General features: G+C 33.1%; 3 protein-coding genes and 1 non-coding gene across 5 annotated transcripts; 3 read left to right on the top strand and 1 right to left on the bottom strand.

Annotated features, from left to right (window-relative positions):
• Positions 1-87,349: 87,349 nt before the first annotated feature.
• Positions 87,350-112,387, top strand: LOC100247244 (pyruvate kinase 1, cytosolic). The gene is made up of 16 exons (XM_002263283.4): positions 87,350-87,545; positions 87,749-87,845; positions 88,146-88,243; positions 88,470-88,625; positions 90,533-90,610; positions 90,943-91,074; positions 91,560-91,640; positions 91,896-91,967; positions 92,125-92,214; positions 92,802-92,946; positions 93,203-93,291; positions 108,908-109,003; positions 109,145-109,212; positions 109,459-109,558; positions 110,731-110,790; positions 111,986-112,387. The coding sequence occupies exons 1-16, from the start codon at positions 87,477-87,479 to the stop codon at positions 112,136-112,138; spliced, it is 1,584 nt and encodes a 527-aa protein (XP_002263319.1). The 5' UTR covers positions 87,350-87,476; the 3' UTR covers positions 112,139-112,387.
• Positions 112,388-112,915: 528 nt separating this feature from the next.
• TRNAR-UCU (transfer RNA arginine (anticodon UCU)) lies at positions 112,916-112,988 on the top strand. The gene has a single exon. It is a non-coding gene; the product is annotated as a tRNA-Arg (tRNA).
• Positions 112,989-113,413: 425 nt separating this feature from the next.
• LOC100252253 (mRNA cap guanine-N7 methyltransferase 2) lies at positions 113,414-133,066 on the bottom strand. Of its 2 annotated transcripts, XR_002031624.2 has the most exons (11): positions 132,857-133,066; positions 132,695-132,773; positions 132,386-132,480; positions 131,061-131,132; positions 130,823-130,932; positions 129,699-129,821; positions 129,500-129,592; positions 128,665-128,733; positions 127,873-127,993; positions 125,816-125,904; positions 125,695-125,715 (listed from the first exon to the last, which is right to left on the bottom strand). XR_002031624.2 is itself a non-coding variant. In XM_059741456.1 (10 exons), exons 1-10 carry the CDS (start codon positions 132,959-132,961, stop codon positions 125,573-125,575), a joined length of 978 nt encoding a protein of 325 aa, XP_059597439.1. In that variant the 5' UTR covers positions 132,962-133,066; the 3' UTR covers positions 113,414-125,572. The 2 variants fall into 2 exon arrangements, 1 of the variants encoding a protein (XP_059597439.1); XM_059741456.1 differs by lacking the exon at positions 127,873-127,993 and having other exon boundaries at positions 113,414-125,715.
• Positions 133,067-138,145: 5,079 nt separating this feature from the next.
• On the top strand, positions 138,146-140,562 carry LOC104881183 (protein MADS AFFECTING FLOWERING 5). The gene is made up of 3 exons (XM_010660441.1): positions 138,146-138,491; positions 138,704-138,741; positions 140,527-140,562. Exons 1-3 carry the CDS (start codon positions 138,146-138,148, stop codon positions 140,560-140,562), a joined length of 420 nt encoding a protein of 139 aa, XP_010658743.1.
• Positions 140,563-144,179: the final 3,617 nt, after the last annotated feature.

Genomic DNA, 144,179 nt, shown 5'->3' with positions numbered 1-144,179 from the left:
GGCCCATTTAGACACACTTGGCCAATTAGGCACCACCCTAAGCCCACTTAGGTACCCTAGGCCCATTAGGAACTATCCTAGGCCCACTTAGGCACTTTAGGTCCATTTAGACACACCTGGCCCATTAGGCACCACCCTAGGCCCACTTAGTCACCCTAGACTACTTAAGCACCCTAGGCCCATTTAAACACACCTGACCCATTATGCACCACCCTAGGCCCACTTAGGCACCCTAGGCCTATTTAGACACACTTGGCTCATTAGGCACAACTCTAGGTTCATTTAAGTACACCTTAGGCTCATTAGGCACACTTGGCCCATTAGGCACCACCCTAGGTCCACTTAGGCACACTTAGCCCATTAGGTACCACCCTAGGCCCACTTAGGTACCCTAGGCCAATTTAGGCACACTTGGCCTGTTAAGCACCACCTTAGATCCACTTAGGCACCGGCCCATATAGTCACACTTGGCCCATTAGGCATCACTTTAGGCCCACTTAGGCACCCTAGGCTCATTTAGATCGTTTTTTGCATGGATACATGGTTTGCATGGCTTGCATAGTTGCATAGCTCATATGGCTTGCATGTGCTTGATTTTGTTTTTGTTTTTTTATCTTTCTCTATTTATTAGTTTTATCCATTTATTTATTTATTTTTAGGAAATTACATGAGCTTAATAATCATATTCATTTTGTTTTATTTATCTATTTATTAATTTATTTTGATAGAAAGTTGCTTGAGTTGATAATTCATTTTAGTTTTGTATGTGATATATATTTTTAATTTCATTTAAAATGGCATATTTTGAATTTTTAATTCTTAGTTACATATTTTTTTATTATTATTCTAACCCTTAGTTTTCTTTTATTGGTATTTTTATTTTTATTTTCTTTTTTTTTATTTGTTTTACATGGATCCCACGTGCTCCATAAAAGAAAAAGAAAAATGCCATTAAGAGGAAAAATGGAGGCAACCGGTGGATTGGAGAAAAAGGAAGAAAGAAAATGAAAGGCAAAGGAAAAACAAAATTGGAGGGGATGAAGGGTGATTGGAAAAGAAGAAGGAAACATTTTTCTGTCGTTTTTTTCCATCACCATGGTTGCAGAGAACCTGACTAAGTAATGGAGAAAAGATTAAGAAAGAAAAAAAAAAAAGACGCATGATTGAAGGAGGTTAAAAGGATTATTTTGGAGAAATTAGGTTGTCATTTTTCAAGGGAGGAATCAGTCCGTGTTTTGAAAGAGCATTTTGAGGCTACTGTTTTGAGGAAGCAGTCCGTGTTTTGAAGGGGTATTTGAGGCTGTTGTTTGGAGAAATCAATCCATGTTTCAGAGAGGATTTTGAGGCTGTTGTTTTAAGGAATCAATTTGTGTTTTGAAGGGGCATTTGAGGTTGTTGTTTGGAGGAAATTAGTCCATGTTTCAGAGGGGATTTTGAGACTGCTGTTTTGAGGAATCAGTCCATGTTTTGAAGGGGCATTTGAGGCTGTTGTTTAGAGGAAATCAGTCCATGTTTCAGAGGGGATTTTGAGGCTGCTATTTTGAGGAATCAATCTGTGTTTTGAATGGGCATTTTGAGACTGTTGTTTAGAGGAAATCAGTCCATGTTTCAGAGGGGATTGGGGCTGTTGTTTTAGGAGGAATTAGTCCGTGTTTTGAAGGGGCATTTGAGGCTCTTATTTTGAGGAAATCAGTCCATGTTTCAAAAGAGATTAGGGCTGTTATTTTGAGGAATTAGTCTGTGTTTCAGAAGGGCCATTTGGGGCTGCTATTTTGAGAAAAATCAGTCCATGTTTCAGAGAGGATTGAGGCTGCTGTTTTGAGGAATCAGTTCGTGTTTCTTTGAGGGTCAATACGAGATATTGAAAGCAGGTTTCTAGCCTGTGGAGAGGAGATATTGCAGCACACTTTTCTGAAATGTGGTTCTGTCCATGATAGCATGTGTCTTGAAGTTATATTGGCTAGTTATATTAATTCTAGTTTGTTATTAAGTTAGGTATAATTATAGTTTTAGTTTAATTTATGCTTATTTTTATTTGACATCTTGCTAGTTTGATTAATTCTTAATATTTGTTAAGTTAGTCCTAATTTTAATCATAGCTTAATTCATGTTTACTTTTCTTTTTTTATTGATGATTCGTGAGTTTGGTTTACCATTGCAATTATTGAGTTTTTTTAGAATTTCAATTAATGAATTTTGTTAATCTTATATTATTGTTTATATGTTTCCAAAGTTTGTTAATTTAGGTTTTGATTTGTCATACTGATTTTGCTATTGTTTAGAATTTTAATTTATTAATTTAGTTAATCTTGTGTTTCTATTCACATGTTTCGAAGTTCGTTAATTTAGGTTTTGATTTATTAATATTTTGTAGTTGGTTAGAGTTTAAGTTAATTAATTTAGTTAATCCTATGATTTTATTTGTATATTTTTTATTTTAGTTATTTATTTACTTATTTTTTAAGTTTGCCTTTAGTTTACAAATACTTATTCTGTGTGTTTGTTGGAATTTTAGTTAATTGATTTAATATTTATTGTTCCCATGTTTTCAAGTTTGTTAATTTTAGTTTGTGATCCAATCATGTCTTATTTTATGTGCTTTCGATATTCTAGTGGATAGTTCTTGATCAATGTTTCATTGTTTAGTTTGGTTCAAAATTCTTAGTTTATTGTTTTGGGTGTTTATTTGTTAAAATTCAATCTTTAGGGAGCATCGGAAAATAGTGGAGATCAGCCTCCATTCTCACCATTTTAATTTTCTCGGTTGTCAAAATAAAATAAAATAAATAAAATAAAATGAAAAAAAAAAAAGATAATTCTACTTTATGATTTTGTTTTCTTTTGTTTTGCTTGGTATCCTGTCTCATACATTTTGTTGTTTTTCAAATTAATTTCTTTTATTTTAAAATAAAATACTTTTCTCAAAATCCTCATCTTAAAAATTTATTTTAAAAATTCATTTAGAGTCCTCAAAATCAAAATCTCATTTTCTTAAAATAATATGCGATCATTTCTTAATCGGTTTGCATCTTTCTCAGTTTTCAATGAAAATTTTGGTTTTGAGTAAAACACGAATCAAAGCTTGTGGTCCCAAATAAATGGGATAATCCTAGGCTTGATCCATGTATATCAATTGGGGAATTGGTGAAACCCCTAAGAAAATCTTTTTAAAACCTATTTTTGCTACCACTTTTGCTACTTATTGAAATCATGTTTATCTATATATTTTTAAGAATTATATACAAGATGTGTGTGATAATTGATGATTTCGTATGCTTTGATAATTTTTGCTATACTAATTAGATAACAAGCATGCTAGGATTTCCTTATTTTATTATTTATTATTTATTATCTAACCCATCATGTCTTGCGGAAGCACGTTACAAGTCACTTATGCTATCTAGGTACGTCCCCTAACACCCACCTTCTAAATTCTGTGAATGCGATTATCACTGTGAATCGTGCCTATGTTTGATAATGCTTGGGTGTCTTGACATCTTGTTTCATTATTCGATTATCTCTGATAAAAGCGCATGCTAGATGATATATTATTTAAACTAATTTTGATGTCTTGTGATAGCGCTTAAGAAGCAGTCTAGGTACGCACCCTAAATATTCTTCATGATTTGTGATTGGTTTTCTTGTTTAGCTTGTTATTTTTTGGAAATCACCTTAGTTTACCTAGATACTCTCAAACAACCAATTAATTGTCACATTCCCCTCAACTTAGTCAGTAGAAATCTCTTTAGGGCTTAGAGGGATGATATCTTTTTAAAAGGTACCTTCTTAATAGGTAACCTGATCCCCGGACCTAGATTCGGGTTTTTCAAAGACACGTTTTTCCAAAAATTATGAAGTCACTTTTTTTTAGGGTTTTATTTCTTGTTTTATTTTCCTTTTAAAATAAAATAAAATAAGTGGCAACTCCAACTTTTGTCCAAAATTAATTTGTCACAAATAAATAAAAACGAGTATCGTCGATCGAGTGGAAGTGCACGTGATAAATGTGGGTCCACATCATGACTACTTGATAGCCTTAAATTATGACTCATCATAGGTCCTATCCAATGTGTAACCATACACACTAGTGCACACACCATGGAAAACCATTCCAATAGTCAAGACCAATCATCCATCCAATTAGGAAGTGGTGCACTACAACCTCTAATGGGTTGCCTAAACCCATGAATCGACTGTGAACAAGTCATCTATTTGCAAGGAACCCATGACTTGGATCTTCCATGCAACTCCTAATGCACCCAAGTCACGTACAATGTAAAAGATGCAGGTCAGAATGCTTACAAGATATAATGCATGGAAAAAGGATAGATAAAAGTGAGTTGAAACTTTATTAAATAAATAATAAAAATCAAGAGTTTATTACATCATGCCATTCTTTTAAGGGCTTTATCCTAACACATATGTCAATGTCAAATTCCACTAAAGGAATTACTATGACATCACAAATTTTATGATCACAAGTCCTTAGGATCACCTAATGGAACACAATATCTCAATTTCATGTGATATCATCATGTCTACCTTGAGAATACATGTTGTCACCTACCTTAATGAACAACAATTTAATCCATTAGGAATATATAACTACCTCAAGGTCTAACATGTAGAACAAAGAATTGAAGATTTCAATAGTTGTTCAATATTCTCTCAAGGTTGAGAGCTCATACAGCATAATAACTTGATGAAATCATGACTAATTAATAGTTAATATCATGATTCACCATAGGTCATGTCCAACATGTAACCATACACACCAATGCACTCACCATGAATCCATTTTGATGACCAAGATAATGTTAGGGTAAAGCCCTTAAAAGCATGATATGATGCAATAAACTTTGGAATTTATTATTTATTAATAAAGTTCTATTTGACTTTTATCTATCCTCATTCTATGCATTATACTTTATAAGCATTCTACTCTACATGTCTTGCATTGTATGCTGCTTGGATGGAAGAGCCAAGTCATGTGTTTTTTTTGCAAGTAGGACTTGCTCACAACTAGTTCATGAGCCTAGACAACCCATTAGAGGTTGTAGTGCACAACCTCTTAATTAATGGGATGACTTATCTTGGTCATTAGGATAGGTTTCCCATGGTGAGTGTATTAGTATGTATGGTTACACATAGGACAAGACCTACAGTGAGTCATGACATAAGGCTATCAAGTAGTCATGACCTCACCAAATTGCCATAATGTGATTGTCTCTCAACCTTGAGAGAATACTGAGCTTATGCTAAAGTTAGCAATGACTTTGACTTATAGATAAGATCTTAAAGTGATCATATATGATGGGAACCCTGGATCACTCTGTTCTTATACCTTAGATCGTATAGGTACATGCAATCTACCATAAATCTCTAAATCCTATGCAACAAAAGCGAAAAACAACATTTTTAACATTTAAGGATTTAGATTAAAGGCTTTAGAAAACTTTATCTTCAATTTGGACGTTCCCAAACTAATTTCACTTGGTGAAGAAAAAGCCTAAAAATTCTAAAAGTCTAATACACCTAAAATCTTTCATCCGATGTCTCTAACCACAATTTTAGTACTCCAAAGGATGGACAATGGAAGGAAGGAAATTTTGGCTTTCTCTCTCTCTAAAAGTGAAAGACAACTATCTAAAAAGTGATTCTTATAAAACCCTAACCTTTTATGGAGTATTTATAGGATTCCCCTACTATGCTTAAGTGACTTAAGCTCATATGAGCTTAGGTCACTTAATTAAATCCACATGGGCTTAGGTCACTTAATCCATCCCAAATTGAGTCTTAATTGATTAATTAACCACAAATGATCATCTAAAGACTTCCACAGCAAAAAATAATAGAATGCCACAATATCCAGTTTATCCCATAAAAGAACGATCAATAAACTCCAGATATTCCTAACAAATTCACAATGATTATCAATTGGTTCACCGTGTCCTTATGTCAAGATAGCATTCATATGGACAAAAATTTACCTATCAAAGAAAAAAAGATAGCATCCATATGGATATTCAACTTCTTGGTGATATTTAGGTGGTGGCATGGAGCTAAAAGTGACTGCTTCCAACAAACAAGGATCCCCACTTAAGCTCAAAGATATCACCTCTATAATCCATATGCTAGTCAACCAAAAAGAGATGTAGCCTAGTCAAATCCACCTAGGTCAATTCTCCTTCTAAAATCACCTTTTTCAAGTTAAAATTTTTTTTTTTTTTTCTCCAAAGTATTAACATCTTTCAAACTTGTATTCATGAGTTCCATCTTAAGAAAACATTTCCATGCATTTAGTTGCACCAAATGAGGTATTCAAGGAATTTACATCCTCTCCCCCTGATCAAAAGTATTTCATGGTTGTTCATTTTAGATCATGCCTTTCTAGATTGATATGGCACTACTCAAGTCAGCTTTATTTGAATAATTATTATTATTTTTTTTTTATAACCGTGGATGTCCGAGTCAGCTTAAGCGCACCTCGACTAATCCCACGGGGCCCTAAAGTTAACGACTTGGTAAACCTTCAGTGGCCATGAGGGGACTCGAATTGCTGACCATTGGGGAGCAAACCCATGACCGAACCAACTGAGCTACCCCTCAGGGTTAACTTTATTTGAATAATTTCAAATAACTTACACAATTTTCCTTCACTTAATCCAGATTCCAACCAAAATGTTTACATAGCTATCCACCCCACAATCCAAATTCCATTCAAAACCTCCATCAATATACCACATGTACCTACCTTCCATTTCATAATGAAATACTTACAATTCTCAACCAATTCTTTCAACAATGATCATTTTATAAGTTTTTATAACCTCTTAAAAAATTCTATGTGATGAAGGAAAGAAGCAGATTTTATAAAACGCTCCCATTTGAAGTGGTCTTCCCATCCTATGAAAATAATCCTCCTCTAACATTGGCCTCACTTCATTTATCAAAACCTTCACATATTTTGCACCAGTACAAGACACCACTACCAGTAGAAACTCCAAGTATTATATAGGAAGGAAACACAGACATTAGTCTGCTATATGAAAATTGCAAGTATTGGTTCTATGGTGTCATATGACACGTGCATTTCAACCAACTGAAGGTACATTTTATTTAGCAATAATAAAGCCAATTGATGAATCAAAATGTTTGCCATCACAAAAGAGAATATTGATAAGATAACAAATATAAGTCCATTAGTGGAAGAGAGATGAATTTCCAGAAAAGATAGCATTCAAATTTTATAAGCCATGACAACCAAGAAATTGAGATCGTATGGTCAAGTCCAAACAAGACCAAAGTCAATACTGAAGAGAAAAATGCAAGTTGATACAAAAAATAAAAGGTAAGTTCTACAGAGGACAGAATCACAACTGGGTGAGAACTTCAAGTTTCATGCTTTAATAGAAAGAGTGAAGAGGTGCATAGAAGAAAGGGTCACAAAAATGATAGTATCAAGGTGCTTGAAATAAGACCAAAGGACCAATGAAGTTGTTGGGCATTGCATTAAAAAGATGGAATTAAATATCATGTTTAACCAAAGATACAACTTTTGGAACACTGAAATAGAGAAAGAGGACTCTATGGGATAAGCCAATATTGACTTTCAACTGGCTGATAAGCTTTCAAAGAAACAACAATATCAAAGGGAAATTCGTATTGCTGATGATAAATTGAAGTGACTGAGCAGGGGAACCCGTGAACCAGAAAAAGAAAATAAAAAATCATGCTCATTATCAAATGGGAACTTCAATAATATCCTTAATTTCATTGTAACTATCAATACAATAATAATAATTAAAAAAAATTAAAATACCAAATGGGAAGATATCATGTAGGAAACAATACAAAGAACATTGAAGACTTGAACACAAAATCACAATTTAGAACAACAGTTATCCAAAGCAGCACATAAAAAAAATAGATCATTCTTCCTATCACCCAGATAGAAGATATGGGAAAAAAAATGAAACAAAAATGCAGAAATCTTAGATTTTTCATTAGAGTGGAGCTTTTCAATTTTCATAAACCAAACTAATCACAAGGCTCTAAAGTTCACCGAGTATTCCCAAAAAATGTCAAATTCCGAATTCAGATTCCACCTAATGAAATTGAGGTTTCAAAATCTCCCAAAATTCTGAAAATTAAAAAACAAAATGAAAATAGTATTGTCAAGTCTTTTCCACGGTTTTCTGAGCAACCAAACAAATAAAACATTCAACAATCAACACGACAAAATAAAGCATAAAATTTCAAGACCAATCTAGGGTTTCAATGAGCGCAAAGCATAGAACAGACCTGCCAGAGCACCGTGGGGCTGGAGCTGTTATCGGACTCTTCGGCCTCAAGCTTCAACGGGGGAGGAATAATGGGACGTTTCTCCGAGAATCTCACCACATCAACCTTCTTCGATATTACTTCTCCTTCTCCTTCTCCTTGCCCTTCTTGTCCTCTATCCGCAACTCTGTGCTTGGCCTCAAACTTGGGTAGCGGGAGGTTCTTCACCAGATTCTGGAAGAGCGAGAAGAAGGGGTTCGGGGCTTTAGGATGTTCGCTGATCGCCATGTTACCTCCCTTATCTGCCATGGATGGGGAACGAAGCCCAGTTGTGAATTTGAAGCGGCGGAGATCTCAGAGGTATCCGCCAAATAAAAGGGGTTGATTACTAGACTGGTTTTCTGGATTCTAGTAGTGGTACTGGTGGGTCAAGCTCCCAACAAACTCTAGCGCCTTTTCCAAGTTTCTGGTTTTGAGTCCTACGGATCTTGCCATCTTGGGTTGAACCGTTGAAGGGTCCAGTGTCCATAAGAGTAGGGTATTCCTAAACTACCCTGCCAAAAAAAATCATTCGTCTTTGTCTTGTCTTTTGAAGACACGATTTATTTCCATTTAAAAAAAAATGGATAAACAAAAATCATCTTAATACAATTTCTTTAAAACAAAGTTTATAGGCTTCATATCTTGAAGAGGGATTTTAAAAAAATAATAATAATTAAGGGAAAAAATCTTCTCAAGAGAAAAAAAAAAAATGTAAGGGAAAAAATCTTCTCAAGAAAAAAAAAATCGGGGGAATCATCTCTTCAAGCGAAATTTTCAAAAATTAATTTTTTACATTTTCCCCATTTTTAATAATAAAAATTATAATAAATATATTAATTGTAAAATTAATTGATTTTATGTTTATTATTATTGTTTATAATTACAATATTTAGTAAAAATTATATTTATCATCTCATATTAATTAGAAAATTATTTTTGTGTTTATCTCGATTTTTAAGTGATGAAGCATTGTATTATTAATTAAAAATAAAAAAACACATATCATTTATATAATTATATAATTATTATAAATATATATTATAAAATTAATTAAGTTTATTTACTAAATTTAATATATATAAAAATAATTATAATTATTGAAATATTTATCTACAATAATATTTATAAAAGTATAAATTATGTTTAACATCTAATATTAAAAAATATTATTCTATATTAAGTTAGATATTTATTTAAAAAATATTTTAGTCTTTATTTCTAATTTTATTTTTAAATTAATTTAATTGATTATAACTATAAATAATGAAAAAATTTTAATCCACTTCCACGTGCAGGAGAATGAATGAAGTCTTGCAGAATATTTATTCTTCTTGTCTCTTTCCTTTTTTTTCTTTTCTTTTCCATCACGTTGCATTTGAGTCATTTGGATACTTTTGAGTCATGGTGAAAGACAAAAAAACACTATTCACTTTTTTTTTTTACATACTTTTCACACTTTCAGACTTTACATACTTTTTTTTTTACTAGATAAATACAAATGTACAAAAGATTCTTGATATATCTTAACTGGGCATTTTTAATAGATATTTTTCAAAAGTTTGTCGAGCTTCTTCTTCAAGAACATATTCATTTTTGTACTTATCAACAAGATAAGTAAATTGAGTGTAGAAAAGAAGAGGGACTTCTGGAAGATTAGTTGAAGTAATGATTTTTTGAATGTTGTCTTCAACAATGAGATTATAGTTAGAAGAACTATAAATCTCATAATCAAGATTTCTTGAAATCATTCTTGACCTCTAATGTTTGATTTGTTTTTTGAGACTGAATTTAGTACAGGGCCAAGGGCTCTCTGTACCAAACAATTGATGTTTTCTTTGATTGGCTTTAAAAAGGATGAGGTGTTGAGCAAGGTAAACTCCTCCATCATTCGACCATTCAGGAGGTTTGCTTTCTATAATGAGTTCAACTGATTTGAAATCTCTGATGAAGGCATTTAAAACACAGACTACTAATTTTCTTCCAAATCCATCAGTTTGATCAGGATGGGAGAAAATTAGTTGATAAAGAACTCCATAATCCATGAGAAGAGAAGGAGTTAATTCTATTAACTCATTATTGAACTTAATGATTATTGGTTTATAGCTGTAAGTAAATACTGAAAGTAAGAGCACACTTACAATCATGCCTTTCTAATGGAATTTCCTTACACAAGGGATCGATCTTTGGACAATCATTGTAAGTGTTGTCATAATGAGAAATCCAAGTGAAGCTCATCCCTTGAATAGTAATTCCAAAAGTGCTACAGTCAACAAGAAATTGCATGATATGCTCTTGCTTTGCTTCTTCTGTAGCTTGAGCCTTTTCACTGATCATCTGTCTAAGGTTTTGAGGAAGATCCAAAATCTTTTGCTTGAAAAATGAAAATCTAGAAATTTGAAATTCTTGGCTTTCATCAGAAAGTTTTAGAACTTCATTTTGATTTGAAAATTCCTTTTGAAATTCATTTTGAAAAGAGTTTGAAAATGCAGCTATAGATTCTTTTGTTTTTTTTTTTTCCTGCAAATGAAATTTTCAAGATCTATATCCATTGGGATGCAATGTATATCAGAACTTGAAATGTTAAACAAACTTTCTAATTTATCATTTAACTGTTTAAAATAAAAAGATAAGGCATTTAAAGCTTCCAACTTTTGAATATCACTTTTTGGATTCCAGAGGTTGTCTAAAATGCATTTTTATGATTTGTCTATTCCTTCTATATCTTTATGAATCCTGAACGATAGATTACTTTTAGGAATTACTAGAAGAGTAAATTTCCCAAATGTAATCCTTTCTTACTCCATCTATAGAGGAAATTCAAATTTTAGTATCTCTTTTGAAGAATAAAACAAATATCTAATGTTTTTGTCTTTATCATACCAAAATTGAAAATATATTGAGTTTATGAGAGACACATAATTTCGAATAATAAGATTAAAAGGAGGTTTTGAATATTTTGAAATCACATTTATTGATTTATATGAGCATGCACAAATACCATCACAATCTTTTTGATTATCTGATTCTTCTTCTAGACTTGACTCTTCACTTGATATTTCTTGTGTTATTAGTATTTGATTATCTTCTTCTAAGTCATAATTTTCACTTGATTCTTCATTTTTTTTTTATCAATCATTAATCCTATCATTAAATTTTTAAGTTTATCACTTATTTCTAATGAACATTTGCACCCAGGACATACAACAACATACAACAATTCATGCACGCAATAATTAATTCTATCTAATGATCTCCAAGCATAAAAACAAAAATATTTAATGTCTAATTCTGTCTAATTTATTGCAAAGATTTAAACATAAAAACACAGATATTTGAATATGAAAATATTGTTTATTGAAAATATACCTTGATTACAGTGAGTTGATGAATACAAGCTGGTTGACAGTAGAGGGATGCCTCAAAGTGATTAATACAACAGACTGAAGGAGGAAAATTACAAGAGAGAAAAATTTTAAATTCTCAATTTCTCACAGGTATCACTTTGTTTGAGAACCGAGTGGTGTTACGAGAGTTCTAAAACAATAATTATTTGTTCCTGAAGTAGAATTGATCAAAGCAAATTATTTTTCTCCTGAAAATACTGCAAAAAGAAATTATTTTCAACAACTTCCTTCTCAAGTTAGAAATGCTTTAAGAAAACAATATGAAAAATATATGCAACAAGTTAGGATGACTATTCCTTTTTTCCTTTGGTTTTTCAAATATAGGAAACCTCTTAAAAGAGTTGCAACATCAACTTCAAGAAAAACAATAGAAAATTCTCCACATAATAAAAAATTATTAGAGCAACAAAACTTCATTCTCCTGCACGTGGAAGTGGATTCAAAAATTTTCAAAATTGAAGACTCAAAACTTGAACTCTCAATTTCTCACTATCTCAAGCTCTCTCTAAACTTTCTTCCCAACTCTGCCTGTTGATGAATTTTGCAGCTCTATTTATAGGCGAGGATCCGGACTTGAAAAGAAGTTTTGAGTCTTTTGATTCCTCCACCTCTCCCGGGGCAAAAGAAAACAAAATTTGATTAAATTTTGTTTTACTTGACTCTTCTTTTGATTCTTTACTTGACTCTTTTGGATTTGAGTTAGCTAGTTAACAGTAGAGGAATGCCTCAGAGTGATGAATACAATAGATGGTCTTTGTTTCTAATTTTATTTTTAAATTAATTTAATTGATTATAACTATAAATAAAATTATTTTTTTAATTTATTAAATAATTATTTACAAATAAGTTGGATGTATACTTTTTTTTTAAAAATGATTATACTTTTTGATATAGTGTATTTGAATTTCAAGACTTTTATAAGTTGGATATATACTTTTTGAAAAAATGATTTTTATTTTATTTTATTTATTCCTTTTTATTTGAACGATTTTCTTGAAATCTATGAGATTAAAAATTGAAAACATATAAAAATTTGGAAAAAGTGAGATTTGATTCACTAATATGAAAATATATGGAAAAAAAAAGCCTTAAAAATTTTAAATTACTATTATCATTATATATTTAAAAATAACTTTAAATACATGCATTTTTTAATAAGTCATCAAATTATTCCCAAAAATGTCCGTTTACTTGTCATGACATCCAAATCAATTGACAATTGGAATCTTCCATGTAAATGTTTCCATTCATTTTATATATTTTATTATTATTATTATTATTATTATTTTTGGGAATTCTTTTTCTTTAGAAACAAACACATTGTAAGATTCTTATTTTAGTTTCCTAAAAGTTTAGGAAATATTGTGCAAAAAAAAAAAATCCTATTTAAATAGGATTAATATTTTTTTATTTTCTAAAATTTTAAGAGGAAACATTTTCCTATTTAATTATAATTACCAATTCAAAAAGTAATAAGGTTATTTATTAAATAATAAATTTAATAATATATAATTATTTTAATTATGATTAATTTATTTAATATAAAATAATTACTTATTTATTTATTGTTATACTATATATTAAAGTACAACCATATTGTAAAATATTTTATATCCAAAAAACTCCTACAACAAATTTTATTCTCTATTATATTAAACAATTATTAATATTATATAATAAATACAAATTTATTATTGATTTATTTATTATCAAGAATATGATATTTTTTTAAATTTATTAATATTAGAATAAACTCTATTTTTTTAAAATTCTTACTTTATAATTTTTCTAGGGAAACTTTTTTCAAATAATAATAATAATAATAATAATAATCTATACTACTTATAAAAGTACAAGGTGTTTTACATCTTTTGTTTCCCAAAACTACCCTTATCAATTTTTATTTTCAAAAATACCCCTCAACCCATCATTTATGCTAGGTGTTTGTAACCTACCCTATACTTAAAGCAAGCCCAAGCCTTAAATAAAAAAAAAGATAATAATAAATCAACCTTAAATAAAAAAATAAATCAACTTACCAGTTTATCCAAAGCATCACCATCATCATACCTAACCGATTACCTCTTTTTCAGCCACAAGCCCTGTTTTACGCTGGTTGTGAATAATTAAAATATATTACATATAATCGAGATTGTATGGCGTTGGACCCATATTACATATAATTTGAGATTGTACGACATTGGACCCATTTGCAAGTTCCTCACCCAGAACCTAGACGATGGGTCAATTGGTCTTTTGTTTCTATTGCACCACGACAAGGTCTTCATGGAAAGTCGGTACTATATAGTTAGCTTTGTTCTTTTTCCCTATTTTGAAGTTTATTTTCCATAGACAAATGGGGTTTTCTTTTCTCTTTTTATTATTTTGTTTTTATTTTTTGGGAATAGTAGTGGGATTTTTAAGAGGAAAATGGGGTTTTGATTGTCTCGGGAAACAAACACAAGGGGGATCGAAAGATTCAGGACTAAGATGATGAATTCACTGTATGGTTGTATTTATACCTTGATCAATTGGGTTGTTCTAAGGTACCACTTGAATGATGCTATACTGGAAGAAGGAATTACCTTCAATCGGGCATACGGAATGACATCATTTGAATACCTAAGAACAAATCAAAGATTCAAGAGGGTGTTCAATGAAGCAATGTCAAATCATACTACGTTGATAATGAAAAGGATACTCCAGATTTACAAAGGGTTTGAAGGCCTTAAAGTGTTGGTTGATGTGGGAGGTGGTATTGGGGTCACTGTTAGAATCATCACTTCTAAGTTTCCTCATATTAAGGGCATCAATTATGATATGTCTCATGTTTTAATGGACGTCTCTCTTATCCTATTATTGAATGTTAGGTGCCTTACTCGGGCGACATAGTTGAGCATGCTGAAAATTAGGTAATAGCCCTCACACTTATGTTGGAAGCTTTGGCTAATGCAACCTTACTCGATTTGGAGATTGAGGAAAGTGAAAAGTGAACGTAGGTGGGTTGCCATAACCATTTGTAGACATAAAAAAATTAGTGGATTAAATTACCACTAATTTGGTCTTCAAAATGAATAAATTAAATATATATATATATATATATATATATATAGATAGATAAGTTTCCCTTATCTCCAACTATAAAAAGGACAATAATAATAATAATAATAAGAATATTATTATTATTATTATTTTGTTGGTAAAACTTCTCGAAGAAGAAAGTTTGCTAAAATCAAGGAATTAAATCCCTTGAATTAAGTAACTAAAATTTGAGAATTTGAAATTCAAATTCTCTATCTTCACCTATAAATAGAGGTGTCTTCCATCAAGAAGGGGGGAGAAATTAGAAAAATCGAGAAAAGAAAATCCTAAGGAGAAAATCTAAAGATAACTTCGTACGAGAAAAAGGGTTTCACAACAAAAGAAAGAGTTTCATCAAATCTCCCTGCAACTTCGGTAAATGGCAAAAGAATTGTTACGCACGTTCTTTGTCATTCAACAAGGTTATTCAGGAATAAGCCACTTGTGGGCCTCGATTGATCTTTGAAATCAAGAAAACATTATCATCGTCTTTCAAAGTATGATCAAGGCAAAAGAATCAGAGGGAAAACATTCTTTTGGAAAGAATATTATTTTTGAGATTGTACCCACAATATTTTTAATTTTAATAAATATTTTGTTTGCATTATTTTCCTATTTGTTTTGCTAATTTTACAGGACCAAAATTTACGAAATTTGTGCGTACAAATTTTTGGTACGCCTTATGAGACGTCTCTGCCTCTCATATCTTTTGTTAGAAGATTGATCTCTACTACATCAATGGCACCCAAAAGAACTCAAGTTATGCATATCAATAAGGGCGATGACTAGATCGTCATTGCACAATCAACACACGATGCCACTACAGGCCCCATGACTGGTTGCAAAGCAAAATCAACATCTTCATTTTCAACAAAACAAACAAGTCTGTTTGTTTGCTAAAACCGATAAGAACACATGATGAGCACCAACCACTCATCACCTTGGCCTCTCTGGGAGCAAAGATGCATAGTCTTTATAGTAGGAGAAAACTCCCTTCAGCACTAAGGGACTTTAGGGATAAATCTTCTTGCTTTGTTACCGATGCCAACTCTAGCACCGACTCACACTCCGAATCGCCAACTGGAATGTCAAATGAGGAAAACTACTCCAATCGTTCCAACTCTTTTACTTCTCTTTTCTCGATGACTATGCCGGTAATGGCAACTGACACTACATTCTTAGAAGAACAATTAGCAGAAATGGCTCATGGCATCGCCAAACTCACCAAGACGGTTAAGAATAAGGATATGAAAATAGCTTCCCTCATAAACAAGGTTGAGACATAAGTACAAAATACGGGTGAGTCAAGGACTCAACCACTTTCCGAATGTTGCATCTCCTCTCGATGATGTACCACATATGTATAGGACAATGCAAGTTGAGAAACAAACGGCAGAATCTACCTCAGTGGCATCATTATCTGTCCAACAACTTCAGGACATGATAACTAACACCATTAGAGCGCAGTACGGTGGACACTCACAAAGTACGCTCATGTACTCTAAACCTTACACTAAGAGTATTGATAACCTATGTATGCCTGTGGGTTATCAACCTCCAAAATTTCAATCATTTGATGAGAAAGGAAATCCAAAACAACATGTTGCCCATTCCGTTGAAACTTGTAATAATGCAGGTACAGATGGTGACTTATTAGTTAAACAATTCGTCTGTTCTCTTCGAGTGAATGCTTTTGATTGGTACATAGACCTTGCACCTGAGTATATCGATAGTTGGAACCAAATTGAACGTGAATTCCTCAACCGTTTCTATAACACCCGATGAACTGTAAGTATGGTGGAACTTACTAACACTAATCAATAGAAAGACGAGTCAATTGTAGATTATATCAACCGTTGGCATTCCTTAAGCATTGACTGCAAAGATAGATTATATGATGTATCAACCTAGAGATGGGCATACAAGGAATGCATTGGGGTCTCTGATACATTCTCCAAGGGATACGACCCCGTACCTTTAAAGAATTAGCTACTCGACCACATGACATGGAGCTCAACATAGCCAACCATGGTGCTAAAAAGGACCTTATCATGGACCAGCAAAGAAAAAGACACAATGGGAAATCAAGTGATAAGAATTCAATAAAACCCATCCAGGAGTCAATGATAGTAAATGCGACTCCTATCAAAATCTCAGTGCAAGATAAAAAAAAGGAAGTAAAAGAGGCTAGACCAATCCAGGAAAATGAGAGATGTCAGTTCACCATGAAGGAATTAGATGAGAAAAAGTATCATTTTCCTGACTCTGATGTGCCTAGCATGTTGGAAGACCTGCTCCAGAAAAAGGTTTAGAAGAAATGGGTCATGTTAATGATCTGAACTATTGTCATTACCATCAAATCGTTAGTCACCGGTGGAAAAATGTTTCATCTTAAAAGACCTCATAATGAAACTTGCAAAACAAGGAAGAATCCATCTAGATCTAGATCAAGTAGTAGAGTCAAATCATGCTATAGTCACATTTGGGTCCCTCGATCCTGTTTCGTTACATGTCCTACCTAAGACACTGGGGACATGCATTGGTATTATCCAATGCAAGTCACCGAAACCAAAGCAAACACAAGTGTCATGTCAAGACACCCTTCTTCACTTCTATTTTGATAATGAATCAATGTTGTATAACGAAGGAGGCTAGACATTAGTGACACGAAGAAGACCTTGTAAGAAGCAAGAATCTTATCCATACCCAAATCTTCCTAAGAAGAAACAACGTAAGCAAAATATTCATCGACATGCGAAGAAAAAAAAAGAAACCTAAAAGAAAACAAGTGATTGTATAGGTTGATGACCTATTGGTACAAAAACTCATCACCCCTATCACCTTAGAAGAATACTTCCCTCTAGAGTTCTTCAATAGAGAGATGGTGACATCAACTCATATAGTCTCTTGTCATGAGATTTGGGAAGAAAATGAGTCAAGTAAGGATGAAGAAAACACTTTTGGTACAAAGCCAAGCAAAACCAAGGAAGATGATGAGGTAGTAGCAAACCTACAGTGCTTACCATCGCTCTTCAATATCCATGAAATGTTACAACTTCTTGAGGAAACACGAATTGCATTTATCCAAATACATAGGAATCCATCACTCTATGCTACAAAAATAAAGGGGGCAAAATAGTTTGAGAACAAATGCCACAATTGTGCAACATGTTGTGCAACCATCACTTTCACTAGTGATGATGAAGAGAGCATGACATCAAATTTTACCACAATTGTTTTCAAACCTCAGCATTCCAGTAATGCTACCTAAAGCATGAGCCTAAACTGCATATTGCTTCTATCCTATAAGAACTTAAATTGTAGTAAATAAAAAATAAAAAAAAATCGTTCTTGGCAAACTTCTTAAACTAAGGAACAAACTCTTTGTATTAAAGAAGTCAAATTCGGAGATTCCAAACTAAAATCTCCAACTTCTCTACATACAAGTGTTATTTTCTTTCAGCATGACGCGTTCTCAAAAAGGCGATGCAACCCAAAAGCTAAATCCAAAAATGAAGCTTCAAAAGTTAAAATCAAACTCCAAACACTCTTCAACAAGCTCATGGAAGAATATCAAACACAAACAAAAGTGTTAGTCATCCACCTTCAAAGCTAAAAAATATAAGGTTGGGTTTTTCAAAACACTTGAGAAAATTGTTTATAAGTTTACTTGAGATCAAGTCATCATTGACCCTCAATTAAATTTTGCTCCAATAACATGTGTTTACCACCATTGGATTAAAATCAAGTCCAAGCTTGACACATTCTTCAACAAGCTCGTGGAAGAATATCGAACACAATATAAAAGAGTCATTCATCTACTTTTAAGGCTAAAGAAAATCAAGACGAATTCAAAGGACTTCTTTTGTTCTCCAAAATGCTTAAGAAAGGTTTTCACAAGTTTGGTTGAGAATAAGTCATCTTTGACCCTCAATTAAACTTTGTTCCAAGGACATGAATTTATCATCCTTCAATCAAACTCAAGACGAGTGTCTCTCCTGGCCCGCATGAGCATAAACTGTGTACGACACACTAAAAATAAAATAAAAAAAAGTCTGCTAAGTTGAAAACTTGAAAAGGTGACTTAGGAAAAAGTTAGGACATATGCTTGCAAGATTAAATCTTTCTTTTAGTCTTAACAAAAGTTAAAGCGTAAAAAAAATGGAAATACGTTTGACTCGATCTCCTCTCTTTGAAGACAACTCGGGGAAACCACTTGAATTCAATCACTACAAAAAAAAAAAAAAATCTCATTTTTATTAATAAATAAATCTAGCTAAACAAATGCTAGACTTTATTACATCTTAATAAAAAATAATAATGAATGAAGGAAAAGAATGAGAGCTAAAACTAAGTAAAAAGGAACAACGATCACATCCACACCAAGCATGCAAGCTCGTCACGTTGAGTCCTTAAGGCTTCTTGAAGTGCCTCTAAAGTCTTGACATCAACATTAGTAAGCATAGGGGTTTGGGCGATAATGACGTGTTCTTTCCTCAAGCGAGAAACATCATTCTGTTTATTGGTTATAATCTCATCGATCTCCAAGATTGAGTTGTGAAGGCGCTCTTTTTGTATACCTAGTTGCTCCAATTCCTTCTTAAGTGCTTCATGTTTAGCATCGAGAGTAGCTAAGTCAACCTTTAATGATTGACGACGGTTTTCCTGTACACCCTTAGAGTTTAGAGTATCCACAATCTGAAACGCAACAATAGCTAAACATTCGCTTTGTACTTTCGAAGATATCTTCATAGAATGGGTGTGTTGCACTGCATCGAGGTGATCTACACTTTCCATGTACTTCTCAGTCTGAGACTTCAATGGTGAAGGGTCCACTCCAATCTTCGTGATAGCAATGAAAAACTCATCAATTTTTCCTCTCAATAATGGGAGACACTCATTGGAAATTTTGATAATCATCTCTTTAATGTCTTCTTCTATCATAAGTGTTGCTTAGCGTTGGGCATTAAGGATGATTTGTTCGACGTCGAATATGTAGATGGAAGTAGAAGGAGCAACCACAGTAGGGCATGGAGATTGTTGTTCAACAATTAAACTTGCAACTACTAAAAGTGTCAATTCATCCTATGTTGTATCTCCAATTGTGGTCTTTTGACCTTGAGATTCAATCAGAACATCACTTAAGATGTTAGTAATACCTTCATCATCCAAACGAGAACGAGGCAAAGGTAATGGGGTGATTGAGTGATTATCTCGTTGCATAGTCGAGGTAAAGGGCATTGACTCCCTAGTAGCAACAACATTTTTAAACCAATCCTTAGGAGATGACTCATCTCCTTCATCAACAAATTGGTTGTCACCGGCCACCACCTAAGGCAAATAATTATTTTTGTTAGTATCAATGAAAAAAAAATTACTTCTTCACCATCAAGTTTCATTGGTTGAGTAGAAGTTGGGATGTCAGCAAAGAAGACATTTGCATCAAGAGGATGAGAGTTAGTCTCATCATAGTACACAGGGTTGGGTCTAATCTTTCAATGTTTGAAGTGACATTCACTTGTATTTTTAGAGTTGTCATCTGATACATAAAGACCTTGTGCATTGTTATGTTACTTCAAAGTCTTGTGATAGTGAGTACTACCACCATTGAAAATAGTTTCCTCATGTTTTAAGTGTGTAGAGGTATTAGTTTGATGTCCACCCATTGAGTGCTTAGAAGAAGCTCTTGAATCATCAGGTAAATCATCAAAATCATTATCAACATTGTCTTTAACATTCTCCTTATTAGAAACACTTGAGTCATCCTTGCGCATTCTACTCTCTAAAGACTTTGAGGGTATTTGTCGAGAAGAATCAGGAGGAGGCTCTATACAAGCAGTAGTAAGAATTTCCTTATCAAGATTACGCACTTCGATCCACCAACCGCATAAGCCTTGGTGACTGAAAACTCTTTAAGACTATGATAATCTAGTATAGTAACTTTGGAGTAGGTACCAAGCCTAATGCATGACTCCTAATGTTGGTACACCGTCTCTAAAGTTCCAATACAAAAAATCTCTGGAAAACCCCCCGAAAGGCCTTGAGGACACCTAAATTGCCTGGAAAACCAATGAGGATAATACGGTTAGATCACCTGATGGTTACCTTGTCGCAAATATAAATAGCTAGAGCGAAGACTTATGGGGTAAGAAACTTTGGTAACACTAATAGATTCATTATCAGTCCAGTGCACACAGTCCTTGTAGCACAATGCCAGGTGGTCTAACTTTACGCATTTGTAAGACATTATCAAAGCTTGAGCTTGCAAATCATCAAAACACTTAGTAGAAAACTCGTCGGCGTAATAAGTCATCCATGAGGGATGGTTCCAAGAAGGAGAAATGAAATGGGTATCAAAACATTCACTTAACCATCTGTATAAATAATGAATAGGGAAAATAGATGCATTAGTTCTAGGCTTCGAAGACAAGCTATTTCATTTAAGCCATTATAAATGTTTGCTCACACCAGAACAACAAGGCTAAATGTCTCACCTTGAGCCATTCTACTAGCTACCTTGAAAACTCCAGGACGAATCAAGTTGACACCTCCCCAAGAAAGAACAAACTTGCATAACCAACATGCCAAGAAAGCAGCCAAGTAAGTCTCTTTAACATCTGCCTCGGGTATGCCATGGTTGTCAAAAACTTTCATCTCTAACTGAATACAAGATTTAACATGATCAATTTCCCTGGAGGGGTTATGAGTCTTCTTAGGCCTCTACACCTTATTCCTTGTACTTTTCTTTGGAGGTTTTGCATACTTCATGGAGCCTTTGTACCAAAATGACACCCAAGAGGCTAACTTGACTGAAGACTTCCCTTTCATCTCAGAGCAAATTCGATGATGTGCAATGAATAAATTTCGACAACTTGGTGGGAGTGGGGAATTTGTTGCATTATTAGATAACTCTTCCGCGCTCGGTACCATCTCATCATAAAAAGATCCAATGATGGGTAGTCCAGTAATATGATACAAGTCCCAAATGGAGATGGAAACCTCTCCAATGGAAGTATGCAAGGTGTTAGTGGTAGGATACCAACGTTCATAAAAGGCCCTAATCATAGAGGCATGATGATTATATTTGAATAAAGATGCAAAAATAGCTTTATAAAGCTTACATCCTTTAAGAAATGGTCCATGCCGACCCAATACCTCCTCAACCCATTCCCAATATTCTTCGGTAAAGAAAGATTCCCCAAGTACTTTGAATGAGCTTCCCCATTTGGCTTCTCCATCACGAACACAAGAACCCAACAATCCAAATTCATCATGAACCTTAGTAGTAGTTGGGTGAGAGGAATTCAACAACAAAACATCAGAAACAGGTTTTACCTTATTAGGTATTGAATTTCCGATATTTGTAAGCTTGCAAGAGACAACTCGAGACTAAGAAGAAATGTGTAATGGGTCCTTTGTCACTATCATTGACAAAGATTGAAGGTCAATAAGTGACTTATGCACTGATAAGGTAGTCCATTTATCAAAATCTTCACTATCATCCTCAAGAATGGTTACGGTTTTCTTCTTGAAACATTTGAAGAACACCATCCTACACAAAAAAAAAAGGTAGAAAGAGAGATGAATAAAATATGGGTCTAAGTTTTTAGATGTCACTATGCATTTAAGTCAAGCCAATTTGCATGGGTAAAAACCTTAGCACTCAAGTCGTATTAAGTGCTGAAATTACAATACCGTATAACATCAAGGCCATAACTTGTTTGCATAGATACCAATTATTATTTTAGTTTTAATTAAATGTTAAAACTTGAATATCATTATGCATTTAAGTCAAGCCAATTTGCATAAGTGAAGACTTTAGCACATAAGTGCCGAAAATACAACACCGCATAACATCAGGGCTATTAACTTGTTTGCATAAATACCAATTATTATTCTGGTGTTAATTAAATGTTAAAATTTGAATATCACTATGCATTCAAGTCAAGCCAATTTGCATGAGTGAAGACTTTAGCACATAAGTGCCGAAAATACAACACCACGTAGCATCGGGCTATAACTTGTTTGCATAGATACCAAGTATTATTCTGGTTTTAATTAAATGTTAAAACTTGAACACCACTATGCATTCAAGTCAAGTCAATTTTCATGGGTGAAGACTTTAGCACATAAGTGCCGAAAATACAACACTACTTCGCGTCAAGGCTACGACTTGATTACACGAGGATCAAATTTTAAATATTCATATATTTTTTTTATGGATATTTAATTTTATTAAAAATTCTCCTTCAAATATTAAGGTAATTTAAATTAATTAATTAATTTAATTACCTAAATCAAATTCGTCTTTGCGAATAATGGACGCTAATAGGCGTTCGAAAAAAGTAAGTCTTTTTCTTTTTTGAAAAAAAAATTAAGAAAAAAGTACACGTTTCAACATATATATATATAAAATCATTATAGAGGGTTTGACTTTTTCCATGCACAAAAAAAAAAAAAAAAAAAAAAAAATTCACTTTTGAGGAGATCACATGAATGGCTTTATATATATTGGAGATTGGTGGTTGCATGCCCAAGTCAATAGGGATGGAACCACAAGTCAATATATATATATAGATAAAAAAAACTTACTAGTTTGAAGAGGTGAAGATTTCTCGCGGTGAATTCAAGTCGGGTTGAAGAACACTCAAAGACCAAAAGAGTTCTCTGAAAAAGTTCAAGTCAAGTTTCTCAACTATTGTCCCATATATATATATATATATATATATATATATATATATATATATAAATGTATATAGGGATGACAAAATGGAAGAGGACTGAAAGTGTAAAGCAAATAGGAAAACAAAATGGAGTTCGAAAAATAAAGTGGGAAAGAAATATTATTTTTTTTGGAAAAAAGAAGAAACTTCCTATTAAAATATTTCTTTGAAAAAAAATTATTACTTCAAAACTCACCCCATCCACATGACAATGCATGTACGTGATGCGTCTTGAAGTGGGGGCATTTATAGACATAAAAAAATTAGTGGATTAAATTACCACTAATTTGGTCTTCGAACTATAAAAATGATAATAATAATAATAAGAAAATTATTATTATTATTATTATTATCTTATTGGTAAAACTTCCCGGAGAAGAAAATTTGCTAAAATCAAGGAACTAAATCACTTGAATGAAGCAACTAAAATTTGGGAATTTGAAATTCAAATTCTCTATCTTTACATTTAAATAGAGGTGTTTTCCATCAAGAAAGGAGGAGAAATTAGAAAATTCTAGAAATCAGAAAAATCGAGAAAGGAAAATCCTAAGGAGAAAATCCAAAAGTAATTTCGTACAAGTTTAGTAAACGACAAAAGAGCTGCTACACGCGTTCTTCGTCATTTAACAAGGTCATTCGAGAATAAGCCACTTGTGACCCTTAATTGATTTTCAAAATTAAGAAAACGTTATCGTCGTCTTTCAAAGTGTGATCAAGGTAAAATAATCAAAGGGAAAATATTTTTTTGGAAAGAATATTATTTTTGAGATTGTACCCACAATATTTTTAATTTCAATAAATATTTTGTTCCCATTATTTTCCTATTTGTTTTGCTAATTTTGCAGGACCAAAATTTATGAAATTTGTGCGTACACCATTATAAAAATAATAATAATAATAAAAATTACATTTCTCTTTATACTATTTAGTTATTTGCATTATTATTTATAAGCTTTGTTGTTTTAATTATTAATTTTCAAAAAAAAATTATCACTCGATTCATCTCTCATCTTGGGTGATTTTCTTAATTAAATTACCCTTGTTTCACAAATTTGAATCTTAATTTTTTTTGGAAAATATTTTCAAAAATTTCATATAATATATATTTCTTACCTCATTTTTTCTCCTATTTTTTTCCTTTGTTATAACATTTTGCAAGATTCAAATATACTCTCAATAGTTTTATTAAACGAATAAAATATTATAATGATGGAAATTAAACATTTCACTATTTTTATTATTATTATTTACTATTTATGAAATATACATAGTCGAGCATTCAGAAAATTAGGTAATGGCCCCACACTTATGTTGGAAGATTTGGCTAATGCAACCTTTCTCGATTTGAAGATTGAGGAAAGTGAATGATAGGTGGGTTGCCAAAACCACTATAAAAAAAATTACATTTCTCTTTATACTATTTAGTTATTTGCATTATTATTTATAAGCTTTGTTGTTTTAATTATTTATTTTTGAAATTTTTTTATCACCATTCTCCTCTCATCTTGGGTGATTTTCTTAATTAAATCACGATTGTTTCACAAATTTGAATCTTAATTTTTTTGGAAAATATTTTTAAAAATTTGATATAATATATATTTCCTACTTCATTTCTCCTTTTTTTTTTCCTTTATTATAACATTTTCCAAGAGTCCAATATACTCTCAACAATTTTATTAAACAAATAAAATATTATGATGATGAAAATTAAACATTTCACTATTTTTATTATTATTATTTACTATTTATGAAATATTTTTATGGAACAATCAAATTATATCTAATAAAAAATTTACATTTAATTTGATTAAATTAAGATAAAAACATAGTAATAGTAATAAAGTGGTAGATTTATGATAAATATACTAATTTTTTTATATTATTAAAACTGAACTTTTATAAAATAAAGTCTTTATTATATAAAATTAAAACATAATTACAAGTAAAAATGTTAGTTAATTAGTTTTATTATCGTAATTAAAATTTTGAAATTAAGAAACATTATTAAATGAAGGTTTGATATCAAATTTTTTTCATTTTTATTTACTTTTTATATAGATTATGGTTAAAAAATAGTCCCTATATTTCTATAGAATAAAAATATTTGTCTAAAAAAATAATTTTTTTTCATTTTCATTTTCATGAGATATTGCTTGAGGTATTACTTATAATGTTTAAATTTTTTAAAATATCGTAGGATTAAATTTTGGGAAACATGGGAGATATTTCGCTAAAATTAAGATAGGATATTTTAATGGGAATATCTAATTTGGTGATTTTAGTAAACTTTTCCCGATATTTCAAGATTTTGATTGATTATTAAAACATAAATATCATTATCATAGTTTTTCAAAGAGTCCTTCTTTACTTCTATTATGTTATATATTAATGGGACAATTGTGTTTTGGACCTAGTTGGGCTCAAAAATTAAGGTTTGATCCATATAAGTTCATTATTTAAGTCTAAGACCTAGAGGAAGTGTGAAAATTGAAAAGAATGATATGAATTTTTTATCTTTCAAAAAATGACCTTTATTGACTATGAAAAAAAAAGAGTAAAAAAACATTAATTTAAATTTCATTCATTTTGTAAACCTCAATAAAATTTAATTTAATTTAGGGATTTGGAAAAAAAAATACAACATTTTCCAAAAAAATAAAAATAAATTATTATTATTATTATTATTTAAAAATCAAACATCTTGGAAAATATATATATTTAAAATTATGTATGTAAAAAATAACTAAAAATATGTCAAAATTATTTTTTTTAAATGATATTTTTTAGAATGTATTTTTTTAAAAAAAAATAGTTTTCTAAAAATAATAAATTTTCAGAATAATTATTAAAAAAAATTAAGATAAAAAAGTTTGTCAAATATTGTTGTAGAAAATACTCAAAATAATTTTGAATGGTATATTGGTCTCTTCATATTTTATATCATTCTCATCAACCGGATCCAAAACACAATTGTCACATTACTAATTAAATATAAAATAAATATAAATTTGAAAATAAAATTATAAATAGTTTTAAAAAATCATAGATGTAATAGTGTTTTTTTCCCAATATTTTTATAAGTTTTTTTATTAATTTTTGTGTCACTAATATTTTTTATCAAATTTTTCACACAAATTTCCTAATATATCTCGATATATCAATGAAATTCAAACTATGATATATCCATATAAACAGATATTTTGATCTAGTAAGTATAAGGTTAAACTATTAAATTACATTAAAGATTTAAGTTCAAGATAATATCAAACACTTTTCTTTCTATTAATTCAATACTTATAATTCAAGTTGTAGTTGTTTCGGTACTTAATTTTCAATTTTTTCAAATACCACTTTAATCTTTTACATCAAAATCATTTCATTTTTACTATTTTTATTTTTTTTCCCAATTTAATTAATATATTCTCAAAATTATTATTTTTTTATTTTTTGCTTTGATTTGAGTTTTTTCGTTAGTGCCTTTTAATTTTGATTGTTTTTAATAGTTTTTTCAAGGTTAAATAAAAGATAATTTTTTAAGAAACTTCAAAAGAAAAAAAACTAAATTATTATAAAATATGAGATTTTGTATCAATATGATAACTTGTGGATGATCATCCATAAATATCTTTTGTAACTCCTTATAAAAGGGAGAGACCCCTAATGAAATTCAATAGAGTTTTCTCATGCATTTTATTCTCTCTTTCTTGCTTTCTTCTTCTCTCACTTTGTTTTACAACACGTTATCAACACGAATAGTCTCTACAAAAGAAATAGAAAGATTTTTCTCTATTCAAAGAAATAGAAAGACATTCTTCCCTTTAGAGAAATAGAAAGATATTCTCTCTTCTTTCTCACAAAAGGTATGTGATAAACTTATATCATGATTTTCTACTTTATTACCCTTTGACTCTCTATTTTCACTTATTTTATTTGAATACATAAATATGCATAATCCCTATAACCAGAAGTTATGGGATAAATTATAAATTATAAGGTAAATTCATAGCCAAAAGTTATGAAAAATATGTACAACCCCTATAACCAAAAGTTATAGGATAAATTATAAATTATGGGATAAATTCATAATCAGAAGTTATGAAAAATATGTGCAATCCCTATAACTAGAAGTTATGGGGAAAATTACAAAATTACAAATACATGACCAGAAGTTATGTATATGATCCCTAATTATTTGTTTTTAATTTTACGGTATAACTGGATGTTATATCAAACAATATTATATAGCTAAAAAGTATAAAATAAATAAATAAATGGTCATAACCTGAAGCTATGTATAAATCTATATAAAAAATAGTTCATAACCTGAAGCTATGTACAAATTTAAATATTTTCTTATTATGACAAAATAATCATAACTTGAAGCTATGAAAAATATTAACTTTTAGTTTCTTTAATTTATTTTAATTATATTGTGTAACTAGAAGTTATACATAAATAGTTCATAGCCTGAAGCTATGTACAATTTTGCATATTTTCTTATTTTAACAAAATAATCATAACTCAAAGTTAAGAAAAATATTGGCTTTTAATTTTTATTTTGTATTCACTTATCTTTCACAATAGGAATTATGGAAAACAATTTTTATTAACAATAGTTTCATAGCTAGAAGCTATGCATACAATTTTTAATTCTTTTGTATAACCAAAAGTTATACAAAACAAAATTGTCAATAAATCTTGGAAATACCATTAAAGAAGGAAATGAAGCATCCCTATAAGATCGTACCAAAGCTTTGATATTCCTTCGTCATCACATTGATGAAGGATTAAAAGGTGAATACCTTACGGTCAAAGATCATTTCATCCTTTGGAATAATCTAAGGGAATGATATGACCACCAAAATACCATAATCCTTCCAAAGGCATGCTATGATTGGATGCACTTAACATTACAAGATTTCAAGTCTGTTAGTGACTACAACTCGACCTTATTCAAAATTAGCTCACAATTCAAATTGTGTGGAGAAAAAGTTGCTGAAGAAGATATGCTTGAAAAAACATTTACGACTTTTCATGCCTCAAATGGTGCTCTTGCAGTAGCAATATCAAGAGCATAATTTCACTAAATATTCGGAATTAATCTCATGTTTTCTTGTGGCTGAACAAAATAATGAGCTTTTATTGAAAAACCATCAATCTCGTCCTACTGGGTTTATGTCATTGCCTGAAGCCAATGCCACATATGTTCAAACCCTTGGACATGAACAAAGACGAGGATATGGACGAGGCCTAGGGTAAAGGACGTGGTCATGATCGAGGTCGTGGTAAACATAATTCTTCTCATCGTAGTGGTTCTCAAAGTAAAAAGAAAAACTTAAACCACCAGAAGTGGAATAATTCAACTACGCAACTTGAAAAGGTCATAGAACCACAAAGTAAACATGCTGATGAGAATGAGTGTCATAGATGTGGCATGAAAGGACACTGGTCATGTACTTGTCGTACTTCAAAACATTTTGTTGACCTTTATCAAGCCTCAATAAAAACAAAATGAAAGAAAGTTGAAATGAACTTCATTGATAGTGATGACCCAATGGATCTAACACATTTAGATGTTTCAGATTTCTTTGAGAATCTTAATGGCAAAATTGATCATCTAATTGGTGATGGAAATGTTTGTTATGATTAAACATTATGTTTTTATTTATTTTGTTATCATCTTTGAACACATTGTTTATTATTCATTTTTTATCATTTATTTCACATTTTATTTATACTTGAAGATGCATGGATCTCTCTCATACCTTGATCCATCACTACAATTAGTTTGATTATTGAAATACTTCCTAGTTAGTTCATGTGTAAATTGCTCCACACTTACAAAATCAAATATGTGAGATATTTAAGAAATATATAACTTTAAATTATCTTTTCATATTTGTTTTATTGTGTTATATATGCTCTCATTGCTTTTACACAACACGTTATTAGCATAAATAGTCTCTACAAAAGAAATAGAAAGATTTTTCTCTATTAAATATAATGCACGGGAAAACTCTATTAAATTTCATTAGGGGTATCTTCCTTTTATAGGGAGTTACAAAAGATATTTATGGATGATCATCCACAAGTTACCATAGTGCTGTTGTAGGAGTACATTCGAGGCATGGAAAGTCGTAAATGTTTTTTCAAGCATATTTTATTTAGTGACTTTTTCTCCACACAATTTTAATTGTGAGCTAATTTTGAATAAGGTCGAGTTGTAGTCACTAATAGAATTGAAATCTTGAAATCTCAAGTGCATCCAATCATAGCGTGCCTTTGGAAGGATTATGGTCTTTTAGTGGTCATATCGTTCCCTTAGATTATTCCAAAGGATGAAAGGATCTTTGACCGTAAGATATTCACCTTTAAATCATTCATCAATGTGATGGCGAAGGAAGATCAAAGCTCTGGCGCGATCTTGCAGGGATGCGTCATTTCCTTCTTTAATGGTATTTCCAAGATTCATTGACAATTTTGTTTTGTATAACTTTTAGTTATACAAGAGAATTAAAAATTGTATGCATAGCTTCTGGCTATGAAACTATTGTTAATAAAATTTGTTTTCCAAAATTCATGTTGTGAAAGATAAGTGAATACGAAATAAAAATTAAAAGCCAATATGTTTCATAACTTTGAGTTATGATTATTTTGTTAAAACAAGAAAATATGCAAATTTGTACATAGCTTCGAGCTATGAACTATTTATGTATAACTTCTAGTTATACAATATAATTAAAAGAAATTAAAGAAATTAAAAGTTAATATCTTTCATAGCTTCAGGCTATGATTATTTTATCAGAACAAGAAAATATTTAAATTTGTGCATGACTTCAGGCTATAAAGTGTTTTTGATATAGATTTATACATAACTTCATGCTATGAACATTTATTTATTTATTTTATACTTTCTAGCTGTATAATATTGTTTGATATAACATCCAATTATACCGTATAATTAAAAACAAATAATTAAGGATCATATACATAACTTCTGGTCATGTATTTGTAATTTTGTAATTTTCCCCATAACTTCTAGTCATAGGAATTGCACATATTTTTCATAACTTCTAATTATGAATTTATCCCATAACTTTTGATTATAGGGGTTGTACATATTTTTTATAACTTTTGGTTATGAATTTACCTTATAATTTATAATTTATCCCATAACTTTTGGTTATAGGGATTGTACATATTTATTTATTCAAATAAAATAAGTGAAAATAAAGAGTTAAAGGGTGATAAAGTAGAAAATCATGATATCAGTTTATCACATACCTTTTTGTGAGAAAGAAGAGAAAAATATTTTTATTTCTCTAAAGGGAAGAACATCTTTCTATTTCTTTTGAAAAGACTATTCGTGCTGATAACGTGTTATAAAACAAAGTGAGAGAAGAAGAAAATAAGAAAGAGAGAATAGAATGCATGAGAAAACTCTATTGAATTTCATTAGGGGTCTCACCCTGTTATAGGAAGTTACAAAAGATATTTATGGATGATCATCCATAAGTTATCATATTGGTACAAAATGTCATATTTTATAACAATTTAGTTTTTTTTTTTGAAGTTTCTTAAAAAAATTATCTTTTATTTAACCCTTGAAAAAACTATTTTAAAAAATCAAAATTAAAAGGCACTAACAAAAAACTCAAATCAAAGCAAAAAAATTTTTTTTAAAAAAATTAAAATAATTTTAAGAATATATTAATTAAATTGGGAAAAAAATAAAAATAGTAAAAATGAAATGATTTTGATGTAAAAGATTAAAGTGGTATTTGACAAAATTGAAAATTAAGTACCAAAACAACTACAATTTGAATTATAAATATTGAAATTATTATTATTATTATTATTTTGCTTTGATTTGAGTTTTTTGTTAGTGCCTTTTAATTTTGATTTTTTTTAATAGTATTTTCAAGGGTTAAATAAAAGATATTTTTTTAAGAAACTTCCAAAAAAAAAAAAAACTAAATAACCATTGTAAAATTAATATGCTTCTAAAAATAATTAAATAAAGTTTCAAATTACAACATTATTTTAAAAATATTAAGATTTTGAAATAAAATTTACAAAAATGATGAAAATTTTTCTATTGAGATTTTAATTCTTTCAATTTTTTTTAAATATTCTTAAAACAAAACTTATTTTTCTTTTACATCTTTTTCGATTGATTGAATAATATATATATATATATATATTCTTTATATTTTGTCCGGTTGATTGAATAATTTGATATGTTATATATTTTTCTTTGATCTGAAATTATTTAATTTAATCTGGATTATATATATATATATATATATTCTTTATATTTTGTCCGGTTGATTGAATAATTTGATATGTTATATATTTTTCTTTGATCTGAAATTATTTAATTTAATCTGGATTATATTTTCTCTCTTTAGAAACAAAAAATAATTATAGGTTTTACAAAATATATAATGGTTTTTAAAAACGAATTTAAAAAATAATTTTTAACAACATAATATAAGTCAATAACTTTTCCATAAGAATTTTTAAATTTAATATAAATTTTTTATTTTACTTTTTTGAAAAGAAAGTGCATGAAAACCAATTATTAATTTTTTATTTACTCTTCACTTTTTTTTTTATTCCAAAAATGTCTTAAAGTTATAAAGTTCATTCTCTTTAAAACCACATTATTAATATAATTAATGTTATCAATTTATCATTAAAAGTTTGAAAATTTTTCAAATTTCTCATTCATTATAAATTTTATTTTCTTTAAAGTTTTTGAGATTTTTCTTTTTTTTTTAATCCACAAATTTCTTGATCAATTTAATTCATTTTTGTTCTTATTTTTATTAAAAAGATCTTATATAAAAGAAAAAAATATTTAAACTATATATAAAATAATTAAGACAATTTTTTTTAATAAATTTAGTGTAAAAGAAATAAACAATGTGTTTAAATTAAAATTGGTAAATGTTATGACCAAGGACCAAGGTGGTATTTATTTTTTTAATCTAAGAAAATTGGTTAAAAAATAATTTTATTATCATAAAATTTTGTGCCAAAAAGTGTAATCTTATTTATATCTAATCTTAATTTTTTTAAATTTGGTTTCACTTTTAATTCAATTATTTGATTTTAAATCTCTACTTGATTTTTATATAAGTTTTGAAAGAATAAATTCATATACTAAATTTTTTGTTAAACTTTTTTCATATCCTCTTATGTGTTTTGGCACGTGTACTTTTACTAGTAATATTAAAATGAAGAAAAACATTTATATAAAGGAGTCTAGTTGTCAATTAATTTACAAGTAAAGAGATATTTTTGGAAATAATTTGATTACTTATTAAAAAGTGCATGTATTTCAAATTATTTTGAATAGATAAAGATAATACTAATTTAAAATTTTTGATGTTTTTTTTTCTATATATTTTCATATTAGTGAATCAAATCCTACTTTCCCCTAAAAATTTTGATATAACAAAAAAAATTAGTTTCCGAAATTTTTTCTTAATAAAAAAGAACTTTTTTTCTTAATAAAAAATGGTTAATTATTTCTAATTTTAAGTGTATTAAATTATTTTTAAAGAAATATTTTATCATTTTTTTTCAAATTAATTTAGTTCTTTATCATTTATAATTAATAAATAAAATATTTTAATATACAAATAATTATTATTTCATTTTAAATTGATTAATACTAAAAAAATTATATCTCTTAATGCTGAAATATTTATTCAAAATAAATTTATTAAATAATAAATTAATTTATTTTGAAAATAATTATTTAATAAATTAAAAAATGATAATAAATTTGTTTGTTTATAACCTCAATTTTTACATAAAATTGATAATATATGTATATATATATATATATATATATATATATATCAATTAATTTTACAATGAATATATTTATAACAATTTTATTATTAAAATATATTATTAGTTAAAATATTATTAAAAAAAAGAGAGAAATTAAAAAAAAATTAATTTTTGGAAATCATCCTTTCAGACTGAAGAGACGAGTTTTGCCTATAATTTTTTTTTGAAAAGAAAATAAATCATGTCTAAAAGACAATTTTTACTTTCTCTTTCCTAATTCACAAAAATTACGGTAGACTTAGAAATATTTTTTCTATTATAGTAACTTATGAATTACTTTTTAAAACTACTGTACTCTTATAAAAAAAATCCAAAGGTACCTGCATTAAAAAAAAAACCAAATCTAATACAGTAAAAAGGAATTAAATAAGAAATTATCTTTTTTTTAAAATAACCTCAACACTTAAGATTATAAAAATGGTAAAAAAAAATGATTTTTTTTCATATTTAGTTTTATTTAAAAAAAATACAAATAAAAGACAAATATAATTACAATTATTAAGAAATTTAAATATTTTCAAATTATTTAATATTTATATACAAGAGTTAAATAAATGAAAAAGTTTAAAATAATATATACAAATAATTTATTAATTTTAAATTTATTTTTTATTTTTCTTCATGTTTTTTTTCTTTATACTTTTTCTTGCATCTCCATTCAAAATTTTCCAAATCAAATATAGCCTAAAAGTTTTTAACTCTTATGTTTGAAAATACGTTTGTTAAAAGTACTGTATTTTTTCAAAATTCTGAAGGGTCCTACCTCCAAGCTTGAAGTGAGGTAAATGCTCATGTCATAAGGCTTGCCAACTAAAATTGTTAAATCATACAAAATGCTGGTTGTTATAAAATGAAGTAAAAGTAAAGCAAGTAGGGAGGGGAAAATGAAAAGAAAACACTCCAATTGAATATACATCATGCTTTGGAGAACATGTCTCATTAAAACATTTAAAAAAAATCTATCAAAGAAAAAATAGTACAATATTCTTATAATTTTCTAATATGATTTTAGTTCATTAGAACTATCTTTGATTGAGTATAATCGACATGATTCTTGAATTTGTTGGACCACAAATTTTAGTTAGATGTATTCACGACTCACTTCATAGATTGCAAATATATTTGAATGATTTGAAGAAATAACAACTATTGCTTGTTTTACATATCTCCATGATATATCAATCTTGCTAAAAGAAAATACATATCTTGTTTGAGATTGAGTCTTATGAGGATTTGAAAGATGATCTGCATCTATATATTTAAGCAATTGTGATTTTGAATTTCTTGAATAAAATAGACTCATATTAGTTGTTTTCACAAAGATTGTGCAATACATACTTGACACCATTTGAATATCTTGTAGTTGAAGTAGAATTGTAGCGTGTTGGTAAATTAACAAAAAATGCAAAATTTGGTCATGTACAATTGTAAGGTAAGTAAGTGTACCAATTGTATTAAAATATGGTACTCAAAAACAAGTAAATATTCGTCATCTTCATGAGAATAAAATGAGTTTCTCTTCACTTCAAGTGAATGGATAACCATTTGTGAGATTAATCAATGTGTTTTATCTATATAAAAGTATTTTAGAACTTTTCCTATATATGTTGATTGATGGGCAAATATTTCACTTGAAACATATTCATGTTGGAATTTCTAGATAAATCCAATCTAAGCCTTAGATATTCATCATCTTCATGAGAATGAAATGAGTTTCTCTTCACCTATAATTAGTGCATGCATCTTAGATCTTAGGCGCAACAAAAAACTAGATAAGCCTTTAAAAACTTTTCTAATGTAAAGATAATAAGAAGAAATTATGCCTTAGATTTGGATGCTCTCAATTCTTTTTTCAATCAATAAAAAACAATCTCGACTATAGATTTTTCGCTTGATTGCCTTTCCTTAGATCTTGGTAATAGAAAATGGTGGACATCTCTTTTTAAAGAGATGAAGGTCAGGGTTCTCTTTATCTCTCTTTGGAAAACAATAAAGAGTATGATCACAAGAGTGTATCCAACTCTAAACCCTAAGAGGTTTACACAGACTTCCTTGCGAGTTTAAGTGACTTTAGCCCATCTTAGGCTTGTTATTTATTTTTAGCTCATCGTATCCCAATTAATTAATTAGTCCTATTCGGTTCCAATTAGTTAATTAGTTGAATTCGAATAGATAATTCATAAGCTCTTAAGCAACCTAGTTTTTTTACCAAAGCACTCTTATGCATACATATGAATAAAAACTCAAATATCCCTCAAAATAATATGTCATTAAGGAGTATGAGCATGAGTGGGAACCATTAAGACTTATATAGGAAAATATTAGTTCTTTCATAATTTAATTCTGAAGTTAATTCAACATTCCACAATAGAAAATCAATCGTACTTGAATATCCCATGAAATTAAATCAAGAAATAGATTGATTAAATCTAATTTAATCAATTACTTGGGTTCGTGAATTACTAACCACTACATGTTAGATCCCTATAAATCGATGTTTATAATCTAAAAAGGTAAAAACTATCAACCTCTTAAAATTACCTATACCATTCTGGAGTCTTAGATCCTCCTATTATTTAACCAATTAACATACTTCAACTTACTAAGAACATATTGATGGGAAAAATCCGAATCTTTTCATTTCCTAAGCCTGGATCAAGTTAGGAACATACATAATTATCCTAGGTTTTTTCTAAATCCTATTAACAACAGAAAAATAACATTTTTAAAAAATTAAAAGGATTCAGAAAGTGCAAATGGAAACCATACCTCATATTCAGATGTTCCTGAATCAAATCCACATGGTGAAGATAAAGATCAAAATTGCAGAAGTCTTGTAAACCCGAAGTCTTCCGCCCAATGACTCAAACCTTGATCTTGGCACACTTTCGGTGGGGATGAAAAGATGGTGGAGGTTATGGCTCTCTATCTCTTTAGATGATGGAAGACAAAAGTTATGGAAATCCTAACCCCTAGGGGGTATTTATAAGATTCCTAAGTGGGCTTAAGTGACTTGAGCCCACATGGGCTTAAGTCACTTAATCTAACCCAAAATGTGTTCTAATTGATTAATTAACACAATATGACCTACTAATTAATCAATTAGCCTAATCCAGAGATCTTGTTCACTTACCCTTATGCAATTTCACGTAATTACCAAAACGCCCTTATGCACAAAAGTGAACCTAAAGTCAATCCAACCCTCATAATTCGTGCCAACAAGGTATATGAGCTCAGAGCAAGAACCATTGGGACCCATAGGAATACTGACTCCCTTATAATCCAATTATAAAGTTGATTCAATATCATGCTATGAATAATCAACTAAACTCTAGTATCCTATGTAAATAACAGTAAGACACCAAGTGCTCGGGTTCGTGACCTTGTTATCCATTGTGTTCAATCTCCCCATGAACTGGAGTCTATAGTCTAACAAGGTGAAAGCTATCAACTTTTCAAGACTATCACTACCAATCTTGAGTTACAAATCCTCCTATTATGTGTTCAATTGACATATCTTAACTCTCAAAGAGCCTATGTCAAGTTCCACTTAATGAACTATTATGACCATAGTTTCTATGAACACACCTCTTTAGGATCACCCAATGGGACACACTGTCTCAATCCTAAGAGATATCATGGTGCCTTTATTGAGAATACCTATTACTACTAGTTTCCATCAACAATGACCCAATCCATAGAGAATATATGATCAACTTACAATCTTACCTATAGGTTAAAGTCATTGCTAACTTTACCACAAGCTCAATATTCTCTCAAGGTTGAGAGACAACACAACGAAGCAGCTTGGTGAGGTCATGTGTAGACTCTCCATTTTGTCCTACAAACACATGCCCTATTATGTGTTCATTTAGTACTTTACAACAATTCCCTGGTGGCCCATTACTACTCATGTAGCCTATCTTTTCTAAGCCACCTTAGGGACTTTGGTTGAGGAATTTATCTAACCCCATTGTGACTCTTGGCAGCCTTAATTTAGACCTAGGCCCATTTAGGTACCCTAGGCCCATTTAAACACACCTGGCTCATTAGGCACCACCCTAGACCCATTTAGATGCACCTAGCCCCATTAGGCACCACCATAGGCCCACTTAGGCACCATAGGCCCATTTAGACACACCTGACCCATTAGACACCATCCTAGGCCCATTTAGACACACTTGGCCAATTAGGCACCACCCTAAGCCCACTTAGGTACCCTAGGCCCATTAGGAACTATCCTAGGCCCACTTAGGCACTTTAGGTCCATTTAGACACACCTGGCCCATTAGACACCACCCTAGGCCCACTTAGTCACCCTAGACTACTTAAGCACCCTAGGCCCATTTAAACACACCTGACCCATTATGCACCACCCTAGGCCCACTTAGGCACCCTAGGCCTATTTAGACACACTTGGCTCATTAGGCACAACTCTAGGTTCATTTAAGTACACCTTAGGCTCATTAGGCACACTTGGCCCATTAGGCACCACCCTAGGTCCACTTAGGCACACTTAGCCCATTAGGTACCACCCTAGGCCCACTTAGGTACCCTAGGCCAATTTAGGCACACTTGGCCTGTTAAGCACCACCTTAGATCCACTTAGGCACCGGCCCATATAGTCACACTTGGCCCATTAGGCATCACTTTAGGCCCACTTAGGCACCCTAGGCTCATTTAGATCGTTTTTTGCATGGATACATGGTTTGCATGGCTTGCATAGTTGCATAGCTCATATGGCTTGCATGTGCTTGATTTTGTTTTTGTTTTTTTATCTTTCTCTATTTATTAGTTTTATCCATTTATTTATTTATTTTTAGGAAATTACATGAGCTTAATAATCATATTCATTTTGTTTTATTTATCTATTTATTAATTTATTTTGATAGAAAGTTGCTTGAGTTGATAATTCATTTTAGTTTTGTATGTGATATATATTTTTAATTTCGTTTAAAATGGCATATTTTGAATTTTTAATTCTTAGTTACATATTTTTTTATTATTATTCTAACCCTTAGTTTTCTTTTATTGGTATTTTTATTTTTATTTTCTTTTTTTTATTTGTTTTACATGGATCCCACGTGCTCCATAAAAGAAAAAGAAAAATGCCATTAAGAGGAAAAATGGAGGCAACCGGTGGATTGGAGAAAAAGGAAGAAAGAAAATGAAAGGCAAAGGAAAAACAAAATTGGAGGGGATGAAGGGTGATTGGAAAAGAAGAAGGAAACATTTTTCTGTCGTTTTTTTCCATCACCATGGTTGCAGAGAACCTGACTAAGTAATGGAGAAAAGATTAAGAAAGAAAAAAAAAAAAAGACGCATGATTGAAGGAGGTTAAAAGGATTATTTTGGAGAAATTAGGTTGTCATTTTTCAAGGGAGGAATCAGTCCGTGTTTTGAAAGAGCATTTTGAGGCTACTGTTTTGAGGAAGCAGTCCGTGTTTTGAAGGGGTATTTGAGGCTGTTGTTTGGAGAAATCAATCCATGTTTCAGAGAGGATTTTGAGGCTGTTGTTTTAAGGAATCAATTTGTGTTTTGAAGGGGCATTTGAGGTTGTTGTTTGGAGGAAATTAGTCCATGTTTCAGAGGGGATTTTGAGACTGCTGTTTTGAGGAATCAGTCCATGTTTTGAAGGGGCATTTGAGGCTGTTGTTTAGAGGAAATCAGTCCATGTTTCAGAGGGGATTTTGAGGCTGCTATTTTGAGGAATCAATCTGTGTTTTGAATGGGCATTTTGAGACTGTTGTTTAGAGGAAATCAGTCCATGTTTCAGAGGGGATTGGGGCTGTTGTTTTAGGAGGAATTAGTCCGTGTTTTGAAGGGGCATTTGAGGCTCTTATTTTGAGGAAATCAGTCCATGTTTCAAAAGAGATTAGGGCTGTTATTTTGAGGAATTAGTCTGTGTTTCAGAAGGGCCATTTGGGGCTGCTATTTTGAGAAAAATTAGTCCATGTTTCAGAGAGGATTGAGGCTGCTGTTTTGAGGAATCAGTTCGTGTTTCTTTGAGGGTCAATACGAGATATTGAAAGCAGGTTTCTAGCCTGTGGAGAGGAGATATTGCAGCACACTTTTCTGAAATGTGGTTCTGTCCATGATAGCATGTGTCTTGAAGTTATATTGGCTAGTTATATTAATTCTAGTTTGTTATTAAGTTAGGTATAATTATAGTTTTAGTTTAATTTATGCTTATTTTTATTTGACATCTTGCTAGTTTGATTAATTCTTAATATTTGTTAAGTTAGTCCTAATTTTAATCATAGCTTAATTCATGTTTACTTTTCTTTTTTTATTGATGATTCGTGAGTTTGGTTTACCATTGCAATTATTGAGTTTTTTTAGAATTTCAATTAATGAATTTTGTTAATCTTATATTATTGTTTATATGTTTCCAAAGTTTGTTAATTTAGGTTTTGATTTGTCATACTGATTTTGCTATTGTTTAGAATTTTAATTTATTAATTTAGTTAATCTTGTGTTTCTATTCACATGTTTCGAAGTTCGTTAATTTAGGTTTTGATTTATTAATATTTTGTAGTTGGTTAGAGTTTAAGTTAATTAATTTAGTTAATCCTATGATTTTATTTGTATATTTTTTATTTTAGTTATTTATTTACTTATTTTTTAAGTTTGCCTTTAGTTTACAAATACTTATTCTGTGTGTTTGTTGGAATTTTAGTTAATTGATTTAATATTTATTGTTCCCATGTTTTCAAGTTTGTTAATTTTAGTTTGTGATCCAATCATGTCTTATTTTATGTGCTTTCGATATTCTAGTGGATAGTTCTTGATCAATGTTTCATTGTTTAGTTTGGTTCAAAATTCTTAGTTTATTGTTTTGGGTGTTTATTTGTTAAAATTCAATCTTTAGGGAGCATCGGAAAATAGTGGAGATCAGCCTCCATTCTCACCATTTTAATTTTCTCGGTTGTCAAAATAAAATAAAATAAATAAAATAAAATGAAAAAAAAAAAAGATAATTCTACTTTATGATTTTGTTTTCTTTTGTTTTGCTTGGTATCCTGTCTCATACATTTTGTTGTTTTTCAAATTAATTTCTTTTATTTTAAAATAAAATACTTTTCTCAAAATCCTCATCTTAAAAATTTATTTTAAAAATTCATTTAGAGTCCTCAAAATCAAAATCTCATTTTCTTAAAATAATATGCGATCATTTCTTAATCGGTTTGCATCTTTCTCAGTTTTCAATGAAAATTTTGGTTTTGAGTAAAACACGAATCAAAGCTTGTGGTCCCAAATAAATGGGATAATCCTAGGCTTGATCCATGTATATCAATTGGGGAATTGGTGAAACCCCTAAGAAAATCTTTTTAAAACCTATTTTTGCTACCACTTTTGCTACTTATTGAAATCATGTTTATCTATATATTTTTAAGAATTATATACAAGATGTGTGTGATAATTGATGATTTCGTATGCTTTGATAATTTTTGCTATACTAATTAGATAACAAGCATGCTAGGATTTCCTTATTTTATTATTTATTATTTATTATCTAACCCATCATGTCTTGCGGAAGCACGTTACAAGTCACTTATGCTATCTAGGTACGTCCCCTAACACCCACCTTCTAAATTCTGTGAATGCGATTATCACTGTGAATCGTGCCTATGTTTGATAATGCTTGGGTGTCTTGACATCTTGTTTCATTATTCGATTATCTTTGATAAAAGCGCATGCTAGATGATATATTATTTAAACTAATTTTGATGTCTTGTGATAGCGCTTAAGAAGCAGTCTAGGTACGCACCCTAAATATTCTTCATGATTTGTGATTGGTTTTCTTGTTTAGCTTGTTATTTTTTGGAAATCACCTTAGTTTACCTAGATACTCTCAAACAACCAATTAATTGTCACATTCCCCTCAACTTAGTCAGTAGAAATCTCTTTAGGGCTTAGAGGGATGATATCTTTTTAAAAGGTACCTTCTTAATAGGTAACCTGATCCCCGGACCTAGATTCGGGTTTTTCAAAGACACGTTTTTCCAAAAATTATGAAGTCACTTTTTTTTAGGGTTTTATTTCTTGTTTTATTTTCCTTTTAAAATAAAATAAAATAAGTGGCAACTCCAACTTTTGTCCAAAATTAATTTGTCACAAATAAATAAAAACGAGTATCGTCGATCGAGTGGAAGTGCACGTGATAAATGTGGGTCCACATCATGACTACTTGATAGCCTTAAATTATGACTCATCATAGGTCCTATCCAATGTGTAACCATACACACTAGTGCACACACCATGGAAAACCATTCCAATAGTCAAGACCAATCATCCATCCAATTAGGAAGTGGTGCACTACAACCTCTAATGGGTTGCCTAAACCCATGAATCGACTGTGAACAAGTCATCTATTTGCAAGGAACCCATGACTTGGATCTTCCATGCAACTCCTAATGCACCCAAGTCACGTACAATGTAAAAGATGCAGGTCAGAATGCTTACAAGATATAATGCATGGAAAAAGGATAGATAAAAGTGAGTTGAAACTTTATTAAATAAATAATAAAAATCAAGAGTTTATTACATCATGCCATTCTTTTAAGGGCTTTATCCTAACACATATGTCAATGTCAAATTCCACTAAAGGAATTACTATGACATCACAAATTTTATGATCACAAGTCCTTAGGATCACCTAATGGAACACAATATCTCAATTTCATGTGATATCATCATGTCTACCTTGAGAATACATGTTGTCACCTACCTTAATGAACAACAATTTAATCCATTAGGAATATATAACTACCTCAAGGTCTAACATGTAGAACAAAGAATTGAAGATTTCAATAGTTGTTCAATATTCTCTCAAGGTTGAGAGCTCATACAGCATAATAACTTGATGAAATCATGACTAATTAATAGTTAATATCATGATTCACCATAGGTCATGTCCAACATGTAACCATACACACCAATGCACTCACCATGAATCCATTTTGATGACCAAGATAATGTTAGGGTAAAGCCCTTAAAAGCATGATATGATGCAATAAACTTTGGAATTTATTATTTATTAATAAAGTTCTATTTGACTTTTATCTATCCTCATTCTATGCATTATACTTTATAAGCATTCTACTCTACATGTCTTGCATTGTATGCTGCTTGGATGGAAGAGCCAAGTCATGTGTTTTTTTTGCAAGTAGGACTTGCTCACAACTAGTTCATGAGCCTAGACAACCCATTAGAGGTTGTAGTGCACAACCTCTTAATTAATGGGATGACTTATCTTGGTCATTAGGATAGGTTTCCCATGGTGAGTGTATTAGTATGTATGGTTACACATAGGACAAGACCTACAGTGAGTCATGACATAAGGCTATCAAGTAGTCATGACCTCACCAAATTGCCATAATGTGATTGTCTCTCAACCTTGAGAGAATACTGAGCTTATGCTAAAGTTAGCAATGACTTTGACTTATAGATAAGATCTTAAAGTGATCATATATGATGGGAACCCTGGATCACTCTGTTCTTATACCTTAGATCGTATAGGTACATGCAATCTACCATAAATCTCTAAATCCTATGCAACAAAAGCGAAAAACAACATTTTTAACATTTAAGGATTTAGATTAAAGGCTTTAGAAAACTTTATCTTCAATTTGGACGTTCCCAAACTAATTTCACTTGGTGAAGAAAAAGCCTAAAAATTCTAAAAGTCTAATACACCTAAAATCTTTCATCCGATGTCTCTAACCACAATTTTAGTACTCCAAAGGATGGACAATGGAAGGAAGGAAATTTTGGCTTTCTCTCTCTCTAAAAGTGAAAGACAACTATCTAAAAAGTGATTCTTATAAAACCCTAACCTTTTATGGAGTATTTATAGGATTCCCCTACTATGCTTAAGTGACTTAAGCTCATATGAGCTTAGGTCACTTAATTAAATCCACATGGGCTTAGGTCACTTAATCCATCCCAAATTGAGTCTTAATTGATTAATTAACCACAAATGATCATCTAAAGACTTCCACAGCAAAAAATAATAGAATGCCACAATATCCAGTTTATCCCATAAAAGAACGATCAATAAACTCCAGATATTCCTAACAAATTCACAATGATTATCAATTGGTTCACCGTGTCCTTATGTCAAGATAGCATTCATATGGACAAAAATTTACCTATCAAAGAAAAAAAGATAGCATCCATATGGATATTCAACTTCTTGGTGATATTTAGGTGGTGGCATGGAGCTAAAAGTGACTGCTTCCAACAAACAAGGATCCCCACTTAAGCTCAAAGATATCACCTCTATAATCCATATGCTAGTCAACCAAAAAGAGATGTAGCCTAGTCAAATCCACCTAGGTCAATTCTCCTTCTAAAATCACCTTTTTCAAGTTAAAATTTTTTTTTTTTTTTCTCCAAAGTATTAACATCTTTCAAACTTGTATTCATGAGTTCCATCTTAAGAAAACATTTCCATGCATTTAGTTGCACCAAATGAGGTATTCAAGGAATTTACATCCTCTCCCCCTGATCAAAAGTATTTCATGGTTGTTCATTTTAGATCATGCCTTTCTAGATTGATATGGCACTACTCAAGTCAGCTTTATTTGAATAATTATTATTATTTTTTTTTTATAACCGTGGATGTCCGAGTCAGCTTAAGCGCACCTCGACTAATCCCACGGGGCCCTAAAGTTAACGACTTGGTAAACCTTCAGTGGCCATGAGGGGACTCGAATTGCTGACCATTGGGGAGCAAACCCATGACCGAACCAACTGAGCTACCCCTCAGGGTTAACTTTATTTGAATAATTTCAAATAACTTACACAATTTTCCTTCACTTAATCCAGATTCCAACCAAAATGTTTACATAGCTATCCACCCCACAATCCAAATTCCATTCAAAACCTCCATCAATATACCACATGTACCTACCTTCCATTTCATAATGAAATACTTACAATTCTCAACCAATTCTTTCAACAATGATCATTTTATAAGTTTTTATAACCTCTTAAAAAATTCTATGTGATGAAGGAAAGAAGCAGATTTTATAAAACGCTCCCATTTGAAGTGGTCTTCCCATCCTATGAAAATAATCCTCCTCTAACATTGGCCTCACTTCATTTATCAAAACCTTCACATATTTTGCACCAGTACAAGACACCACTACCAGTAGAAACTCCAAGTATTATATAGGAAGGAAACACAGACATTAGTCTGCTATATGAAAATTGCAAGTATTGGTTCTATGGTGTCATATGACACGTGCATTTCAACCAACTGAAGGTACATTTTATTTAGCAATAATAAAGCCAATTGATGAATCAAAATGTTTGCCATCACAAAAGAGAATATTGATAAGATAACAAATATAAGTCCATTAGTGGAAGAGAGATGAATTTCCAGAAAAGATAGCATTCAAATTTTATAAGCCATGACAACCAAGAAATTGAGATCGTATGGTCAAGTCCAAACAAGACCAAAGTCAATACTGAAGAGAAAAATGCAAGTTGATACAAAAAATAAAAGGTAAGTTCTACAGAGGACAGAATCACAACTGGGTGAGAACTTCAAGTTTCATGCTTTAATAGAAAGAGTGAAGAGGTGCATAGAAGAAAGGGTCACAAAAATGATAGTATCAAGGTGCTTGAAATAAGACCAAAGGACCAATGAAGTTGTTGGGCATTGCATTAAAAAGATGGAATTAAATATCATGTTTAACCAAAGATACAACTTTTGGAACACTGAAATAGAGAAAGAGGACTCTATGGGATAAGCCAATATTGACTTTCAACTGGCTGATAAGCTTTCAAAGAAACAACAATATCAAAGGGAAATTCGTATTGCTGATGATAAATTGAAGTGACTGAGCAGGGGAACCCGTGAACCAGAAAAAGAAAATAAAAAATCATGCTCATTATCAAATGGGAACTTCAATAATATCCTTAATTTCATTGTAACTATCAATACAATAATAATAATTAAAAAAAATTAAAATACCAAATGGGAAGATATCATGTAGGAAACAATACAAAGAACATTGAAGACTTGAACACAAAATCACAATTTAGAACAACAGTTATCCAAAGCAGCACATAAAAAAAATAGATCATTCTTCCTATCACCCAGATAGAAGATATGGGAAAAAAAATGAAACAAAAATGCAGAAATCTTAGATTTTTCATTAGAGTGGAGCTTTTCAATTTTCATAAACCAAACTAATCACAAGGCTCTAAAGTTCACCGAGTATTCCCAAAAAATGTCAAATTCCGAATTCAGATTCCACCTAATGAAATTGAGGTTTCAAAATCTCCCAAAATTCTGAAAATTAAAAAACAAAATGAAAATAGTATTGTCAAGTCTTTTCCACGGTTTTCTGAGCAACCAAACAAATAAAACATTCAACAATCAACACGACAAAATAAAGCATAAAATTTCAAGACCAATCTAGGGTTTCAATGAGCGCAAAGCATAGAACAGACCTGCCAGAGCACCGTGGGGCTGGAGCTGTTATCGGACTCTTCGGCCTCAAGCTTCAACGGGGGAGGAATAATGGGACGTTTCTCCGAGAATCTCACCACATCAACCTTCTTCGATATTACTTCTCCTTCTCCTTCTCCTTGCCCTTCTTGTCCTCTATCCGCAACTCTCTGCTTGGCCTCAAACTTGGGTAGCGGGAGGTTCTTCACCAGATTCTGGAAGAGCGAGAAGAAGGGGTTCGGGGCTTTAGGATGTTCGCTGATCGCCATGTTACCTCCCTTATCTGCCATGGATGGGGAACGAAGCCCAGTTGTGAATTTGAAGCGGCGGAGATCTCAGAGGTATCCGCCAAATAAAAGGGGTTGATTACTAGACTGGTTTTCTGGATTCTAGTAGTGGTACTGGTGGGTCAAGCTCCCAACAAACTCTAGCGCCTTTTCCAAGTTTCTGGTTTTGAGTCCTACGGATCTTGCCATCTTGGGTTGAACCGTTGAAGGGTCCAGTGTCCATAAGAGTAGGGTATTCCTAAACTACCCTGCCAAAAAAAATCATTCGTCTTTGTCTTGTCTTTTGAAGACACGATTTATTTCCATTTAAAAAAAAATGGATAAACAAAAATCATCTTAATACAATTTCTTTAAAACAAAGTTTATAGGCTTCATATCTTGAAGAGGGATTTTAAAAAAATAATAATAATTAAGGGAAAAAATCTTCTCAAGAGAAAAAAAAAAAATGTAAGGGAAAAAATCTTCTCAAGAAAAAAAAAATCGGGGGAATCATCTCTTCAAGCGAAATTTTCAAAAATTAATTTTTTACATTTTCCCCATTTTTAATAATAAAAATTATAATAAATATATTAATTGTAAAATTAATTGATTTTATGTTTATTATTATTGTTTATAATTACAATATTTAGTAAAAATTATATTTATCATCTCATATTAATTAGAAAATTATTTTTGTGTTTATCTCGATTTTTAAGTGATGAAGCATTGTATTATTAATTAAAAATAAAAAAACACATATCATTTATATAATTATATAATTATTATAAATATATATTATAAAATTAATTAAGTTTATTTACTAAATTTAATATATATAAAAATAATTATAATTATTGAAATATTTATCTACAATAATATTTATAAAAGTATAAATTATGTTTAACATCTAATATTAAAAAATATTATTCTATATTAAGTTAGATATTTATTTAAAAAATATTTTAGTCTTTATTTCTAATTTTATTTTTAAATTAATTTAATTGATTATAACTATAAATAATGAAAAAATTTTAATCCACTTCCACGTGCAGGAGAATGAATGAAGTCTTGCAGAATATTTATTCTTCTTGTCTCTTTCCTTTTTTTTCTTTTCTTTTCCATCACGTTGCATTTGAGTCATTTGGATACTTTTGAGTCATGGTGAAAGACAAAAAAACACTATTCACTTTTTTTTTTTACATACTTTTCACACTTTCAGACTTTACATACTTTTTTTTTTACTAGATAAATACAAATGTACAAAAGATTCTTGATATATCTTAACTGAGCATTTTTAATAGATATTTTTCAAAAGTTTGTCGAGCTTCTTCTTCAAGAACATATTCATTTTTGTACTTATCAACAAGATAAGTAAATTGAGTGTAGAAAAGAAGAGGGACTTCTGGAAGATTAGTTGAAGTAATGATTTTTTGAATGTTGTCTTCAACAATGAGATTATAGTTAGAAGAACTATAAATCTCAGAATCAAGATTTCTTGAAATCATTCTTGACCTCTAATGTTTGATTTGTTTTTTGAGACTGAATTTAGTACAGGGCCAAGGGCTCTCTGTACCAAACAATTGATGTTTTCTTTGATTGGCTTTAAAAAGGATGAGGTGTTGAGCAAGGTAAACTCCTCCATCATTCGACCATTCAGGAGGTTTGCTTTCTATAATGAGTTCAACTGATTTGAAATCTCTGATGAAGGCATTTAAAACACAGACTACTAATTTTCTTCCAAATCCATCAGTTTGATCAGGATGGGAGAAAATTAGTTGATAAAGAACTCCATAATCCATGAGAAGAGAAGGAGTTAATTCTATTAACTCATTATTGAACTTAATGATTATTGGTTTATAGCTGTAAGTAAATACTGAAAGTAAGAGCACACTTACAATCATGCCTTTCTAATGGAATTTCCTTACACAAGGGATCGATCTTTGGACAATCATTGTAAGTGTTGTCATAATGAGAAATCCAAGTGAAGCTCATCCCTTGAATAGTAATTCCAAAAGTGCTACAGTCAACAAGAAATTGCATGATATGCTCTTGCTTTGCTTCTTCTGTAGCTTGAGCCTTTTCACTGATCATCTGTCTAAGGTTTTGAGGAAGATCCAAAATCTTTTGCTTGAAAAATGAAAATCTAGAAATTTGAAATTCTTGGCTTTCATCAGAAAGTTTTAGAACTTCATTTTGATTTGAAAATTCCTTTTGAAATTCATTTTGAAAAGAGTTTGAAAATGCAGCTATAGATTCTTTTGTTTTTTTTTTTTCCTGCAAATGAAATTTTCAAGATCTATATCCATTGGGATGCAATGTATATCAGAACTTGAAATGTTAAACAAACTTTCTAATTTATCATTTAACTGTTTAAAATAAAAAGATAAGGCATTTAAAGCTTCCAACTTTTGAATATCACTTTTTGGATTCCAGAGGTTGTCTAAAATGCATTTTTATGATTTGTCTATTCCTTCTATATCTTTATGAATCCTGAACGATAGATTACTTTTAGGAATTACTAGAAGAGTAAATTTCCCAAATGTAATCCTTTCTTACTCCATCTATAGAGGAAATTCAAATTTTAGTATCTCTTTTGAAGAATAAAACAAATATCTAATGTTTTTGTCTTTATCATACCAAAATTGAAAATATATTGAGTTTATGAGAGACACATAATTTCGAATAATAAGATTAAAAGGAGGTTTTGAATATTTTGAAATCACATTTATTGATTTATATGAGCATGCACAAATACCATCACAATCTTTTTGATTATCTGATTCTTCTTCTAGACTTGACTCTTCACTTGATATTTCTTGTGTTATTAGTATTTGATTATCTTCTTCTAAGTCATAATTTTCACTTGATTCTTCATTTTTTTTTTATCAATCATTAATCCTATCATTAAATTTTTAAGTTTATCACTTATTTCTAATGAACATTTGCACCCAGGACATACAACAACATACAACAATTCATGCACGCAATAATTAATTCTATCTAATGATCTCCAAGCATAAAAACAAAAATATTTAATGTCTAATTCTGTCTAATTTATTGCAAAGATTTAAACATAAAAACACAGATATTTGAATATGAAAATATTGTTTATTGAAAATATACCTTGATTACAGTGAGTTGATGAATACAAGCTGGTTGACAGTAGAGGGATGCCTCAAAGTGATTAATACAACAGACTGAAGGAGGAAAATTACAAGAGAGAAAAATTTTAAATTCTCAATTTCTCACAGGTATCACTTTGTTTGAGAACCGAGTGGTGTTACGAGAGTTCTAAAACAATAATTATTTGTTCCTGAAGTAGAATTGATCAAAGCAAATTATTTTTCTCCTGAAAATACTGCAAAAAGAAATTATTTTCAACAACTTCCTTCTCAAGTTAGAAATGCTTTAAGAAAACAATATGAAAAATATATGCAACAAGTTAGGATGACTATTCCTTTTTTCCTTTGGTTTTTCAAATATAGGAAACCTCTTAAAAGAGTTGCAACATCAACTTCAAGAAAAACAATAGAAAATTCTCCACATAATAAAAAATTATTAGAGCAACAAAACTTCATTCTCCTGCACGTGGAAGTGGATTCAAAAATTTTCAAAATTGAAGACTCAAAACTTGAACTCTCAATTTCTCACTATCTCAAGCTCTCTCTAAACTTTCTTCCCAACTCTGCCTGTTGATGAATTTTGCAGCTCTATTTATAGGCGAGGATCCGGACTTGAAAAGAAGTTTTGAGTCTTTTGATTCCTCCACCTCTCCCGGGGCAAAAGAAAACAAAATTTGATTAAATTTTGTTTTACTTGACTCTTCTTTTGATTCTTTACTTGACTCTTTTGGATTTGAGTTAGCTAGTTAACAGTAGAGGAATGCCTCAGAGTGATGAATACAATAGATGGTCTTTGTTTCTAATTTTATTTTTAAATTAATTTAATTGATTATAACTATAAATAAAATTATTTTTTTAATTTATTAAATAATTATTTACAAATAAGTTGGATGTATACTTTTTTTTTAAAAATGATTATACTTTTTGATATAGTGTATTTGAATTTCAAGACTTTTATAAGTTGGATATATACTTTTTGAAAAAATGATTTTTATTTTATTTTATTTATTCCTTTTTATTTGAACGATTTTCTTGAAATCTATGAGATTAAAAATTGAAAACATATAAAAATTTGGAAAAAGTGAGATTTGATTCACTAATATGAAAATATATGGAAAAAAAAAGCCTTAAAAATTTTAAATTACTATTATCATTATATATTTAAAAATAACTTTAAATACATGCATTTTTTAATAAGTCATCAAATTATTCCCAAAAATGTCCGTTTACTTGTCATGACATCCAAATCAATTGACAATTGGAATCTTCCATGTAAATGTTTCCATTCATTTTATATATTTTATTATTATTATTATTATTATTATTTTTGGGAATTCTTTTTCTTTAGAAACAAACACATTGTAAGATTCTTATTTTAGTTTCCTAAAAGTTTAGGAAATATTGTGCAAAAAAAAAAAATCCTATTTAAATAGGATTAATATTTTTTTATTTTCTAAAATTTTAAGAGGAAACATTTTCCTATTTAATTATAATTACCAATTCAAAAAGTAATAAGGTTATTTATTAAATAATAAATTTAATAATATATAATTATTTTAATTATGATTAATTTATTTAATATAAAATAATTACTTATTTATTTATTGTTATACTATATATTAAAGTACAACCATATTGTAAAATATTTTATATCCAAAAAACTCCTACAACAAATTTTATTCTCTATTATATTAAACAATTATTAATATTATATAATAAATACAAATTTATTATTGATTTATTTATTATCAAGAATATGATATTTTTTTAAATTTATTAATATTAGAATAAACTCTATTTTTTTAAAATTCTTACTTTATAATTTTTCTAGGGAAACTTTTTTCAAATAATAATAATAATAATAATAATCTATACTACTTATAAAAGTACAAGGTGTTTTACATCTTTTGTTTCCCAAAACTACCCTTATCAATTTTTATTTTCAAAAATACCCCTCAACCCATCATTTATGCTAGGTGTTTGTAACCTACCCTATACTTAAAGCAAGCCCAAGCCTTAAATAAAAAAAAAGATAATAATAAATCAACCTTAAATAAAAAAATAAATCAACTTACCAGTTTATCCAAAGCATCACCATCATCATACCTAACCGATTACCTCTTTTTCAGCCACAAGCCCTGTTTTACGCTGGTTGTGAATAATTAAAATATATTACATATAATCGAGATTGTATGGCGTTGGACCCATATTACATATAATTTGAGATTGTACGACATTGGACCCATTTGCAAGTTCCTCACCCAGAACCTAGACGATGGGTCAATTGGTCTTTTGTTTCTATTGCACCACGACAAGGTCTTCATGGAAAGTCGGTACTATATAGTTAGCTTTGTTCTTTTTCCCTATTTTGAAGTTTATTTTCCATAGACAAATGGGGTTTTCTTTTCTCTTTTTATTATTTTGTTTTTATTTTTTGGGAATAGTAGTGGGATTTTTAAGAGGAAAATGGGGTTTTGATTGTCTCGGGAAACAAACACAAGGGGGATCGAAAGATTCAGGACTAAGATGATGAATTCACTGTATGGTTGTATTTATACCTTGATCAATTGGGTTGTTCTAAGGTACCACTTGAATGATGCTATACTGGAAGAAGGAATTACCTTCAATCGGGCATACGGAATGACATCATTTGAATACCTAAGAACAAATCAAAGATTCAAGAGGGTGTTCAATGAAGCAATGTCAAATCATACTACGTTGATAATGAAAAGGATACTCCAGATTTACAAAGGGTTTGAAGGCCTTAAAGTGTTGGTTGATGTGGGAGGTGGTATTGGGGTCACTGTTAGAATCATCACTTCTAAGTTTCCTCATATTAAGGGCATCAATTATGATATGTCTCATGTTTTAATGGACGTCTCTCTTATCCTATTATTGAATGTTAGGTGCCTTACTCGGGCGACATAGTTGAGCATGCTGAAAATTAGGTAATAGCCCTCACACTTATGTTGGAAGCTTTGGCTAATGCAACCTTACTCGATTTGGAGATTGAGGAAAGTGAAAAGTGAACGTAGGTGGGTTGCCATAACCATTTGTAGACATAAAAAAATTAGTGGATTAAATTACCACTAATTTGGTCTTCAAAATGAATAAATTAAATATATATATATATATATATATATATATAGATAGATAAGTTTCCCTTATCTCCAACTATAAAAAGGACAATAATAATAATAATAATAAGAATATTATTATTATTATTATTTTGTTGGTAAAACTTCTCGAAGAAGAAAGTTTGCTAAAATCAAGGAATTAAATCCCTTGAATTAAGTAACTAAAATTTGAGAATTTGAAATTCAAATTCTCTATCTTCACCTATAAATAGAGGTGTCTTCCATCAAGAAGGGGGGAGAAATTAGAAAAATCGAGAAAAGAAAATCCTAAGGAGAAAATCTAAAGATAACTTCGTACGAGAAAAAGGGTTTCACAACAAAAGAAAGAGTTTCATCAAATCTCCCTGCAACTTCGGTAAATGGCAAAAGAATTGTTACGCACGTTCTTTGTCATTCAACAAGGTTATTCAGGAATAAGCCACTTGTGGGCCTCGATTGATCTTTGAAATCAAGAAAACATTATCATCGTCTTTCAAAGTATGATCAAGGCAAAAGAATCAGAGGGAAAACATTCTTTTGGAAAGAATATTATTTTTGAGATTGTACCCACAATATTTTTAATTTTAATAAATATTTTGTTTGCATTATTTTCCTATTTGTTTTGCTAATTTTACAGGACCAAAATTTACGAAATTTGTGCGTACAAATTTTTGGTACGCCTTATGAGACGTCTCTGCCTCTCATATCTTTTGTTAGAAGATTGATCTCTACTACATCAATGGCACCCAAAAGAACTCAAGTTATGCATATCAATAAGGGCGATGACTAGATCGTCATTGCACAATCAACACACGATGCCACTACAGGCCCCATGACTGGTTGCAAAGCAAAATCAACATCTTCATTTTCAACAAAACAAACAAGTCTGTTTGTTTGCTAAAACCGATAAGAACACATGATGAGCACCAACCACTCATCACCTTGGCCTCTCTGGGAGCAAAGATGCATAGTCTTTATAGTAGGAGAAAACTCCCTTCAGCACTAAGGGACTTTAGGGATAAATCTTCTTGCTTTGTTACCGATGCCAACTCTAGCACCGACTCACACTCCGAATCGCCAACTGGAATGTCAAATGAGGAAAACTACTCCAATCGTTCCAACTCTTTTACTTCTCTTTTCTCGATGACTATGCCGGTAATGGCAACTGACACTACATTCTTAGAAGAACAATTAGCAGAAATGGCTCATGGCATCGCCAAACTCACCAAGACGGTTAAGAATAAGGATATGAAAATAGCTTCCCTCATAAACAAGGTTGAGACATAAGTACAAAATACGGGTGAGTCAAGGACTCAACCACTTTCCGAATGTTGCATCTCCTCTCGATGATGTACCACATATGTATAGGACAATGCAAGTTGAGAAACAAACGGCAGAATCTACCTCAGTGGCATCATTATCTGTCCAACAACTTCAGGACATGATAACTAACACCATTAGAGCGCAGTACGGTGGACACTCACAAAGTACGCTCATGTACTCTAAACCTTACACTAAGAGTATTGATAACCTATGTATGCCTGTGGGTTATCAACCTCCAAAATTTCAATCATTTGATGAGAAAGGAAATCCAAAACAACATGTTGCCCATTCCGTTGAAACTTGTAATAATGCAGGTACAGATGGTGACTTATTAGTTAAACAATTCGTCTGTTCTCTTCGAGTGAATGCTTTTGATTGGTACATAGACCTTGCACCTGAGTATATCGATAGTTGGAACCAAATTGAACGTGAATTCCTCAACCGTTTCTATAACACCCGATGAACTGTAAGTATGGTGGAACTTACTAACACTAATCAATAGAAAGACGAGTCAATTGTAGATTATATCAACCGTTGGCATTCCTTAAGCATTGACTGCAAAGATAGATTATATGATGTATCAACCTAGAGATGGGCATACAAGGAATGCATTGGGGTCTCTGATACATTCTCCAAGGGATACGACCCCGTACCTTTAAAGAATTAGCTACTCGACCACATGACATGGAGCTCAACATAGCCAACCATGGTGCTAAAAAGGACCTTATCATGGACCAGCAAAGAAAAAGACACAATGGGAAATCAAGTGATAAGAATTCAATAAAACCCATCCAGGAGTCAATGATAGTAAATGCGACTCCTATCAAAATCTCAGTGCAAGATAAAAAAAAGGAAGTAAAAGAGGCTAGACCAATCCAGGAAAATGAGAGATGTCAGTTCACCATGAAGGAATTAGATGAGAAAAAGTATCATTTTCCTGACTCTGATGTGCCTAGCATGTTGGAAGACCTGCTCCAGAAAAAGGTTTAGAAGAAATGGGTCATGTTAATGATCTGAACTATTGTCATTACCATCAAATCGTTAGTCACCGGTGGAAAAATGTTTCATCTTAAAAGACCTCATAATGAAACTTGCAAAACAAGGAAGAATCCATCTAGATCTAGATCAAGTAGTAGAGTCAAATCATGCTATAGTCACATTTGGGTCCCTCGATCCTGTTTCGTTACATGTCCTACCTAAGACACTGGGGACATGCATTGGTATTATCCAATGCAAGTCACCGAAACCAAAGCAAACACAAGTGTCATGTCAAGACACCCTTCTTCACTTCTATTTTGATAATGAATCAATGTTGTATAACGAAGGAGGCTAGACATTAGTGACACGAAGAAGACCTTGTAAGAAGCAAGAATCTTATCCATACCCAAATCTTCCTAAGAAGAAACAACGTAAGCAAAATATTCATCGACATGCGAAGAAAAAAAAAGAAACCTAAAAGAAAACAAGTGATTGTATAGGTTGATGACCTATTGGTACAAAAACTCATCACCCCTATCACCTTAGAAGAATACTTCCCTCTAGAGTTCTTCAATAGAGAGATGGTGACATCAACTCATATAGTCTCTTGTCATGAGATTTGGGAAGAAAATGAGTCAAGTAAGGATGAAGAAAACACTTTTGGTACAAAGCCAAGCAAAACCAAGGAAGATGATGAGGTAGTAGCAAACCTACAGTGCTTACCATCGCTCTTCAATATCCATGAAATGTTACAACTTCTTGAGGAAACACGAATTGCATTTATCCAAATACATAGGAATCCATCACTCTATGCTACAAAAATAAAGGGGGCAAAATAGTTTGAGAACAAATGCCACAATTGTGCAACATGTTGTGCAACCATCACTTTCACTAGTGATGATGAAGAGAGCATGACATCAAATTTTACCACAATTGTTTTCAAACCTCAGCATTCCAGTAATGCTACCTAAAGCATGAGCCTAAACTGCATATTGCTTCTATCCTATAAGAACTTAAATTGTAGTAAATAAAAAATAAAAAAAAATCGTTCTTGGCAAACTTCTTAAACTAAGGAACAAACTCTTTGTATTAAAGAAGTCAAATTCGGAGATTCCAAACTAAAATCTCCAACTTCTCTACATACAAGTGTTATTTTCTTTCAGCATGACGCGTTCTCAAAAAGGCGATGCAACCCAAAAGCTAAATCCAAAAATGAAGCTTCAAAAGTTAAAATCAAACTCCAAACACTCTTCAACAAGCTCATGGAAGAATATCAAACACAAACAAAAGTGTTAGTCATCCACCTTCAAAGCTAAAAAATATAAGGTTGGGTTTTTCAAAACACTTGAGAAAATTGTTTATAAGTTTACTTGAGATCAAGTCATCATTGACCCTCAATTAAATTTTGCTCCAATAACATGTGTTTACCACCATTGGATTAAAATCAAGTCCAAGCTTGACACATTCTTCAACAAGCTCGTGGAAGAATATCGAACACAATATAAAAGAGTCATTCATCTACTTTTAAGGCTAAAGAAAATCAAGACGAATTCAAAGGACTTCTTTTGTTCTCCAAAATGCTTAAGAAAGGTTTTCACAAGTTTGGTTGAGAATAAGTCATCTTTGACCCTCAATTAAACTTTGTTCCAAGGACATGAATTTATCATCCTTCAATCAAACTCAAGACGAGTGTCTCTCCTGGCCCGCATGAGCATAAACTGTGTACGACACACTAAAAATAAAATAAAAAAAAGTCTGCTAAGTTGAAAACTTGAAAAGGTGACTTAGGAAAAAGTTAGGACATATGCTTGCAAGATTAAATCTTTCTTTTAGTCTTAACAAAAGTTAAAGCGTAAAAAAAATGGAAATACGTTTGACTCGATCTCCTCTCTTTGAAGACAACTCGGGGAAACCACTTGAATTCAATCACTACAAAAAAAAAAAAAAATCTCATTTTTATTAATAAATAAATCTAGCTAAACAAATGCTAGACTTTATTACATCTTAATAAAAAATAATAATGAATGAAGGAAAAGAATGAGAGCTAAAACTAAGTAAAAAGGAACAACGATCACATCCACACCAAGCATGCAAGCTCGTCACGTTGAGTCCTTAAGGCTTCTTGAAGTGCCTCTAAAGTCTTGACATCAACATTAGTAAGCATAGGGGTTTGGGCGATAATGACGTGTTCTTTCCTCAAGCGAGAAACATCATTCTGTTTATTGGTTATAATCTCATCGATCTCCAAGATTGAGTTGTGAAGGCGCTCTTTTTGTATACCTAGTTGCTCCAATTCCTTCTTAAGTGCTTCATGTTTAGCATCGAGAGTAGCTAAGTCAACCTTTAATGATTGACGACGGTTTTCCTGTACACCCTTAGAGTTTAGAGTATCCACAATCTGAAACGCAACAATAGCTAAACATTCGCTTTGTACTTTCGAAGATATCTTCATAGAATGGGTGTGTTGCACTGCATCGAGGTGATCTACACTTTCCATGTACTTCTCAGTCTGAGACTTCAATGGTGAAGGGTCCACTCCAATCTTCGTGATAGCAATGAAAAACTCATCAATTTTTCCTCTCAATAATGGGAGACACTCATTGGAAATTTTGATAATCATCTCTTTAATGTCTTCTTCTATCATAAGTGTTGCTTAGCGTTGGGCATTAAGGATGATTTGTTCGACGTCGAATATGTAGATGGAAGTAGAAGGAGCAACCACAGTAGGGCATGGAGATTGTTGTTCAACAATTAAACTTGCAACTACTAAAAGTGTCAATTCATCCTATGTTGTATCTCCAATTGTGGTCTTTTGACCTTGAGATTCAATCAGAACATCACTTAAGATGTTAGTAATACCTTCATCATCCAAACGAGAACGAGGCAAAGGTAATGGGGTGATTGAGTGATTATCTCGTTGCATAGTCGAGGTAAAGGGCATTGACTCCCTAGTAGCAACAACATTTTTAAACCAATCCTTAGGAGATGACTCATCTCCTTCATCAACAAATTGGTTGTCACCGGCCACCACCTAAGGCAAATAATTATTTTTGTTAGTATCAATGAAAAAAAAATTACTTCTTCACCATCAAGTTTCATTGGTTGAGTAGAAGTTGGGATGTCAGCAAAGAAGACATTTGCATCAAGAGGATGAGAGTTAGTCTCATCATAGTACACAGGGTTGGGTCTAATCTTTCAATGTTTGAAGTGACATTCACTTGTATTTTTAGAGTTGTCATCTGATACATAAAGACCTTGTGCATTGTTATGTTACTTCAAAGTCTTGTGATAGTGAGTACTACCACCATTGAAAATAGTTTCCTCATGTTTTAAGTGTGTAGAGGTATTAGTTTGATGTCCACCCATTGAGTGCTTAGAAGAAGCTCTTGAATCATCAGGTAAATCATCAAAATCATTATCAACATTGTCTTTAACATTCTCCTTATTAGAAACACTTGAGTCATCTTTGCGCATTCTACTCTCTAAAGACTTTGAGGGTATTTGTCGAGAAGAATCAGGAGGAGGCTCTATACAAGCAGTAGTAAGAATTTCCTTATCAAGATTACGCACTTCGATCCACCAACCGCATAAGCCTTGGTGACTGAAAACTCTTTAAGACTATGATAATCTAGTATAGTAACTTTGGAGTAGGTACCAAGCCTAATGCATGACTCCTAATGTTGGTACACCGTCTCTAAAGTTCCAATACAAAAAATCTCTGGAAAACCCCCCGAAAGGCCTTGAGGACACCTAAATTGCCTGGAAAACCAATGAGGATAATACGGTTAGATCACCTGATGGTTACCTTGTCGCAAATATAAATAGCTAGAGCGAAGACTTATGGGGTAAGAAACTTTGGTAACACTAATAGATTCATTATCAGTCCAGTGCACACAGTCCTTGTAGCACAATGCCAGGTGGTCTAACTTTACGCATTTGTAAGACATTATCAAAGCTTGAGCTTGCAAATCATCAAAACACTTAGTAGAAAACTCGTCGGCGTAATAAGTCATCCATGAGGGATGGTTCCAAGAAGGAGAAATGAAATGGGTATCAAAACATTCACTTAACCATCTGTATAAATAATGAATAGGGAAAATAGATGCATTAGTTCTAGGCTTCGAAGACAAGCTATTTCATTTAAGCCATTATAAATGTTTGCTCACACCAGAACAACAAGGCTAAATGTCTCACCTTGAGCCATTCTACTAGCTACCTTGAAAACTCCAGGACGAATCAAGTTGACACCTCCCCAAGAAAGAACAAACTTGCATAACCAACATGCCAAGAAAGCAGCCAAGTAAGTCTCTTTAACATCTGCCTCGGGTATGCCATGGTTGTCAAAAACTTTCATCTCTAACTGAATACAAGATTTAACATGATCAATTTCCCTGGAGGGGTTATGAGTCTTCTTAGGCCTCTACACCTTATTCCTTGTACTTTTCTTTGGAGGTTTTGCATACTTCATGGAGCCTTTGTACCAAAATGACACCCAAGAGGCTAACTTGACTGAAGACTTCCCTTTCATCTCAGAGCAAATTCGATGATGTGCAATGAATAAATTTCGACAACTTGGTGGGAGTGGGGAATTTGTTGCATTATTAGATAACTCTTCCGCGCTCGGTACCATCTCATCATAAAAAGATCCAATGATGGGTAGTCCAGTAATATGATACAAGTCCCAAATGGAGATGGAAACCTCTCCAATGGAAGTATGCAAGGTGTTAGTGGTAGGATACCAACGTTCATAAAAGGCCCTAATCATAGAGGCATGATGATTATATTTGAATAAAGATGCAAAAATAGCTTTATAAAGCTTACATCCTTTAAGAAATGGTCCATGCCGACCCAATACCTCCTCAACCCATTCCCAATATTCTTCGGTAAAGAAAGATTCCCCAAGTACTTTGAATGAGCTTCCCCATTTGGCTTCTCCATCACGAACACAAGAACCCAACAATCCAAATTCATCATGAACCTTAGTAGTAGTTGGGTGAGAGGAATTCAACAACAAAACATCAGAAACAGGTTTTACCTTATTAGGTATTGAATTTCCGATATTTGTAAGCTTGCAAGAGACAACTCGAGACTAAGAAGAAATGTGTAATGGGTCCTTTGTCACTATCATTGACAAAGATTGAAGGTCAATAAGTGACTTATGCACTGATAAGGTAGTCCATTTATCAAAATCTTCACTATCATCCTCAAGAATGGTTACGGTTTTCTTCTTGAAACATTTGAAGAACACCATCCTACACAAAAAAAAAAGGTAGAAAGAGAGATGAATAAAATATGGGTCTAAGTTTTTAGATGTCACTATGCATTTAAGTCAAGCCAATTTGCATGGGTAAAAACCTTAGCACTCAAGTCGTATTAAGTGCTGAAATTACAATACCGTATAACATCAAGGCCATAACTTGTTTGCATAGATACCAATTATTATTTTAGTTTTAATTAAATGTTAAAACTTGAATATCATTATGCATTTAAGTCAAGCCAATTTGCATAAGTGAAGACTTTAGCACATAAGTGCCGAAAATACAACACCGCATAACATCAGGGCTATTAACTTGTTTGCATAAATACCAATTATTATTCTGGTGTTAATTAAATGTTAAAATTTGAATATCACTATGCATTCAAGTCAAGCCAATTTGCATGAGTGAAGACTTTAGCACATAAGTGCCGAAAATACAACACCACGTAGCATCGGGCTATAACTTGTTTGCATAGATACCAAGTATTATTCTGGTTTTAATTAAATGTTAAAACTTGAACACCACTATGCATTCAAGTCAAGTCAATTTTCATGGGTGAAGACTTTAGCACATAAGTGCCGAAAATACAACACTACTTCGCGTCAAGGCTACGACTTGATTACACGAGGATCAAATTTTAAATATTCATATATTTTTTTTATGGATATTTAATTTTATTAAAAATTCTCCTTCAAATATTAAGGTAATTTAAATTAATTAATTAATTTAATTACCTAAATCAAATTCGTCTTTGCGAATAATGGACGCTAATAGGCGTTCGAAAAAAGTAAGTCTTTTTCTTTTTTGAAAAAAAAATTAAGAAAAAAGTACACGTTTCAACATATATATATATATAAAATCATTATAGAGGGTTTGACTTTTTCCATGCACAAAAAAAAAAAAAAAAAAAAAAAATTCACTTTTGAGGAGATCACATGAATGGCTTTATATATATTGGAGATTGGTGGTTGCATGCCCAAGTCAATAGGGATGGAACCACAAGTCAATATATATATATAGATAAAAAAAACTTACTAGTTTGAAGAGGTGAAGATTTCTCGCGGTGAATTCAAGTCGGGTTGAAGAACACTCAAAGACCAAAAGAGTTCTCTGAAAAAGTTCAAGTCAAGTTTCTCAACTATTGTCCCATATATATATATATATATATATATATATATATATATATATATATATATATATATAAATGTATATAGGGATGACAAAATGGAAGAGGACTGAAAGTGTAAAGCAAATAGGAAAACAAAATGGAGTTCGAAAAATAAAGTGGGAAAGAAATATTATTTTTTTTGGAAAAAAGAAGAAACTTCCTATTAAAATATTTCTTTGAAAAAAAATTATTACTTCAAAACTCACCCCATCCACATGACAATGCATGTACGTGATGCGTCTTGAAGTGGGGGCATTTATAGACATAAAAAAATTAGTGGATTAAATTACCACTAATTTGGTCTTCGAACTATAAAAATGATAATAATAATAATAAGAAAATTATTATTATTATTATTATTATCTTATTGGTAAAACTTCCCGGAGAAGAAAATTTGCTAAAATCAAGGAACTAAATCACTTGAATGAAGCAACTAAAATTTGGGAATTTGAAATTCAAATTCTCTATCTTTACATTTAAATAGAGGTGTTTTCCATCAAGAAAGGAGGAGAAATTAGAAAATTCTAGAAATCAGAAAAATCGAGAAAGGAAAATCCTAAGGAGAAAATCCAAAAGTAATTTCGTACAAGTTTAGTAAACGACAAAAGAGCTGCTACACGCGTTCTTCGTCATTTAACAAGGTCATTCGAGAATAAGCCACTTGTGACCCTTAATTGATTTTCAAAATTAAGAAAACGTTATCGTCGTCTTTCAAAGTGTGATCAAGGTAAAATAATCAAAGGGAAAATATTTTTTTGGAAAGAATATTATTTTTGAGATTGTACCCACAATATTTTTAATTTCAATAAATATTTTGTTCCCATTATTTTCCTATTTGTTTTGCTAATTTTGCAGGACCAAAATTTATGAAATTTGTGCGTACACCATTATAAAAATAATAATAATAATAAAAATTACATTTCTCTTTATACTATTTAGTTATTTGCATTATTATTTATAAGCTTTGTTGTTTTAATTATTAATTTTCAAAAAAAAATTATCACTCGATTCATCTCTCATCTTGGGTGATTTTCTTAATTAAATTACCCTTGTTTCACAAATTTGAATCTTAATTTTTTTTGGAAAATATTTTCAAAAATTTCATATAATATATATTTCTTACCTCATTTTTTCTCCTATTTTTTTCCTTTGTTATAACATTTTGCAAGATTCAAATATACTCTCAATAGTTTTATTAAACGAATAAAATATTATAATGATGGAAATTAAACATTTCACTATTTTTATTATTATTATTTACTATTTATGAAATATACATAGTCGAGCATTCAGAAAATTAGGTAATGGCCCCACACTTATGTTGGAAGATTTGGCTAATGCAACCTTTCTCGATTTGAAGATTGAGGAAAGTGAATGATAGGTGGGTTGCCAAAACCACTATAAAAAAAATTACATTTCTCTTTATACTATTTAGTTATTTGCATTATTATTTATAAGCTTTGTTGTTTTAATTATTTATTTTTGAAATTTTTTTATCACCATTCTCCTCTCATCTTGGGTGATTTTCTTAATTAAATCACGATTGTTTCACAAATTTGAATCTTAATTTTTTTGGAAAATATTTTTAAAAATTTGATATAATATATATTTCCTACTTCATTTCTCCTTTTTTTTTTCCTTTATTATAACATTTTCCAAGAGTCCAATATACTCTCAACAATTTTATTAAACAAATAAAATATTATGATGATGAAAATTAAACATTTCACTATTTTTATTATTATTATTTACTATTTATGAAATATTTTTATGGAACAATCAAATTATATCTAATAAAAAATTTACATTTAATTTGATTAAATTAAGATAAAAACATAGTAATAGTAATAAAGTGGTAGATTTATGATAAATATACTAATTTTTTTATATTATTAAAACTGAACTTTTATAAAATAAAGTCTTTATTATATAAAATTAAAACATAATTACAAGTAAAAATGTTAGTTAATTAGTTTTATTATCGTAATTAAAATTTTGAAATTAAGAAACATTATTAAATGAAGGTTTGATATCAAATTTTTTTCATTTTTATTTACTTTTTATATAGATTATGGTTAAAAAATAGTCCCTATATTTCTATAGAATAAAAATATTTGTCTAAAAAAATAATTTTTTTTCATTTTCATTTTCATGAGATATTGCTTGAGGTATTACTTATAATGTTTAAATTTTTTAAAATATCGTAGGATTAAATTTTGGGAAACATGGGAGATATTTCGCTAAAATTAAGATAGGATATTTTAATGGGAATATCTAATTTGGTGATTTTAGTAAACTTTTCCCGATATTTCAAGATTTTGATTGATTATTAAAACATAAATATCATTATCATAGTTTTTCAAAGAGTCCTTCTTTACTTCTATTATGTTATATATTAATGGGACAATTGTGTTTTGGACCTAGTTGGGCTCAAAAATTAAGGTTTGATCCATATAAGTTCATTATTTAAGTCTAAGACCTAGAGGAAGTGTGAAAATTGAAAAGAATGATATGAATTTTTTATCTTTCAAAAAATGACCTTTATTGACTATGAAAAAAAAAGAGTAAAAAAACATTAATTTAAATTTCATTCATTTTGTAAACCTCAATAAAATTTAATTTAATTTAGGGATTTGGAAAAAAAAATACAACATTTTCCAAAAAAATAAAAATAAATTATTATTATTATTATTATTTAAAAATCAAACATCTTGGAAAATATATATATTTAAAATTATGTATGTAAAAAATAACTAAAAATATGTCAAAATTATTTTTTTTAAATGATATTTTTTAGAATGTATTTTTTTAAAAAAAAATAGTTTTCTAAAAATAATAAATTTTCAGAATAATTATTAAAAAAAATTAAGATAAAAAAGTTTGTCAAATATTGTTGTAGAAAATACTCAAAATAATTTTGAATGGTATATTGGTCTCTTCATATTTTATATCATTCTCATCAACCGGATCCAAAACACAATTGTCACATTACTAATTAAATATAAAATAAATATAAATTTGAAAATAAAATTATAAATAGTTTTAAAAAATCATAGATGTAATAGTGTTTTTTTCCCAATATTTTTATAAGTTTTTTTATTAATTTTTGTGTCACTAATATTTTTTATCAAATTTTTCACACAAATTTCCTAATATATCTCGATATATCAATGAAATTCAAACTATGATATATCCATATAAACAGATATTTTGATCTAGTAAGTATAAGGTTAAACTATTAAATTACATTAAAGATTTAAGTTCAAGATAATATCAAACACTTTTCTTTCTATTAATTCAATACTTATAATTCAAGTTGTAGTTGTTTCGGTACTTAATTTTCAATTTTTTCAAATACCACTTTAATCTTTTACATCAAAATCATTTCATTTTTACTATTTTTATTTTTTTTCCCAATTTAATTAATATATTCTCAAAATTATTATTTTTTTATTTTTTGCTTTGATTTGAGTTTTTTCGTTAGTGCCTTTTAATTTTGATTGTTTTTAATAGTTTTTTCAAGGTTAAATAAAAGATAATTTTTTAAGAAACTTCAAAAGAAAAAAAACTAAATTATTATAAAATATGAGATTTTGTATCAATATGATAACTTGTGGATGATCATCCATAAATATCTTTTGTAACTCCTTATAAAAGGGAGAGACCCCTAATGAAATTCAATAGAGTTTTCTCATGCATTTTATTCTCTCTTTCTTGCTTTCTTCTTCTCTCACTTTGTTTTACAACACGTTATCAACACGAATAGTCTCTACAAAAGAAATAGAAAGATTTTTCTCTATTCAAAGAAATAGAAAGACATTCTTCCCTTTAGAGAAATAGAAAGATATTCTCTCTTCTTTCTCACAAAAGGTATGTGATAAACTTATATCATGATTTTCTACTTTATTACCCTTTGACTCTCTATTTTCACTTATTTTATTTGAATACATAAATATGCATAATCCCTATAACCAGAAGTTATGGGATAAATTATAAATTATAAGGTAAATTCATAGCCAAAAGTTATGAAAAATATGTACAACCCCTATAACCAAAAGTTATAGGATAAATTATAAATTATGGGATAAATTCATAATCAGAAGTTATGAAAAATATGTGCAATCCCTATAACTAGAAGTTATGGGGAAAATTACAAAATTACAAATACATGACCAGAAGTTATGTATATGATCCCTAATTATTTGTTTTTAATTTTACGGTATAACTGGATGTTATATCAAACAATATTATATAGCTAAAAAGTATAAAATAAATAAATAAATGGTCATAACCTGAAGCTATGTATAAATCTATATAAAAAATAGTTCATAACCTGAAGCTATGTACAAATTTAAATATTTTCTTATTATGACAAAATAATCATAACTTGAAGCTATGAAAAATATTAACTTTTAGTTTCTTTAATTTATTTTAATTATATTGTGTAACTAGAAGTTATACATAAATAGTTCATAGCCTGAAGCTATGTACAATTTTGCATATTTTCTTATTTTAACAAAATAATCATAACTCAAAGTTAAGAAAAATATTGGCTTTTAATTTTTATTTTGTATTCACTTATCTTTCACAATAGGAATTATGGAAAACAATTTTTATTAACAATAGTTTCATAGCTAGAAGCTATGCATACAATTTTTAATTCTTTTGTATAACCAAAAGTTATACAAAACAAAATTGTCAATAAATCTTGGAAATACCATTAAAGAAGGAAATGAAGCATCCCTATAAGATCGTACCAAAGCTTTGATATTCCTTCGTCATCACATTGATGAAGGATTAAAAGGTGAATACCTTACGGTCAAAGATCATTTCATCCTTTGGAATAATCTAAGGGAATGATATGACCACCAAAATACCATAATCCTTCCAAAGGCATGCTATGATTGGATGCACTTAACATTACAAGATTTCAAGTCTGTTAGTGACTACAACTCGACCTTATTCAAAATTAGCTCACAATTCAAATTGTGTGGAGAAAAAGTTGCTGAAGAAGATATGCTTGAAAAAACATTTACGACTTTTCATGCCTCAAATGGTGCTCTTGCAGTAGCAATATCAAGAGCATAATTTCACTAAATATTCGGAATTAATCTCATGTTTTCTTGTGGCTGAACAAAATAATGAGCTTTTATTGAAAAACCATCAATCTCGTCCTACTGGGTTTATGTCATTGCCTGAAGCCAATGCCACATATGTTCAAACCCTTGGACATGAACAAAGACGAGGATATGGACGAGGCCTAGGGTAAAGGACGTGGTCATGATCGAGGTCGTGGTAAACATAATTCTTCTCATCGTAGTGGTTCTCAAAGTAAAAAGAAAAACTTAAACCACCAGAAGTGGAATAATTCAACTACGCAACTTGAAAAGGTCATAGAACCACAAAGTAAACATGCTGATGAGAATGAGTGTCATAGATGTGGCATGAAAGGACACTGGTCATGTACTTGTCGTACTTCAAAACATTTTGTTGACCTTTATCAAGCCTCAATAAAAACAAAATGAAAGAAAGTTGAAATGAACTTCATTGATAGTGATGACCCAATGGATCTAACACATTTAGATGTTTCAGATTTCTTTGAGAATCTTAATGGCAAAATTGATCATCTAATTGGTGATGGAAATGTTTGTTATGATTAAACATTATGTTTTTATTTATTTTGTTATCATCTTTGAACACATTGTTTATTATTCATTTTTTATCATTTATTTCACATTTTATTTATACTTGAAGATGCATGGATCTCTCTCATACCTTGATCCATCACTACAATTAGTTTGATTATTGAAATACTTCCTAGTTAGTTCATGTGTAAATTGCTCCACACTTACAAAATCAAATATGTGAGATATTTAAGAAATATATAACTTTAAATTATCTTTTCATATTTGTTTTATTGTGTTATATATGCTCTCATTGCTTTTACACAACACGTTATTAGCATAAATAGTCTCTACAAAAGAAATAGAAAGATTTTTCTCTATTAAATATAATGCACGGGAAAACTCTATTAAATTTCATTAGGGGTATCTTCCTTTTATAGGGAGTTACAAAAGATATTTATGGATGATCATCCACAAGTTACCATAGTGCTGTTGTAGGAGTACATTCGAGGCATGGAAAGTCGTAAATGTTTTTTCAAGCATATTTTATTTAGTGACTTTTTCTCCACACAATTTTAATTGTGAGCTAATTTTGAATAAGGTCGAGTTGTAGTCACTAATAGAATTGAAATCTTGAAATCTCAAGTGCATCCAATCATAGCGTGCCTTTGGAAGGATTATGGTCTTTTAGTGGTCATATCGTTCCCTTAGATTATTCCAAAGGATGAAAGGATCTTTGACCGTAAGATATTCACCTTTAAATCATTCATCAATGTGATGGCGAAGGAAGATCAAAGCTCTGGCGCGATCTTGCAGGGATGCGTCATTTCCTTCTTTAATGGTATTTCCAAGATTCATTGACAATTTTGTTTTGTATAACTTTTAGTTATACAAGAGAATTAAAAATTGTATGCATAGCTTCTGGCTATGAAACTATTGTTAATAAAATTTGTTTTCCAAAATTCATGTTGTGAAAGATAAGTGAATACGAAATAAAAATTAAAAGCCAATATGTTTCATAACTTTGAGTTATGATTATTTTGTTAAAACAAGAAAATATGCAAATTTGTACATAGCTTCGAGCTATGAACTATTTATGTATAACTTCTAGTTATACAATATAATTAAAAGAAATTAAAGAAATTAAAAGTTAATATCTTTCATAGCTTCAGGCTATGATTATTTTATCAGAACAAGAAAATATTTAAATTTGTGCATGACTTCAGGCTATAAAGTGTTTTTGATATAGATTTATACATAACTTCATGCTATGAACATTTATTTATTTATTTTATACTTTCTAGCTGTATAATATTGTTTGATATAACATCCAATTATACCGTATAATTAAAAACAAATAATTAAGGATCATATACATAACTTCTGGTCATGTATTTGTAATTTTGTAATTTTCCCCATAACTTCTAGTCATAGGAATTGCACATATTTTTCATAACTTCTAATTATGAATTTATCCCATAACTTTTGATTATAGGGGTTGTACATATTTTTTATAACTTTTGGTTATGAATTTACCTTATAATTTATAATTTATCCCATAACTTTTGGTTATAGGGATTGTACATATTTATTTATTCAAATAAAATAAGTGAAAATAAAGAGTTAAAGGGTGATAAAGTAGAAAATCATGATATCAGTTTATCACATACCTTTTTGTGAGAAAGAAGAGAAAAATATTTTTATTTCTCTAAAGGGAAGAACATCTTTCTATTTCTTTTGAAAAGACTATTCGTGCTGATAACGTGTTATAAAACAAAGTGAGAGAAGAAGAAAATAAGAAAGAGAGAATAGAATGCATGAGAAAACTCTATTGAATTTCATTAGGGGTCTCACCCTGTTATAGGAAGTTACAAAAGATATTTATGGATGATCATCCATAAGTTATCATATTGGTACAAAATGTCATATTTTATAACAATTTAGTTTTTTTTTTTGAAGTTTCTTAAAAAAATTATCTTTTATTTAACCCTTGAAAAAACTATTTTAAAAAATCAAAATTAAAAGGCACTAACAAAAAACTCAAATCAAAGCAAAAAAATTTTTTTAAAAAAAATTAAAATAATTTTAAGAATATATTAATTAAATTGGGAAAAAAATAAAAATAGTAAAAATGAAATGATTTTGATGTAAAAGATTAAAGTGGTATTTGACAAAATTGAAAATTAAGTACCAAAACAACTACAATTTGAATTATAAATATTGAAATTATTATTATTATTATTATTTTGCTTTGATTTGAGTTTTTTGTTAGTGCCTTTTAATTTTGATTTTTTTTAATAGTATTTTCAAGGGTTAAATAAAAGATATTTTTTTAAGAAACTTCCAAAAAAAAAAAAAACTAAATAACCATTGTAAAATTAATATGCTTCTAAAAATAATTAAATAAAGTTTCAAATTACAACATTATTTTAAAAATATTAAGATTTTGAAATAAAATTTACAAAAATGATGAAAATTTTTCTATTGAGATTTTAATTCTTTCAATTTTTTTTAAATATTCTTAAAACAAAACTTATTTTTCTTTTACATCTTTTTCGATTGATTGAATAATATATATATATATATATATTCTTTATATTTTGTCCGGTTGATTGAATAATTTGATATGTTATATATTTTTCTTTGATCTGAAATTATTTAATTTAATCTGGATTATATATATATATATATATTCTTTATATTTTGTCCGGTTGATTGAATAATTTGATATGTTATATATTTTTCTTTGATCTGAAATTATTTAATTTAATCTGGATTATATTTTCTCTCTTTAGAAACAAAAAATAATTATAGGTTTTACAAAATATATAATGGTTTTTAAAAACGAATTTAAAAAATAATTTTTAACAACATAATATAAGTCAATAACTTTTCCATAAGAATTTTTAAATTTAATATAAATTTTTTATTTTACTTTTTTGAAAAGAAAGTGCATGAAAACCAATTATTAATTTTTTATTTACTCTTCACTTTTTTTTTTATTCCAAAAATGTCTTAAAGTTATAAAGTTCATTCTCTTTAAAACCACATTATTAATATAATTAATGTTATCAATTTATCATTAAAAGTTTGAAAATTTTTCAAATTTCTCATTCATTATAAATTTTATTTTCTTTAAAGTTTTTGAGATTTTTCTTTTTTTTTTAATCCACAAATTTCTTGATCAATTTAATTCATTTTTGTTCTTATTTTTATTAAAAAGATCTTATATAAAAGAAAAAAATATTTAAACTATATATAAAATAATTAAGACAATTTTTTTTAATAAATTTAGTGTAAAAGAAATAAACAATGTGTTTAAATTAAAATTGGTAAATGTTATGACCAAGGACCAAGGTGGTATTTATTTTTTTAATCTAAGAAAATTGGTTAAAAAATAATTTTATTATCATAAAATTTTGTGCCAAAAAGTGTAATCTTATTTATATCTAATCTTAATTTTTTTAAATTTGGTTTCACTTTTAATTCAATTATTTGATTTTAAATCTCTACTTGATTTTTATATAAGTTTTGAAAGAATAAATTCATATACTAAATTTTTTGTTAAACTTTTTTCATATCCTCTTATGTGTTTTGGCACGTGTACTTTTACTAGTAATATTAAAATGAAGAAAAACATTTATATAAAGGAGTCTAGTTGTCAATTAATTTACAAGTAAAGAGATATTTTTGGAAATAATTTGATTACTTATTAAAAAGTGCATGTATTTCAAATTATTTTGAATAGATAAAGATAATACTAATTTAAAATTTTTGATGTTTTTTTTTCTATATATTTTCATATTAGTGAATCAAATCCTACTTTCCCCTAAAAATTTTGATATAACAAAAAAAATTAGTTTCCGAAATTTTTTCTTAATAAAAAAGAACTTTTTTTCTTAATAAAAAATGGTTAATTATTTCTAATTTTAAGTGTATTAAATTATTTTTAAAGAAATATTTTATCATTTTTTTTCAAATTAATTTAGTTCTTTATCATTTATAATTAATAAATAAAATATTTTAATATACAAATAATTATTATTTCATTTTAAATTGATTAATACTAAAAAAATTATATCTCTTAATGCTGAAATATTTATTCAAAATAAATTTATTAAATAATAAATTAATTTATTTTGAAAATAATTATTTAATAAATTAAAAAATGATAATAAATTTGTTTGTTTATAACCTCAATTTTTACATAAAATTGATAATATATGTATATATATATATATATATATATATATATATATCAATTAATTTTACAATGAATATATTTATAACAATTTTATTATTAAAATATATTATTAGTTAAAATATTATTAAAAAAAAGAGAGAAATTAAAAAAAAATTAATTTTTGGAAATCATCCTTTCAGACTGAAGAGACGAGTTTTGCCTATAATTTTTTTTTGAAAAGAAAATAAATCATGTCTAAAAGACAATTTTTACTTTCTCTTTCCTAATTCACAAAAATTACGGTAGACTTAGAAATATTTTTTCTATTATAGTAACTTATGAATTACTTTTTAAAACTACTGTACTCTTATAAAAAAAATCCAAAGGTACCTGCATTAAAAAAAAAACCAAATCTAATACAGTAAAAAGGAATTAAATAAGAAATTATCTTTTTTTTAAAATAACCTCAACACTTAAGATTATAAAAATGGTAAAAAAAAATGATTTTTTTTCATATTTAGTTTTATTTAAAAAAAATACAAATAAAAGACAAATATAATTACAATTATTAAGAAATTTAAATATTTTCAAATTATTTAATATTTATATACAAGAGTTAAATAAATGAAAAAGTTTAAAATAATATATACAAATAATTTATTAATTTTAAATTTATTTTTTATTTTTCTTCATGTTTTTTTTCTTTATACTTTTTCTTGCATCTCCATTCAAAATTTTCCAAATCAAATATAGCCTAAAAGTTTTTAACTCTTATGTTTGAAAATACGTTTGTTAAAAGTACTGTATTTTTTCAAAATTCTGAAGGGTCCTACCTCCAAGCTTGAAGTGAGGTAAATGCTCATGTCATAAGGCTTGCCAACTAAAATTGTTAAATCATACAAAATGCTGGTTGTTATAAAATGAAGTAAAAGTAAAGCAAGTAGGGAGGGGAAAATGAAAAGAAAACACTCCAATTGAATATACATCATGCTTTGGAGAACATGTCTCATTAAAACATTTAAAAAAAATCTATCAAAGAAAAAATAGTACAATATTCTTATAATTTTCTAATATGATTTTAGTTCATTAGAACTATCTTTGATTGAGTATAATCGACATGATTCTTGAATTTGTTGGACCACAAATTTTAGTTAGATGTATTCACGACTCACTTCATAGATTGCAAATATATTTGAATGATTTGAAGAAATAACAACTATTGCTTGTTTTACATATCTCCATGATATATCAATCTTGCTAAAAGAAAATACATATCTTGTTTGAGATTGAGTCTTATGAGGATTTGAAAGATGATCTGCATCTATATATTTAAGCAATTGTGATTTTGAATTTCTTGAATAAAATAGACTCATATTAGTTGTTTTCACAAAGATTGTGCAATACATACTTGACACCATTTGAATATCTTGTAGTTGAAGTAGAATTGTAGCGTGTTGGTAAATTAACAAAAAATGCAAAATTTGGTCATGTACAATTGTAAGGTAAGTAAGTGTACCAATTGTATTAAAATATGGTACTCAAAAACAAGTAAATATTCGTCATCTTCATGAGAATAAAATGAGTTTCTCTTCACTTCAAGTGAATGGATAACCATTTGTGAGATTAATCAATGTGTTTTATCTATATAAAAGTATTTTAGAACTTTTCCTATATATGTTGATTGATGGGCAAATATTTCACTTGAAACATATTCATGTTGGAATTTCTAGATAAATCCAATCTAAGCCTTAGATATTCATCATCTTCATGAGAATGAAATGAGTTTCTCTTCACCTATAATTAGTGCATGCATCTTAGATCTTAGGCGCAACAAAAAACTAGATAAGCCTTTAAAAACTTTTCTAATGTAAAGATAATAAGAAGAAATTATGCCTTAGATTTGGATGCTCTCAATTCTTTTTTCAATCAATAAAAAACAATCTCGACTATAGATTTTTCGCTTGATTGCCTTTCCTTAGATCTTGGTAATAGAAAATGGTGGACATCTCTTTTTAAAGAGATGAAGGTCAGGGTTCTCTTTATCTCTCTTTGGAAAACAATAAAGAGTATGATCACAAGAGTGTATCCAACTCTAAACCCTAAGAGGTTTACACAGACTTCCTTGCGAGTTTAAGTGACTTTAGCCCATCTTAGGCTTGTTATTTATTTTTAGCTCATCGTATCCCAATTAATTAATTAGTCCTATTCGGTTCCAATTAGTTAATTAGTTGAATTCGAATAGATAATTCATAAGCTCTTAAGCAACCTAGTTTTTTTACCAAAGCACTCTTATGCATACATATGAATAAAAACTCAAATATCCCTCAAAATAATATGTCATTAAGGAGTATGAGCATGAGTGGGAACCATTAAGACTTATATAGGAAAATATTAGTTCTTTCATAATTTAATTCTGAAGTTAATTCAACATTCCACAATAGAAAATCAATCGTACTTGAATATCCCATGAAATTAAATCAAGAAATAGATTGATTAAATCTAATTTAATCAATTACTTGGGTTCGTGAATTACTAACCACTACATGTTAGATCCCTATAAATCGATGTTTATAATCTAAAAAGGTAAAAACTATCAACCTCTTAAAATTACCTATACCATTCTGGAGTCTTAGATCCTCCTATTATTTAACCAATTAACATACTTCAACTTACTAAGAACATATTGATGGGAAAAATCCGAATCTTTTCATTTCCTAAGCCTGGATCAAGTTAGGAACATACATAATTATCCTAGGTTTTTTCTAAATCCTATTAACAACAGAAAAATAACATTTTTAAAAAATTAAAAGGATTCAGAAAGTGCAAATGGAAACCATACCTCATATTCAGATGTTCCTGAATCAAATCCACATGGTGAAGATAAAGATCAAAATTGCAGAAGTCTTGTAAACCCGAAGTCTTCCGCCCAATGACTCAAACCTTGATCTTGGCACACTTTCGGTGGGGATGAAAAGATGGTGGAGGTTATGGCTCTCTATCTCTTTAGATGATGGAAGACAAAAGTTATGGAAATCCTAACCCCTAGGGGGTATTTATAAGATTCCTAAGTGGGCTTAAGTGACTTGAGCCCACATGGGCTTAAGTCACTTAATCTAACCCAAAATGTGTTCTAATTGATTAATTAACACAATATGACCTACTAATTAATCAATTAGCCTAATCCAGAGATCTTGTTCACTTACCCTTATGCAATTTCACGTAATTACCAAAACGCCCTTATGCACAAAAGTGAACCTAAAGTCAATCCAACCCTCATAATTCGTGCCAACAAGGTATATGAGCTCAGAGCAAGAACCATTGGGACCCATAGGAATACTGACTCCCTTATAATCCAATTATAAAGTTGATTCAATATCATGCTATGAATAATCAACTAAACTCTAGTATCCTATGTAAATAACAGTAAGACACCAAGTGCTCGGGTTCGTGACCTTGTTATCCATTGTGTTCAATCTCCCCATGAACTGGAGTCTATAGTCTAACAAGGTGAAAGCTATCAACTTTTCAAGACTATCACTACCAATCTTGAGTTACAAATCCTCCTATTATGTGTTCAATTGACATATCTTAACTCTCAAAGAGCCTATGTCAAGTTCCACTTAATGAACTATTATGACCATAGTTTCTATGAACACACCTCTTTAGGATCACCCAATGGGACACACTGTCTCAATCCTAAGAGATATCATGGTGCCTTTATTGAGAATACCTATTACTACTAGTTTCCATCAACAATGACCCAATCCATAGAGAATATATGATCAACTTACAATCTTACCTATAGGTTAAAGTCATTGCTAACTTTACCACAAGCTCAATATTCTCTCAAGGTTGAGAGACAACACAACGAAGCAGCTTGGTGAGGTCATGTGTAGACTCTCCATTTTGTCCTACAAACACATGCCCTATTATGTGTTCATTTAGTACTTTACAACAATTCCCTGGTGGCCCATTACTACTCATGTAGCCTATCTTTTCTAAGCCACCTTAGGGACTTTGGTTGAGGAATTTATCTAACCCCATTGTGACTCTTGGCAGCCTTAATTTAGACCTAGGCCCATTTAGGTACCCTAGGCCCATTTAAACACACCTGGCTCATTAGGCACCACCCTAGACCCATTTAGATGCACCTAGCCCCATTAGGCACCACCATAGGCCCACTTAGGCACCATAGGCCCATTTAGACACACCTGACCCATTAGACACCATCCTAGGCCCATTTAGACACACTTGGCCAATTAGGCACCACCCTAAGCCCACTTAGGTACCCTAGGCCCATTAGGAACTATCCTAGGCCCACTTAGGCACTTTAGGTCCATTTAGACACACCTGGCCCATTAGACACCACCCTAGGCCCACTTAGTCACCCTAGACTACTTAAGCACCCTAGGCCCATTTAAACACACCTGACCCATTATGCACCACCCTAGGCCCACTTAGGCACCCTAGGCCTATTTAGACACACTTGGCTCATTAGGCACAACTCTAGGTTCATTTAAGTACACCTTAGGCTCATTAGGCACACTTGGCCCATTAGGCACCACCCTAGGTCCACTTAGGCACACTTAGCCCATTAGGTACCACCCTAGGCCCACTTAGGTACCCTAGGCCAATTTAGGCACACTTGGCCTGTTAAGCACCACCTTAGATCCACTTAGGCACCGGCCCATATAGTCACACTTGGCCCATTAGGCATCACTTTAGGCCCACTTAGGCACCCTAGGCTCATTTAGATCGTTTTTTGCATGGATACATGGTTTGCATGGCTTGCATAGTTGCATAGCTCATATGGCTTGCATGTGCTTGATTTTGTTTTTGTTTTTTTATCTTTCTCTATTTATTAGTTTTATCCATTTATTTATTTATTTTTAGGAAATTACATGAGCTTAATAATCATATTCATTTTGTTTTATTTATCTATTTATTAATTTATTTTGATAGAAAGTTGCTTGAGTTGATAATTCATTTTAGTTTTGTATGTGATATATATTTTTAATTTCGTTTAAAATGGCATATTTTGAATTTTTAATTCTTAGTTACATATTTTTTTATTATTATTCTAACCCTTAGTTTTCTTTTATTGGTATTTTTATTTTTATTTTCTTTTTTTTATTTGTTTTACATGGATCCCACGTGCTCCATAAAAGAAAAAGAAAAATGCCATTAAGAGGAAAAATGGAGGCAACCGGTGGATTGGAGAAAAAGGAAGAAAGAAAATGAAAGGCAAAGGAAAAACAAAATTGGAGGGGATGAAGGGTGATTGGAAAAGAAGAAGGAAACATTTTTCTGTCGTTTTTTTCCATCACCATGGTTGCAGAGAACTTGACTAAGTAATGGAGAAAAGATTAAGAAAGAAAAAAAAAAAAAGACGCATGATTGAAGGAGGTTAAAAGGATTATTTTGGAGAAATTAGGTTGTCATTTTTCAAGGGAGGAATCAGTCCGTGTTTTGAAAGAGCATTTTGAGGCTACTGTTTTGAGGAAGCAGTCCGTGTTTTGAAGGGGTATTTGAGGCTGTTGTTTGGAGAAATCAATCCATGTTTCAGAGAGGATTTTGAGGCTGTTGTTTTAAGGAATCAATTTGTGTTTTGAAGGGGCATTTGAGGTTGTTGTTTGGAGGAAATTAGTCCATGTTTCAGAGGGGATTTTGAGACTGCTGTTTTGAGGAATCAGTCCATGTTTTGAAGGGGCATTTGAGGCTGTTGTTTAGAGGAAATCAGTCCATGTTTCAGAGGGGATTTTGAGGCTGCTATTTTGAGGAATCAATCTGTGTTTTGAATGGGCATTTTGAGACTGTTGTTTAGAGGAAATCAGTCCATGTTTCAGAGGGGATTGGGGCTGTTGTTTTAGGAGGAATTAGTCCGTGTTTTGAAGGGGCATTTGAGGCTCTTATTTTGAGGAAATCAGTCCATGTTTCAAAAGAGATTAGGGCTGTTATTTTGAGGAATTAGTCTGTGTTTCAGAAGGGCCATTTGGGGCTGCTATTTTGAGAAAAATCAGTCCATGTTTCAGAGAGGATTGAGGCTGCTGTTTTGAGGAATCAGTTCGTGTTTCTTTGAGGGTCAATACGAGATATTGAAAGCAGGTTTCTAGCCTGTGGAGAGGAGATATTGCAGCACACTTTTCTGAAATGTGGTTCTGTCCATGATAGCATGTGTCTTGAAGTTATATTGGCTAGTTATATTAATTCTAGTTTGTTATTAAGTTAGGTATAATTATAGTTTTAGTTTAATTTATGCTTATTTTTATTTGACATCTTGCTAGTTTGATTAATTCTTAATATTTGTTAAGTTAGTCCTAATTTTAATCATAGCTTAATTCATGTTTACTTTTCTTTTTTTATTGATGATTCGTGAGTTTGGTTTACCATTGCAATTATTGAGTTTTTTTAGAATTTCAATTAATGAATTTTGTTAATCTTATATTATTGTTTATATGTTTCCAAAGTTTGTTAATTTAGGTTTTGATTTGTCATACTGATTTTGCTATTGTTTAGAATTTTAATTTATTAATTTAGTTAATCTTGTGTTTCTATTCACATGTTTCGAAGTTCGTTAATTTAGGTTTTGATTTATTAATATTTTGTAGTTGGTTAGAGTTTAAGTTAATTAATTTAGTTAATCCTATGATTTTATTTGTATATTTTTTATTTTAGTTATTTATTTACTTATTTTTTAAGTTTGCCTTTAGTTTACAAATACTTATTCTGTGTGTTTGTTGGAATTTTAGTTAATTGATTTAATATTTATTGTTCCCATGTTTTCAAGTTTGTTAATTTTAGTTTGTGATCCAATCATGTCTTATTTTATGTGCTTTCGATATTCTAGTGGATAGTTCTTGATCAATGTTTCATTGTTTAGTTTGGTTCAAAATTCTTAGTTTATTGTTTTGGGTGTTTATTTGTTAAAATTCAATCTTTAGGGAGCATCGGAAAATAGTGGAGATCAGCCTCCATTCTCACCATTTTAATTTTCTCGGTTGTCAAAATAAAATAAAATAAATAAAATAAAATGAAAAAAAAAAAAGATAATTCTACTTTATGATTTTGTTTTCTTTTGTTTTGCTTGGTATCCTGTCTCATACATTTTGTTGTTTTTCAAATTAATTTCTTTTATTTTAAAATAAAATACTTTTCTCAAAATCCTCATCTTAAAAATTTATTTTAAAAATTCATTTAGAGTCCTCAAAATCAAAATCTCATTTTCTTAAAATAATATGCGATCATTTCTTAATCGGTTTGCATCTTTCTCAGTTTTCAATGAAAATTTTGGTTTTGAGTAAAACACGAATCAAAGCTTGTGGTCCCAAATAAATGGGATAATCCTAGGCTTGATCCATGTATATCAATTGGGGAATTGGTGAAACCCCTAAGAAAATCTTTTTAAAACCTATTTTTGCTACCACTTTTGCTACTTATTGAAATCATGTTTATCTATATATTTTTAAGAATTATATACAAGATGTGTGTGATAATTGATGATTTCGTATGCTTTGATAATTTTTGCTATACTAATTAGATAACAAGCATGCTAGGATTTCCTTATTTTATTATTTATTATTTATTATCTAACCCATCATGTCTTGCGGAAGCACGTTACAAGTCACTTATGCTATCTAGGTACGTCCCCTAACACCCACCTTCTAAATTCTGTGAATGCGATTATCACTGTGAATCGTGCCTATGTTTGATAATGCTTGGGTGTCTTGACATCTTGTTTCATTATTCGATTATCTTTGATAAAAGCGCATGCTAGATGATATATTATTTAAACTAATTTTGATGTCTTGTGATAGCGCTTAAGAAGCAGTCTAGGTACGCACCCTAAATATTCTTCATGATTTGTGATTGGTTTTCTTGTTTAGCTTGTTATTTTTTGGAAATCACCTTAGTTTACCTAGATACTCTCAAACAACCAATTAATTGTCACATTCCCCTCAACTTAGTCAGTAGAAATCTCTTTAGGGCTTAGAGGGATGATATCTTTTTAAAAGGTACCTTCTTAATAGGTAACCTGATCCCCGGACCTAGATTCGGGTTTTTCAAAGACACGTTTTTCCAAAAATTATGAAGTCACTTTTTTTTAGGGTTTTATTTCTTGTTTTATTTTCCTTTTAAAATAAAATAAAATAAGTGGCAACTCCAACTTTTGTCCAAAATTAATTTGTCACAAATAAATAAAAACGAGTATCGTCGATCGAGTGGAAGTGCACGTGATAAATGTGGGTCCACATCATGACTACTTGATAGCCTTAAATTATGACTCATCATAGGTCCTATCCAATGTGTAACCATACACACTAGTGCACACACCATGGAAAACCATTCCAATAGTCAAGACCAATCATCCATCCAATTAGGAAGTGGTGCACTACAACCTCTAATGGGTTGCCTAAACCCATGAATCGACTGTGAACAAGTCATCTATTTGCAAGGAACCCATGACTTGGATCTTCCATGCAACTCCTAATGCACCCAAGTCACGTACAATGTAAAAGATGCAGGTCAGAATGCTTACAAGATATAATGCATGGAAAAAGGATAGATAAAAGTGAGTTGAAACTTTATTAAATAAATAATAAAAATCAAGAGTTTATTACATCATGCCATTCTTTTAAGGGCTTTATCCTAACACATATGTCAATGTCAAATTCCACTAAAGGAATTACTATGACATCACAAATTTTATGATCACAAGTCCTTAGGATCACCTAATGGAACACAATATCTCAATTTCATGTGATATCATCATGTCTACCTTGAGAATACATGTTGTCACCTACCTTAATGAACAACAATTTAATCCATTAGGAATATATAACTACCTCAAGGTCTAACATGTAGAACAAAGAATTGAAGATTTCAATAGTTGTTCAATATTCTCTCAAGGTTGAGAGCTCATACAGCATAATAACTTGATGAAATCATGACTAATTAATAGTTAATATCATGATTCACCATAGGTCATGTCCAACATGTAACCATACACACCAATGCACTCACCATGAATCCATTTTGATGACCAAGATAATGTTAGGGTAAAGCCCTTAAAAGCATGATATGATGCAATAAACTTTGGAATTTATTATTTATTAATAAAGTTCTATTTGACTTTTATCTATCCTCATTCTATGCATTATACTTTATAAGCATTCTACTCTACATGTCTTGCATTGTATGCTGCTTGGATGGAAGAGCCAAGTCATGTGTTTTTTTTGCAAGTAGGACTTGCTCACAACTAGTTCATGAGCCTAGACAACCCATTAGAGGTTGTAGTGCACAACCTCTTAATTAATGGGATGACTTATCTTGGTCATTAGGATAGGTTTCCCATGGTGAGTGTATTAGTATGTATGGTTACACATAGGACAAGACCTACAGTGAGTCATGACATAAGGCTATCAAGTAGTCATGACCTCACCAAATTGCCATAATGTGATTGTCTCTCAACCTTGAGAGAATACTGAGCTTATGCTAAAGTTAGCAATGACTTTGACTTATAGATAAGATCTTAAAGTGATCATATATGATGGGAACCCTGGATCACTCTGTTCTTATACCTTAGATCGTATAGGTACATGCAATCTACCATAAATCTCTAAATCCTATGCAACAAAAGCGAAAAACAACATTTTTAACATTTAAGGATTTAGATTAAAGGCTTTAGAAAACTTTATCTTCAATTTGGACGTTCCCAAACTAATTTCACTTGGTGAAGAAAAAGCCTAAAAATTCTAAAAGTCTAATACACCTAAAATCTTTCATCCGATGTCTCTAACCACAATTTTAGTACTCCAAAGGATGGACAATGGAAGGAAGGAAATTTTGGCTTTCTCTCTCTCTAAAAGTGAAAGACAACTATCTAAAAAGTGATTCTTATAAAACCCTAACCTTTTATGGAGTATTTATAGGATTCCCCTACTATGCTTAAGTGACTTAAGCTCATATGAGCTTAGGTCACTTAATTAAATCCACATGGGCTTAGGTCACTTAATCCATCCCAAATTGAGTCTTAATTGATTAATTAACCACAAATGATCATCTAATTAATCAATTAGCTCAATCCAAAGACCTTGTTCATTATCCCATTTGCAACCTTGTATAATTACCAAAACGCTCTTATGCATAAGTGTGAACCTAGAGTTAATCCACCCTCATAAATCGTGTCATCATGGTAAATGAGCTAAAAGTGGGCACTAATAGGACCATAAGAGTACTAGCTTCCCTAGAATCCAATTTTGAAGTTAATTCAACATCCCGCTACAATGAATAAACTGTACTCCAGTACCTTATGTAAATAACAACAAGACGAAGCTCGAGTTTGTAACCTACTATCCACTATATACAAACTCCCTATGAACTGGTGTCGTAATCTAACAAGGTAATGCTATCACCTATCAAGATTAATTCTCCAATCCTTGAATTATAGATCATACTTATTATGTGATCAATTGACATGCTCTAACTCCAATGAGCATAAGTCAAATGTTCATTAAAGGAAATGTTATGGTCATAGTCTTCTAAATCACATATCCTTTAGCTCACCCAAGGGGACAAACTATTTCAATCTCATAAGATATCATGGTGCCTCTATTGATAATACATGTTGTCATTAGCTTCCATCAACAGTGACCCAATCCATAGAGATATGTGACCATCTTAGTGTCTCACCTAGAAGTCAAAGTCTCTCGTTAACTTTGGCATAGCCTCAATATTCTTTCAAGGCTGAGAGTCCATACAGTATAATAGTTTGATGAATTATGACAATCAATAACCTTACGTCATGATTCACCATAGGTTTTGTCTCATATGTAACCATATACACTAGTGCACTCACCATAGGAAACCTATCTCAATGATTAAGACAAGTCATCCCTCCAATTAGGATGTAGTACACTATAGTCTCTACTGGATTACCTAAATCCATGAATTAACTGTAGACAACTTATCTACTTACAAGGAATTCATAATAATGCACTCAAGTCATATACAATGTAAGAGATCTAGTCGGGTATATTAATGTAAATGAGATAATAATAGGAAACCAAGAAACATAAATAAGTTTATAAATGAATCTCAATATATTATATCATGTCATGCTTTTTAAGGCTCAATCTTAATAATATATTCCCTATGGATTGGGTCACTATTGATGAAAGTTGGTAGCAATAGGTATTTTCAATTAAAGCACCATAATATCTCATGGGATTAAGATAGAGTGTCCTCTTAGGTGATCTTAAGGAAGTGTGTTCATGTAAAATATGGTCTTGACAATTCCTTAAGTGGAACTTGATATAAGCTCTAAGAGAGTTAAGATATGTTAGTTGATCACAGAATAAAAGAATCTGGAACTCAAAGGTAATAGAGGTAGTCTTGAGAGGCTGATAGCTTTCATCTTGCTAGACTCAAGGTTGAAAATATTGGTTTCAACGAATATATTAGTAACTTGATTTTATGAATATATAAGTATATATTAGAAAATATCAATGAGACAAAAATTGATTAAAACTTGTGAAAATGTTGAAAAAATTTTCAACAAATGATAAAATAAGCAAAAACACACATTGAATTTTTTTATAACAAGAAACATTAATATTTAGATAAGTTTTTAAATTTAAAAATATTAATAACTTTATTTATAAATTATATTTGTCCTATATTTAATTAATATACAAAATACATAATAAGACAATTTAACTCATTTATAATGATTTTATTTTAATTAATTTATAATATAAAATATCAAATATATTTGTATTTATAATTTATAAAAGATATTTATAATTTGTAAAAGATGTTATAATATATAAAAGATATGTACGCATATATGTATATTTTCATATACACACTTAGCAATAATAAAGTTGTGGTTCAATGACTGTTGACATCCATAGCAAATTGGAGTACGTAGGTTTGAACTTTGCTTAGTGCTTGGTTATGTGATTTGTTTTTTTTTTTTTTTTCAAAGTGTAAGTAAAAAGTTGTCCCACATCAACAATTTGAAAGAAAAAAAAAAAGTTTATTTAAAAGAATGTGGCCCCTATAGGCCCATGGAAACAACATGGGCAAGGTGGGCCATGTCAGTTGATTGGGTTAGGGATCCTCATGGCTTGACTAAAAAAAATTAAATTTTTTTTTTATTGATCTCAAATTGAAAAGGTGCTAACATGGCATCGAAAAAAATCACTATTAACACCAAAAAATTGGTGTAATCTCAGTATATTGTTGATAAATCAACAAAAAATGAGAAATTTTTTTGAAAAATTGATTGACCAAGATATTGACCCTAGTTATTATGTCAACCCCTCTCGATATCCAAAATATCATCGATGTTTTGATGAAATATTCCAACATTTCAATCCTCGATTAGACTATGGACATTAGTTCATGAGAAAATTGTACACAACGGATAACAAGTCATGGACCCTAACACTTAGTGTCTTGTTATCATTTATATAAAATATTGGAATGTAGTTGATTCTCTGTAATGAAATGCTGAATTAACTTCAAAATTGGATTCTAAGGAAACTAATATTATCCTATGGGTTCCAATGGTTCCTACTCGAGCTCATATACCTTAATGACATGGTTTATCAGGGTTTATCAGGGTTTGATCGACTCTTAGTTCACTTTTATGCATAAAGGCATATTGTTAATTACATAAGGTTGCACATAGGTTAGTGAATAACATCTCTAGATTGGGCTAGATTAAATGACCCAAGCTCATGTGGGCCCAAGTCACTTATCTGTAGTTAGGGAACCTTATAAATTAAGGGTTAGTGTTTCAAATTAGTCATTTTCCACCATCCAAAGAGAAAAGAGAGCCCTATTCTCCTCCCTCCCAAACAACCCCACCATTTGTGTACCAAGGATCGAGATATAGCTATTAAGCAGAAGATCACGAGTTATGCATTTTGCAATGGATTGAATTTTTACAAGTCCAAAGTTATATTATATTCTCACTTGCCAAAATTACTAAATAATTTCTCCACTCAAAATTTTCTTCTTCCTTTCTTTATTTTCTTAAATTCAAAGTTTAATGTGAAATGATAAAAAGTTCTACCATTTTGTTCACCTCATTACCCTTGTCCAAAATCTTCACATTTCTCTTTTCTTGTATTTTCTTTTTCTTCCCCAAGTGAGTAATCTTCCTCTTATTTTATTGTTTTAGTTTTATTTTTTGGAAGCTAAAAGGAAGGGAATATGAAAAGAGAAAAGACAAGAAAAAACAAAATGAAAATAAGGGGAAAATATTTTTATAGTCTAAAAGAACTTATATGTATTTGAAAGTTTTTTCTCAAAACAAGATAATTTATGAAAACAAAATTTTAGTATTTTTACACTTTTTTATTTTTTGTAAAATTTTGTTAGCATAGAGGAAACACAATAAATTCAAATTAAGGATATATTTCACTTTTTTTTTGTCTTATTACTTGAAATATGGAGAATAAGACTAGCGCTTTTTTTTAAGTATTGGTTTCCAAAGAAAATTTTATCCTTAAAACATACAAAATTGACTTTTAAATTATTTTAAAAAAACTATGTTAAGAAAGCTTACTAAATAGACTATTCAAGTTAGATATGCAACTTAGATGGGTTAACTTGACCTAATTTGAACTCAATCAAACCTTAGAATGAGTTTGGAGGATCATTTTTAATATTTTAAATGAAGTTTTTTCTAAGTTTTATTTAGGTTAAGTTTGGACCAAAGTTCGAATAACATGAGCTTAACGAAAATCTAATTTTATATTTCTATAATATTTATAATTTATATAATCTTTTATAATAATATTCATTTTATTTACTTTTTTTTTTAGATTTAAAAAATATCAAATTATAATTATATTATATATATTTTTCATTTTTCTTTCTAACTTGAGTATAAATATATTAGAAAAAAGTTTTTAACAAACATTGTTGGTGGATTTTGCATCATACAATCTTATCAAATTGACCAAATGAGTCTACTAACTAAAATCTAATTAAATAACTCAAACTTCACCCAAGCTTTGAAAAATGAATTTATATTGGACTTAGATTGGCTATTTTGGGTTAGAAGTCATGTTAGATTTGACTTAGGTTAATAATTTCTTAATTTTCATATTAACCATCAATTGTCTTAATTGCTATCTCCTTGACATAGACCATGCGACACTAAGGGCCTCATGGGTGAGCACCTTGTACCCATGGGAGAAGCCTTGAGGAAAGAGGCAAGGTGGTGGAGGGTTTGTGGCATTAGGTTGCAACACTTTAGTGGGTGTGACGAATTGCAGATAGGTCATGCACACGGGGCACATGCACAAAGCTACGCATATTGGTTATGCACATGAGGGGTGCACACTAGCCATGCACACAACAACCGCTCACATAAGGTAGGCATAGTAGGGCACGCATGTGCACAATAAGCCATGTGCATGGGACACACACACAAGCAACAAGAAGGTTTTTGGGAATTTATGGATTTTCTAATTATTTAATAAATTCATTATTCCTCCTCAAGTATAGACGATGTCTTTTCTATAAACTTCTAAAAAAACTTGAAATGATCTTTAAAGGGGATGGTTAAGTCTCAAAATGAGACAAGGTAGCATAGGCGTGGCAAAGAGGGCAAGCCTTGTTGGCACCCATACATGAGCTCTATGACATGTGGTGGTGTACAACTTACGGCCGTAATCACATGACACGTGATTAAGACTCCTCTCCCAACAGTGGCATAAGGACACAATGTCTTATGCAGAGCGACTTGAAGAGCCATGGTTGCAACACCAATGTGGGGTGCTACATATGAGGATGTAATGCCTTGTGCACGAATGAGGAGTCATGGGTGCAATGCTATGACTCATTGTTGTACCAAGAGAAGATGAGGTATGGCGTGCTGCCATTACAATACCACAAAGGTGCAAAGCATGGGATTTAGACACCAATAAGGGGGGTAGTGACCCCTTGCTAAAACACATAGCCATGGGCAACTTATTTGAGATGATCTGACAATCATGGCGCAATGTCAAGATGTTGATGCACCAAGAAAAAGGCTTGGGCAAGATGCAAGGTTGCAACAATAATAGAATGAATGCAAGGGTAAGTTGCCTTAGCATGATGTGACTCAAAGGTACAAACCAAGAAAATAGTTTAGTACACACATGAGCTAATTATATAGGCATACCTAGCAGTAACATGTAGAGTTAGACTTGAAGTGAGATTACAAGTTGAGTATGAGTATGAGTAGGAGTCTTATTCTTGTTGAAATTATAACTGTAGTTTGAGTAGGACTTAGAGTCCAAGTAGGAGTGGTTACTGCCATAACCTAGTCTAATAAGGAGTGGGTGGTGCCACTTTATAAATAGGGAGATGGGAGAGCCTCTTGGAGAGGAAAAGATCTAGAGAGCATGAACTCACTAATGCTATTGTGGGAGTCTTGCTAAAGGTCAAGTCTTGTTTCATTATTTAGTGAAGTAATGAAATACAAGTTGAGATTGGTGTTCTATCATCTCGTGAGAGTTTTGTGTGTTTCCTTATTCTAACCTCGTGTGGATTTTGGAAGGTTGTCTTAAAGGGGTGTCTAAGCGTTGCATAGACGCAAAAAATTTATATGAGAGATTTTGTGCCTATGACACTAACCTACTAAGTTGACAAGACATATTTATAGTTGATTATTATTTCTTAATTTGCATATTAGACATCAACCCATTCTAACATGTTTAGTTGACAATCCTAGTTAAATTTAGAAATATTTGATTAAAACGATGAACTAATAATACCTATAGTTGGAAAAAACAACTTTAATATATTGAATATTATATAAATAACCTTGTTTTGATTTTTTACCTTTTAAAATTTTCTCATAAAAAGTGTTTGATGTGAGATATGAATTAAAAATTGTTTTATCCAAAGGAGGTTGTATTTCATGTTTATTCTTATGAATTTGCATTTTTAATTTTTTTAATTAAATAACTCTTAGATTTATAATATTTTTATAATCAAATAACGCTTTGATTATGTTTGGTTCCTAAAAAGTTTTGAGGAAAAAGGTAAAAAAAAAAAAATAGAAAGGAAGAAAAGCAAAGAAAAGTAAAAATATATATTTAAAATCAATAAATTATTTTTATATCTTATTTTAATTATTTAATTCTCATACATAAAAATTAAATAATTTTAATACATATAAATTTTTTACTAATTTTAATTATATTTAATTTTTCTTTATATTTTTAATAGTAAAATCAAACATAAAAAAGAAAATAAGGGTAAAATTGTGTATTAACGTTAAATTTTGACTTGCAAAGTTAGCGATGGAGAATTTTGGTGGTTGTCCGACCTGGCGGTTTTGGTGTAAATAAATGTAAATTACTGATCTGCCCATGTCGGAGACGGCCCTTAGAGGGCAGTTTTGGTATATAATCACGCCCCTTACACGTGTGATTTGGACATTTTTCCTCACTCATTTCTCCCTTGTGATTGAAATAGACCCGAGATCTCCCAACAAAAACAAAAGCAAATCGAAGCCATCGCAGAACTTCAGACAGTTGTCTCCGTTTCTTCTATTGTTGATCAAAAATGCAGTCTACTCACTTGCTGCTCGAAGAACCCATCAGGATGGCTTCAATCCTTGAGCCATCGAAACGCGTAACCCAACCCTTCTCTTATTTCACGTTTCGTCGTTTTGAAAAAAATTTCTTTTGTTTTTATTTTACTTCTTTCTTCTCTTTTCCTGCGTTTTTCTGGTAACAGAACTTTGCGGTGAAGCTTTAGTCGTGATACAAGCAGAATTGCTTTCTTTATTTATTTGTTTTCTTGGTGATCATGACTTGGGTGGAATTTTCTTGCAGAGTTTTTTTCCTGCAATGACGAAGATTGTGGGCACGCTGGGCCCAAGATCGAGATCAGTGGGCGTTATATCTGGCTGTATCACGGCTGGAATGTGTGGTATAAAACATTTTTCCTTCTTCCTTTGTTTGATTGCCGAGAAAATGAATACTACTACTACTATTATCGCCATCATTATAATTTGTAGCTAATGGGAAATTTTCATTTTTTTGTTTTTTGTTTTTCATTTTTGATGAAAATTATAAATATTGGAAAGTTTCAAATTTGTTCACATCTATATAGAGTTAATGACGGTTGCTTCTTTGTTTTAATAGGTGCAAATTTATGTTTGCCACTTATTCTCAATTGTTGAACTTGATAAGCTTTTGTAATGATTTCTTTTTTTTTTTTTTTGGTCAGTGGCACGGTTTGATTTTTCATGGGGTGATGCTGAATTTCATCAAGAGACAGTGGAAAATCTGAAGGTGGCAGTGAAGAGTACCAAGAAGCTCTGTGCGGTAAGCTTGCCGTTCTGAACTGCTCATGAATGATGATTGATTATTGATTATTATTGTAAAAATTTATTTCATTATAGTCCACATGTCCAAGCACATTAATTAGGATGAATCTTTGTTAACTTTGTAGATTTTTGTTGAATTGGATTTGCTGTATTGACTTATTCTCGAAAGTTTTGTACCTCATAGGTCAGAAAAGTAAAACGCATGTTTGTAATTTTGTTTCCAGGTGATGCTGGATACCGTGGGTCCAGAGTTGCAAGTTCTCAATAGAAGTGAGCACCCCATTTCTCTTCAAGTAGACTCTTTGGTTGTGCTAACACCAAATCAGGACAAAGAAGCCACTTCAAACTTGCTGCCCTTAAATTTTGGTGGATTATCAAAGGTGAGCAACAAGCTGTGCCCATTTTGGATGCTTAAATTATTGTCAATGAGAAAATGTTTGGGTTATTTCTTAAATATTATATAGGACACTACTAGCATCGAGATAAGAAACATGATTAGAAGTGAGTAAGTGTATGTCTTATGGACGCATAAAATGTTTTCAATGTGAAAAACATTTGTGATAATTCTGGAATATTAGCTAGGAAACCATTAGGATATATGCAGTAGTGTGCTGGTCAATGGAGTTTCTGCATGTCTTGGCAGTGAAAGTATATTAGAAAACATGATGATCTTAACAATATCAATCATAATTTGGTTTATATGGTTTATCAGAATGCCTTTTGTGAGTGTTTAGCTAGGTTGGCAATTCCGGACAAAATTCTTAAGTGTCTCCTAACTAGATTTTTCCAATCCTTCTATGGACTACTTGGCTAATGGAGATCAATTTGTTGAATTTTTCAAGAGACCAAGGTTTGTAGTTGAGGTTGGAGTTGGATGGATTTGAATCAACCATTGTATTTAAATGTTGTTTTTTACTTAAAATATTTTTGAAGGAGTTAGGAAGATTTAGGAAGCATTTTTTTTACTAAGTGTTCAAAACGCCCTGTTTGTTCAAAACGCCCTGTTCCAGGATCGATCTAGCTTTAGGTTGGATTGATCCAACTTACACTTTTTTTATGAAATCTTGTCCGTTGGATCAAGGGCTTCCTTCATTTAAAAACCCATAACTTTCTTCATGTGTTGTAGAGAGAGACACACAACAACAACCATACCCTTTGGTTCTCTTCTTCTTTCCTATTTTGGGGTGTTTGGTTGCCAAGAAAATCCAACTTTTCTACTGTTTTCCAAACTGTTTTCAATGGATATTCTTGAGAAAAAAATGGGTTGATTATTTCCTTCATTCATCTCTCAATTTCTAATTTATTTGGGTTTGGATAAAAACTCAATTTCTTCTTGTGTGGATTCAAGAAGAGGCTGAGATCAAGTTTGGTGTGGACTCCAAGTGTGCTCCAGTAGAAGAAGGTGAGAAGCTGAAAGTGGAAGGTACTGGTCAAGTGGTCCGAGAAGAATTGGTAGGCTTGAGCTAAGTAAAACCTTGTATTCAGTTTTTATTCTTTATAGTGGATGTTTTTTATCGATTGTAGGTCTATGGTTTTTGATCTCTTCGGAGGTTTTCCACGTTAAAATCGTGTGTTAATTGTCTCTTTCTCTCACTCTACTCTTTGCATTTGCATTTGCATGTGAATTACATTTATGAATTGTTGGGAGAGTGTTGGTGCATACGTACTTGATTGTGGATATCATGCTTTGTTGAAAAATTGTTGAAATAGAAGTTTATTGACATTAAGAAATTCTAAGGTTTGGTAATCTTTGTTGGGAATTTTTTTTTATTCAACAACACCTATTCACACCGCCTCCCCTCCTCCCCCCCCTAGGTGTATTACCTTTTTTACCTTTGTCTTTAGAAAGCTTCAATGGAGCTGCCTTCTCAAGATGGTTTGCTAGCATGTTTGGCTCATAATCATGATAACTCATTTTTGGTTCAGAATTTTCAAACAGGTGAAGAGCTTTCATATTGATTGTCTTGCTTCTTGTATCATTTTTTATGATTCTTCTGTACTCAGGCAGTTGATCGTCTTGCCAAACTATAAGCCTCTTTTGCCAAATTGAGTTGGGAGGAATTCCTTCATTCTAGTAAACCTGGGGACTATATCTTTTACCCATTTTGTTGGTTTTCAGCCTTCTGTTAGGTTTGTTCTTCTTCTGCTTCTTAACTTGCTAGATCTACCATGAAAGTGTTTTGAAGGGTATGTTAGTTATTGATGTTCAAGTTGAAATGGCTTTCTTCTAGCTACACTTTTCTGTTGGCAAAACTACCATAAACCAAAGTTTAATTTGTCCTTGCAGGCAGTGAAGAAAGGAGACACTATTTTTATAGGCCAGTATCTGTTTACAGGAAGTGAAACTACTTCTGTGTGGCTGGAGGTAAGGCTACATTTGAAGGATGAGTTCAATATCTGTTTAATCAATATACAGTTATTCTTTGGAAGGGACAAAGGACTTGATCAATTAAGCTAGGCATGCAAATTTACCTGATTTCTGAGTTAGTCGTACTTTCTCTTATCATTTCGTTAGAACAGATCAACATATACTGGGGAGATTGCTTGTCTTCTCATTTCACGTAAGCTTGTTTTATACAAGCAAGCCTCGAACAAGCATAAATAATTTGCGGACTTCCAATCTCTGACTTAAATGAGTATACAAGATTGATATCATAGAGTTATTTGCAACTCTGAAGCTCAGTTTTTATGCTGCAGGTGACTGAGGTGGATGGGGAAGATGTGGTTTGCCTTATAAAGAATTCTGCTACCTTGGCAGGATCCTTGTACACATTGCATGTCTCTCAAATTCGTATTGATCTTCCCACACTCACTGATAAAGATAAGGAAGTAAGTTCTTTCATTTGAATAAATACTTTCTACTAATAAAACCAGCCTTCGTGCTTTAGTCTAGATTCCTTTTTTCCACTCTTTAGTGGTAGGAAAGGTTGACATCTATTAATAGAAAATGTTGTCCACAAGGAATCGACTATAGAATAGTTTTTATCTTTTATTTTTATGTGTGCAATTGTGGATCTAGTAGCATGATCTTACACTTTTGGGGGTAATTATAACTTTTAAAATCTCATAATCTCAAGATTCTTTGTTTTGCATTTCTTCATTAACATGCTATAATTGAATCAGGATTTTTCAGTAATAATTCAATAGGTTACATTTTGTATTCATTCCAAATAGATGGTATAGTTTTGACTTTGTTAGATTCCTTTTAGGTTAGCTATATGATGACTTTGTTGGAATTTTCCCCTAAAAGGAAACCTTGTGCTTACCCAGATATCTTATCAAGTGCTTCTATGATATTCAGATGTTCATTTCAGGTTATAAGCACATGGGGTGTTCAAAACAAAATAGATTTCCTGTCATTGTCTTATACCCGCCATGCGGAAGATGTTCGCCATGTAAGGACTACTCCTACTTAGTATTTTCTTCTGGTTTATCTTTCTTATGTCAAGTTAAGTTTTCTGTCTTTGATAAGATATGTTGAATTATTTTTGCATGCACTCACTCTTCTGTTTTGTAGTATTCATGGTTTTCTACATTTGCTTCCTACTTTGATAGTATGCTTAGCATCTATCCTTGAGTATGCTACATTAAGTAATACTTTTCTCAGTTTCCTTATCCCGTTTAGTATGGATGTTCTTGCCATCATGCAGGCTCGCGAGTTTCTTTCTAAACTGGGTGATCTCAATCAAACTCAGATTTTTGCAAAGATTGAAAATATAGAGGTGCTGGACGTATACAACTGGCTTTCTGAGACAGTTTCAATTTCAGTAGCTTGAATGTGAATTAAGTGATATACATGATTAGCCTTTCAGACTAGTTCAAATTTATTATCTGTACCTGAATGTGATTTTCATTTTATTTTCCCAAATTTTCTATTAGGGCTTGAACCATTTTGATGAGATTCTACAAGAAGCAGATGGCATTATCCTCTCTCGTGGAAATCTGGGGATTGATCTCCCACCAGAGAAGGTAAGACTTGAAATTTGGACATGGTAATTGGTAAATAAAGAAATTTCATTCAATTTTGGATGGAAAATTTGAGGGTCATGCAATTCTGTATCTCTACATGTGCAAATTCTTACTTAAATGCACAAACTGAACATGCGTGCACAAATAGATGCCAATAAAAAATTACCATATGTATAGCTTAAAGTGATAAATTCAATTCATTGCACACTTATATCAGCTGAATGCTAGACACTTATATTTTCTCACATGGATATTTGTAACTTTTTTACTGAATTATACAATGATTCTTCTAATGTTGATTCTAAATAATGAGGATCACTTATCAATAGCAATGACAATAATCATTCTCACTTTTCTAGTTTTCCTCTTTCTTTTTGTTTTCTGATTTTCTTGTTGATTCCCCACCTTTTGGTGTTGGGGGCAAAAGGAAGGAAGGTGTTGGGGTGGGGGCATCATGTTGGTTACCAGTGGGGCTGTGCGCATGTATGTGCATTCATTGTTAATATCAAACTTTTTGCCTAGGAGGGAAAGAAATTGCAATTTCAATTCAAAATTTTACTGGTAATATTTCTTTATGGATTCTGCAGGTATTTTTATTTCAAAAGGCTGCTGTCTATAAGTGCAATATGGCTGGAAAGCCTGCGGTGATTACTCGTGTTGTGGACAGTATGACTGACAATCTGAGACCTACTCGTGCTGAAGCGACTGATGTTGCTAATGCTGTACTGGATGGTAAACACAGATTCCTAATGCAGAATAAGTTGATTTATGTGACTGTTAGTTGAGGCCTTTACTTATATTACTGCTGCTATTATAATACTATACTTATTTTGTAGAAAATGTCTTTTTCTCACTTTTGTATTGTTTGGTGTCATCACTATTATTGCTTCCTTGTAGTTCTTGTTCAGTATGTTGTCATTACCATCCATATGAGTCTGCCCTGCTCCTATTAGGGTCTTACTTTTCCTGTCATTTTTTATTGGTTCAGGTAGTGATGCAATTCTTCTAGGTGCAGAAACCCTGCGGGGATTGTACCCTGTTGAGACAATTTCCACTGTTAATAAAATTTGTGCTGAGGTAAGTTCTTCATTGCTTTATGTAGCACTCTTGCCATGAATTCTACTGCTTGATTACTTTGAGTCTAAATATGTTCTTTTTTTTTTTCCCCTTCTTTTTTAATCTGTTTATTGTCTACTGCTACTTGCAATATTGAAGCAATCCTCCATTTGCATCCTTATTTTACAATTTGTGACATGCTATTAGCTGATATAATCTAGTCCACATGTTATAGGAAATTTAAAATCTACTTGCTGATTGCCTTATATGGTTTTCTTTTTTTTTCTTTTTTTCTTGGTAGAAAATTATCATTTCATTTCATTGTAATAGGAAGTATAAAAAAGATGAGAAATCCTTAAATATATATAAAATCTTATCAAAAGAAGGATAGTAGGTCTATGCTAATTCAAAAGGCAACTCCAAATGTACAGCTTAACACGGTTATAAAAATGCTTGATATGAGTAAACAACTCATTGAGGCAAAAGATCTCCAAGAAAAGGATCCAAATATTTGGCTCCATGTTGCTAAGGCATCAACCACATGATTGGCCAAAGCTAGGAGTCCAACATAAGGAACATAGTTGTGAAATCTCCTTCCACTGAGAGATTAGAAACACCCGAAGCTCTAGTTTGCAACAAATCCTCCAAAAGAGCAAGAATCTTAACCTACATCTTTAGAAAAAGCTCTTACCACTATAACAAGATGATTCATGAAAAAACCTATCAAAAGAAAAAAAAAAAAAAAGGGTGCTTCTTAAACAATTCTCTAATCCCTAGTCAATTTGGGTTATCTAAAATGCATTAATCAAAATTTAGCTTAACAAAACCCATTAAAGGTGGTGTAGGAACTATCTCCTTTACCAACCTGGTGCTTCTGCCTCTAGGTTCCAATCTAGTAGTATAAGGCCCTTTAGGGTGCAACAAAGGCTTCACTAGTGAAGGCCTAAAGAGACAAAGGGATGCGACAAGTCCCCAAATTGCCTTCAAAGTCTTCTAATTGAAAGCTAAAATACTTTCTTGGAATAGAGGTTTCTAGGAGCAACAAGGAATTTGGATCTTATAGAGGAACTATACCCTTGACCTCTTTAAGGAAACTAGGATGTTAGGGTGCAAACCAACAGAAACACCCATGGAGCTAAACTACAAGTTTGGACGGAATGAAGGAGGGACACCTGTGGATAAGAGCAGGTATCGAAGGTTAGTCGGTAAGGTTGTCTACTTAGCACATATTATACCCAACTAACTTTCATTGTAGGTGTGATGATCTAAATAACTCATTTGCTGAGATGGGAGAGAGTGAGAGAGAGCGCGACGGTGAGGAGGAAGAAGATAATGCAGCGAATCGAAGAAGAAGGAAGGAGAGCAATTTCATAGTGGAGTCCAAGGTGTTTGAGATCGTATTAGAAGAAAGAAAAGGACAACTCCAAGTAATCATTGTGGAGAAGAAGAGAGGGGCCTCTTCATGGGTCCGACTGGGACCGGAGAGCCTAGGGTTCTTCGTGGAGGGTCTAAACCATTGCATTAAGGACGAGAAAGAGGGAAAATGGGGAAGGGGGTGGAAGGAAAAGGGGAGATCGTACTCCCTGATGCAAGGTATCAACCGAGCAGGGTGGTTTCTCCGGTTAGGGGTTGTAGATTCAGAAAGGAAGAGTTTCAGTATATTCATTCCGAAAGGCAGAGGGGACAAAGGGGGATGGGTGACTATGGCGGAGAAACTACTACAAATGGAAGGAGGTTTGGGCAGAAAAGCAAATAAGCAGGAAGCAAGGGTCGTGGGGAAATCTACCTTGGAGAGATCGTATGCGGAAGTAGTGAAGAGACCAAGTTGGAGGGTTAATAATTCAGTCAGAGTGAAGGTTAGAAGGGAGGAAACACTCGGAAATCTGCGGAAACAGGAACATTGCATTGTTGTGAGTAGGAAATCTAGTGCAGTAGGAGGAGAGGACCTGGAGAAACTAGGAAGATTATTAGCAAACTCTTGGGGGCTGAAAGGAAAATTAGGGCTGGCAAGACTGGAGAAGAATAGGGTCTTGCTGGAGTTTGAAGCTCTGGAAGAAGCAAGACGTGTTCTATCCTCAGGGAAACGATTGTTGGGAGGGCTCCAATTGGGGCTGGAACACTGGAACCCAAGGACCGGCTGCTGGGTAGAGGAGGAGTTAAGAAATGAAGTCTGGGTCAAAATCGTTGGACTCCCAATCTCACTGTGGAACTCGATGATTTTGAGAAGAGTGGGGAAAGAGTGTGGGGGTTTTGTTGCAATCGATCCTCAGACGGAGATGTTGAGGAGCTTCAGTGGGCTCGAATCTTGGTAAAAACGAAAGGAGATATTATGCCGAGTGTGTTGGAGATCGAAGTTGAGGAGGTCGTCTACTACCTTACTCTTTGGTGGGAGCTCAGACCGGTGTTAAGGAAGAACTTGGTGGATTGTGGTGAAGCGTTCGGGCGAAAAAGTGGTGAGGTTAGGGGTGAAGCCGATTCGCGGGCAAGGTTGCGTGTGGAGGAAGAGTCGGAGAGCACGAGGCTTGAGACGCTGACTCTGCTAGCTGAAGTGATGGGTGTGGAGGAGAGTGAGTTGGGCCGGGAGGCGTCTGTAAATCGGGTCCAACACTCGGCGATCCGGGACCGGGCCTCCCCCTATACGTTGGTGCCTGGGCCTCCTACGTCAAGCCCGACCACGGGCTCAAAAGATGCGAAGAGGGTTGGTGGGCCTATCTTGCAAAATACATCTTTGGGCTTAAAGTTAAAAGAAGTGGTGGTTGTCGTAGATGGGCCAGAGGCAGGCCCATCGACTAGGTGGCGGGCTGCCCAAAGCTGGTTGGGTCTGTTGGCCTGGAAAAGGCTAGCCCAGTCACGCCCCTAGCCCAAGCATTAAGCAGAGGCCCTCAGGAGAAGGCCTGTCTCCTAGACTGCAATATTACCAGAAGTGTGAACTTCTCAGAGACGGAGCCCCTAGTTGCTTGGGAAATTGAGGATTTCAGGAAGCAGCAATCGAAAGTTAGCTACTCAGCGACAGACCGGGCTCTCAAAGAGGAAACTTTGAGGTATGGGTCGGTTTTATATTCTAGGGGAAAAAGGGCTTTGGGGGCTTCTCATCTTAATTCTCTTTCTTTTGATCGGGCTCCGGAGGGGGAGTTTTACGATCGTTCTGGGGTTATAGGGGAGGAATTCCGAAGTGAGAACACAATGTGGTTGATAGCGGAGGAGGGATCTAATGAGGATGGTAATGGCTGCTGGGACTTGGGAGAAGCTAATAGAATTAGCGATAAGGCCAGGGGTGCGGAGGGGGATTGTGGCATGCCCGAGGCCCAAGTTGTAAGAAATGAGAATGAGGAAAAATGGGAGAAAAGTAGTCTGGCAAAGTTCAGCCACTTTCTGGGGTTCCCGATGGAGGGATTGGAAAAGGAAATCCTAAGCTTCTTGATTAAAATCAGAAAGAGACAGGAGAGGATACACAACAAAGAGCTTCTATAGAAGTCAAAGTTCGAAAGGGAGTTAAAGAGGTTGGAGTGCTCTGTAAATTATGAGGGGGGAAATAAGCAAAAAGGCCTCTCACAGGGCAAAGAGAGTCAAATCGCAGTAGTCAAATCGCAAAAAGGCCTCTCACAGGGCAAAGGGAGCAAACGATAGCTTTAAAAGGAAAATTATCAAGACTTTCATAAGGAATCAGAAGGTTGATTTACTATGTATGTGAAAAGAGAGAAAATGGAGAATCCCTAATTTTTGTTATTAAAAACTATTAATAATACACATTGGATTGGGGTATATATATACATGCTAGTGGGACCCACAATACAATAAGGAAAAAATAGGAAAAGTAAATAACAAATAACTGAAATAACTGTACACTATCTAACACTCCCCCTTAAGTTAGAGCATATATGTTACATGCACCAAGCTTGTTACAAATGTATTTAATTCTAGGACTTCTGAGAGATTTAGTAAAAATATGTGCTAGTTGATCATTTGAATTGATAAAACTAGTCGCCACACATCTTGATGCGATCTTCTCTCTAATGAAGTGACAGTCAACTTCAATGTGTTTGGTCCTTTCATAGAAGACTGGATTGGATGCAATATGTAAAGCGGCTTGGTTGTCACAGATGAGCTTCATCTGTTCATCCTTTCCAAATCTCAACTCCCGAAGAAGATGTTTCAGCCATATGAGTTCACATGTTGCCAGAGTCATAGCTCGATACTCGGCTTCAGTACTAGATCTAGCCACTACATCTTGTTTCTTACTCTTCCAGGATATTAGGTTACCTCCAATAAAAACACAATACCCGGAAGTGGAACGTCTATCTGTGGGTGAGCCAGCCCAATCTACATCTATGTAACCAATAACCTAGGTATGACCTCTGTTCTCGTACAACACACCTTGGCCTGGTGTGCTTTTGATATATCGAAGAATGTGGATTACAGGATCCCAATGGCTATCACATGGTGACTGTAGGAATTGACTAACAATACTTACAAGAAAAGAAATGTATGGACAAGTAATGGTGAGGTAGTTCAGTTTACCTACAAGTGGCCGATATCTCCCAGGATCTCCTAAAGGCTCCCCCTGTCCTGGTATAAGTTTGACATTTGGATCCATAGGAGTGTCTACCGGTTTACAGTCTAACATATCGGTTTCTTCCAAGATGTCTAAAGCATACTTTCTTTGGGAAAGAACTACACCGGAATTGGATTGAGCTATCTCAATACCTAAGAAATACTTGAGTTTCCCCAAGTCTTTAGTCTGAAAGTGGGTGAAAAGGTGTTGCTTTAGTTTCTGAATGTCATTCTGATCACTGCCTGTAATGACGATGTCGTCCACATAAACTACCAGATAAATACACTGCCCCGAAGAGTTATGATGATAGAAAACGGAATGGTCTGCTGTACTGCGAAACATGTCAAACTCCTGAACAATAGAACTAAAACGGCTAAACCATGCTCGAGGAGATTGTTTCAAGCCATATAGAGAACGGCGTAACCTGCACACTAAACCAGACTCCTCCTGAGCAACAAAACCAGATTGTTGCTCCATATAAACTTCTCTCAGCAAGATTCCCATGAAGGAAAGCATTTTTAATATCCAACTGATAAAGCGGCCAAGAACGCATAGCAGCCATGGAGAGCAATAGATGAACAGAAGCTATCTTGGCAACAAGAGAGAAAGTGTCACCATAATCAGAACCATAAACCTGAGTATAGCCTTTCGCAACTAAGTGGGCCTTAAGGCGATCAACCTGACCATCAGGGCCAACCTTAATTGTGTAGATCCAATGACAACCAATTGTAGATTTACCAGAGGGTAAAACAACAAGATCCCAAGTGCCATTGGAGTGTAAAGCAGCCATTTCATCTACCATTGCCTAGCGCTAGCCTGGATGGGAAAGAGCCTCAGGGGTGCTCTTGTGAAGAGAAACAGAAAATATAGCATAAACAAATGCAGAATAAGGTGAAGATAATCGATGGTAACTCAAAAAATTGTAAATGGGATGAGGATTACGATTACGAGTAGATCGATTACCTTTTCAAAGAGCAATGGGTAAGTCAGCAGAAGGAGGCAGAGCCGGGGCAAGAGAAGTTGAAGGGATAGGAAGTGAGTCAGCAGGTACCTCGACCAAAGAAAGAGGAACAGTGACACGATGACGGCGATGATAAACCTGGAGTGGGCGAGAAGGCACTGCATCAGATGGGAAGATAATGGGAAGGGGTAAAACTTCAGAAACAGGAAGAGACTCAAAGGTGGAGAAGAATGATGAGTCCTCAAAGAAGGTGACATAAGCCAAGAGAAAGTAGCGATGAGTCTCAGAGGAATAACAACGATAACCCTTTTGAAGTCTGGAGTATCCCAAAAAGATGCATTTTGTGGCTTTGGTAGAAAGTTTGTCCTGTCCAGGAGTGAGAATATGAACAAAGCAAGTACAACCAAAAACACGAGGAGGAAGGAAATAAAGTGGTTGGTCAGGGAAAAGAAGGGAATGAGGAATCTGATCGTGTAATACAGATGAGGGCATACGATTAATCAAATAACATGTTGTAAGAACAGTGTCCCCCCAAAAACGAAAAGGAACATTACTATGAAGAAGGAGAGTACGAGCTGTCTCAACAAGATGTCGATTCTTACGTTCAGCTACCCCATTTTGTTGAGGAGTATGAGCACAAGAAGACTGATGAAGGATCCCATGTTGGGACATATATGAAGTAAATGGTGCAGAAAAATATTCCCTGACATTGTCACTGCGTAACACACGAATAGAAATATTGAACTGAGTTTGGATTTCAGTATAAAATTTCTGGAAAATAGAGAATAACTCAGCTCGATTTTTCATTAAAAATAACCAAGTACATTGAGAATAGTCATCAATGAAAGTGACAAAATACTGAAATCCTAAAGTAGACGCGGTCCGACAAGGACCCCAAACATCAGTGTGGACAAGTTCAAAATGAGACTTTGCCCGATTATTCAAACGCTTTGAGAACGAGACACGAGTATGTTTCCCAAGCTGATAGGACTCACACGCAAGCGACGACAAAGATGAAAAACGAGAGACCATTTTCTGGAACTTGGATAGACTAGGATGGCCCAGGCGACTGTGGATGAGGAGGGGAGCATCAATGGAAATGCAAACTTTAGGAGTTGAAGGCGAGGTGAGGTGATAGAGGCCTTGAGACTCACGTCCTATGTCAATCATCTTCCCCGTACTCTGGTCCTGCAAGGTCACAAATTTATCAGAAAAAATAATAGAGCAGTTAAGAGTACGAGTGATTTTGCTGATGGAAATAGGATTAAAGGAACACTCAGGAGTATAAAGGACAGAAGTGAGAGGTAGAGAAGGGAGAGGATGTGTCAAACCAATGCCTTTAGCCACAGTTTGAGAACCATTAGCTAAGGTAACAGTAGGTAAGGCAGAGGTAGTAGTAATAGAAGAGAAAAGATCCTTATTACCAGATACGTGATCAGAAGCGCCAGAATCTAGAATCTAAGGTCCAAGAGAAGATGTGTGAGTAAGACAAGCAGAAGCATTACCAGTCTGGGCAACAGAAATAACAGAAGCTGACTTGGTGGCCTAATAGAGGAGATAGTCATCATACTCATTGTCAGTGAGGGAAATACCCTGAGATGTGGAGGAGCTCGGAGGCTGAGGTGGTTGAGGATCAGATGACTGGGCCATGTGGGCAGTGCGGAGAGGCCGCCCATGTAACTGATAACACCGATCACGAGTGTGGCCAAGCTTATTGCAATAGGTGCAATGAGGACGTTGGCCTCTACCTCGGTTACCACTGCGTCCTCCTCGAGAGTTAGTTTGAGAAACTAACACAGAAGAATCTAAAGTGTTATTAGATGGCAAAGTCTGAGTGGAAGAGATACGGAGGAGGCGAGCAAACACATCATCCAAGGATGGAACGGAGGAACTGCTAAGAATTTGATCGCGGACGGTCTCAAGATCTGAACGGAGGCCAATAAGCGTAAGAACCATGAAGAACTTGCCAATCTGTGTTCGTTGATCCCCAACATCAGTAGTAAGAGGCATCATGGTCAAGAATTCCTCCTTAAGAGAGGCAATCTGGCCAATATAAGTAGATAAATCTATGTCTTGTTGTCTGACATTGACAATAGAAGAAGTCACCTTATCAAGACGTTGGATATCATTCGTGTATAGCCCTTTCGCCTGATTCCAAAATTTAAAGCATGTTTTGTAGGCTCGAAGATGAAGCAAAATCTTAAGATCAACTAATTGCCATAACACACTACATAACTGTGCATCTATCTTCCTCCATTGTACTCTGTAAACCTCAGGGATATCCGCCTCCTGCGTAACAAGGTGATCCTCATAACCTTGACCCATAAACCAAAGTTCCACAAAGGCAGACCAAGACAAATAATTTTCACTGCCAACCAATTTCTCCGAAGTAATCATAGGAGATCCAAATATAATAGAGGAAAAAATGAAACTTTTAGTAGTCATATCTACTTATTTGGAGAACGAAATATGTTTGGATCGAAGAGAGCCCTAATACGGCTTCAGATCACAGTTGAAAGAAGAAAAACCGAGGATCCGCGGTTGTAAGAGACCAAATAGTAAAGAAAAAAAAATGTGGCACTACAGGAAGGGTAGAAGAACACTTCCTAAGACACGTGCAGGGCTCGAGGTGGAGAGGAAGTCACTAGAGGTGGTCGAAAAGGCTGTTTAGAGGGCCGGCGGAGACAAAAACCCCAAAAAAATGCACTTGCAGGGCTCGGATGGCACAAGCACAGAGAGAGAGTGGCTAGATGGCATCCGGCAAGGCTAGAGGTGGAAGCGCATTGCCGGAAAGTGCTCCACGCGCCCTCACGTGCTAGCACGTGAGGTTCAGGCTGCCGGAGAAGAAACGCGCATGGCCGGTGCATGACTGAGATTCTCCCTCCGGTGCTGTGACAAAACTTGAAGATCTCCTCCTTGCGCACTTGATGGTATGGTCAGTGTCGGAAAAGGACTTCGTCGGAAAAGTCGCCGAAAAATTCGCCGGGGGTAAGGGTTTTCTGACGGCAATACGGTTGACCGGAAAGCTTTAGGAGATGGAGAAGGTGACTAGAATGAAACACGGTCACTAAAAGATTTCCCAGAATTGATTCATGGATAAACCGGAAATAATTAGGTTTTTTTTTTTTCTCCCTAATGTCACGGACTTAGTCGTTCACTAAGCTCGTGCGGCACTTAGGCAAGTCAAGACGCTTGATCTTGCTAAGTCAGCCTTGATCCCCAACGCTTAGCTTGCTCGGCTAAGACACTCGCGACTCGAAAGCTTAAGAGCTTAGTAGGCAACTCCTTAAAGAATGGAAACTCTTATCAACTCAAGAAAGTCTTTACAAGTGCTTGGATGCTCACTTGTTTGGTGCCTTGGCCAAATGAGGCCCTCACCTATTTATAGGCACCAATGGAACTCTCTAGAACCTTGGAGGGTTCCTTACAATTCATGAATATTCTAGAATGTCCTACACTATTCTATGTACAAGCCTATATACAAGAGACTTCTAGATTTCTCTAGAAAGCTTTGGACCCTTCTCATGCCTTCTACCATAGTGTGGAGTTGTGTGGACTTCTCTAGGCATTTCTAGAACCTTCCACACTCTTCCCACTAGTGGCTAAGTGTGGATGTCTCCAAGGGTCTCTAGAAGCTTCTCACCTCCTATATAAGCCATGGGGAGGGTCATTTGAAGTATCTTGTGACACTAAGCTCTGATACCATGTGAAAAGAGAGAAAAAAGGAGAATCCCTAATTTTTGTTATTAAAAACTATTAATAATACACATTGGACTTGGGTATATATATACATGCTAGTGGGACCCACAATACAATAAGGAAAAAAAAGAAAAAGTAAATAACAAATAACTGAAATAACTGTACACTATCTAACAGTATCCAGGAAACAAAATTCAACCTATGTCGGAGGGTGTTGCGAGAAGTTTAGGCTCGGGGAGATTTTTAGATTGGAAAGCTCTAGATGCGGAGGGGGCTGTGGGAGGTATCTTGATCTGTTGGGACAAAAGGTCGTTGGACATTTTGGACTGGGAGGAGGGCCAATTCTCCTTATCCTGCAGGTTCAAGAATGTAGAAGATGGGGTTGTCTGGGTGTTCACGGGAGTTTATGGTCCGTTCACCAAAGTGGAAAGTGAATGTCTGTGGGAAGAATTTGGGGCGATTAGAGGTCTTTGGGAAGACCCCTGGTGCCTAGGAGGGGATTTTAACATCACCCTCCTCCAAAGGGAAAGGAGTAGTCAGAGGAGAATAACTTCAGAGATGAGGAGATTTGCTGAGATTGTTGATGAATTAGGGCTAGTGGATCTTCTGTTACAGGGGGGAGAGTTCACCTGGAGTGGGGGTTCTAATAACTAGTCCTGGGCTAGACTGGACAGGTTTCTTGTGTCCTCTAGCTGGTTAGATCATTTCAGTGGAGTGTTCCAAAGTAGGCTGCCTCGGCCTGTTTCTAATCACTTCCCAGTCCTTCTTGTGGGGGGTGGGATAAGAAGAGGTCCCTCTCCTTTCAGGTTCGAAAACATGTGGCTCAAGGTTGAGGGCTTCAAAGACCTTATTCGAAGCTGGTGGCGGGGGATGGAGGTCAGGGGTAGTGCTAGTTTTAAACTGGCTGTTAAGATGAAGGGAATCAAACAGAACTTGAAAGTATGGAATAGAGAGGTGTTTGGGAAGCTGGACTATAACAAATCTTCAGCTCTACAGCAAGTGGATTTTTGGGACCGGGTGGAAAGTGAGAGAAGTTTGACAGTAGAGGAAACAGAGTTAAAAAAGGAAGCAAAAGAAAGTTATAAAAAGTGGGTGTTTCTAGAAGAAATTCATTGGAGACAACTTTCAAGGGAGGTCTGGTTAAGGGAAGGGGATAGAAATACGGGCTTTTTCCATCGTATGGCAAATGCCCATCATAGAAACAACTCCCTAGTCAGAGTTAAGATTAATGGGGAGTGGCTCTCAGAGGAGCAGGAAGTGAGGGAAGGAGTTGCTAATGCTTTCCAACAGTCGCTTTCAGAAGATATGGGATGGAAGGCTGATATTGGGAGGCTTCAGCTAGATCAGATCAATCAGCAAGAAGCGGAGAATCTGGAGATTCATTTTTCAGAGGCTGAGATTCATTCGGCCTTGATGGAGATGAATGGGGACAAAGCCCCTGGGCCGGATGGCTTTACTGTGGCCTTTTGGCAAAGCTGTTGGGACTTCACTAAAGAGGAGATTATGGAAATGTTTAAGGAATTCCACGAGCATAGTTTTTTTCTTAAGAGTCTCAATAACACTTTCCTAGTCCTGATTCCTAAGAAAGGTGGGGCTGAGGACCTGGGAGACTTTAGACCTATTAGCCTTTTGGGAGGGCTCTATAAATTGTTGGCTAAAGTGCTAACTAATAGGCTCAAGAAAGTGGTAGGAAAGGCGGTTTCCCCTACGCAGAATGCCTTTGTGATGGGAAGACAAATTCTTGATGCTTCCTTAATTGCAAATGAGGTGATAGACTCGTGGTAGAAAAGAAAAGAAAAGGGGCTCATCTGCAAATTGGATATAGAGAAAGCTTATGACAGCATTAACTGGCAGTTTTTATTGAAGGTATTGCAAAAAAATGGGCTTTGGGTCAAAGTGGTTGGAGTGGATGTGGAGTTGCTTATCGTCAGCCAAATTTTCAATACTGGTTAATGGGGTTCCAGCTGGCTTTTTCCCAAGTTCTAAGGGGCTTAGACAAGGAGATCCCCTATCTCCTTACCTCTTTGTGATGGGAATGGAAGTGTTGGATGTTCTCATTAGGAGAGCTGTTGAGGGGGGATTCCGTCAGGATGTAGCATTCGGGGTGGTAGAAGATCCCCTATGAACATCTCCCATTTATTCTTTGTTGATGATACAATTGTGTTATGTGAGGCTAGCAAAGAGCACCTAACTCATTTAAGTTGGATCCTATTCTGGTTTGAAGCTGCTTCAGGTCTAAGGATTAACTTGGCCAAAAGTGAAATCATCCCAGTTGGTAAGGTGGATGAGGTTGAAGAGTTGGCAGTGGAGTTAGGATGCAGGGTGGGATCCTTGCCCTCTTAGTACTTGGGGCTGCCCTTAAGGGCTCCTAATAGGGCTATCTCTGTGTGGGATGGGGTGAAAGAGAGAGTGAGGAGGAGACTTGCGCTTTGGAAACGACAGTATATTTCCAATGGGGGGAGAATTACCCTCATAAAAAGCACTTTGGCTAGCATGCCAATCTATCAAATGTCTCTTTTTCGGATGCCCAAGATTGTTGCTAGAAGGTTAGAGAAAGTACAAAGGGACTTCCTGTGAGGGGGGGGGGGGAAGAACTTGGAGGGGAAAACCCATCTAGTTAAATGGGAGGTGGTTTGTACGGATAAGAATAAGGGAGGGCTAGGCCTAAGGAAGTTAGCCCTGTTGAACAAAGCCTTGCTAAGTAAGTGGATATGGAGGTAGACAGTCTTTGGAAACAAGTAATCATGACGAAGTATGGGCAAGAGGGTCTTGGATGGAGGACAAAGAAGGCCAATGGGGCGGTTGGAGTAGGGGTTTGGAAGGAGATTTTGAAAGAATCTGCTTGGTGCTGGGATAATATGGCATTCTTAGCTGGGAAGGGTACCAAAATTAGATTCTGGACAGATATTTGATGTACTTGTACAGCGCTGTCCCATTGTTTCCCCCATCTCTTTGTCATGGCTGCTCATAGGAATGCAACGGTGGAGGAAATGTGGGACCAAAATTCTGGTCAAGGAGGTTGAAATCTAATTTTTTTGAGGGACTTTAATGATTGGGAGTTGGATAGGGTAGGGGATTTGATCCATGTTTTGAGGGGTCATAGGCCTCCTTTGGAGGAAGACTCGGTTTTTTGGAAGGGAGGAAGAAATGGACGGTTCAAGATCAAGGAAGCGTATAGCCTGCTGGCGAATCCTAATGACACTGCTTTCCCTTCAAGGTGTATCTGGGTGGATAGAGTTCCAACCACAGTCACTTTCTTCGCTTGGGAAGCGACATGAGGGAAGGTACTTACTCTTGATAAGCTCCAGAAAAGAGGGTTACAACTCCCAAATTGTTGTTTTTTGTGTGGTTGTGAAGAAGAAAATGTAAATCATATTCTTATACACTGTATAGTGGTCAGAGTCCCGTGGGATATTGTTCTTGGGTTAGTAGATGTTAAGTGGGTCTTTCCAGAAATTGTAAAGGAGGTCTTAATTAGCTAAAGGGGCCCTTTTGTGGGGAAGAAAAGGAAAAAGGTTTGGAAATCCCTCCCGTTGTGTATTTTTTGGACGGTTTGAAAGGAGAGGAATAGATTAGCCTTTAGGGAGGGTGTGTTGAATATCCAGAAACTCAAGAATTTTTTTGTTTGTAATTTATAGAGCTGGGCTAGATTGTATATAGGTGAGGAGTCTCTCTCCCTTGTAGGCTTTTTGGAGTGATTAGCATCCACTTAAGGGGTGGTGAGTCTCTCTTGGTTTTTTGTTTTAGAGGCCTTAACCACCTTGTATACCACCTATATGTTGTGTGGCTTTTTGCCTCTTCTTTAATGAATTTCTGGTTTACTTACCAAAAAAAAAAAAAACTTTCATTGTAGGTGTGGTAAGCCAATATATGCATGTACTATGTGGGAAACATTTGGAGGAAGTGAATAGAATGTTGAGGCACACGAAGATGACTACAGGAAAGGGATTGTTTTTTGGGATGAGAGTAGAGAAGAAGATTGAAGCTTTCATTGATGCTGATTGGGCTGGGTTAGAAGAAGATAATAGGTTTACCTCGGAATATTGTACATTTGTTTGAGGAAATTTGGTGACATGGAGAGGTAAAAAGCAAGGTGTAGTTGCTGGAAGCAATGTTGAGGCCAGAGTTTAGGTCTATGGCTTGAAGGATTTGTGAAATGATTTGGTTGAAGCTACTACTAAAGGAGTTGAAGATGCCCTCAGAAGGTCCTATGAAACTCTATTATGACAACAAAGTTGCCATAAGTATAGCTCACCACTCAATCCATTACAACAGAACAAAGCACATGGAAATTGCTTGTCATTTAATCAAAGATAAGATAAAACAAAGGCTAATATGCATCACCTACATTTGTACGAACCAACATACTGCAAACACCTTAACAAAAGGTCTGCCAAGACAAAACTTTAAGGATCTGACAAACAAGCTAGGAATGTTGGACATTTTTTCCTAGCTGTAGGGGGAGTATAGAGAATATTGATTAGGATCAAGTTTGTTATGTTAGTTTTATTAATATTCTGTTTTTAAATTTAAAATATAGCTGTTGTAGGTCTGAAGTTTTAGTTCCTACTTTCTAGGGATAGGGATTTAGCTTGGCTTAGATTCTATCTGGTTGTTAGTTTTTCTCTATAAATGTACTGGTTGTTCATTCAAATAAATTAAGAGAGCTATTTCATTTATTTTCTAGCCTCTGTTAACAGTTGGCCACAAGTGCAATAGTAGATTCATTGTTGGTGGAGGGATGCGTTTGTTCTTTGGAGGTTCAAAGATTTGGGCCTTGAGAAAAACAGTTGCAACATAATAGAAATTTTCTAAATACAATCATTGGATACTTTAGCAATAAATAAATCTAGAATAAAAAATTTTAAGGAGCAACAGTCAATATTTGATTTAGTAATTAGAATATTGTTCTTCTCTAGAAACATAAAATTTGAGCAAGTGTGCAGTTACCATATTTTGTTAGAACCCGTACAGATATTTACAACTAGAATCTATTGGGCACTTGTTCCTTCTTTGTCCAAATTTTCATAAGGTCTGACTAAGGTTGTTTTCCATGGCTGGAACTCATCTGGTGTGGAATTGCTAAATGGTGGTTATTTCCTTTTAAGGGCTTGAGCCAGGAGAATGAGAAGCAATCTACAGAAATGCTATTTCAGCCACTTTTTGATGTTTTGGCTGGAACAGAATGCTTGGATTTTAGTGGAAAAGTAGGAAGCTTTTTAACTGTCCTTTGGTTGTTTATGAGCAAGGAGTTTGCATGTCTCCCATTGAGTTTTATTAATATGACTAGAAGAATTATGTGCTCTCCTAACTGGAGGAGAGAGGCTACTTCAGTCAGTGGGCTTCTCCCTCCAATAGTAGACTGAAGTTAAGCTTGATGATGCTCATTATAGCCTTAGGTGAGATAGCAACTGCTGGGGAGGAGGGGGGAATGCAGCAGAGGTTTGAATTGTTAGAGATTATAGGGGGTTAGAGTTCTTATCTTTCTCAGGACGACCATTAATGCTGCTTTTTTAGCTGTACTAGAAAGCTTAAAAAGGTGCTATGTTTGGGGATTAGGAATCTCCCTTTTATTTTGTTATATATATATTTTAAGTGACTGGGATTTAGAATCTCATTGTTGAAGGGGATCCATTGGTTGTTATTTCTTGTGCTAGAGTAGGGGAGTAAGGGCTTGTGGCTTTATGATAGCTGGACAAGGAGAATTCTTCACATTCCAAAGAACATGGAAACCTTCTTCTCTTGGAGGCCCATGTTGCCTAATTCGGAGGCCAACATGCTGGCAAGAAGGAAGCTGGATCGCCTGAGTCAGTTGTAGGGGTTCACTACTCCTCTTGAGGTGTTTGTTGAATGATCACTATTTTCTTGTTTGAGTAATTCTTGTTTCCTTTACTTGAACAGTTTTTGGTCTGTCCTTGTACATCTAATATTTAAATTTGGCTTCTATCAAAAGGAAATTTGCAGTCATGATGCCTTTTCTTCCTATCTTATATCCTAAATTATTACATGAAACCATTTTAGTTTTTATTTTTTATTTTTTATTTTTTATTTATTTTTTTTTTTTTTGTGAGTCCAATTTGTCACACCTGATTCTGGAGTCATGATTATGTAAGGGCAGAACTTTGATGCCTTCCAGATTTTGGATACGAAGCATGGAATTAAGACTATAGAGCAGGATTTTCACCTAATTTAGAAGTTTGATGCAATTATGCTTTCTTGGTCCATAAATGGTTCTCTGCTGTTCCAAGGAAACAAGGGTGCTTCATTCTTGGATGCACATCACATGAAGTAGTTTTTAGCATATGTTTTAGAATATGAAATGTCTTCAAGAAAAGCAAAGTCTTTGCTCACCCCCAGATTTGTTTTTCCATAATGTTTTTATATAATCTTCTGGAGCAAACTATCAAAAGAAGTAATGTCTGCAGGCTGAGAAAGTTTTCAATCAGGATTTCTATTTTAAGAAGGCTGTCAAACATGTTGGAGAACCGATGACCCACTTGGAATCTATTGCTTCCTCTGCGGTATTTCTTAAGATTCCAACCCTTGATCTCTTCACGTTCTTATAATGTTAGATTTATTACTGTTCCATAGAAGTGAGTTAACTTTAGCAAAATGAACCTTGAAAACCCTAATATAGATGTATTCTTTTTTTCTATATCTAGGTACGTGCAGCCATCAGCGTGAAGGCATCTGTCATTGTTTGCTTCACTTCAACCGGGAAAGCTGCAAGGTCCCTTTTTTTTTTAATGATGAATTTTTTAATATTCTTATTGCTTGGGGATTTCAAAACATTTTTTTTTCTTTTTTTCTTTTTTTATTTTAATTTTTCATATGCAAGTTGCTTTTGCATAATCCGCCAATAAAAAATAAAACAAAATTGCTTTTGTATGATCCATAATATTAAATATAGTTTTCTGCAAGTTATTCCTCATATACATGTTCATTTGATTCTCTATATTATTTTGTATTAATGCAGATTGATTGGAAAGTATAGGCCAACAATGCCAGTGATATCTGTTGTCATCCCTCGGCTCAAGACAAATCAACTCCGCTGGACTTTTAGTGGTGCATTTGAGGTACATTGCTTTTGTATGACCTGGGGCCTATTTGGAAGGATTCTCAAATACCAAAAGCTGTGCTTGGATGAACATCCGAACACAGCTGGGGCACTTTTAACGTGTGTTCGTGAGCATCAAGTTTGTTTCCCATGTTCTGATAGATTCTTTAATAGAGGAAATGATTGCCATGTCTTGATTTACAGTTCTTGAAGACTAAAATATGCTAGATATGCAAAAGAATAGAATACTTTGGGCTTCTATATTACCTTTTTCTGGAACATTATGAGACATTTTATTAATGTTGCTTAATCTATGGCTTCCACTGCAGCGGGTTTGTTTTACCATTTTCATAACACATGCTTCAATGTAGGAAATTTATTTCCTGATTCTATTGTTTTTGGCTTCTGGTGCTTGGAAAACAATTCTATTGAACATTTACAATGGGAAGAAAGTTCCTTTCTGCTTTCAGTACATGCCTTTTAAAATAACAGTACTGGAGAAAGTGGAAGCTAATCAATTGGAATATCTTTGATTGCTTTCTTGTTTGCACTATTTTTTATGATGAACCTAGAAAAGCAACTAATAGCATATTTCACCATCTTTTGTATGGGGAGACAAGGACATTTTCACACCAAAGCACAAGAGAAACTGCTAAACTACTGTGGAATAGTTGATTTAATTTATTAAATTACCTCAATGTTTGATCTTTCTCCAAGTGTTATCCATCTAAGAATTATACCAGGAATGAGTCGTTGCATTTGTCATTGTTTCATCGTCATGCGATAAGCATATAAGTACTCTATGTAATGCATGTTAGGAATTTAGGATCAGTCCTGCATTTTCCCAGAGGAAAATTCACCTCTATGACAGCTATGTTCATTGTCAGGTAGAAAATTACTATGTGGTCCAGGCTCTATTTGGAGAAACAGTTGATGAAAAACCCAGATTGATCTGACCTACTAGAAAAAGTTATTTTTATGTAACTCCACAAACTTGCCTTTGTGGATGCCTATCAAGAAAAATGAACGTCTGTTATGAATGAGATTGTTTTTATTTCTTGTTGTGTTGTTGTGTTCCACTTAATTTTATTCATTTGCACTACATAGATTCTTGCTTCAAAACTTTGCTTTGTCCAATTGAAATTGAAGCTTATCATTGTTATCTGTTCCCTTCAATGATACTGTGCACAGGCAAGACAATCAGTCATAGTGAGGGGCATTTTCCCCATGCTGGCAGATCCTCGACATCCGGTAAGATTTGTTAAGTTTGTGTTTTCTGGGTTCAGAATATCCTTTCATTGGAGGGTGAAAAGAATACGAGAGAACTTATCTATTTAAAAATATATATATATATATATATATATATGTGTGAGGGTCATAATAAATGGAGTGTTTAACCAAATTTAAAAGGGTGCTTAGTAAATCAACTTAATGACTTAATATGTCATTAAATATATTAACTATGTTTAGTGCAATAACTTATATAGAAAAAGGCCTTAATACAATTCAAGGGGGCAATTCTTTTGCCTCCCTTCTAATTGGCCCTAAAGTGAGTTTGGATAAAGTCAGCATATATTTATACCTATCTCAGCATGTCATTGTACTCTAAATTTCTACCTTATATATGAAGAGAACTTCAAAAACCAGGCTTAGATTGTCAGAAATCCAGATGAAACTTGTCTGGACATGGCAAACAGACCTTTGGTTCTTCCTTTGCACCGTCAGAGCTAATGATGTTATATTTGACACTATTGTTATTTGGTGTGCACAATTATTAGTTGGAAGTAGCTTTGTGTGTATCAAAAATGTTTGTGGTAGGATTCTTTTGCCCCCACGGAGCTATTGATGTTAGGTGCTGTACAAAGTAATCAATAAAGATCTCATACAACCGTTATTTAATGCACATAATTATGGACCTAGTTGGGGGTGTAGCTAACATGGACATAGTTGGGAGTGGAGAAGCTCATTATTTCTGTTTGAACTGGTCTTATATGCTTTAGTTGAGTCACTTATAGAGGAAAGGATGAAGCTAGTTCAGGAGAAAATGACTGTGTTGCTTAGATTGCATCAATCAAATTAAATTGCTTTTGGCTCTTAACTTTTTGCTGTGCCCATGGGCAGCAAGTCCAATTTCTTGTTTTCTCTTTCCTGCTTTGTACTTGAATAATATATTTATGAAACATCATGTTAAGCCTGATCAGAGATACAGTTCTGGAAGCCTGCACTGCATGAAGCATTGTGTTGTGTTGACAGCGAAGTGTTCATCTTCCAAACCTAAGGAACCACTTATTGCTTCCCTGGTTTTCAAAGAAAAAATTAGTAGTGGGCTCCTTTCCAGGAAGGGCTGGTTGTCATGTGGACAAACGTTTCATCCATCTTATTCTGTGTGAAATACAAGTCAATTTTGCCCAGTGGAATTAACCTACTTTTTGCTTTGATTTGGCAGGCGGAATCAACAAATGCGACAAATGAGTCAATTCTGAAGGTTGCTTTGGATCATGGGAAAGCATTTGGTGTCATAAAATCTCATGACCGAATTGTTGTTTGCCAGAAAGTCGGCGATGCATCTGTGGTGAAGATCATTGAGCTTGAAGATTAGTACTTGTACTGCTCCTCGTTTGAGATTGGAAAGCCTTGTCCATGGCCTGCTAATTCTCCAGAGTTTGAGAGAAGAGCTTGTCTATATGGCTATGTAATAAGATTGTACACCAAAGGTATTTCCCGTTGTTGTGAATAAATTCAGTTGAAGCCATGGTACCAAATTCATATTTAATGGTACCCATAAAGGTCCTTTTCTGTTGTACCCAAATGAATCAGCCATCAATAAATCCTGTTCCACAGTTAATTATCCTTCACTTGTATATTTGTATTTTCAGTTCCAGGTAAACATTGTCAATCTTTGGTAGTAATTGTTAATAAGCAAGCTGATTTGAACAAGGTTGTTAATGGTTTTTGGGGAGGCATGGGTTGGTTTATAATCCAGAAGTTCTATAGCATGGCTGCAGTTTGATTTTGAAGGGCCAAAGATTCAGTATTTTTGGGGAAAAGAGGGGCTATTATTTTATGGGAAGAGTATTATGTGTCCATGTTTTGAATCATTGAACTCCTGAGAATTAATCATGATTATTTAGGGTATATTTGGTTATGAAAAAATTGAAGGAAAATGGAAAAAAAAAAAAATTAAGTCAATAAATTATTTTTATATATTATTTCAAATTCATTTTACCTATTTTATCTCTTGAGAAAATTAAATAATTTTAAATATATACAAATGTCTAACTAATTTTAATTAAATTTTATATTATTTGCTATTTTTTTGTTATTTTCAAGACTAATTCTAAAAGATATAGAAAAGTCTCACAATCCATATGGCAAAGCGCCCGTGGCCTAATGGACAAGGCGTCTGACTTCTAATCAGGCGATTGTGGGTTCGAGTCCCACCGGGCGTGCGCATCCAACTTTTTATATTCTGAAAAATAAAGAAAGAAGCATGAAAAGGGGGAGATGCAAAAATTCGCCAATTTTGTGCAATGTGTCTCTCTCACCGTAGGCAAACAGGAAAGCATTTTGCATTTTAGAAAATCAGAATTGCCACTTCCAGAATCTTGGAAGCGTTTTCACAGTGAAAATCATGACCCCATTTAATCCAAATTGATAACCAACATTTGGCACCTTTGTTAAAGTCCTTTTGCAATTACCTTATTCAGGATGAATGATTTCCATTTTGAATTTGGGATTTAAGCTGTTCCAGAATTCAAATATGAAACATAGTAAATAAACATTTCTAAGTTTTCAAAAGTAAAATTTGGCCACTTTTCTTGGGGAATACCCAGAAGTTTTAAAGACACAATTTGATCAACTTAAAAATTGGAAATTAATACCCACCAAATCTGACAGCTTAGTATATATATATATATATATATAGTCCAGTTTATATTAAAAAATGTTCTGCTTTCATTTACAAACTACCTGAATAAATGAACAAACAGGCAACCCTCCAGTAACATTAACACAGGAATAGTTTACAATAACATGCCACAATGTGCTTCACGTTCCTGAGACATGTCCCTCTTCCATGTAAGCCACCTCCTGTTCAGAATGCTTCTGAGAAGCGTAGATCAGCTGGCCCAGGACCCAATATGCCCTTTTGTTCAGATATCTTCCCTAGTCCATGAGGCGGCTCTGTTTGCCCATTCATCTCCTCATCTCTCCAGTTAGCGCCTTGCCATTCTCTCTACAACATCAAAATCAACAAAAATTTAAGGTTACAAAAGGCGGCAAAAGGATGAGATGAGGTATTCGTTCAATTCGGTTCATACATGTCTTGGGGTTGAGATGAGATATTTACCAATCCAGCCACATGCATCTAAGCATGAGGGCATCAGTGATAAATTATAAGAGATAAGGGAAGAAGAAATTCTCGAGCTGTGAGCTGTCACTCTATTCATATAGATTCTAAAAGCCAATATATTGCATACATGTTTTCAACTATCAGTGCTAACAAGAATCATAATCAATATATGGTAGTTATCAAATCATGTATCAAATCAATTACCACTACAAATTTCTGTGTATTACAGCTAGCATGTATTGTTGCCTACAATTGGACTACAAAATAAATTCAAAGAAATGGAAAATAAATGCAAGAATATGTATTAATGAAAAATTAAATGCATAAGTAATGTACATGTGCATGACAATCCGAGTGTCAAAACCTCATTCCTCAATATCTAACACAAAAGGGTGACTGTTATTGGAAACTCAAAAGAAATCACTCTTTAATATCTTTCCTCAAAAAGCTTATTGCATATTTGCATTATTGTTTAAAAGTTACTTCAACATGTAAAGATGACATTTATTTTTTTATTTATTTTTGCCTCCATTGCCAAAAAAACACCATCTGCTCTCTGTGGTACATGGAACCTTATAACATTTATCACTGTTCTCTATACTAAATGGAACCTTCCAAGTATTACCTTTTTTGGAAAATATTTACAGACACATCTGAGTTTCAATTGGAGGAAGTTGAAAATTTGAACCTAAAGATGTGCTAACACAATAAAAAATAAAATAGCATACCTGTTCACAGTTGAATGTCCGACCAAGAGATTTCATTTTTTAAGCAAAAGATTCGAAAATTCAGAACATGGATGATTATAGGGTTCCACATGTGCTTTATCAATCAATGCAATCTAATGATGTGTAATCCTTTGAAAATATATCTCATCTACACACTAAACTTTCAGTGTCAGATTCACAGGATGAGCGTTTTACACCTATCACTTAAAGAAAGCTATGAGTATCTAATTAATTTTCCCAACTATTATCTATATCCATGCATAAATGATCTTGGACTATTAGGGAAGAATCAAGCACTGGTAAATTGCTGAAGTGAAAAAAAACTAGGCCTGGTTTGATTAGAGTTTAAGAAAAAAAAGCTTCTTTGTTTTAGGGCCGTGAGTAGAACTGAAAAAAGTGGCTTAGGGCAGCAACAGTAACCATTTGAGATTTAGATGGGTTATTGGCAATGAAGGTTCATGGGTTATAGTTGCAGAAAAAAAAAATTAAAGAAACAAGAATTGAGAAGAAGGAAAACTACTAGCATCCCACTAATAGGGTTCTAAGAATTGCTCCTTGGATCCTTAGCCACCACACCTAAGGCTAGGGATTGTATGGACAATCTTTAAGATCTTCTAAATATGTTGAAAACATAAAATATTATCGTGATTCTTCTTCAAAGAAAGAAATATCAACTTATATGTAGACCATTAATTAAAAAATCACAACAGAATAAGGAGACTAACCCATCCAACTAAAACTCCATACAAATCCTAGTAAAATAAGGAAGTACTAACCAATCCAACAAAATAAATCCTAGTTGAAAGCAAATGAAGGAAAATCATTTAGTAAGTTAAACCCAAATCTGCACACCAAAGAGCAAAGAGGTCTATAAAGATCTCTAATAGGAAAAGGACCTTCTTGGATAAATAATCATGGAGGTTTCCCAAAGAAAGTGACTGATTGTAGCTTAGTGTTACCAGAAGCATCTATAATCTGCATTCCAGCAGATGGGATGCTAACATTATAGTCAGGTGGTCATATCAGTGGCATTGTAAAGTTTTGTACTTCTCCATTACCGATGGTTCAAAAATTACATCTGGGAGGAAACATGATGGGCAGATCAGCACTTTTACTGCAATATTGCAGACTTCTATTTTAAGGATTATAATTTCTCCTGAGTTGTTATCTCCAGACCAGGAAATTACCGACCTCTCCTTATGCATCACTCGAATCCTTGCTATTTATCTCCTTCATTTCTTCATGTGAGGGTTTGAACCTTGGTTTCGTCAAAGTCCCCTTTTATTGCCTTGGCTAAGATTCCTTCCCAGTTATTTTCCCTCATGCTAAATTCATCAAGAAGTCTAGTGTTCTATCTAAAGTGGACATCTTTTCTTGGATGGTTGTTAATAAAAGAGTCAATCTAGAGTGTTGTGTTCCATGTTCAGACAATGGTGAGAGAGAAGATAAACTCTTCATAGACCTGTTTCCTTGGGATTATGCAAAAGGTAATTCAAGTAGATAGGTACTCCTCAAGACTCCTCAAAACAATCCAAAAGATCCTTCTCTTTATCGCTGTTGATCTGACTGTCTCATATACTCTATTACTTTCTCACTACCTGACACTTTATCCTGCACCTACAACCAATGTTACAAACATAATTTGTTCCTTCTTTAGGCTTAACAACACTATCACGGCACAACACCTAGAAGTCAATAATGCAACCAGCTGGAACTGTGCCTATCACCCAAGAAAGAACCTTCTCTTTCATCCTATACTTGAGCGTATCCTTGGGTGACCTATCAACACTATCCCCACTTTTTTTTTTTTTTTTTTTGATCAAAAACAAATATATGTAGTAATTGAGAATAGAAACATGAGAAGGATGAGAAATCCTCCCCATGATGTATACTTTGGTGTTTTGAGAGGCTTCCCATACCCAATTGACCTACTTAAGCTGGTTGCTTATGTGGTTTGAAGCCATTTTAGGTCTGAAAATTAATTTAACAAAGAGTGAGCTTATTCTATTGAGGAGAGTAGAGAACCTTGATGAGTTGGCTCTTGTATTAGGCCGTAAAGTGCTCCTGACCACCTATTTGGGGCTCCCTTTAGGCGCCCCTTTTAATTTGTTGGTGGCTTGGGATGGGGTGGAAGAAAGATTCCGCAAAAGATTGGCTTTGTGAAAAAGACAATATATTTCCAAAGGGGGAAGACTAACGTTGATTAGAAGTACGTTATCTAGTTTGTCAATCTACTTTTTGTCTCTTTTCCGAATGCCAAGGTTTGTGCGGTTAAGGTTGGAAAAAATTCAAAGGGACTTCCTATGGGGAGGCGAGACCTTAGATAGTAAGCCTCATCTAGTGAAGTGGGATACCGTTTGCTTTGACAGAAGGAAAGGGGGCCTAGGTGTTAGGCGCCTTCACTCGCTTAATAAGGCCCTCCTTTGTAAGTGGATTTGTTGCTTTGCTTCAGAAAGGGAGGCCTTTTGGAGACAATCATTAGTGGTAAATATGGGGATCTGGAAGGGGGTTGGCACTCTAAGGAAGTGAGAGGAGGCTATGGTGTTGGGTTATGTAAGACCATAAGAAAGTTGTGGGATGTTGTTAGTTCTAAATTGTCCTTTTCAGTGGGCAATAGGAAAAGGATAAAGTTTTGGAAAGATAAGTGGTGCAGGGATGAGCCATTAAATGTTTCATTTCTCTCTTTATTTGCTCTTTCTAACTCTAAAGATGCAGGGCTGGCAGAGTTGTGGCAGCATTCTAATGAGGGGGGTGGCTGGAATCCTAACTTCCTGAGGCCCCTAAATGATTGGGAGATTGTTATTGTGGAACGCTTTTAGGCAAGACTTCAAGATAAAGTGGTAGAAGAGGGTAAAGAGGATAAAGTGTGTTGGGTTGATACAAAGAGTGGAACTTTCTCTGTTAGATCACTTTATGCTAGCCTAGAGGCAGGAAGGGTAGTGCAATTCCCTTCTAGTGTTGTGTAGAACGCATAGATTCCTCTTAAAGTGTGCCCTTTTGATTGGGAGGCGACTTGGGACAAAGCTTTGAATCTTGACTAGCTTCAAAGGATGGGGTGGTCTTTGGCCAACCATTGTTTCCTATGTCTGTCTCATGAGGGAGTCTATTGACCACATCCTTTTGCATTGTGACAAGACAAAGGTGTTGTGGGAGCTATCATTCTCTCTCTTTAGAGTTTTTTGGGTGATGCAGTCCACAATTAGAGAGACTCTGCTAGGTTGGCATGGTTCCTTTGTTGGAAGAAAGAGAAAAAAGGTTTGGAGGACAGTTCCTTTATGCCTCTTCTAGACTATTTGGAAAGAGATAAATAGAAGATCTTTTGAGAATATGGAACTCTCAATCCAAAGGCTGAAATACTTGTTTTTGTGTAACTTATTAACTTGGACCAAACTGTTTATAGGTGAAAGATTGATGTCCATAGTAGATTTCATTGATTGGTTGGGGTCGGTTTGAGGGAGGGAGTATCTTTTTGTTTTCTCTTCCTTTTTTGGCGCTTTTTGGTTGCTATTGTATACATTGTGTGTACTTTGGTTTGCCCTTTTTGGCGTTTTTAGTACAAATCTCATTTACTGATAAAAAAAATAAAAAATAAAAAAGAATTGAGTAATCCTCCACTAACCAAGGATGGCTATACAAAAGGTACAAGGATGGCTTTACAAATGGCCTATACAAGTATAACAACTCCTAACCCCTATAGACCCAACCCTAGGGTGTATATATCGAAAGCCAACTAAGCTGAATTACACTCGAAGGATAGGGTTTAAAAATGTTTGTACAGTAAGCCCAAAAAGAAATATAAAAATGAAACAAATCCCACATCATCTCCAATGTCTTCCAACATGAATATGAGTTATGAGCTAGCTTTGTTTCACTCACATGAACTCTGGAATAACCAACCTCCTACATTCCAATATAATTCTTTTAGTAAATAGCAAAATCATGTTTAGGAAACTATACTAGCAACCTACCTAGTTTGTTTAGAAATTTTCAAGATTAATGATCGGGCCATGCAAGCTAGAAACACCTTTCTTCTTCTTTTTTTTCTTTTATAGGCAATGATGTTATTCATTAAAAAACGCAAAAGCACAACAAATACACTTAAGTATACAAAGAGTGCCAAAGAAAACAACAAAAAAAGAGCCAAGGAGCAACCAAGACGGGATTAAAAAAAAATATCTCCCTTCCTTAAGAAGTACCCAACCACTCAACAAGATCTTTTAGAGATATCGAACCATCACCTATGTACAACTTTACCCACAAGAGAAACACTTTTCTTTGATAAAGGAAAGTATTACTCAATCCATTTTCACACACACACTATATAAAGACTCAAATTAAAATATAAAAAAATCCACCAGAAAAGCGACCCAAGGTATACAAGAAAAAAAACCTCACCAAGGCTCAAACAAGAGAAAACAGAGGAAGAACCTCAACAAGTACCCAACCATTCAAAAAAACTTACTAACGTTAGTGAACAATCATCTAAAAACAAAATCCCTTTTCAACTTTTGGATAGAAAAAGCCTTGTTATCGAACGCAATGTTGTTCCTTGCCTTCCAAACCGTCCAAAACAAACACAAAGGGCTTGCTCACCAAAATTTTCACATACACATATATCTACACAAACATCGATTTCAAATGCATGAGGCAATAAAAATCCACGAGAAGCAACTAGGAATATCATGTGTCAATATTCATTTAGCTAATAAGCCCATGGATAATGAGATTCCATAAGTGGTACTTACTGATAATGTATTTGAACTAGTTGTTCTTATTTCTTAGGAAATACAACTAAAGCAAGTTCTTACTAATAGAAGAGGGATTTTGAATCCAGGTGCATTCCTACTAGGAGTAAAGTTTCCAATCATCTAGGTGATTTGGTTGGAGATGGAACACAGAACACTATTATGTTACGGTATGGCGATGTGACCAGTTTTCAGGTAAGCTGCCCAAATCTGCCTCTACAAGGATGGACTTGGGGAGTAAGTAATCCAGAAAAGGGCGGGGGGTTCCGGAACTTCTTAAAAATCAGATCAGATTTGGACTGGACCACAGTATCCTACTGCTCAACTTGCTCCACAGATTAAGTATAAATTACCTTCTATTTTATTATTAATTACAGACATATCATTCTACACAAAAAAATCTAACTCCTCTCTTTAGTTTTGTCCACATTGCCACTACACCTGCTCATACTGCCATCTTTCATGAGTCTGGTGTTGACATTCACTTTTTATCTATTTCACATTCTAGTTCTAAAGGTTCACATTTCTTTTCTCTCTCTTCTTGTTTGGTTGATGAGAAAAACATTTTTTTTTTAAAAAAACAAAAAACAATTTTAGGGTTTTTTTTCCCCTAAAGTGTTGATTTGAGACTTCAAATGTTTTAGTTTCGTTTGTATCTTTAAGTCAAGTCTTATTTTTAGATTTTTTGTTTGAATACAAAAAGTTAATAGTTTTAACTTTTATATGAAATCTAAAGTCTGAATGATACTTTTGCATTGATTTCTATTCGGATTTCAGACAAGTTCACACCTATTCAAACTTCAGATAAAAAAGAAAATGCCATGTTACTTTCTTCTTCTTCTTCTTCTTCTCTTTTTTTCTTTTTTTTTTTTTAAAAAAAAAAAAATCTTCTTTAATTAGTTTTTGAGAAACAAATGAAAACAAAACAAAAATAAATTCTGTAAAACCACTATAAGTGAGGTTTCCAAAGGCTAGAGAATTACCAAAAAAAGACCTTTGATATTCATTATGTTTTCTCCAGCATCCACACAAAATTTTAGTGTTTTGCTTTTTTCTTTTCTCAAATGCTTTTACCCTTAGACTATAGCACTGTTTTTATAATTTTCAATAAAGATAGCGTTATAATATCTTTTTCTCTAGATTCCATCTGAATCATAAGACCACTTTATGTTTTAGTTTTGTCCTCTCTTATTCCTTAAATTGAGGTGGGAATGGGATTTGCGGTTTCCTTTCCAACATGGGTTTGGTTTGGAAAATGTTATGTTTCACTCTCCTCTGATTGGGGTCAGGAGAAGAGTGAACCATCCCATACCCACTCCATTGCTACTCCAATTATTTTCTAGAATAAGCAAAAACCACTACACCTACTTTGGCATTCCATGCACCACCTCACTTCATTAAGGGATTTGAGAATAAGGCTTTTTTAGAGCATCCCTAAGAGCTTAATTATGCTCAATCAGATAAAGGTGTTTTAAGGGCAACAAGAGTATGGTAGGGAGCTTGTGTGGATTGCTTCTGTTTCGCTAAGGCTATCTTAACCTTAATTTTGATGGTTGCTCTTCAAAGACTCCAAGAAAGATGAAATAAGCCACATTTAGAGATTATTGTGGCTTTATGGTAAGAACTCATGTGAAACAAGTTTAGTTTTGCATTGGCAATTGAAGCCAAGATTACTAGAAAGATCAAAGGTAGCCAAACTTAACCTGCTTGTACATAGAGTATGATGGTAAACCTCATTTGATACATACAACTTAAGTAGAAGGCATAGATTCCAAGTACACTAAAAAGAAAACTTATTTTTTTAAAGAGGCAACCAAAAGCATAGAGTCTTCAACTGTTTTTGTTAACTACAACTTACCTTTATAGTGTAATGATTGTTTCTAAGGAAAACATATAGCATGCCCATTTGAGGTAGCTTTTAGCTTTTCTTGTTGAGTGGTAGAACAAGTAGAAGCAAATGTAAGTGCCATTTTTGTCCAATTGATCTTGCATCTTAAAAATGCTTTTATGAAAATAAGGGTAATTTTTACTCTTTTAAACATCTCATTAATCTCAAATTGGTTCCCACATTAAGTTTGAGCAACAAGAAATTCCTTAGATACACATGTTGAATTATGTGCTATACATGTTTGAGAGTTTTATTTGAATATCTTTAAAAGTTACTTTTGCGATTCAAATGCTGCTTCTAGTGTTTAGGAAATTCTCCCAAATACAGCTAGTAAATCATTCTCAAGCTACCAAAATAAAGTCTTTGCACATATTGCACATCTTGTGTACCATATATATGAAATTATGTATCACATCTGTATATAAAAATACAACACACAAAATGCATATTTGTAATCTATATGAATTTAGTTATTAAATGTATAGTAGTATCATATATTACATTCCATATAGTATCCTAGGTATCCTTTAGTGTCTTTGGTATACATTAAGGCTCTTGATTCAATATCCTTGTATTTTTTTAATTCTTTCCTTCTGTAATTGAGACTGAAATCATGACATTTGATAATAACACTTAGACCACCATAATAATGTAGTTTGTAGGATTCAAAACCCTGATCTCATTCACACCAACACAATTTTATCACAAACCTTGCTATTTTTGTTTGTGATATATGGACATCTCATCCACTCCAATGGATTTCCATATTTCACAAACAAGGGATATAAATGGCACTATGCATAACTTGTCCAATCTAACACTAAACTAAATACAGAATTTGGTTTCTAAATTCTATCACATGCCCTTCCTTACCTGAGGATCTAAGAATGGCTTTAATACATATTTTAACACTCCCTTTCAAGATGAAGGTTTGAGCATAAGATAAAGAAACATAGCCAACTCTATAAAAAAAAGATATGCTTGAATTCAACTATTTCCTAATGTTTTTAGATAATCTCCTGAATCAACTTTAGGCTAGACATATGCACAAGATAATCTTTTTTATCATTGCCCGATTTTGCACAAAATAGCTACCAATCAATCTCAGTGTGTTTTTATCTTGAACAAGAAACAATCAATATCATTATTGTTTATCCTTTTGTGAGATACAAAATAGCTTCTTGATTATCACAAAACATCCTCATAGAATTCCAAATCAAGATTTCCTATTTCTTGTGAGATAAACTAAGGAAGTTATTTAGAATCAAAATCCCCTTCCCTTTGGGCATTATTTGGATTTCTTAGGTCCCAACTAAAGCGACCTTTTTTGCTTGGGAAGCCAATTAGGGAAAAGTCTTGATATTAGATCAGCTTCAAAGATGAGGAAGCCACTAGTGAACATTTGTTATCCATGTAAAATTGAAGGAGAATCAATCGATCACATCCGTCTTCATTGCACCATGTCAAGGGTTCTATGGGCAATTGTTGTTTCTCCCTATTTGGTGGAGTTTGGGCGCTTCCTTCCACAATTAGAGAAACTCTTTTAAATTTCCATGACCACTTTGTAGGGAGGAAATGAAAGAAGGTTTGGCAAGCGACTCCACTATGCATTTTTGGACGTTGTAGAAGGAGAGAAATCGCAAAGTCTTTGGAAATGAGGAGCAATCTAAGAATAAGTTGAAATGGTTGTGCTAAGTAGTATGTTAGCTTAGGTTGGGATGTACATAATGGAAGGCTGAATGCCTTAGATCGATTTTGTAGATTGGTTAAGATCATGTTGAGAAAGAGAGAGAGAGAGAGAGAGAGAGAGAGAGTTGTTTTTTGTTTCTCTTTTGTGGATTTGCCACATGGTGCCCATTGTATACAGCTCATGTACATTGGTGTACATCTTTCCTTTTCACACATATATGCATATTTCTTTGCTTACCAAAAGAAAGGGAAAAGCTAAGAGAGCGTTTGGTTAAACTTAATATTTATTGCTTAATGGGGTTAAGTTAAATTATGCGTAAGTTATTAAGTCATTAAATTGGTTTATCAAAGTCATTTAACTTTAAGTTACAATACTAAGTCATTTTACCATACTTAATATGCTTAATAACTTAAATTAAGCCATTAAAACATATCAAGTCAACAAGTTGATTTACCTAACACCCTCTATGCCTACATTATATCACACACTATACAAGCACAGCTCTACACGTCACTTCTGCACTAGCTAGAAACATACATGCCTCGTGCTTTTTTAATCACTGGACTACTTCCTACAAATTTAAGTAGCCTAAAGTAAATAATAGGATAGTGCGGCATTTTCATCACTACAGCACTTTACCTAGATGATACTCACTTGGCAAGATTGAATGGAGCACAACATCATACAATGTAGGGTTGGGCAAGATTTAATTTAGGTTTGGTCTTAACCAACCCAGAACTGAACCATGTTGGTCGGTTTTGATAAAAAAGGAACCGTTAGAAATAATTTTTTAATTAGTCAAGCAAATTGACTTGATTTAACATCAAGATTAGATTTGGTTCAATTGATTTGATTTGGACCAAAATTGGACTCATATTTTCTAGAAAAATGACAGCCAAAAAAACTTGTTATCACACTAAATAACGAAATACAAGTTGTATAATACAACCCAAAAATATGATAATCCAACCTAAAATATCAAGCAATAATAAAAACATTTTATATAGATATTCATGGTTGAAAAAACTTGTTATTGTTGACAGAAGTAAGAAAGAAAAGAAGAGAAATGAGTTAGGATTAGCTTTAGGGAGGAAAAATTCAAGGAAAAGATAACTTATGGTTTGGCTCAATTTAAATTAGATGAAAATTTTTCACCTAAAAATCAAATCAATAATTTCAGTTAACAAATTGAATTCATAAATTTTGAAACATTGAAAAAAAAAATGATTAAATTGGTTCAATTTAGTTCTTTCGAGTTGATCAATTCACTGGATTTCTTGCCCACTCCTAATACAAGTAGAAGTGATATTATAAGAGAGCCAAACTAAAATGAATTCTAAATTGGTAAGTGGAGGCCAAGTATATGAAAGACTACCATTTCACGAAGTAATTGGAAGGTCACAATAGAGGATATCCTATGCAAAACTGACAAATAGTGGATGGGCAAAGGAGATGTTGGAGGTGCAATATCTATTTGTTCAAATAAGAAACTTCAAAAACCGGTTACACAGGTGAAATATATTTTACTGTAGTAGAAATCCCACATGTCTGCACACTGTTTTGTTGTGTCTAGGAAAATAACAATAGCATAAACTGCAAGCTCCCTGATATTCCACAACCACATAACGATGCATCCACTCTTCTGACTGATTTAGAGGTTCAGACGATATATTGAAGTTTCTGTTAGCACCTAAGAGTTAATAAGACTACAATAATGCCATTCAATTTTATGGTCATGCTTTGCGTCCAAACACCATCATAGGAAGCAATTAGAAGAGCTTTGATACCATTACAATCAGGTTCAACAGTCTTAAACAGGAAGTGACTATCCACAAAAAAACAGAAATGTAGATGTATTTTACAAGGCCCCAAGAACTTCAACAAGATGAAGCATAATGAAACATTATTTTCATAAAAAGCTCCTGAACCGTTGGCCGTCAGCAAAAACTAAACTATGCATCACTGAACCATCAAATGGCACAAAAAATAAGGTCATCAGAAAACAGAAGTCAGATTCAAAGCACCACTAAAAATTGAGTGACCTCTGAAAGCAACATTTTAGGAGCATCAAAGAAGTAGTGACCCATGTTGTACTTATCTTCAAACATGATGACCCTGAACTAGAATCCAGTAAAGGAAAAGAGAGAGGACCCAAAAAAAAACCCTTAAAACTACTGTTGTCCCGAAAAAGGTTTGGAGTTCCTTAAAATGAGCAAAAATTCTCCAAAAGCCGTGGGCCAGCACATGGTGTACTTTAAGAAAATAAATCACAAATGCTATGTCCTAGGGTACTCTGTACAATGCTGATGTTAACACACAACAACTGTAATAGCAGAAATCTCCTTGTTTATGATTATAAATAATCCTTCATATAATATGGGTTTAAGAGGGAAGATGTAAAACCAGAGAAGGACCTAGGCAGCTATATGAGATGAGAAGAGGAAACGCCACAGAAAATCACTCCATTTCATGTAGGCTCCAACAAGCTTTAATACAGTTTACAAAGGATAATGGTAAAAAAAACTAGAACCACCCTAATACCAATAACTAAGAAACTAATTTGAACTAATATAATGATATTTGAACTATAGTAGTCATGATATTTTATTGAACTAAGAATGCAATGATATTTTATTTGAATTTTGCGCGTTTTGAACAATCACAAACACTTGCCTCCTCATAATTGTGACTTCCATCCTTGATAATAAAGGGGCTCGTAAGTGGAGGAACAATGTCTGGGTCAACCTTTTGAAATATAAATGTGGTGTATAGACCTGCAAAAGGGAAATGCTGAAAGAATGAGAACTGACAAACCAAATGGTAATGCTAGCCAGATGTAGTAATATGGGAGAATTAAAACAATGAATGAATTACCTAATACGTCATATGATCGAGGAAGAAGTCTCCCTCTAGGATCCACCAGATTCGGACCAGAATTAAGCAGCATGCCTGCAAATTGTGCCCTTCAGGCAACAATAAAACAGCAGGGGAAGATCAACAAGTAATCTGAACAACACAAAATGAACTTTCTACAAAAGAATAAGTTGGAAACTGAAGCCTCAGAGGTTGTTTGGGAAACTAATTTTTTTATATATTCATGCATGCCCGGAACTTAATAATAGAATGGAATAATGAAACCACTCAAACCAGTTTATGGAACAGCTCCTCAAGAACAACATATGAGAATGGAATGGGCAGTAAAACAAATTAAAAACTGTCAAGCAAAGGATACTAATGAGTTAGAGCTTTTGAAATGTCTCCGAATCTGTAAAAGATCTTTGGCATTTGCCATTGACTGAGCATTAACCACACAAATGCTTTGACTTTGGGAGTAACTTTAAACTTTCAAATAAAGTTAATTTGAGTAAAGGCAACTGGAGAATCAATCTTGGGAAGCACATGGAAAAAAGATGTAGCAGAAAAAGTTAGATAGAACCAAGGTCTCAATCCTCTCACAAATAAAGGACAAAGATAAACATTATGCAAATGGAGTGTGAGACAAAGGGTCATCAATTTCCTGGTGATAAGTTATATCGAAATTCAAAGTTCCAAGAATGTGAAGGGTTAAAACATGCCTAGAACATGAGGAATAAGAAGATCTCTAGCTGTGAAATGCGATGGAAATTCGGATAGAGAAGGCAACGAGGCTGATCCTTTCACCATAGATCCTCCCACAAATGTATTTTTGAACCATCACCAATCAAGAAACCAACAAACTGGGTGATATTAGGGAAACTAGGATATAGCTACTGTAAATTTTATTTTTTTTATTTTTTATTTTTTTGATAGGTAAAAGCAATTGTATTAAAAAAGGAATATACACGATGTATACAAGAAACCCAAAACAAAAAGGCCCGGTCACAAAAACATCTGCACCCGCCTTATAGATCTCCTAACCAATCTACAAAATCAAGTGTCGACAAGGAGCCTACCCCAATATACAATCTTTCCCAATCCCCAAATAGATACAAAAAAGAACTTTTAAAAGAATGATCTGAACATTCACAATTCTCAAAGGTTATCCTATTTCTTTTCCTCCAAATGGACCAAAAAAGGCATAATGGAGCAACCTTCGAAGCCTTTTTCCTTTTCTACCAACAAGAAAGCCTCCCTAACTCAAGAGTAAACCTCTTACTGAAGAGTGCATCACCTACTGTACACCAAATAAAGCAAAAACTAGCTGCCACAAAATAAGAGCTTTTGGGCAATGAAGAAGAATATGATCACTCGTTTCTTCTTCCTCTTTGCACATGTAGCATCTCTTAGGCAACTTCCACCCCCTCTTTTTTAGTTGATCCAAAGTCAAAATCTTGCCCCAAGTTGCCTCCCAAGCAAAGAAGTGGACTCCAACAGGGGCCCAAGAGTTCCAGGCTGTATCATGAGGGAAAGGATCCGCCCCCTTACTAGCCAAGGAGGAGTAGAAGGATTTAACAGAAAAAATACCACTCTTTGTATCAACCCACTCCACTGAATCCTCAGAATCCATAGAAAGAGAATGGTCATGCAAACTCTCAAAGAAGTTGTCTACCTCCTCCAACTCCCAATCATTCAACTATCTAATGAACCTAGGATTCCAGATACCACCATCCCAAGCATCAGCCACCCGAGCATCTTTGGAAGAAGCTATAGAAAAATGGTTTGGGAAAGCATCCCTCAACAGCTCATCCCCACACCATCTATCCTTCCAAAACTTCACCATGTTCCTAGAACCAACCTTAAAATGCGTTCTAACTTTGAAAACCTCCCATCCGTTTTTTATTGCCTTCCAAATTGAATGTACAAAAGAATGTACAGAAGGTTGGAGAATCCTTCCAAATTGAAAAACCAACAAGAGGAAAAAAAAGGACAAGTGACAAAGAATAGAAAGGCCATAATAGCTGCCCATGAACACCGAGTTTAGAAAAACACCATATCCATTGAAAGTAATTTACCAGAATTGATATCACCCAAAAAAAATAGGTGGGGCCTTCTTTGCATCTGTCTGGAAGAACAAATATGCCACATGATCCTATGTCCTTGCTATGAATAATGCATTCTTCAATAACTGATCTCCTGTAATTCATAATTCAAATTCTGCAACAAAATTATGCTCTCCTGAGTTTCAAGCTCCTTTAGAGAACCTTAAAACCAGGCATTGGCTACCATGCTAACCTTCCAATTAGAATTCAATAAATTCAAGAGTGAAAAAAGTCTTGATTATAATTTGAAACCCATCCCTTTAGAAAGTTAATTCAAACTAAGTAAAGCTTTCTATAAATTATAATATACATTAGTTTTAATTTCTTTCATTCTTTTAATACCAAAATGTAATCCAAACAAAAAATACATTGCTGCTGGTATCACTATGTTGATCCTGTGGTTCCAAATATATGACATGGATAGAACATGGAAAAAAAATGCCTATACAAAGCAAGATCTGATCCACAAATCAGAATCCACAGGCAGCAACAGAAAAGGACCACATGCTTAACAAAGCCACGGGAAGCAATAGATGGAGGTATACATGCAGGTTTTTACAAGGAGGGGCTAGTTTTTGTGGCTTTATTTCCTGGTCACTTTCTACCTTCTTTTGTACATCTTTGAAGAATTGTTTATCCATCTTGTATTTACCAATTAATTGATGAATGGAAATGTTTTTTTCTGATAAAAATAATAATAATAAAATAAAAATAAAGTAAAATAACGCAGATAAACCACGAGTTGCAAAACAAAAATCCACATACCTGTTATCATCATAAAAGTCAGTCAGGTTCTGAATTTCCACATACTCAAGACCTGCCTCCCTGGCCAACCTGAGTTAAATAAGGTAGACTGTGTCAGAAGATCCTTTGCATGTCAAGAATTCAAAACTGCTGAGAAAATAAGTGAAATGGAGGAAAGAAGTGTTAGTCTGCTGATGTTCTGTAATCAATTTGACTAATTTATACTCAGCACCATTTATATGTTGAAAAATACCCTTCCTATTACAGCCAAGGTTTTCAACCTCTATTCATGTTACTTAACATTACAGGCACTTTGGAGGAAGAACTAAATCATTGACATTTTGAAAGAATCAGTAACTAATAGAAGAATTGGTGTAAGATATTCTTGTTATAGAATTAACAAGTTTTTCTTTGATACTGAGATGTTGGAAAAGTCACAGAGTTTATGAGATTGAAAAGCTGTCTACATATTGTGAATCATTGCATTTACATAATAAATTTTATAACACTAGTATTTTATATATAAACCCTAAGGAAGAATTATTATGAGGAACTAAATAACTTTCAACAAAATGAACTTTTTTTGTTTTTTCAGAACAAAATGAACTTATTATCTGTTTCAATTTCATTATGTTAATTGTTTATGCATATTTCCACCTATGTTTCAATTTAACTTTAAATTTCTGAGTATCCTATATACAAAATAAATATAATAAAAAGATGTAGAGAAAACACTGACCAATATACAATATGATACATGATTTTAACAGCTTTGGTGCCAACCAAGAAGGCAGCTAATTGACAGTATCTATTGATTAAACACTGAGTTATCAGGTAGTGGTTTAAGAAGAACAACCTGATCAAGCTTGGGAAGTGAACCAGGCAATAAGTTTCGGCAGAAGTATCATTGGAAAATTTCAGCTGGTATTTCTTTCCAAAAAATGGAAACCTGGAAAACATTGCTCATCAAGTAAGACAAAAACAAGTATTATCAAAATGTATCTATAAAATCATTGATTAAGCAGGCGTATTGGGAAGCTTAGTTTCATTTATACTTCTCTTCTTCAACTTCAAAAGTGATCATATAGCTCTCTGATCGAATGCAATTTGGAACAATGTTCGGCTTCATGCTGCTGCCCCTGTTGTGGTATGCTTCAACATTCTTCTGGTACTTTGCCCTGTGTTGCAACAAAATAACAATGATAAGAGACTAATAACAGAAACTTGAGATCTAGATCATAAGTTGCAAAGGCAAAGAAGTGATTCCAAGGATGGGATTAATATTAGAACTCTCCCCCTTTCTATTAGAACAGTGTTAGTTCGCTATTACCGCCAGTCAGGCCAATGAGAATACAATTGTGATATTGCTATGTGCACCACTAGAGCTTTGATCACATGCTTTGAGCCGAGACAATGAGTTTGAATATTCGTGTACGTATGCCATGTAGATTGAAAAGGGATAAGCCCTCACTGACTAAGTGAAAATAATAGTTTTTATTTCAAAAGAAAACCCACTTGTTGAGCAGTGAATTAGCATCTTCCCTGGTTCTATACCATGCATAAAGCGTTAAAAGAATAACTACCATTTCACGCTTGATCTACAATCTTGCAATTCACTGTCCAACGATGAGGTCACTGTGAGTTAATTACACATTAAGTTCCTTCAAACAAACTCTTCAAATTTCAGTTTCAGGCTTTCAGCTTAAACTTTAGTCCTGGTTGAGTGAAAGAAACACAGACTGTATAGAATTAGAGCTTTAAAATGACCAAATTGAAATGAATAAAAAAAATTTAATCCATCAAAATCCAGAAAGCAGCTCTCAAACTTTCAAGGTTCCAAGTTTCATGCTCAGTATGAGAGAGAGGGGTTCTTGGATAATGCATATCTCTTGTTTTCTAAGATATGGTCTCATCTTCACTATGATGGAAAAGCCCTAACAAAGCTTTATTTATTCAGATTCCATATTGCACTTAATACCAGCAAAAAAGAGCTGAAACAAAGATTGGAGTGAGTCCATCAGAAAACAACTTTTATTGGTAATACAAAGTAAAAATTACAAAAGATGGTCAAAGAAAATAAAAACCCTGCATGCAGGATGCAATATAAGTTATGAACTCCAGAAACAACAGGTCCAAAGGAAAAAAAACAATAGGGTCTTTGATAGTCATAGGGCTATACCATATGGTAGATGAGTCAGGTGTAATGCCAAAAAAGTAACCCCCTGGTTTCAGCAAAGATGCCACGTTATGTAGAAGTCTTCTTCCTTTATCTTCGTTTTCAAAACCCAACTGCAAGTAAATAGCCATCTCAATTTCATTCTATTCTCATGTTTTTTTGGGTTAAAATAAAAAGGAGGAAATAAATAAATAAACAAATAAACAACAACAATCATCAAAAGAAAAAGACAATTTGGAACCTGTAAATGCTGCAAGCAGCAAACAACATCAGCAGTATTGCACTTGTCCTGCAAATTTAATTCTAGATTTTCCTGCCAAAGAGATATAATGTCAGAGAACAACTATGCAAAAGCAATTAAAACATACACAGCTGAAATACATATACATGCATAAAAAAATCTGATATTAATAACATAACCAAAGGATTAACATGTTGAAAAACATGCTAGAATGTTCTGATCAGTCCGGGAAAAAAAATTACAGAAAATTTCAAGTATACAGAAAGGGGGAAAAGTAAATCCTGCCAATTAAGAGACCCATCATCATATTTACACTACTCTTGACATCAGAAACTGCTAGATGTCAATTTGTCAACTCGGACAAATTTTAAGAATTTCAGCACTTAAAAAAAGTCCTCTTGAATTCAAGATCTAATTGCTAATTAGAATAATAAAACAAAAATAATAATTTTGTTTGACTCCTGGTTTGAAATTTTATTGTTCTACATTCAACTCAATTAAAGAAAAAAAAAATTCTGAAACGCTTCCTGTTAATGAAACATTTTTAGTGACCTTCATATCTATTTGAGCTAAGCCTCAAAAGCTCTAAAGTACCTAAAAAGCTTGCTTGGTAATGGAAATGATAACCATGTCATATATTTTCCAGGACAGAAAAATGCAGACAACACACAAAATGAGTTCCATGATTTTCAAAAACTGTTTCTGGAAACATTTTCTTTTTGATAGGTAAATAAAGGGTTTGCATTAGAGATGCCTAAAAGCGGTAAAAACAGTACACACAAAGCATACAAACAACACCCAAAAAAAGCTGTGGTAAGGAGACAAAAAAAGGTCTTCCCCTTACTTGACAAACATCCAATCTATATAGTCAATCGTAGACAAAATGTGGTCCTTTATATACACCCTAGCCTAATTCACAAAAGTATACAAGAAAAAAGATTTTCTGAATTCATAAAATTCTGAAACATTTTCTGAAAATAGATCATTAAAAAAAGGTTAAAATGTTGATTTTTCATTTTTTTTTTAAATGCAAGCACTTTAAGAATTGAAAACCATCCAAAATCAAATATGAATGGAGAATGAAAAAACCATTTCACTTCTGCCACTAAATAGATCCTTATTTTCTCTGCTTTTCCTCAGACTTCTACATAACCAAACAAGGGGTGAAGTAATTTTGAATACTAAACATGAATTTCTGTCCTTACAAGACCAAAATCAAGAACCATAAACAAAGAAATCCCTAAAATCAGCGGCACCCAGTTGAGGAAAATAGTAATTATTTACTAACAACAACTACAAGTTAATAAATAAATGGATAAGCTCACCATGGAAGGATCTAGTTCATAAAAATCAGCATTGTAAGACTTCCTCTGACTCTCCCAAACCTCCTTAGTGTGGCTTATTCCAGAACTTGAAACATCTAACACCACACCCCCAAAACACCAAAAGTCATCAATTTGCAATCAATTCATCCAGAAATATTTACAGAGTACCATTTGGCTAGCGCTTTGAAAGCACCTTTTTGGCCTTCAAGAGATAAAAACACTGAAATGTTTGCTTTCACAAAGCAAGAAACTCCGTTCAAAAACAAATAAAAAATAAAATAAAATAAAATAAAATAAAACGTTGATTACCGATTCCGATGTAGTGACCGATTTGAGCTTCGTCCCACTTGTCTGCGTCGGATCCTGCTCCGGCGTAGAGATCGCACACCTTCACAAAACCAACCGAAAACGACACCGTTCATCAGCAGTGTTTTAGAAAGAGTGAGGTGAGGAGAGGGTTAGGGCACGTACGGTGGCGTAGGGAGAGACGAAGATCTTGATGAGGGCTGTTTTTGCGAACTCGAAGAGTCGATGGTGAGTGGACTCGGCGGTTCTTGGAGCCGGAATTGAAGTCATGGTTGGCCTGGCAGTAGCTTCCCAGTCAGGCCGACGCGGTGTATGAAGAGAAAAACCAAGGCGCCAAAAAGTGGAAGAGATGGGGGCCCTATATTCCACGTACTAACACCGAATTGTGAGATGGATATTGTGGATGTTTTACACGTCATCGTATCACAAACAAATGGACGGTGGAGTGGATGAAGCCGAGGACCGTTTATTGACGTGGAGCCAGGTTTTTAGCCTTTTAGGACCTTTTTCTCTATAATTTTTATAAAAATTAGTCACATATAATTCAAAACTTTTACTAAATTTAAAAAAAAAAAAAATTATTAGACATCAATCTAAATAATTCTTTAAAAAAAGGCTAAATTAAATAGGATTGAAATTTGGTTAGACCGTATCTTTAGCATACATCCATCTACATTTTTTAAAAAATAAATTATAATTTGAAAAGACAAATTTACCCTCTTCAACCTAGCCGGAACCATCACTCCCATTCTTCTTCTTCTTCTTCCATTTCCCATTTTCTCTCTTATTGCCCTTCTCCTCCTCCTCTTCTTCCTTGTCAGCTCTCCTTTTTTCTTTGTGAGAATTTTGTTTTGGGCCCAAAAATTAACAATTGGTCCATAGATGTTACAAAATTAATAGAAAGGTTATGAGATACTAACTAACCAATACACCCTTCATTATTTCCAAGTCAGATGGTTGTATATTAAAGTGGTTTCATAGGTGTTAAACTTGAAATGTCATGTCATCTTATTGAAAAATCTGAAATAAATGGCAAAAAGGTTCACCACCCTCCTACCCCTTTCTCTCCCTCCGTAAACACCATGGTCAAAGACGAAGCCAACTGTGAATGTCCCCCAATCGGTTTCTTCCGCAGCTGAGGATTGTGAGCAACTCAGAAAAGTCTTCGCATGTATGTGATCGTCATTATTCCCAAATAGAAATGAGGGTGGGTGTGAATTAATTTTTCTGACATTTTGATTTGATCATGTTGGTTCCTTTGATGATGTGGTGGATGTTTGTTTACTGGATCAGCATAAGGTTTGAGGAAAGACATCCGTTTTGATCTCGTGTTGGGGTGTTCTTAAAAATTTTTGAACTTAATAACAGCGTGTTTTTGGGTGCAGGGTATAAATGAGGCTTTGATCATATCCATCTTGGCCCATACGAATGAAGCACAAGCTAAGTAAATTAAAGAAACTTTCAGTTAATCCATTGGAAAAGATCTCCTAAAAAATGGCATTTCACCTGTTTGAAAATTCTTCACTTTATAATCTGGTTGTTGGGTTTATATTCTAGATAATAAATGGGTATGGTGCAGACAGTGAATTGTGGGGACTAGTTAGTGCACTTATGATGAATAGGAAACTAAATTGGGTTTCGTTTTCCCATTTTTCACTGAGCCATGACATTGGGAAGTGATTAATCGGCCCATATGCACTTGTTAAGTTGTACCTAGGTCGATTTCCTGCAACTGTACAAGGCCAATGTACTAAATGTACAAGGGTGTACAAAGGTGTGTATCTTAAGGGTTTTCAAGTGATTTTGAAGAACTTACTCATTTACTTTTTCCAATCGTGGGGGACATTTCTCACACATATTGCTTGACAACACACTCATTGCACTCGTTTTATTTGATATCTACCACATTAATTCATTCTATTAGCTCCCCTACTAATGATGCATATGAATCAAAACGAGGGTTAATTTTTTCCTCCTTTTTCCTTATCCATGAGAGTGGAACCATTGTTTTCCCACCCATATGCACTTGTTCAGTCGTCCTTACTATGGATTTGGTTACCGTACAAGGCATTTATACTAAGGTGGTGTTTGTTTTTTTGGCTTTTTTCTGAAAGCAATTTAGTTTTAGAATTTAGGTTGTTTGTTTTTCTACTTTTTCATGACTTATTATAAATTTTTTACTAAATAGAAAAAGCCAAAATATGTAATTTTTTCTAAATAGAAAAAATAACATATTGATTTTTTTTTTACTTTTTAATACTTAATGGAAATAAAATACTACAAAAACAAACAACCTAATATTTAACACTATTAAGCATTAAGGTTCTATTTAGAATTAAGTAAAAAAACAAACACAACCTAAATGTACAATGCAAATGTGCTAACTATACAAGTGTGTACAAGGCTACCTATTTTGAAGGATTTCAAATTTTTTTCAAAAAATTCCTTACTCATTTTTTTTTTCATAGGGGGACATTCCTCGTACTCCTTCCTCATTTCCCTTGGTACACATTCATTGGAATGTGCTAGCACACTTATGATGAATGAGAACCTAAATTGGGTTTCGTTTTCCCCCTTTTCATTGATAGAAAGTTATGTCATATGCTTATTGGCAATTCAATAATGGAGCAATGATGTCATGTTTTATCATGCCTCATTGAGCGTTGAATTTTACATAGCCTCCAAAATTAAGTTCTTGTAGTTGTAAAGTTTCCATTAGTGTCTACATAACCATGCATGCCTTCATGAACTTGCTAGAGTTTACACTTGCAAAGGCAATGGTCTATGTGTAACTTAATGTGTTGTTCTTTAACCTGTGCCTAGGATCATGGATTTTAAAATAGGTTGTTTGTAGGTTTAGCATATCACCTTGATGCTTTGGTTGGTTATTTGTAGATTGATGGTTGGACCAAGCTTGGTTTACAAGCTCGACCATATTGTAGCATCGCACCATGCCTAAATTGTCCTAATTGAGCTTATTTAAGGGTGCTATAAAGTCCTGAAAACTTCTAAAACATTGTGATGTAATTAAAGCTATATTCTTTCAAACCTCACTTCTTCCTATGTTCATCCTCCTTACCTTTGATGTCACATAATGTTGCCTAGCATGACTAACTAATTTTGACTGATATAGTAACTTCAAAATGTCTTGATTTATCTAAGTGTTGTATGTGTACTTAAAAAACGGCAAGAAAACATCAAAGTTGTGACAGTAGGCCATATTAATTTATTATGACTCAGTTATTGCTACAGTTTCAAGGCACCTTGGAGGGTGCGAGACTAACATTACCCTCTTTGTTTTGTTCGCTTTCAGATTGAAATTTTGGTTCGAAAGACCGAGAACTTTGATTAGTTGATGGTTGTTGTAGCTGAGGAAAGGGGAATTAGAGACTACAAGGAACAAAACTGAATTAGTATGTTCTGATCATACTTGTGTTAGGAATTTTTAATTAAATATAAAAAAACAATATCAATTGATATACAATTTTTTTTTAATTATTACCATTACTTAAGTCTTCATATTTGCTTTATAAATAAAGCTTCAGTCCCACATAATGGACATGTTGATCAATTACTTGCTATATTTAGAATCTTGAAAATTTATCTGAATGCATTATATAACCATACTATAATTGGATATAATTGGAAGGACCTCTTCCATATACGATTGCATAATTGAAGTAACCTGTAGCCTTTGTGTGAGGGCAGTTACACAAAGAGATGGCAGAGTGTCTTTTGGTTTTCGCACAACGTTTTTTTTTTTGCACGGTGTTGGGTGTGCAAAAATTTTGCATAGTGTGCGAAATGAGTTTGCAGGGTGTGCAAAATTTTTGCACAACGTTTTTTTTTTGCACAACGTTTCGCATAGTGTTAGGTGTGCGAAAATTTTAACCCAAATCCAATGGTGATCGTCAACGCCAATGGATCAATAGAGATGAAAAACTCTACTGCTTACACCTAAAATCAGATGGCTGGGAAATACGAGATTGAGAGATAACGAGATTGGCATAGAGGATTAGGGCATTCTTTGGGCAAAAGTGAGGGACGAAGTCAGGAATGTGAAAACGCCTAATGCAGACTCTAATTTGGGGAAAACAAAGGGAGAAATCCAATGTGGATTTTAGTTTTTTTTTTTAAAATACCCAACAAAGGGCATTTTCGGTAGATTATACATGAGATATCCTTCTTATCAATTTTGAGACTTTGCTTGAGTGGTGTGCTTAATTTTGTAACATCTATGGACAAATTGTTAATTTTGGGGCCCAACTTGTCCCAAAACACAATTCTTCCTTTTTCTTTTTTGCCTTTTAAAAAAAAAAATTAATTTAACCGAAATAAAAGGAGCAGCTGTGGCATGCCGCCGGTGGACGGTGACCGGCTGTCAAGCCATGGCCATCCCCCTTCTATCCCATTTTTTTTTTTTTTCAATTTTTTTTCTCAGTCAGCAAAGGTTGACCATGGCTTTCGGTTGGTCAGAGTGGCTACCGATGGCATGCCATGGCTAACCCTCTCTCCCTCCTCTGATTTATTTTGAGGGTGAAAACGGTCATGGCTGTTTGAATAAAATAAAATATTTTGTTAGTGGATTGTCGTTATCCTCCCAACGGTCATCAATTTCCCTCATAATTTCTCCCTCCATACCTAAATTTTGAATTTTGTTAGTGGATTGTCGTTATCCTCCCAACGATCATCAATTTCTCTCATAATTTCTCCCTCCATACCTAAATTTTGAATTACCGATTGTCGTTACCCTCCCAACGGTCATCAATTTCCCTCCTAATTTCTCCCTCCATACCTAAATTTTGAATTACCGATTGTCATTATGCTCCCAACGGTCATCAATTTCCCTCCTAATTTCTCCTTCCATACCTAAATTTTGAATTGCCGATTGCCGTTATCCTCCCAACGGTTATCAATTTCCCTCATAATTTCTCCCTCCATACCTAAATTTTGAATTGTCGATTTCCGTTACCCTCCCAACGATCATCAATTTTCCTCCTAATTTTTCCTTCCATACCTAAATTTTGAATTGCTGATTGTCGTTATCCTCCCAACGGTCATCAATTTCCCTCATAATTTCTCCCTCCATACCTAAATTTTGAATTGCCGATTGTTGTTATTCTCCCAACGATCATCAATTTCCCTCCTAATTACTCGCTCCATACCTAAATTTTGAATTGTCGTTATCCTCTGTCACCCTCCAACGTTTCAATCTTGAATTTTCGTTCACGTTCGAAACCACCCTTATAAAATCCTTCAGTCTCTCCCTCATCTTCAAAGATCAACCATCTGCTCCCTGTCCCAGTTCAATTTCTTCAACGTTGTGTTCTCTGTTTCTGACGTTTTGTTCTCTTGTTTCTACCTCCACTCTTTCAAAATCCATTCAATCTCTTCCTCATCTTCAACTAAGATCTGCTATCTGTTCACTGTCTCATATCAATTTCTTCAATTGAAATGGGGAGAAGGAAAATCGAGATTAAAAAGATTGAATCCAAGGTCCGTTTGATGGTGACTTTAAGCAAACGGCAAGCTGGATTGTTCAAGAAAGCCCAACAACTTTCACAACTGTCCGGGGCAACTGTTGTTGTCCTTGTCTTCTCACCCACCGAGAAGCCTTTCACCTCATCTTCTGGTGGAAACTTTGATGAGACGATTGCTTCTTTTTATGGAGGTCAAGTTCCAGAATCCACATCCCAACCTCTGTGGTGGGAAACAGATTTGAGCTCCCAACCCACCGGGAAGCCTTTCACCTCCTCTTCTGGTGGAAACTTTGATGAGACGATTGCTTCTTTTCATGGAGGTCAAGTCCTAGAATCCACATCCCAACCTCTGTAACGCCCAAGTTTTTTTTTAGGGGCAATTTAAGAAAATATTAATAATATGAAATTAATTAATTAATTATTTTAATAAAATGGAAGAGGGGTGAAAAGGTAATTTTACGAATAATACCCTAGGTATAAATTAGGAATTCTGTTCTTCCTGTTCTTTTTTGAAACGCGTTCCTGTTTGTAGAGAGTTTCAGAGAACGTAAGATTGAAGTCGATTTCAAGGTTTGAAGAATAGATCTCTATAAGTAAGATTTTAACCCCTAAATTAATATTTTAAATTCATTAGTTAATTTTAAGCACATTAGATATTTTTTGGAAAACCCAAATCTAGATTAGGGTTAGTTTTTTTTTTTTAATTCGTTTTAATGTCAAAATAGTGAAAATTTAAGATTTTGATTTATTGTTGGAAATTGGGAGATCTTAAGTTTTTTAGATGAAAAAAAAAAAAAGATTCATGGGAAGATTTCGAGTTAGACTAGGGTTAATTTATTTTTTTTAAATAATAATAAATAAATATATTGTTAATTATGGCTTAAGGGATTAGAAAAAAAAATACAATTTGATTTAACAAAAAAAAAAAAAAAAACCCGTGTGCACTGGTTGCATGCGTGTGGGAACTGTGCATCCACTTTTTTTTTTTTGTAAGGATTTCATGGTTGAAATCTAGTTGGTGGATTTTCACATACTTTATTATTAGACTTTGATGGAGACTTGGGTATGTAATATTTAATAGTAGCAGGACTCCGTATTATTAAACTTTGATGGGTACTTGAGTACTGAGTACTGTATTATTTAATAATGGCAAGGTTTTGTGTTATTAGAAACAAATTAGGAATTTATTAATTTATTTAAATAAGGAATAGATTAGTTAAATTATAGATAATAGTGATAGTTATTTCTCTTATGTTATATCAGGTGAAGAGTAGATTTTCCAGAATTATTTTTCTCCCAAGTTTTCAAGGACTTCTTTTGAGGTAAGGGAAATTAATGTAGTTATTTTTTTTTTAAGAAACAAATTTTTATATACATCTTTTGGAAATATTTTGAATTAATATTCATTTTATGCATGGATCAAATATGTTTTGTATGAAAAGTATGTTAGAACTTTATATTTTGTTTACAATAGAGAAATGTGGAGATATTATGTTTTGCAAATTCGAATAATTGAAATAAGTGTTTGACTCTGGTTTATTTGGCCCTTATCAACGGAATATAATAATTGACTTATGACTTTTTGGCCCTTGTCAACGGGATATAATAGTTGACCTTTACATTTCTTGGTGGGGAATGTAATTGATTTGGACCCCAGTCTTTAGGGGTTTGGTTAGAGGTTACTAGTACTAGTAGTGTTTGGTTCCGTCCACCTTAAAGGAACAATTTGAGGCTAACCGCCTATTTGAAAAGTCTCACCTAACTGGGCACTATTTGATGTTTGATGACCAGAGTAAATAAATGATTTGAATGTTATGACTGAATTTGATATGAAAATGTTTGCATCAGAAATGAAAGTGTACAATTAAAAGTTTTGAATGTATTGACAAAACTGACTTAAAAGTTTATGAAAATAATTAATTATAATATCTCATATTTTGCAAGTGAACTTGAAATATTTGATCCATGGACTGCATTAATGTTCCTTATTGGGCTTTGAGCTCATTCCTATTTGTTGATTACTTTTCAGGCACCCTTAGTTCGGGCGAGGAGTGATGGCTAAGTCGGGGAATGGTCATCATTAAGATTTTGCTTAGGATGTTATTTGGACATTGTTAGCTTATAAGTTTATGTTCATTTGGATTATTTGGTTTTTGGAAGCTATTTAGATATTGAGCTTTTAAATATTTTTTTTTTTGATAAGTTTGAAGTTGAGATTTGGAGATTATGAAAATTTGGTTAGCACTTGATTTATTTGAGTTTGCAATCTATTTGGATAATGGATTTTGGCTGATGGATGTTTAGTTTTAAAGTTAAGTTTGAAGATTTTAGAATTTGTTCTGCTACTCTAAACAGGTTTTTGGTAATCGGTTACTTCCTGTTACAATATGATTGTTTGGGTCAGGTTACACTTTAAGCCTTCAGGTTTGAGGTGTGAAATGACTGTCACACCCTTAGAGTGGGTCTTGGGGCGTAACAACCTCTATGGTGGGAAATAGATTTGAGCTTCCAACCCACCGGGAACCCTTTCACCTCCTCTTCTGGTGGAAACTTTGATGAGACGATTACTTTTTTTCAGGGAGGTCAAGTCCCAGAATCCACATCCCAACCTCTGTGGTGAGAAACAGATTTGAGCTCTCAACCCACCGGGAACCCTTTCATCTCCTCTTCTGGTGGAAACTTTGATGAGACGATTGCTTCTTTTTAGGGAGGTCAAGTCCTAGAATCCACATCCCAAACTCTGTGGTGGGAAACAAATTTGAGCTCCCAACCCACTAAAAAGCCTTTCACCTCCTCTTTTGGTGGAAACTTTGATGAGACAATTACTTCTTTTCATGGAGGTCAAGTCCTAGAATCCAAATCCCAACCTCTGTGGTGGGAAGCAGATTTGAGCCGCATTGCTGATCTGGATCAACTCCAAGCATAAGGAGTCATTGCTGAAGCTTAGAGAAAATGTTTTGGAAAGAATCCAACAACTACAACACCCGAAAATGTAACAATGTTTGTGGGTCCTTTGATAGTGGTGCTATGTTTTAGGTCTTTAATCTGTGGTTATTTTCTCAGTTAGGCTGACCATTCAAGTCCAAATATAAACCCTACTGTATATAATAAAATGACTGTGAAAACTTCTTTTTTCCATGTAGTGCTAAATGTTGAAGTCAAAATGTGAAATGTTAATGTCGTTAATGTAAAGTAAAATTTTCATTACCATGTTGAAGTTGTTAATGTTGCTTCAGTTCTTTACTTGAATATTGTTCTTAATTTCTCGTGGTAGATTTTTGCTCTACTTGATTTCTATTGATCATATAGACTAGTGAGTGCTTAATTAGCGGAAAAATAGATGCTTGAAAAATGTTGGTTATATGCTTGAAATAAGTTGATTTAAGTTGAACATATCCAACTATGATCATTAACTGCATTAGTGAGGAGGATTAATTTGATTTAAGTTAAAAGAGGTTGAGGACAGAAGGAGAAAACTTCGGTTAAGGTAGTGAGCCTTGTGACAAAAACTACAATTGTTGATAGAATGGAGTGGCAAGAATGGTTTTGTTTAACCAACTTGAATTAGTTAGAAATGGTGCTCTTAGCATATTTTTGGCTGTATGATTATATATATATTTTTTTCCCTAATAGGAGTTGTTACTAAAAGAATATAGTTACTCAAGTATGGTTATAGATGCCGAAATGGGAAGTCTAGGGGGTTTTTCCCTCTAAATCTTTCTTCTAAGCTCTTTGGGAAGGTGATAATATTGTGATATTTGATTATAATTAGTTTAATTTTAAAATATATTTAATATTTAATTAATATATTAATAATATTAAAAACACTATGAAGAAAATTATGATATATTTTTATTAGTCAATTAAATGAAAAATTTTCATTTAATTAGAAAATAGTTATAATTAATTTGTTCTTTAAAGTGTTTTTTTTATTATTTTGTTTATATCCTAACTTTTAAGATATAGTTTTTTAGTGCAGGTTTTCTATAAAAAGCCACGCTTGCCCTTGTGGTGCCATTGCTACTTGTTGAAGCTTTTGTTGGGGTTCGAATCCCCTCAACAGCAGCTCAATTTTTTTTTTTTTCACAACGATCGTCACTTCTTTCCCTCCTAAATGTCTCCCTCCAAAACCTAAATTTTGAATTGCTGTTATCCTCTGTCGCCCTCCAACGTTTCAATCTTGAATTGACACCCAACGGTCATCAATTCTTTCCCTCCTAAATGTCTTCCTCCAAAACCTAAATCTTTGAATTGCCGTTATCCTCTATTGCCCTCCAACGTTTCAATCTTGAATTGCCGTTCATTCTGCTCTCCTCTGTCTCCATCCAACGTTGGAAACCACCCTTATAAAATCCTTCGGTCTCTCCCTCATCTTCAGAGATCAACCATCTGCTCCCTGTCGCCCTCCAACGTTTCAATCTTGAATTGCCGCTCATCCATCCAACGTTCGAAACCACCCTTATAAAATCCTTCAGTCTCTCATGATCAACCATCTGCTCCCTGTCCCAGGTCAATTTCTTCAACGTTGTGTTCTCTGTTTCTGACGTTCTGTTCTCTTGTTTCTGCCTCCACCCTTTCAAAATCCATTCAATCTCTCCCTCATCTTCAACTAAGATCTACTATCTGTTCACTGTCCCACATCAATTTCTTCAATTGAAATGGGGAGAAGGAAAATCGAGATTAAAAAGATTGAATCCAAGGACCGTTTGATGGTGACTTTCAGCAAACGACGAGCTGGATTATTCAAGAAAGCCCAGCAACTTTCACAACTGTCCGGGGCAACTGTTGCTGTCCTTGTCTTCTCACCCGTTGGGAAGCCTTTCACCTTCTCTTCTGGTGGAAACTTTGATGAGACGATTGCTTCTTTTCAGGGAGGTCAAGTCCCAGAATCCTCATCCCAACTGTAGGGACCCCTCCCTCTGGGAAACATGTGGCACGCACCTCACAGTGACACGTGGCACGCATCATCATCCGAACCACCACCATCCGGATTCCCCTAAAGATGTGCATAAGGCAGTTCTCCTATCCGGACCACCTCAAGGAAAGGCAAAAGACGTTTTAGCTTCTCCTATCCAAGGAAGAGCAAACGACGCTGACAGAGCACAGACATCCGGACAACCTTCATAATGCATCCGCTCCACAATGCATCCGGGCAATTAGCATATGCCACACAGACATAATCGTCCGGATCATCAATTAAAGTAAAGCGAGTCTTACACGCTATCACGACAACCAGCCATGGCCCCCGTCCCATCATCTGCAGAGTGAAAGGACGGGTCGAGGTCACCACTAGTCACTTCCCACGATCATTCTACATGATCACTTCCCACGATATCTAGACAGCAGCATCACCTACCACGGTTTCTGACAGCCGCCAGTAGGGTGGCGATGACCATGCTGCCTCCAAATGTCATCATGACAAACATAAAATATCTCCTCGCCATTAATGAGAGGAACAGTACCCCTGAAGCTGTATATATATGCCTTCGCACGAAGAAGAAGGGGATCCCCTGGTAACCTCTTGATACCTAGTAAAAGGCCAACTGATTTATATCTCTCTTACCATGGCTAACAATACCATCGGAGGGTGCGTCCGGACACCCTGTCCGGATGCCTTCTTGCAGGAATGACGACTGGATCAAGAACCTTTATGAGTTGAGATCACGCGTCCATCCCTCTGGCTACTACGTGGATCGTCAAAGACGCGAGGTACCAACATTGGCGCCGTCTGTGGGAATTTTTACTTTGATTCAGTCACTGAAAAAGATGGCAACACCTTCCCAAAGTCGTTCATCTGGTAGGGGAGAGGATGATAATTTTGAATGGCGCCTAGCCATCGAAAGAAGACAGTTGGCAAGCGAAAGGCAGCTGAAAGCTCTCCTCCAGGAGACAGAAAAATTGAGAGAAGAAAACGCTGTGTTACGCATCCAGGCTTCAACATCGGGGCCCCCTCGACATCAACGTTCGAGGGGCCAAGTAGCAAACTCAAGGCCTCAGCAAGAACCGGA

The sequence above is a fragment of the Vitis vinifera genome, chromosome 13 (genome assembly GCF_030704535.1).
Source record: "Vitis vinifera cultivar Pinot Noir 40024 chromosome 13, ASM3070453v1".
Taxonomy (NCBI): Eukaryota; Viridiplantae; Streptophyta; class Magnoliopsida; order Vitales; family Vitaceae; genus Vitis; species Vitis vinifera.
Note: the sequence above shows the minus strand (reverse complement) of the source record. Positions and strands in the feature narration are given on the sequence as shown.

Coding starts and splice junctions, on each gene's coding strand:
- LOC100252253 (XM_059741456.1), bottom strand. CDS start 132,961: ATGACTTCAATTCCGGCTCCAAGAACCGCCGAGTCCACTCACCATCGA. Junction 129,822..130,822: donor CCTGACTCATCTACCATATG/GTATAGCCCTAT, acceptor GTTGCAACACAG/GGCAAAGTACCAGAAGAATG. Junction 128,734..129,499: donor CACTTCCCAAGCTTGATCAG/GTTGTTCTTCTT, acceptor TATTTAACTCAG/GTTGGCCAGGGAGGCAGGTC.
- LOC104881183 (XM_010660441.1), top strand. CDS start 138,146: ATGGGGAGAAGGAAAATCGAGATTAAAAAGATTGAATCCAAGGTCCGT. Junction 138,492..138,703: donor GATTGCTTCTTTTCATGGAG/GTCAAGTCCTAG, acceptor TCCTGTTTGTAG/AGAGTTTCAGAGAACGTAAG. Junction 138,742..140,526: donor AGATTGAAGTCGATTTCAAG/GTTTGAAGAATA, acceptor TACTCTAAACAG/GTTTTTGGTAATCGGTTACT.
- LOC100247244 (XM_002263283.4), top strand. CDS start 87,477: ATGCAGTCTACTCACTTGCTGCTCGAAGAACCCATCAGGATGGCTTCA. Junction 88,626..90,532: donor ATTTTGGTGGATTATCAAAG/GTGAGCAACAAG, acceptor TTGTCCTTGCAG/GCAGTGAAGAAAGGAGACAC. Junction 91,075..91,559: donor TCACTGATAAAGATAAGGAA/GTAAGTTCTTTC, acceptor TGTTCATTTCAG/GTTATAAGCACATGGGGTGT.